The 132,683-nt window shown below is 32.5% G+C and overlaps 5 protein-coding genes and 1 long non-coding RNA gene across 11 annotated transcripts; 2 read left to right on the forward strand and 4 right to left on the reverse strand.

Moving 5' to 3' along the window:
• The first annotated feature begins 28,252 nt into the window (after window positions 1-28,252).
• Window positions 28,253-46,541, forward strand: LOC110650288 (NADPH-dependent thioredoxin reductase 3-like). The gene is made up of 6 exons (XM_058143875.1): window positions 28,253-28,823; window positions 29,286-29,361; window positions 29,452-29,929; window positions 30,656-30,922; window positions 32,758-33,036; window positions 46,165-46,541. Exons 4-6 carry the CDS (start codon window positions 30,723-30,725, stop codon window positions 46,190-46,192), a joined length of 507 nt encoding a protein of 168 aa, XP_057999858.1. The 5' UTR covers window positions 28,253-28,823; window positions 29,286-29,361; window positions 29,452-29,929; window positions 30,656-30,722; the 3' UTR covers window positions 46,193-46,541.
• Window positions 46,201-67,434, forward strand: LOC110642387 (uncharacterized). The gene is made up of 9 exons (XM_058143255.1): window positions 46,201-46,282; window positions 46,424-46,575; window positions 46,649-46,702; window positions 48,319-48,570; window positions 59,684-59,791; window positions 61,247-61,369; window positions 61,507-61,611; window positions 66,913-67,016; window positions 67,182-67,434. The coding sequence occupies exons 1-9, from the start codon at window positions 46,201-46,203 to the stop codon at window positions 67,225-67,227; spliced, it is 1,026 nt and encodes a 341-aa protein (XP_057999238.1). The 3' UTR covers window positions 67,228-67,434.
• Window positions 67,435-67,792: 358 nt separating this feature from the next.
• On the reverse strand, window positions 67,793-74,584 carry LOC110642381 (putative disease resistance protein RGA3). 5 transcript variants are annotated; one of them, XR_009147566.1, is made up of 7 exons: window positions 74,165-74,583; window positions 69,849-72,068; window positions 69,588-69,634; window positions 69,277-69,358; window positions 68,924-69,053; window positions 68,377-68,613; window positions 67,793-68,266 (listed from the first exon to the last, which is right to left on the reverse strand). XR_009147566.1 is itself a non-coding variant. In XM_058143874.1 (3 exons), the coding sequence occupies exons 1-2, from the start codon at window positions 74,471-74,473 to the stop codon at window positions 69,849-69,851; spliced, it is 2,529 nt and encodes an 842-aa protein (XP_057999857.1). In that variant the 5' UTR covers window positions 74,474-74,584; the 3' UTR covers window positions 67,793-68,266. The 5 variants fall into 5 exon arrangements, 1 of the variants encoding a protein (XP_057999857.1); XR_009147565.1 differs by having other exon boundaries at window positions 68,377-68,622; XR_009147567.1 differs by lacking the exon at window positions 69,588-69,634 and having other exon boundaries at window positions 68,377-68,622; window positions 74,165-74,584.
• Window positions 74,585-78,372: 3,788 nt separating this feature from the next.
• LOC131178491 (uncharacterized) lies at window positions 78,373-79,817 on the reverse strand. Its single transcript, XR_009147425.1, has 2 exons — window positions 78,678-79,817; window positions 78,373-78,579 (listed from the first exon to the last, which is right to left on the reverse strand). It is a non-coding gene; the product is annotated as an uncharacterized LOC131178491 (long non-coding RNA).
• A 15,321-nt stretch (window positions 79,818-95,138) lies between these two features.
• Window positions 95,139-101,033, reverse strand: LOC110652922 (ABC transporter G family member 15). Of its 2 annotated transcripts, none has more exons than XM_058143876.1 (9): window positions 100,672-101,033; window positions 97,890-97,969; window positions 97,141-97,602; window positions 96,936-97,058; window positions 96,663-96,797; window positions 96,307-96,588; window positions 95,874-96,146; window positions 95,674-95,781; window positions 95,139-95,551 (listed from the first exon to the last, which is right to left on the reverse strand). In XM_058143876.1, the coding sequence occupies exons 1-9, from the start codon at window positions 100,937-100,939 to the stop codon at window positions 95,189-95,191; spliced, it is 2,094 nt and encodes a 697-aa protein (XP_057999859.1). In that variant the 5' UTR covers window positions 100,940-101,033; the 3' UTR covers window positions 95,139-95,188. The 2 variants fall into 2 exon arrangements, with proteins under 2 accessions (XP_057999859.1, XP_057999860.1); XM_058143877.1 differs by lacking the exon at window positions 100,672-101,033 and adding an exon at window positions 98,503-98,877.
• Window positions 101,034-109,023: 7,990 nt separating this feature from the next.
• On the reverse strand, window positions 109,024-114,689 carry LOC131178628 (short integuments 2, mitochondrial). Its single transcript, XM_058143878.1, has 8 exons — window positions 114,396-114,689; window positions 114,210-114,314; window positions 114,029-114,106; window positions 112,483-112,624; window positions 112,276-112,346; window positions 111,503-111,599; window positions 110,060-110,277; window positions 109,024-109,322 (listed from the first exon to the last, which is right to left on the reverse strand). The coding sequence occupies exons 1-8, from the start codon at window positions 114,558-114,560 to the stop codon at window positions 109,071-109,073; spliced, it is 1,128 nt and encodes a 375-aa protein (XP_057999861.1). The 5' UTR covers window positions 114,561-114,689; the 3' UTR covers window positions 109,024-109,070.
• Window positions 114,690-132,683: the final 17,994 nt, after the last annotated feature.

Consider the following 132,683-nt stretch of genomic DNA (forward strand, 5'->3'; position numbering starts at 1 on the left):
TATTTTATAGAATTGTTAAAAGTTTATGATAAAAAATATATTTTTATATAAATTATTAATTAAAATATATACGACTAAAATTGATTCTAGTATTATTCAGATAATTATAATTAGGCTTGATATGAATTTAATAATTTAAAATTAAGTTTAATTAAATTTGAGATAAATTTAAATATTAAAAATATTAATTGAATTTAAATTTGGGTATGATAATTTTTATAGATATTTTATCTGTTACTATTCCTAATTGAAAAATAATTAGAATTTGAGTGCCATTTGGTTGCTAGAGAGAGAAAAAATGAAAAATGAGAAATATTAAGAGAAAATTAAGAAATTAATCTTTTTATTAATTTATATATATATATATATATATATATATACACACGTGTGTATAAAACATGGTGAATTAGAATGGTTTTCCTTTGTGTAGAAAATTGAGGTCATTGAATAAGACAAAGAAATTAAATTATATATCCTCTAGATGCTCATGGTATTAGAATGGCAGCTTCCATCACAAATTCACAAAACAATTTGGTAATAATCCATTATATATAATTGTTATAATATGACCTGAATTTTGGATATGCTTTCATGAACTTGAATTTTAATCTAGTATAAAAAATTTACATTGTGATCTGAATAAAATATTTTGTAAAACTTGTGATAATAGAGAAAGGTACTCGATAGATATAAATATTATATAATATATCGCTTAATATATCTATTTTAAAAGATATTGTAAGAATTTTAGAAAAATAAATTGAAATTAGAGTTTGACGAGTTTTTAATGGTTTTATCTTGTTCTTTTTATTAGAGTGATTTTTTTTTGTCTTACCTCGTGAATGTATATTCTATCACATAAATTTTATACGTTTTTTTTTTTCCTTTATATTATGATTGTATAATTATATATGTATCTTATATTTGTGTTTATTATAAAAATAATATTTTTTTATCGCTTCATATACATGGTGAAGCTCTACTCTCCATTCTCATGAGGCAAGGCTATTCGTATATCATCAATAGGTAACACTGGAAACAAATTCATGGTAGCCCTTCATATCCCCTCACTATGGACCTTACTATTATTATTATTATTATTATTATTATTATTATTATTATTATTATTATTATTATTATTATTTAATTAACCTTTTATTGTTATATTTCTTAAAAATTACTCTTGTTTACATTTTAGGACTACCTGATAGTTTAACACATTTCCAAATTTAGGTTTTGTGATTTGTTTCTTGATAAACATAAAACTTGTGCTTTGCTCTCTAGACACTTTTCTTTTTTTTTTTTTATTTTATCAAAAATAAATACACTTACATAATTTCAGGAAAAATGACACGCTCGTTAGTAAAGTCATGACAATTTTTTCAAGGCACACCAACTCTTACAAGTCCACACATACACCCATCTATAATTGATGTGAGATTTCAAAGGATCAGCCCACTGACAGATGGGTCTGGTTCTGTTTTTTTGTCACAAACACATATACACCAGCTCACCTCGACATTTTGCCTTTTTTATTGAAAATAAATACGCACACACAGACTCAGGGAAGGCACGCGCTCCTTAATAAAACTATAGTAATTTTATCAAGACGTGCTAAACCTTATAAGTTCACACATGCTCGTTCACAATTGATTTGAGATTTCGAATTACCAACACTTTTTGATTTAAGCTAATGTGATAATATTTTTGAATAACAACAATGTTGGGGATTTTTTTTTTCTAACAGAATAAAATATAGAATATTTGTTTGTCGAAAATAAATTACAAATTTAAGAAGTAAATATATTAGATTCTATTGCATTCTTCTTCTCTCAATATGTATACACGAAAGTGCAGCCAAACAATTCAACAAGAAAAATCAATAGGTTAAGTTAGGAAATGTTATTTTCACTATGGTATTTTTCTTTTTAATGTTAGAGAAAAAAAAGAATTAATTTTAATTTAATAAAATTTCATTATTTGTTTGGTATTGAAGTTTGAAGATATAAAAAAAAAATTATACTATTTTGATTATTTTTAGAAAATAAATTTAAAAATTGTTCTATTATTTTCATATTCTTATGATTAAAAACTTATTAAATTTAATTTTAAATCAATTTAATACTTTCTAACTAATATATTTTAAAAATATTTTTAATATATTTAAAATATATTTTTCTTAAAAACAATTTCAATAATAATAATGCTAAACAAATACTGAGAGTGCATTTATATTTTGAATCCTAAGAGCTCATATCTACAAGATATTCGTGGAAAAAGTAAATATTTTTAGGTAAAGGATTGGTTTGGCTTGTACTATTGTTAATTGTTGCTCAGGGAAGGAATTATCATTTCTTGAAGAAGTAATGGTCATATGTCAAACAAATAATTGAAAAAACTCTGTTCGGTAACTTCATCTACTTGGCATTTTATGAGATAGGCGTTTCGTGTATTGGATTACATGGAATATTATGTAAACTTAACTAGGAATAAGGAATAAATTTAAGTCAGGTTTGTTACTGCGAAATCAAAATTGTAATATAATTATAATTATATTGTATGTTTAATTATTTTATTTAGTAATAAAAAAATTTAATGTAATGAAATAACAATTACATAAAATAGTCAATTACAAATAAAATTATGTAATAATCATTATACAAACAAAAGTAAATGTAATTATAATTACTTATTTTGATTTTTTTTCTTTTATTCTCAACATTATTACCTTTACTAGCCATCATTGCTGTTGCTACCATCATTATCATTGTCACCATTACCATCATTTTATTACTATCTTTGCCACTACCACCACTTAGCTACTACTGCCGTTGCCACTACTACTACCCCCACCCTGTCATCACCACCACTACCATTACTCTTACTTTATCATCATTATTATCGCTACTGCCACCACCCAACAACCACCATCTCCACCACTATTACCACCATCACTTAGCTATCACCATTACTATAACCACCACTACTTAACTACTATTATTACTCAATTACTAATAATTGTAACCATTATTAATCACTTATTATTAGCATCATAAACAAATTAATTATTAAAACAAAGTTTATCATTATATTATATTATTTATATTTTTATTGCAATCAAACATAAGAATTTAATGATAATTACATTATATTATATTATAACTTTAATTTCATTACATAATTAATTATATTGTATTACATTACGCTCTACTAAACATAATCTTAGATGCTAAAAATTAATGATTTATGTGATTATCTATTGAAATATCTAATGAAATATAACGTACATAAAAATAAACTTAGAAGTTCTAAAAATTATATAAGAAATAAGAAAAAAGCAGTATTAGATATGTATGAATCATATGATGTAGCTTGTTTAGCCATAAGCATCCATTCTTCTTCATAATTGGTAGATCAACAATTCATGCAAGGTCGATGAGGACAACAAATGCTTATTATTGTGAATATCTCACCCATGCAAAATTAAAGAATATAAAATTTAATGTGGTTCCGCATGAGCTTACTCCACCAACAAATTCACTATAAAAAAAAATAATTATAACCATTAATTATTTTTCTCACCCTCAAAATCACTCAAATAAAACTCACAAAATTCAATACACCTCTCCACTTTATGAGCTGTCTACAATATATCTCATATAATGGCCAACCAACTATTCATATATATTTGGCCACTAAAACTTAGTCCTTTTGGGACTCTAATTATTAAATTTTACAATTTAAATTCTACTAAACTTTCTATTTTATCTAATTTCCTAATTCTAATAGAACTTGGACTCTAACAATCTCTACCTCCAAGTCAAATGAATTAGTTTTCACAACTTCTGTAAAAGTCAATTTTCTGTTAGGTACTTCTTTGCACTATTGATTGTTAATATTGCCTCTTGCCTCAACTTGCATTCTTCCAATTAATGTGCTTCCTTCCAATTTATAGAGATTTTTTGTACTAATCTTTTCATCCTTCATCATCACAAGAGCACCTCGGCTAACTCTCATGACTCTACCATGAACCAAACACCCATAACTTGAAAAATCCAACTTACCCAAGGAAATTAAATTCTTTTCAAATTTTGAAACATACCTCATTTTATCAAATACTTGTACTCGATTACCATGCAGCTTGATCTTCACTCTTCCAATACCTTCAACCTTTCATCTTATTCTCATTGGCTAACTTCACTTTCTCTCCTTTCTTTTCTTTAATCACATCAAATCACCTTTTCTTTAGGCAAATATGGAATGGGCAAGCAGAATCTATTAACCACTCATCTTGTAATGAATCTTTGGCTTTTTTCCTTATCATTATCCATATTCAAACGTTCACCATCAACACCATCATCCATTACATTTGCAGCAGTTCCTTCTTTTTCCTTTTCACGACTCTTTTTAAATTGTTTAAACTCTGAAAAATCTTCCTTCATCTTCATACAATGGTATTTGATGTGACCTTTTTCATGATGATAGTAGCATTCTCTATCTTCAAGGTTTACCCGTGGTCTTGAGCTTTATCTATTATTCCTCCTCCAATTATTTTCATGTGAATTGCTTCTATCATGACTAGAACCAGCAATAAAAGCTCCACCTTCATTGCTACTACTTGTCTTTTTAAACTTTTCTTTATCCAAGATAACTGTAGCAACATTCTCCACCTTCAAAGTCTCCTTTTCCAACTATTAGGGCTGTCACCAAGCTTTTATAAGATTATGGAAGAGAAGTTAGAAGCAAAAGGGCTTTATCTTCATCATCTACATTCACATCAACACTAGCTAATTGGGTAATTAATTTATTAAAAACATTGAGGTGATCTCTCATGTGACACCTCTTACTCATCTAAAGTGTAGCCGAGCAAGGAATGCTGAATTCTGTGCCAGAGCACCTTAACTCATCTTACTTTATTCATTGTTAATTTAATTTGCTATTTGATTTTAAAAATTCAATTTATTTCAGTGGAAAAACGGACGGAGTTTTCCCTATTTATTTAACAATTGCCCTGTTTAATCATTCACCTGTTTATAACAATTTAATATCAAATCTCAATTTCAACATTTTCAACATTTTCAACATTTTACAACATCAAATCTCAACTAAAATTTCATTGCTCATTCATATTCATTTTCATAAATGTCTCACTTCATACATAAACTTACAAATTTCATTGATTTACATAATGTACAAAAATAATTACATAACTTCATAAATTACATTATAAAATTTCTATTTAGATACAATGTATGTAACACCCTAGGCAAATCCCACATCGACAAAACACGGGAGAGATGCTGGGTTTATAAGTTGGTGGTTCGTAACCCCTAATGACGCGTTTTAAAACCGTGAGGGCTACAATATCACTAGTGGGCCGGGCCATTACATTTGTGGTATCAAAGCCGCTCCGCGTGCAACCTTGAGCGATGGTGGGGCAAACCTCAGCGAGGACGCTGAGTCCCATAAGGGGGGTGGATTGTAACACTCTAGGCAAATCCCATATCGACAAAACACAGGAGAGATGCTGGGTTTATAAATTGGTGGTAAAACCATGAGGGCGAACAATATCACTAGTGGGCTGGGCCATTACAATGTACAAAAGTAGTTAATTTGGCCGGGTGAGCCCTACTAAAATGCACTGCAGAGGATGGTGACACACTGGACTCTATGCAGATTTGAACTCCCAAATTCTCAGTCAGATGTCTACTAGGCTTTATCTCCAGTACCTACGCGATGGAAAACCAACACGCTAAGCATAATGCTTAGTGGTGCAATAATAATATAAAGTTAAACTAAATAAATCCAAATAATTATTTCTAATGTATATGAATTTAAGGGATGCATTTTTACTAGTTAATTGAGTTATACTTATTTTGGTGATCTTTCGAACCCATAGATTTAATTGTATATTTTCAAGTTTTCTTAACTCATTGCCATGCCCAAGTAACCTATAACAGACTGACTGGATTGGATAACAGGTATCACTAGCACTGGACACATCTGTACCATGGGCCTTCATACCATGGGATACATAATGTCAACCAGGTATGCAACAGAATAGCTAAGAAGCCATAATAACAATTGGGCATAAAGCCATGTATATCATAATGCATTAGAATGGCTAAAAGCCATAAATAACAGAATGTCATAAAAGCCATGATAACAGAATGGCATGGAATCCATAATCACAGAACGGCAATAAGCCATAGGCAGTACTGCAAATAGAACCCTTCTTGGCATGCCAATTTATCCAAACCATACACACATATCTAGGCTTACATAGGCACTTAGTATTTTTAAGCATTCATACTTCATATTTTCATCACATTTTGTATTCATGCTTCATAACATTTTTGTTTCAATCATGTTGGGAATATGAGTCCCAAATATATATTCATATCACATTCATGTTTATTTAGTCATTAGTATTGAATACCAATCATATTTCAAGTCATTTAAGTGATACTTCTTAAATTCTAGAATTTCAATTTTGACTTCATTCTTATATTATGCCAAGCTACAATAGCAATTTGACCACACTTTCTTCATGAAATTTGTTCCTTATTATCTTGGCATTCATTTCCTTTTCGAAACATTTAATTTGGAGTCTTGTAGCTCTAGTAATAGTCAATTTACTAAGTACTGGTCTCGTGACCAATACTATTCCAAAATAGGGCAGATTCTAGAACTCAATTTTGTCAAGCTAATTGGACCATTTACAGTCATATTTTGGCTTAGTATTCTTCATATGAGTTGTTCTTCTATGTTTCATGGTTGCATAGGATCAAAAAGCACCAAATTTGAAGTTGTATAGAGTACGTTATGGCCAATTTACCAATCTAGACTCATAAATCCTGAAACTCCAGGATTTCAGGTTTCAAGTTAGTTTTCTAATAGATATTTAAGAGTCTTACTCTCAAAATTTGAGTAAGGTTCCTAAAGTAAAGTTGTAGCCTTACTTCTTATGTTTCCAGATCATTTTGATTTATTTCAATTGGAATTTTTTAGTGGAAGTTATGGTCAATTTACTGTCCTGGGGTCAAATAGCAAAATGATGCCAGTATAGGAATTTCCAGATTAGGAGTTCCTGACTTCTCCTAACCATTTCCTTAAGTTACTTTAGGATTTGGATTCTAGTCAAAACACAAAGATTGTAGATCTATGCATTATGAAACATTTGTAATTTTGTAGCTCAAGTTATGATATTTTTGCCATAACTGGTCGGATACCCTAAAGTTTAGGATTTCCAGATCAGGTTTAGTCCAGGCAGATTTACTAGACTAAATTTGCCTAGAAATTTTATTGGGTTAGAGTCAAAACTAAAATTCCTGATCTTCATGAAAAATGTTCTCCTATATCTCAGCTTTTCATAGGTTCAAAAATCAGGTCATTTGGAGCTTTCTACAATGACTTATGCCTATTTAAATATTTACTATTAATATGATCATTTTGCCCAGGTCCAAAATGTGCATTCCGGATTTAAGCCAAATTTAGGGCAATTTGTGGTGAGTTTCTAGGCAAGGTTTCTTCATGAAATTTATGGCATTTTGTCTTAAGTTTCATCTCTAATTAGCCTCATACCAATTGGAGCTATGTAGCTCTACTTGTAGCCATTCAAACCTGGTGGACTCAAGGGTCCAGAATTCCAGCACACAAGCAACACTCCCAATTCATTATTTCATCTCAACCAATAACATCCATTCATCATCAATACACATAAATTGGTCATTATTTGGCATCAATAACATCAATTGTGCATCACCAAAACCCCCAAATTGTCTTAAACCCTAACCACCACCATCCACAATTTCATACAACAAATGTAATTTAACTTGCCTTTCATGTTTATCACTTCACCAAGGTTAGAATTCAAGTTTAATTTCCATTAAGCACATCAAACCCTCAACTCCCATAAGCTGGCCAAAATTTCCTCCCATGCATACATACACAATTTTGTAATTTCGTCATTCTTTTTCTCATGTTTGGGACTCAAATTCAAGATTTAAAGAAGATGAATTAGTAGAATAAGCACTAACCTCTTGTGACCAATTCTTCCTCTTGCCAAACTTCAATATTCTTGCTTCCTTTTGCTTCTATTCACTCTAACAAGATGAAATATCAAGTTTTAGTATTGGAGACTAGGGTTTTTATGGTAAGAATCTATGGAAGAAGGGAGCTTCGGGTGAAGAAAATGGTGGAAGAAACGATAGCAAATGGTTCGGCCAAGAGAGGTATGAATAAGATGATGACTTTTATTTCCTTTAATTGATTTTGTCTTATTTATATATATGTGTCCAATGTCCATTTGTCTTAAATTTTAATTATAATTATTATAATTTTAACAAATTAATTAATTCCTTATGTGTCCCCTCTTTTAATTTCCATAACACTTCATAATTTTTAATTCAATTTCAATGTCTTAATCTCTCTCATTTTAGTTAATATTTAGGTCAAAAGTCATCTCTCCAAGTAAAATAACCAAATGCCCTTCATTGGGTTATAGTCAATATTTTTCAATAATGACATTTAAGTCCATAACCTGATGGTCATTTTGATTTTTATATTGCCTATTTCAATTTATTTTCATCTCATTTTAGATCCTCAAACTGGCTTTGAATAGTACTATTCATAACTTGAGATAGTACTGTTCAGAACTCAGAAGTTCAGGACGTTACACCTCACATCAGTACCTTCATGTATTCTAAGTTGGTACAACTCCTTCTTCAAGTATAAATGATTTGTGAGTGACTTTGACATGTACAGGCTCTCTAATTTCTTCCATAAAACAACTAGTGAAGTCTCTTCCAAAATATTGTACTTCACATCAGGAGGCTAACGTCAATCTAATTGTACTTACTGTCCTTTGTTGAAGCTCCTCCCAATTATAATCTTTCATCGTCGTCGGTTGCTTTTCGTTCAATGTTTTAATTAATCCTTATTGTACAAGGATATCCTCATGATGCTTTGCCACAGACTAAAACTATATTTTCCATCAAATGGCTCCACTCCTATTCAAATATTAAACCCTCATTTGTAGAAAATCGATATGAACCAGCCGAGTAATCAGTGAATATAAACCTTGCTGGGCTTGAAATGATTTTCTAACTCAAACAGGCTTCTAGCTCAACTAAAAAATGAATAATTTTGGGTGGTGCCAGAACTTAAGCCTAGCACTTCAAAGCATCTTTTTGGGTGTGTCACCAGGGACCATCTCTGACATTTGCATTTGTTTTACAACAAAAATATATACATATTCATTAACTAAAGTATCATATAAAATTATTTCTTTCATTAAATTAAGTATATTATATTTTTTAATGTGTTTTGCATCTTGTCTAGATTCATTCTCTTCACATGCAATTTTAAAATTATTTCTTTTATTATATTAAATTACATTATATTAATATAAATAATTAATAAATATTAACATATAAAAATAAAAAATTCATATTTTCACTCACTTGCAATTTAAAATAATTAATATTTTTTAACATGCTTTACACGTTGTCTAAATTCATTGTATATACTCAAGATTTAATTTTCTTTATATGCAATTTTAAAAGAAAAAAATTTCATACCAATTAATTAATAAATCTTAAAATTAATAGAAAATTTCTTTCAATACAGGCATGAGAATACAATAAAACAAAGAAAATTAAAGTAAGAATTTAACTAAAACTATGAAAACATCTAAACAACAATTTCATTATATTCTAGTTGTATTCATTATTTAATTAAATAGATATATATATATATATAGACACACACACTATAAGACACACACACTATAAGTTTGTAATATTTAGAACAATTAAAGAAATCACTTAGTGGAAATGGGATTCAATGTTTAAGATTTTTTATTAATTTTATTATAGTAAATTAAATAATTTTTATTAAATTAATAGTACCAATAGGATCGAGATTAGAAAATTACTAAATTAGAAATTATAAAAGGATTTTTGGTATAAATAAAATTACTATTAAGCTTAAAATGTTAATTTATATTAATTATAATAACATTTAGAAATTAAAATTATTTATAAATTTAGCAATAGATAAATCGTCGCTAATAGTTTAGCGGTGAATTAACATGGATGAGTGTCTCATTATTAAAAGTATTAGCGATAGGTTTGGTGTCACTAAAAGTTATTAGTGACGACTTTATATGAATTAGCGAAATGTATTAGTGACGGATTAATATGAATAAGCCTCTTATTGCTAAAAGTATTAGCAATGATTTATAAATAAAATAAATAATAAAAGTTAGTATATAGAGTAATAGAATGAATGATTTATTTTATTAGTATGTTAAGATGAATTATGAAGAAGTCTGTTGCATTACTTAACAGAGAGATATACAGCAGTATATATACATATGTACATGATAAAGATAAACCCAACATAGATAATACTAATCTAAATATTAATTACAACAAGATCAACCTTATAACACCCCCTCAATCCGAACCAGGAGTTGGTCAGATTATTAGTGAATCTCGAAGTTATTGATATCTTAATCGTGAAAGAGCTTTAGTTAATAGATTTGCAACTTGATATTTTGAAGAAATATACTTGATCTGAAGTTCCTTTTTGGCTACAATATCACGAAAAAAATGAAAATAAACTTCAATGTGTTTGGTTTGTGGGTGAAAAACTAGGTTAGTTGATAAGTATGTGGCACCCATATTGTCGCACCACAAGTTCAGACAAGTAGAGGATCTGCAGCCAATGTCTCAAAGAAAAGATTGGAGCCAGATGACTACTGTTGTGGCAGTACCCACGGTTCGATATTCAGCTTCGGTAGAACTCTTTGCGATAGTTGGTTGTTTCCTCGTGCACCAAGATTCAAGATTGTCACCTAAGTGCACAGTGTAACTAATGATGGACTTGTGGTCATCGGGATTGGTTGCCCAATCTACATCAGCATAAGCATTGATATGGTTTATTTTAGAGCGAGAAATGAGAAGGCTATAAGTTTGTGCAACCCGAAGGTACAGCAAAAGGCATTTCACAGTCACCCAATTTTGTGTGGTTAGTGCATGCATGAAATGATTTACCTGTGGACTGCATAGGAGAAGTCTGGCTGTGTCATCGAAAGATATTAAAGGCCACCTACTATGCAAAAGTACAAAGTAGGATCTGGAGTTGGTGCATTATCTCAAAGTGTCAGTTTTACTTTTGTGCATGCCGGTGTTGAAATCCCATTCCATTCTGACATATTAGCTTTGCTTAGCATATCTCCTATATACTTACTTTGAGTGAGAAGCATTCCAGTGGGCAGATGTTGGAATTTGATTGTGAGAAAATAGTCAAGTTTGCCCAGATCCTTGACCATGAAATATTGTTGGAGAGAGTGAATCACTTATTGAGCAGCAGAAGGATTGTTTCCTGTAACAATAATGTAGTCTACATAAACAAGACAAATAGCATGTTTAACACCTTGTTTATAATGAAATAATGTAGAGTTAGGATGAGATTGAGCAAACCGAAGCTGAAGAAGGGCATTTTTAAGCTTATTAAACCACTGTCGGGGTGCTTACCATAGACCATATAAGGATCTATTCAATTTGCAAACATTTATAGGCTTGTCGGGATCAATAAACCCTTGTGGCTGTTCCATGTACACTATATCATCTAGATCTTCGTGAATAAAAGCATTAGATATGTCAATCTGCTTGGTAGTCCAATTGTTAGTCATGGCAATTGAAAGAACAATGTGTAGTGCACTCGGTTTCAACACAGGAGAAAAAGTTTCATGGAAGTCCACTCCTAGATGCTGATGGAATCCTTTTGCCACTAAACATTCTTTGCATCAATCGATTGAACCATCTGACTTTTACTTGATTCTATAAACCCAGTGATAACCAAAAATGTTTTGAGCTTCCCTTCGTGGTACTAAAATCCAAGTTTGAGTTTGCAGCAAAGCATTTATCTCATCACTCATAGTTCTGCGCCATTTTAGTACTTTTTGAAAAACAAGTGGGAACCAAAGGGAGTGGGACTATAGTGGAGAACACCTTAGGTTTCAAGTTACCAGTCTTACTATGGGTGGTCATAGGGTGAAGGTTTATTACTAGTGGTTGAATAGTGGTTTGTAAATGAGAGTTAGTTTCAAAAGGGTTTGGATGGGAGGATGAGTCTACCACTAATGCTAATAAAAAATTATCATATTTAGATGGTGGGTATAAGGAGGGACTTCGAGTGAGAATAGTGGTGGTGGTAGGACTCTTATGTGATTAGGATAAATCTTGGTGAACTTTGGATGGGGATGGAGAAGGGTAAGAGTGAGGAGTTATTGGTGGTGTAGTGTTAAATTGTTGGGAATTAGGTGGCAGTAGTTGAGAGTGGGTTGAATTGTGATTTGTCAAAGTGGGATAAGGACCAAGAATGCTAGTGGTAATTGCTATCTGGGTGGACGATAATGGTGCATGAGGTTGCACGGACGTGTTTGGGCACGTAGGTAAGGTAAAAGGAGAATACTCAACTTGTTGTTGAGGCGGTGTGAACCCATGGACACTAGGAGTAATTCCATGTTTAGCTTTGAAAGGAATTTTCTGTACATAAAAAACTACATGGCGTGAGACATAAATTCTTTTGGAAATTGAGTCTAAACAAAATACTCCTTATGCAATTTGCTATATACAAGGAATGCACATGGACTAGATTGAGGATCTAATTTATTTTTAGCTAACGATTTCAACATGGATAGCATAAACACCCGAAGACCCATAATTCATCATAATTGGGTTGGCGATTAAACAATTTTTCAAAAGGAGTGGCTAGAGTGGTATGAAGTAAGGGCAATCTATTGATGGTATAAACAGTTATTTCAAATGCATAGTGTCAGTAAATATTAGGAACAAAGGAATTATTTGAAAGGGCATGACCTGTCTCTACAATATGCCTGTGTTTTCTCTCAGCACATCCGTTTTGTTCAGGTATGTAAAGACATGAGATTCTTTGAGTAATGCCATTATCTTAAAGATAATTGGTAAGAGCTTGAAACTCCCCTCCCCAGTCAGCTTGAAAATTTTTAATTTGACAACCAAAAATACCTCTTAATAAGATGTTGGACTTTAATAAAGACGGTCAATACTTCAAATTTAGCTTTTAAGAAATATATCCAATAGTAACTACTGTAATGGTCATAAAAAATAACATAACACCAATGACCATCAATAGATGAGACAGGAAATGGTCCCCAGATATCAAAGCAGATAAGCTCAAGAGGATTTGTAACATAAGTCTGTGACTCAGAAAAAGGTAATTTATGGCTTTTACTGACATTATAGGAATTGCAAGGGAAAGCAGAATTTGATTTATTAAATGAGAAGTTATTATGAGACAAAACATTATTCAAGATCCTATGATTAGCATGAGCTAATAGGGCATGCCAAGTACATAAAGTTGTCGAATTTGTAGTTAGAGAACTCTAGCCTTGGTAGAGAACTTGCTTGGTGTGGATATCCTTGACAAGGAACATATCAGAAAAGAATTTAATTGAAACATTATTAGCATTAGTAAAAGCAAAGACAGAAAGTAAATTATGAGTTATAGAAGAAGAGTGAAGAATATTATCCAAGGAAAAAATAATGATTATAAAGAATGACTTAAGAAGACCAATGATTAGTGATTGAAAGAGTGTTACCATTTCTAAGAGCAATTTCATCGGTGCTATAATATGGTGATGAAGTTGAGGTATTTCCTTGATCAGTTGTCAAATGGAAATTTACACCGGAGTCCATGGTCTATGATTGCTATGGTGGAAATGTGTTGGAGGCAAAATGAGGCTAGGGCTTGGGTGAATTTGGTGGTATAGTAGAAGAACTGGACTTGGGAGTAGGACATTGGCGTGCATAATGACCATGCCCCTGGCAGTTTTAACAAATGGTGTTTGGTGGTGCATGACTTGATTGTGAAGTGGTGGATTGCCCACAACCCCTTCCACGTCCACCTCGATTCCCTCTCGTATTAGACTGCGTAGTGGCAAAATGAGTAGTAAGTGGAATTGAAGATTTGAGTGTGAGTTTGTCCATCTGTAACTGATTCTCTTCACTCAGTAAAAGTGCATAGAGATCATCATAAGAAAGAGGTGCATTTGCTTGTGTTGAAAGGTCTGTAATCCACTCCAAGACCTTCGAAGATGTCACTAATAAAAGCATCTTCTGGAATTGGACTTTACGGAGATGAAAATTGATAAAAAAAAATGGCCTTTACACGTCACATATATGTATCCACCGAATCCGTTCCTTTGGACAGATGACGCAACCGTTTGCACAATTGTTGAAATTGCGTACGAGAAGTAGACGCAAATATGGCATGCAATTTCTACCATGCCTCTCATGCAGTAGTAATTCCAACAAGTGGTGGTAAAATACTTTTAGAAACAAAGTTGAACAGCCAGCTTAAAACAAGCTTATCATTCTTGAACTAAAGAAGATACTGTGGATTAGGAGCCATCAATAAGTGTTTAAGTCGATGGAGTTACTACTGAGGATATGTGATCTGCAAGACTATGGCTATGAAGCAACGAAAGCAGTTGTATTTGCCAAAGAAGAAAAGTGGCAGAAGTAAGTTTAATGGAAAGAATAGGGATGGCATTAGGTAACAAAGTGGGGGTAGCAATTAGAGTGGCAGTGGATGATGAAGGAACAAGAGATTGTTCATTAGACATAATGCCTGATGCTATTAAGTAAATGTCTATGATTCCATGAAGAAGTCTATTGCATTACTTAACAAAGAGATATACAACAATATATATACATGTGTACATGATAAGGATAAACCATAATACTAATCTGAATATTAGTTACAACAAGACCAACCTTATCAAATTATTAAATTATTTTTTTATTTTATTTTATTTTATACAATGAAAATAATTTTTCATTTGTTGTATTATGTAATTTTCATATATTAATATTTATTTTTTATTAGTATGAATAAATTTATTATTATTAAAATTTTAATTTTAAGTTTTTTTAAATAATTAAACATTATTATTGAAAATTCTAATTAAAATGTTAACTTGTTTTCTAAAAGATATTTATATCATAAGATGTGACGAAAATTTTACGCTGGTTGTGTTAGTAGTATGCCCTAGAGCATATCATTTAGTATGTATCTAGTACATATTTTATTAATAAAAGGCAATTTCACTTTTCCGTTTACATAATATGTGTAATAGAAAAGGTTATTTGATATTTTGTTAGAAATTCTATTCTTAAGTTGTTAAGAATATGAGTGACAGTATTTCTAGCACAAAGTATCATAAATTGGTTCACAATTGAGGATACTTCACACAGGACATGACTTATCTAGAAAGATTGTATTCATGTTTGCTCCCAAGGTATTTATATGAGATATAAATAAGATGGAATGGTGAGTCTCATGCCATATAACAAATATGATAGGCACTTATACATGACAAGTAGGCCGAACCAGTGATGCATATGACAAGCACATGGAGTTTACTGTTGTCAATGCATTGTCATATATTATATCAGTGCATATAATCTTTAGACCTGAGATAACACAGTTATCTTTTATATAGGTGGTTTGAGTTTGATACTGCTTTCATACTTGTACTGTGTATGGGTATATGGGCATGTGTTGGCTCCTACTAATTATATATAGAGATAAGTGTTGATCAAGATGGAATCTGTTACCCTAAGTAAATAGGGATAAAATCCTATATTCATTTAATTATTCTTGATGTTTCAAGTTCCTGGCCAGGGATTTAGTCAGAAAAGAGTTTCTGACAAGAAAATCTAATTAATCAAGAACTGAAATTAAAAGAGAACATAATGTTCATAGCAAATGGGGTTTGACATAAACCATGATTCCTGCTCGAATTGGGATTTTGTAATAGAGAGATTCTAGTGCATGGTAACATATGATTATAGGTTCATTTAAGGTATTCCTTGTTACTGATTAGGTGGCCATGGCACGTTATGCTAGGTGTCAACCATGGTCTATGAGATGCCTAAAATGATTTAGAGAAATCATTTATGGTAAGAAAGAGTTCTGATGATATTAAGAGTTAATGTCATATCTCATTGCCAATTAGTGATTAGCCTAGTAAGTCACACACATACACAAAATAATCACCAAGTAAAATGTGATTTAATTGATTAATTAAAGAGTTTAATTAATTAATTAAATAGGTTTGGTTTGCAATAAGATTGCAAAGTCCCTAGCATGACTCGAAATCAAATCTAGGTTATTAGATGTATAGTATAAGTTAAATTTTTATTTAAAATGTTTAAAAATGAATTTAATTGTGAGAAATTAATTAATGGAGATTAATTAATTAATTTATATTTGACATAAATTGATTAGAAGAGAAGAAATAATGATTTTGGGTTGAGAACTCAAAATTACAATACAAGGGTAATTTGGTCATTTCACAGGGTGACATGTGACACCATGAGATGGTGACATATGGCATTATAGTTTGTCATTTGTCTTCCTATCATGCAAGATGATCAAAGTCAAGATTAAGTCTAGCTTTGACACTTGGCTTAATGTGATTAAGTCAATTAAAATTTAGATGCAATGTGGTGATGACATGTGGCAAGGGTTTTAAGTGGTGACCTAATTATAAAAGGGAAAAGAAAGAAAAATTCAGCCACTCTCTTATTCACTCTTATGTGTGGCGGCACCTCTTCCTCCCCCTCCTCTCTTCATCTTTGCTCATCAATTCAAAGAGAATTGCCCAAATTCCTTTGAATTAAAATTGCTAGAAATTGTTTCTAGTGTCCTATACACATCTACAACCTCTCTAAAGGCAAAAACCTAAATTACAATTGGTTGGCAAGGCTTGAAAAGCTGATTTAGTGGTTGCCCATTGGTGATCATGGTGTGGACAAGCTAGAGGGATAACAATTGGGGTCCTAGCTGCTTCCTAAAGGTGGCAATTACATCACTTGTGCATCAAAAGGTTAGTGCACATTTTCTTCTTTCAAACTAGAGTTCAATTGAATTAATTTGTTAATTTAAAAATCTTAAATAGCAAGTATAGATCCTAATACATATTAAAAGTGTTTTAATATACAATTGAGCATTGAAATTAATTAGGCACATAATGGATGCTGCATGATGCATGAAACCCTAGAAGAAAATTTTGAAATTCAATGCTCTAATAAACTAATCACCATGCTTCTGCTCCTTCAATTGGTATTAGAGCCACTATATTTGCCATTTAGATTGTTTAATATCTGATTTAATTGTGTGATTTGATCAAAAGTTGATTGATTCATTGCTGGTTAGACCAACAAAGATGGCGGTATGATGAAGTGCACCAATGGTGCGCATGGTTTGGTCCCTTCAACCATGCGCATGGTTTTGGGCTTGATGCATGGGCTTGGTTTTGAGGCCCATAATTAGGCCCATACTTAATTAAATTATTTAATTAAGAATTTTAATCACACAATTAAATTTTGATTCAATTGTTTTGAATAATATTCAAATCTGAATTTTTAAATTTGATTGAATGAGATTCAAATCTGAATTTTTAAATTTGATTGAATAAAATTCAAATCTAAATTTTTAAATTTATTTGAATAAGATTCAAATCTGAATTTTTTAGTTGAAGATGAGATATTCAATTTAATTTTAGATGTATATTTTATTTAATTGTTAAATGGTAATGTATATGATGGATGATCATGGACAATAAAAAACCAATGTGATTGGATTTATTTCTTTTATTTTTCTTTGGGTTGTAAATTAATTAATTTATTTTGGTGGCATGTATTATAAGTGTTGTAATAATTTTTTATTGTAATTTCATTTATTTGAGGACTTTAAAGTCCAAGTTCTTGTAAATTCGCCTTGGTATGCCAAGGATTACAATGTAATTGGATTGCAAGAAGATTAAGGAGGTTAAGAGCATTGGTGGGATCAGTTGGAGGAATTCAAGATCAAGTGTTGATTATGTACTCCTTCAGCAACTCTTGTAATATGAATGAATGAAATGCACCTAGGAATGCCCTGATTCAATTCTTGGTGGCTCAGAATTGAATCCCTTAGAAAGTCCATGATCATACCATATTTATTGTTTATCCATATATGCATGAGATTTATGGGAATGTATGCAAGTATATGATATATGCATGCTAATTGGATAATGTGCAAAGTGAGACCATAATAGTAATTAAGCCGACCACTAAATCTTCCAAACAAATGATTAAGTTGGAAATGGTATAATTAATGTAATAATATCATGGGCCCTCCATTGAGGCAATTATTTTAAGAAATTTTAAATACTTGCATATGATGCAATTAATTTAAGAGATTTTCTTAAGAATGATTGTTAAGCATGAGATGTTGTAAATATGTAAATGGTTTGGTGGCCAATAATGGATGTGCCTGAGGACATTAAAATTATTTGCATGTTTACTGGCTCAATGGGATCAACTTAACTAATGCAAGATAAGTTAATAATGGATGTGCCTGAGATTTTGAGCATTAGGGGCTAGGTAAATGATTGAACCTCATATGAGATGTGACGGGCAAATAGTTGCTCACTTATAGTTTATTGTAATTCCAATAATGGATGTGCCTGAGGATGATCAATAAGACCATAAAAATTCAATCACCCACTAGAAATCCATCCAACTAGGATTTTCGTTTCCTACTTTGGAAGTGTAGGATTCGTTAAGTTAGTGGGAGGACCAATTTGATTAAAAGACCATAATCATTTTGGTTAATTACATGATACATTTACTAATTAATCTAGTTATTTTCTGCAGTTATTCTTTTGATAATAATGAGCACACAACAACCACCACCATCCAATATCCTTGCGAGCATACTTGATCTCAATAGTGTAGGAGGGGAGCGTGAGGCAAAATATCATTCATTAGAATTATATAAAATGCACCAGGTAATACCCAGGAAAGATGGTGAAGTCACAATGGTCTCACTTAAGTACCACCTCCTTAGACAACATTTCCTAGACAAGCACTTCATACAATCCTAATAGAATCAAACCATTGGTAAGTACCGTCTTCCCATAACACTACCACGGTACTAAGGATTTATGCCACGAAGGCATAGATAGACAGGAGTCGCCACCCGGTTAATAACCGGGACATATTCAGTGTTTCTTCCAAGGGTCATGGATGGCAGCTTACTCCTTGCAGAGTTTCCATAACCGTCATTACCATAGCCTAATGTCTAGGTTCAGGATAGTGGGTACGTAAGGGGAAGGTGTTAGACACCCCTTACGCCTGCTCTAACCTCGTTAATTCATGTGCTAGTCCTCTACTAATGTTTCTAAAAGTCTTGTTTATTATTCCTTTATTAAATTTTATCCTAAAAAATGCAATTCTAATTCTACACACACAAGTAATTCACAAAAGGGTTGTTGTTTACACACAATTTTCATGCACAAGTAATTCCTATCTATGGGGTTACTAATTATTTAAATGATATTTACCAGATGACTAAAATTAATTTATTATTGAGAATTTAATTTACAAACAAATTCAATTTCAAATAACCCTATGTTTCTATTTAACCTAATTAATTAATTTTCACCAAGTTACCCTAAGGATAATTGAACTAAGTTAATTATGTACATGTGTAATTTATTCTAATATCACATAAGGCCCAAACAATCACAACCTAATAAAGATTTCTAACATGCAAATTTATTTTACAATTACCAAGTATTAAATTAAATTTATTTTACATGCCAATGTTAGTTTTATTTACAAACAAGATTAATTTTAATTTACAAAATATTTATTTAAATTAATTACATGCAAAAGTTAGTTAAATTAAAAACAAAGTTAATTTTCATTTACCAAATAAAAATTCTATTATTACTACAATTTTATGCCAATGGTTATTCGAAGAGTTTAGGGCTACTTACCTGTTGGTAAATGCAATTGCCATTGGGGCAAGCTACCCTTAAAAAGGGTCTTCTCTTCTAGTATGGCAATGATATCCCTGGCTTACTCCCATTTAGCTCCATACCTTAGGGCTACTTACCGATTTTATTTGTAAAAAAAAATAAAGAAACTAAAAAAAATAAAAGAAATAAAGAAAATAAGAAAATATTAATAACAATTTACATTGGATTCTAACTCTAGTCTCCTAAAGGGTTAAGATACCTAATTAGTTACAACTACCTAAGGGTCCACATCTTCTAACATATTCCAAACACTTTATAATACTTCTTGAATTAAAAAAGCACAGAAAAATAGATCGAATATCAATTAGAACCCAGGAAAATATAAGAACATGCATAAACATACAATTTTCAAATTCTGGTAGATTGAGAGTAGCAAGAAATTTGATTTTTGAAAAATAGTTAGACAAGCCTAAAAATCATGAAAAAATTACAGAAGATAGCCAAAACATCATACAACATCATAAAATTAGTTAGACAAGCCTAAAAATCATGAAAAAATTACAGAAGATAGCCAAAACATCATACAACATCATAAAATTTATAAACCAAATAACACCCTAGCCGAATGGTCTACACAAATTGTAATTTTTTCCAGTAATAGAATCGCACTACTTTTTTGTAAAATTCATAACTTACCAACCATAACAGATATGAATGCAAAACTAATTGAAAAAGATTCACAAGATTCCAAACTTAATTTTAGACACCAGATTTACACAAAAATATTAAGAAACAAGGGAGATATGGGCTCCATAAGTCGGGTATCCTGTAAATCAGATTTTACAGGAACCCTAACTTCAAACAGCTATAACTTACAAAATATTAAAGATTTTTTAGTGATTCTTGAGCCTAAAATTAATAGAATTTCGTGTAGAATATGAATATAATTTTTACAAATTTTTTACAGATTCAGAAAATAATGACAAATAATAAAAATACGAGAGATAGAAAACTGAATATGTGTAGAGTTGTGTATCCCCTCAAATTAAACATGATTACATAATCTATATGAACATATAAAATAAATTAAAAACAAAGAACATAGAATTAAGCATTGCATGACATAGATCTTGAAAAGAAAATAAAAGAACTAACATTTAAGAAATGTCACTAAAAAGAAAGAAGAACTAAAAGAATTTTGGTTATTCCTCTATTTAATTTTTTTTCCTTTTTTTTTATTTTTTTTTGTCTTCTCCTCCCCCTCATTTTTTTTTCCTCCTCCTCTTTTTTTTTTATTTTTTATCAGTAGGGTATTTATAGGATTTTGGGAGAGAGATGTGATAGAGTTTAGAGTCCTAAGGTGATAAAGTTCAGATAACTTAAACAACTAGAATTGTAGAATTTGGGTGAGACTAAGATATGGATGAGGTATTTCAACAAATAGGAAGAGAGGGGAAGGGGAAAGCACCAATAGAAAGTGAGGAAAATGTGCGGTTAGGTGTGGAGTCCTAGGGTGATAAGGTTCAAATAACTTAAATAACTGAGATTGAGGAAATTGGGTGAGACTGGGATATGGGTGAAGTGTTTCAACCAATAGGAAAAGAGGAAAAAGGGGTGGCACCAATAGGGAGTGAGGAAGAGAGTGGGGCCAATAGGAGAGAGAGAGTTTGTATGGGAGAGGGATAGAGAAAAAGATATTTTTTTATTTTAATTTTTTAAAAAATAAATTAAATGGGTCATATTTAAAATTCCAAACTAGGCTTTCTTAGGCCCATGGGGCCCAATTAAACTTAATTAGGTCTATTAAAGAACTACCCATATTAAATTTAAACAAAATAATATTTTATTTAAATTAAATTAATTTCCTAAAAAACATATTATTATTATTTTTTTTTTCAAGATCATGCCACAGAATTAATAATTCAGCTCCATGCCTCCAATTACATCTTACAGTCATATAATTTTTCAACATCGAGTTTATCACAGCCTTAATGCACATACTCATCACGAAATAAAGGTCTACAAATAGGTTGACAGGACCTAATCTTTCTGATTGGCTAAGAAATTTAAAACTTGTCCTGAACTTAGAACATATTGGATATGTTATAGACTCAAAGGTTCCTGGTCCCTTACCTCCAGAGGCCACTCAAGAGGAACATGATACTTTGGACAAGTGGAAGGAGCATGATATGAGAGCCAAGTGTTACATGCTTGCTTCTATGAGTAATGAGTTACAGAAGCAACATGAAAATATGTAATATGCAAATGGGATCCTCCTTCACCTGCATGAGTTGTATGGTGAGCACAGCAGGAATGCTAGGTATGAGATATCTAGACAGCTATTCCGTATGAGAATGTCTGAGGGACTGAATATTGGGGATCATGTCCATAAGATGATTCAGTTTATTGAGCAGCTGGAACATCTTGACTTTCATATGGATTTCCAACTGCAGATGGATTTAATCCTTCAGTCTCTGCCTGAGTCATTCGAGAATTTTGTAATAAATTTCCATATGATTAAGCAGGAATACACCTTGGTTGGTTTACTTAACATGTTGGTTATTGCCCAAAAGAATATGTCGGGCAATAAAGGAAAAGAGGTAGCTTTGATTGCATCTTCTTCTACTGGAAAGTCCAATAAGAAGAAGGGCAATAAGAAAAAGAAACCTCAAGTTCCAGGACCTTCCAAGAAGATAGCCAAACAGAAAGGGAAGACCAAAGCTGATGGAGGTAAAGGAAAGTGTTTCCATTGCCAGAAGGATGGGCACTGAAAAAGGAACTGCCCAGAGTATCTTGCTTCTTTGAAGGACAAGAAGGATACACCTTCAGAAGGTATGTCTGTATCTTGTTATTTAGATGCTGATGATGCTCATAGTTCATCTACAGCTTGGGTTTTAGATACTGGTGTCAGTTCTCACATTTCTCATGATATGCAGGAACTAGCAAATAGTAGCAGCTTGCATTCTCGAGATGTTAGACTCCAGATTGATGATGGCTCAACTGTTGAAGCTTTAGCCATAGGATCTAAATCTTTTTACAGGTCTTGATATGTTTTGTGTTTGAATAATATTTTATATATACCTGATGCTTTTAAGAACATCATTTCTATATATAGTTTGACTAGAAATGGCTATAAATTTCGGTTCACAGATGATGTTTACAATATTTATTTTGGAAATAAATATGTTAGCTCGGGTTATATGCATGATGGTCTTTATTATTTAGATAATGATAAACACAAATTGAGTGCAAGCGATCTAAATGAATTCAATGCCATGATGAAAATCAACTCAAGTTCAAAATATATTTGGCACTTAAGGTTAGGTTATGTTGCAGAAGATAGGATTGCAAAATTGAAGAAAATGGAGATTTTATCCTCGTTGGGTTCTGAACCTACTTCAACTTATGAATTCTGCCTTCAGGGCAAAATGACTAGATCACCCTTTATTGGACAAGGACTAAGAGCTAAAAATATTTTGGAGCTAATACATAGTGATGTATGTGGTCCATCTAAAGAAATGGCTACTTTATTACATTTACTGATGATAAATCAAGATTTGGGTATTTGTATTTGATGAAATACAAACATGAATCCTTTGAAAAGTTTAAAGAATTTAAATCTGAAGTAAAAAATCAAACAGGAAAAAGTATTAAAGCTCTTCAATCAGATCGTGGAGGTGAATACTTGAGTACTGAATTTGATGAATAATTGAAAGAGCATGGCATTATTTCCCAACTGACTCCAGGAACGCCACAGCTGAATGGTGTATCTGAAAGGAGAAATCATACCCTATTAGATATGGTACGTAGTAATATGAGCTACACTGATATGCCAATCTCCTTTTGGAGATTTGCATTAGAATTAACTTTGCATATTCTGAATAGGATTCCATCAAAATCAGTTTCTTCCACACCTTATGAGATAAGGCATGGAAGAAAACCGAGTCTTATGCATGTTAAGATTTGGGGTAGTCCAGCTTATATCAAAAAGCTGAACACTGATAAATTGGAAACCAGATCAGAAAAGGGTCGATTTGTTGGATATCCAAAAAAAAGTTTTGGATATTATTTTTATTTGCCTACATCACAAAAGGTTGTGGTAAGCAGAGATGCCATATTTCTTGAACAACAGTTCATTGAAGAAGGTGGCAAAGGAAGGCAAATAGAGTTAGAATTTGAGAATTCTAACCAACGAACAGATCAAATGGATATAGATCCATCTAGTCAACCTACACCTATTGATGAAACATTTACAGTAATTCCTCGCAGATCAACCATGAAGAAGTAGATCATGGAAATGATCCACTTATCTATGAAGAAGCTATATCAGATATAGACTCTTCAAAATGGATTGAAGCTATGAAATCCGAAATTCATTCCATGTATAAGAACCAAGTTTGGGACCTTGTTGACCCACCTGAAGGTATTGTACCTATAGAGAATAAATAAGTTTTCAAGAAGAAAATTGGTTCTGATGGAAAGGTAGAGACCTATAAAGCAAGGCTAGTAGCAAAAGGGCTTCCCCAAAGGCAAGGAATCGACTATGAGGAGACATTCTCGCCTGTTGCCATGCTTAAATCAATTAGGATTCTATTAGCAATAGCTGTATACTTTGATTATGAGATTTGGCAGATGGATGTCAAAACAGCTTTTCTCAATGGATACATTGAAGAAAACATTTTCATGGAACAACCTAGGGGTTTTGAATCCCAAGATGGTTCCAAGGCATCCAAGCTAAAGCGATCTATTTATGGGTTAAAACAAGCTTCGAGGAGTTGGAACATCCATTTTGATGAAGCCATTAAGTCATTTGGTTTTATAAAAAATGTGGATGAACCATATGTATATAAGAAGATTAGTGATAGTGTTATCACTTTCCTTATCTTATATGTGGATGACATTCTATTGATAGGTAATGACATAAGTATGTTGACAACTATCAAGGTATGGTTGTCAAATACATTCTCTATGAAAGACTTAGGGGAGGTAACCTATATTCTTGGAATTCGCATCTATAGAGATAAAGCGAAAAGAATAATTGGTTTATCCTAAAGTCTATACTTGGAAAAAGTATTAAAGAGGTTTAACATGCTTGATTTTAAGAGAGGATTGTTATCAGTAAGACATGGTATCTACTTTTCTAAAGAGATGTCTCTAAAAATACCTGAAGAAAGAGATAAAATGGCAGGATTCCATATGCTTCGGCTATTGGAAGTTTGATATATGCAATGATGTGTACTAGGCTGGATATCGCACATGCTATTAATTTGACTAGCAAGTTTCAATCCAATCCAGGTTTGGAACACTGGATAGCTGTCAAGAATATCCTTAAGTACTTAAGAAGAACTAAAGATTTATTCTTGATTTATGGAGGTGGTGACTTGCAATTGGATGGTTATACTGATTCTGATTTCCAATCAGATATCGATGATTGAAAGTCTACCTCTGGGTTTGTGTTCATTTGTAATTAAGGTGCATTCAGTTGAAAGAGTTCCAAACAGAGTACGACTGCTGATTCCACTATAGAGGCCGAGTACATTGCTGCATCAGATGCTGCAAAAGAGGCTGTTTGGATAAGGAACCCCGGTCTCACTAGAAATCCAAACACATAGAAAGGCGCTACCATATTATCAGAGAGATAGTTGGGCAAGGCGATGTAACCATGCAGAAAATAGCATCAGATGAAAATCCAGCTAATCCATTCATGAAGCCTATGTCACAAGTTCAGTTAGACTGACATCTTGAGAAGATAGGTCTAAGATATTGTAATGAATAACTCTAGTGCTAGTGGGAGATTGTTAGTAGTATGCCCTAGAGCATATCATTTAGTATGTATCTAGTACATATTTTATTAATAAAAGACAATTTTACTTTTCCGTTTACATAATATATTTATGTGTAATAGAAAAGGTTATTTGATATTTTGTTAGAAATTCTATTCTTAAGTTGTTAAGAATATGAGTGACAGTATTTCTAGCACAAAGTATCATAAATTGGTTCACAATTGAGGATACTTCACACAGGACATGACTTATCTAGAAAGATTGTATTCATGTTTGTTCCCAAGGTATTTATATGAGATATAAATAAGATGGAATGGTGAGTCTCATGCCATATAACAAATATGATAGGCACTTATACATGACAAGTAGGCCGAACCAGTGACGCATATGACAAACACATGGAGTTTACTGTTGTCAATGCATTGTCATATATCATATCAGTGCATATAATCTTTAGACCTGAGATAACACAGTTATCTTTTATATAGGTGGTTTGAGTTTGATACTGCTTTCATACTTATATTGTGTATGGGTATATGGGCATGTGTTGGCTCATACTAATTATATATGGAGATAAGTGTTGATCAAGATGGAATCTGTTACCCTAAGTAAATAGGGATAAAATCCTATATTCATTTAATTATTCTTGATGTTTCAAGTTCCTGGCCAGGGATTTAGTCAGAAAAGAGTTTCTGACAAGAAAATCTAATTAATCAAGAACTGGAATTAAAAGAGAACATAATGTTCATAGCAAATGGGGTTTGACATAAACCATGATTCCTGCTCGAATTGGGATTTTGTAATAGAGAGATTCTAGTGCATGGTAACATATGATTATAGGTTCATTTAAGGTATTCCTTGTTACTGATTAGGTGGCCATGGCACGTTATGCTATGTGTCAACCATGGTCTATGAGATGCCTAAAATGATTTAGAGAAATCATTTATGGTAAGAAAGAGTTCTGATGATATTAAGAGTTAATGTCATATCTCATTGCCAATTAGTGATTAGCCTAGTAAGTCACACACATACACAAAATAATCACCAAGTAAAATGTGATTTAATTGATTAATTAAAGAGTTTAATTAATTAATTAAATAGGTTTGGTTTGCAATAAGATTGCAAAGTCCCTAGCATGACTCGAAATCAAATCTAGGTTATTGGATGTATAGTATAAGTTAAATTTTTATTTAAAATGTTTAAAAATAAATTTAATTGTGAGAAATTAATTAATGGAGATTAATTAATTAATTTATATTTGATATAAATTGATTAGAAGAGAAGAAACAATGATTTTGGGTTGAGAACTCAAAATTACAACACAAGGGTAATTTAGTCATTCACAGGGTGACATGTGGCATCATGAGATGGTGACACATGGCATCATAGTTTGTCATTTGTCTTCCTATCATGCAAGATGATCAAAGTCAAGATTAAGTCTAGCTTTGACACTTGGCTTAATGTGATTAAGTCAATTAAAATTTAGATGCAATGTGGTGATGACATGTGGCAAGGGTTTTAAGTGGTAACCTAATTATAAAAGGGAAAAGAAAGAAAAATTCAGCCACTCTCTTATTCACTCTTATGTGTGGCAGCACATCTTCCTCCCTCTCCTCTTTTCATCTTTTCTCATCAATTCAAAGAGAATTGCCCAAATTCCTTTGAATTAAAATTGCTAGAAATTATTTATAGTGTCCTATACACATCTACAATCTCTCTAAAGGCAAAAACCTAAATTACAATTGGTTGGCAAGACTTGAGAAGCTGATTTAGGGGCTGTCCATTGGTGATCTTGGTGTGGACAAGCGAGAGGGATAACAATTGGGGTCCTAGATGCTTCCTAAAGGTGGCAATTATATCACTTGTGCATTAAAAGGTTAGTGCACATTTTCTTCTTTCAAACTAGGGTTTAATTGAATTAATTTGTTAATTCAAAAATTTTAAATGGCAAATATAGATCCTAATACATATTAAAAGTGTTTTAATATGTAATTGAGCATTTAAATTAATTAGGCACATAATGAATATTGCATGATACATGAAACCCTAGAAGAAAATTTTGAAATTTAATGGTGTAATAAGCTAATTACCATGCTTCCGCTTATTCAGGTTGTCACCTACCGCAACTCTCCTCCTTTATTTGAGCTTAGGACCGACTAAGCGTAAAATACTTAGGAAGAGTTTATAAAGATATTTATATATTAAAATTTAATTAAATTTATTTGAAAAATTATTTATAAAATATAAAAAAATTAATTTAAATAAATGTTATATCATTAATTTTATAATATTTATTTAATAACATATCAATTGAACCCCATTCCACCTCATAGAAATTTAACCTTTAACCTGCTGTCTTTCCAGTTCATTGTTGGGGCTTACTTTAGAAACCTTGGTTGTGGCTGAAAACATCTGAGTTTATCCTATCTAGAGATCACGTCCTCTCAGCCTACCAAAATTGAACGTCCCAGGAAATCAACTTAAAGGAGCATTGACAGCCATTGATGATATGCAACGGTGTCTGATTCACTAACACCGGACTCACCGAGGTCCTCTTTAAGTTTTCTTACAAGTCCGCAACAACAGGGGCCTTAGTTTCTTTTGGACTTCGAGGGGGAGGGAAGCGATAGGAACTGAGCTGTGCTTCATCTTACTCCCTCACGTGCTATATTCTATATTTACTCGCTTTTGCAAATCTACACGTTTTATCTTTATACCTTTCAATAAAAAATATTTGTAATTTTGTTTTTATGTTTTCATTTCAATTTTAAAAGAAGTGCATTACAATTTATAATAAAAAAAAGAAAAAAATTAACATTATTAAAAAATAAAAAATGGGACGTGATTGTTACTCGCAGTTGCACGATTATAGAAGAGCGCGTGGCAACAGATCCCAACTTTTAACTGTCACACTGCACTTGTATTCGCTACTGTTTTCATTTTCATTGGATGGCCTGAAACCGATACGGTTGCGACTCCGGAGATAAGAATCGGAATCGGAGCCGTACACACCCACCGCCTAGCCATGACCTCCCCTACTCTCTCTCTTCCTCCTCACTCTCTCTTCTTTCTCGGAAACGGCACCGTCCCTGCTCTTCTCCGTTCTCTCTGTGTCAAACTCGCTCATTTCAACTCATTCAACTCCTCTCCGAGTCAGCCACCGCCTTCACCAGGTCTCTCTTTTTCTTTCTCTTTGTCTATCTATTTGTGTATATCTAGCTGGAGAATAACATAGAGTGGGTAATTATACTTATTTACAAGATAGAATTTAGATTTCCTCATTTTCAACGCATGTTAATTTGGTTTGAAAATAAGCTATTTTTCTTATGCTTTTATTATATATTTAGTCCTTTGCTTTTCATAGGCGCCAAATTGCAATTTTTTTTATTGATTGTATATGTGGTGCTGATTGAACCCTTTTTGACAAATTAACATGTGTTTAATTTGGTTAGAAGTGAACCATTTCTGTGATGTGGTGATTAGGTTATATGTATTTAGCTTTTGATTTATGTTGTTTCAGGTTTGTTCATTGGACATTTGCTGCATTTTCTAGGCATCTAGTGTTGATACATTGTATTTAAACGGTCAAAATTCTGAAGATTAGACTAATCTGTTCTCTAATTCTTTATTTTTAGCGCTATCCTTTGCTTTGGAAGGGATTGAACAATTGATTCTGTATGTATATATGATGACATGGAATGAAAATTTGAGGTGCTCACTTGAAGTAATGCTCTTCCTGTTTGCATTTATGGCCATTGGTTTAAAGCTGTTTGATGCTGATTTTGTGTTTATTTTTTGCAGCCAAAGGTGTTGAGAATGTGGTAATTATAGGTTCAGGTCCTGGTGGATATACAGCTGCCATATATGCTGCTCGTGCCAATTTGAAACCTGTAGTGTTTGAGGGGTATCAAATGGGTGGTGTGCCTGGTGGACAGCTGATGACTACCACTGAAGTAGAGAATTTTCCAGGGTTTCCAGAAGGAATAACTGGTCCATATTTGATGGATAGGGAATAGAAATAATGGATCAGCTTTCCTTTCAGTTTCATGCATTTTTTTTTTTTTTGTAATGTTGAATTCTTGTTCTTGTATGGAACAGATGATATACGCATATAAGAAGCTGTTGTTTCAAGTGAAATTATATGATGGAATCTTGACTTTTTGTATTGACTAGGATGTGACGACAAGCGGAACACTGGGTAGCTGAACTGTTCCAAGAAGATGTGGAATCTGTTTATATTAAAAACAGTCCTTTCACTGTGAAAAGTAGTGAACATAAGGTGACATTTTGTTTTATGGTATTCTGTTCTACAAATATGCTTGATTGGTTACATTATTTTCAATTACTAAAGTACTAAGAATCTTGCCTTTTGTGCTGACGAAGACCTATTTTTGAATCTGCCTGGAAGACCTTTTCTGGTTTCAAAATCAATTCAGCTCATCATTGAATCTGATGGCAGCTTATTACTGGAGCAAGAAGATTTATTTACTTTTTATCTCGTTATGGTTACCGTATGACTTGGCATAGGTTATATATGCAATATGTGTCAGCGGCTTTTCTTTTATATATATGTGAGTGATATGCTGTGGACTCAAGGTCGTGGGTGATGAATATCCCTTTCTTTTATGGATACGAGCCTTCCTTTATTTATGTCCTTTCTAATTTGCAGTAATTGTAATTATTTGATTTACATGGAGGCATATTTAAAATTAAGGGGGGCAATACACATGCATATATATTTATGTACTAAAAAATTATAATGATTTAATTTAAATGAGACATGCTTAAAATTTAGTGGAGACAATTTCATAGAAATATAGATTGTACATCAAAATTTTTATATGGACAGTGGGGGCAATTGCCCCAACTGCCCCCCATGTAAATCCGTGAAGGGTGCTAATAATAGGATGTGGATCATTATTAATTGGTGTTTGAAAAAGATTAAAAGAAAGGAGCATCATTGTGATATGAATTTTTTTTTTTTTAATTTACATTAACTTTTCAGGTTAAGTGCCACAGCCTCATTTTTGCTACAGGAGCTGCTGCAAAAAGGCTCAGGTTACCTTGTGAAGATGAATTTTGGAGTAGGGGAATTAGTGCTTGTGCAATTTGTGATGGAGCCTCACCGCTGTTTTAAGGGGCAGGTTCTAGCCGTTGTTGGAGGTGGTGATACAACTACAGAGGAATCATTATACCTAACCAAGTATGCCTGTCATGTTCATTTGCTTGTGCGCAAGGATCAACTTAGGGCATCTAAAGCAATGCAAGATAGGTGAGTTTTTGATGGAATCTTTCTTATGATTGTTTAAGTTATCAGGGCATATTTTTTTCCATTAGGCTCTATAATGGTCAGAATTTGGTTGCACACATCTCTACCCATTATCTTCAGCCTAACTCCTTGGCCGTGGGTTTTTTTTTTGACAGAGGGCGCGAGCACACACACAGGACACGGACAACACACACTCCCCTTAACAAAACCATGGCCTATCTCCCTTATTATTGAAATGCTGAATGTAAAATTATAGCATACTTCAAACTTTTTAATGGCTAATTACCGAAAAAACTCCTGAACTTACAGCTTTTATTTTTTTATTTTTCTGTTTTTTCAATCAATGTTTCATACGAACTTTTAGATGGTTTTAATTTTAGTCTCTGGTCATTTTTGGGCTAATTGGAGCTAGATTTTGCTGATATGGAATCTGAGGTCAATAAAAAACCAACTTGGCAAAAATAATGCTGATTCAGCAAGAAAAATTGCCAACTAGTTCCTTTAATAAAGCCCCCTTTTTAGATTAGGTATTCCTCTCTTTCTCTACTTGGCCTGTGCTAATTTCTTGCTTTGTTTTCCTCTCTCTATTTATCTCCATCAATTAAACCTTCTGTCTAGAATTAAAATCCCACCTGCTTCCCATCAATTCAACTATCCATAGAAATAAAGACACATTGCTAAATTGCTTTGAATAGCGTACCATGGCCTAGGCTCCAAGACCCACAACTCTCCCAATCTAGATACCATTCAGAGCTTTTGAAGTTAGAGTTCACTGTCCATCCTGGATGCTCCAGCACTGGTGTCTAATGGTAGACTCCAATCTAGCCAAAACCATCTTCTTGCCTTGCCGAAGGTTACCTTCCATCATTTCCTTCCCTTAACCTCTTGGATGTTGATCCTTCTGGGTGGGTGGGACACATGATTGTAAGGTTTAGCTATAGTTTCATTGAAGAGAGAGTTAACCCTGTTTTAGTTGCAAATTTGTTTCCCTTTGATTGTGTGTTCTTGGATCAATATTCATTGGGCTTTAGTCCTCTTTGCGATAATCTATGTTTAGGTAAGTTAGCATGTGAAAAATGTGATGAAATCTTGAAGCAGTATGAAAGAATATAATATCAGGTCAAGCGACCTGTTTCCTCCAATGGGTAGACGAGGCTGGAGGTTGAAGACAGGATTTTTTTGACCTACTCAGAAAGCTCTTTAATTTGATATTTTGCCGAGTCAGCTTTTTATATGTTTATTTATTTACTTTTACGAGCCTCAGATGCCATGTTAATAAGTTCCAGTACCAATTAGCCAAAATATAAATGGAAGGTAAAATTGAAACAACTTAAAAAGTTCATCTGAGACATTAATTAAAAAAAAAATAATGAGCTATATAATTGAGAATCCACTGTAAGTGCTGGATTTTTTTTTGTTAATTAACCCTTTTTAATAGATTTAGTTCCATCATCATTTTGCTTCATATACTCATCCATTATGTTATGTTTTTTAGGAATCTTCATTAATTTTCCCTTAAAAACTGTGAATTTTCCAAAATTTTCAACTAGGTATTCCAATTTAATAGAAATAAAATCTCTATAAAATGGAATTGTTTAGAAAGTGGCTTTAAGGGCGTTGCAGTCCTCCACTTCCTCTATTAGCTTGTTAAATTCTAGGTCATTACATCAAATGCTTAGTTGCTGATGCTCACAGTTTGCTGTGAAAGATTATTTTCATGTTTCTTTATCTAATTGGCTGCCTTGATACGGTGAATATATACTAATGAACAATTTGTATGTTGAGTTTTCAACTCCCTGAATGTTTGTTTAACAGGTTGATCATCGCGAATGTTTCAGATTGTTCAGAAATCCAAATATCACCGTGCACTTCAATACAGAGGCGGTGGATGTTGTTAGCAATACTAAAGGCCAGATGTCTGGTATTTTGACTAGAAAATTTGATACTGGGGAAGAATTTGTACTTGAGGCAAGAGGCTTGTTCTATGGCATTGGTCATTTGCCTAATAGCCAGCTGTTGGAAGGCCAAGTTGAACTTGACAGGACAGGCTATGTATTAGTTGACGAAGGTTCTGCAAAAACTTCTGTTGAAGGTGTGTTTGCAGCTGAGATGTACAGGTAATCTGTCAAAACTTATTAAATTGTTAGGGTGATTGGTCTAATAGTGTTCATTACTGCTTCATTTCAACTGATGACAACATTTATGGTTCAAAAATATATTGTTTAATCTATCATGGCAAAACTTATGATTGGGAATAATTATTGATATAATATACAGAGTAAGTGGTAAAATTTCCTTAAATTTAACTCAACTCAACTTAACTAAGCCTATATCCTAAAAATTTATTGGGGTAGGCTATATGGATTCTCTTTCTCCACTCTAAACGATTTTGAGCTGAATCCTTGGAAATGTGTAATGTTTCTAGGTCATGTTGTACTACTTTCCTCCAAGTTAGTTTAGGTCTACTCCTTCTTTTCTTTCTATCCTCTAACTTAATGTGCTTTACTTGTCTAACTGGAGCCTCTGTATATCTACGCTTCACATAACCAAACCACCTCAATCTCCCTTTTTTAAACTTATCCTCAATTGGCACCACTCCTACCTTTTTTTCTAATACTCTCATTATGGACTTTATCTAGTGTCGTATGACCACTCATCCATTTTAACATTTTCATTCCGCAACTCTTATCTTAGACACATACGACTCATTCATTGCCTAACACTCGCTACCATATAACATGGCCGGTCGTATGGCTGTACGGTAAAATTTTCCTTTCAACTTATTGAGAATTTTGCGATCACATAAAACTTCCTTGGTACGCCTTTACTTTAACCATTCGGTTTTAATCCTATGACAAACATCCTCTTCACATCCTCTATTTACTTGAAGGATTGAGCCAAGATATTTAAAGTGATTACTTTAGAGCAATATCACTTCATCCTAACTAACTTCTTCCCTATCATCAGTTTGACCTTCACTGAACTTGCAATGCATGTATTCTATCTTCGTTCTACTTAACTTAAAACCCTTTGACTCTAGAGTACTTCTCTAAAGCTCTAGCTTTCTATAGTATTGACTCCTTCTTGCATCTTATCTATCAGAACTATATATTCGCAAACATCATGCATCAAGGGATACTTTCTTGTATATGTTTCATCAATTCATCTAGAACTAATGTAAAAAGGTAAGGGTTTACCGCTGAACCTTGGTGTAATTCAACTGAGATAGGAAAATCTCGTGTCCCCTCCCACTGTGCGCACAATAGTATTTGCTCCTTTATACATATCTTTTAACACTTGTATGTACCTAATAGATACCCTATTTTGTTCTAACACTCTCCATAAGATATCTCTTGGAACACTATTATAAGTTTTCTCTAAATTGATAAAAATCATATGTAGATCTTTCTTCACATCTCTATATTTCTCCATAAAGTTTCTAATGAGAAAGATCGCTTCCATAGTTGAACGACTAGGCATGAAGCCAAATTGATTGGTAGAGATAGAAGTGTCATGACATAGTCGATTTTACACAAATCTCTCCCACAATTTCATAGTATGGCTTATGAGTTTAATTCTCCTATAGTTTGAGCAACTTTGTATGTCTCTCTTTTTTTTAAAAATAGGTACTAAAATAATCTTCCTCTATTCATCAGGCATTTTCTTTGAGTTTAGAATCTTTTTAAACAATTGAGTTAATCATGCCACTCCCATGTCTCCCAAATAATTTCAATTGGTATTCTATCGGGTCCACATGCTTTACCCACTTTCATTCTCTTAAGTGCTTCCTTTACTTCTGAAGATCTAATCCTTCTAGTATAATTCACGTTCTTTTCTATTGCTTTGTAGTCCATATTCACGTTATTATCACTTTGACTATTTTTAAAGAGATTATCAAAATAATTTTTTCATATTTCTTTAATGTCCTCATCTTTCACCAACACTTTTCATTCTTTATCCTTAATGCACCTAACTTGATTGAGTTCTTGACATTTATTTTCTCTCCTCCTTGCTAATCTATAAATATCTTTCTCCTCTTCTTTAGTTCCAAGTTTCTCATATAACTTTTCAAAGGGATAAATTTTAACAACCGTCTCTGAACTTATCTAGTTATAACATTACAGTTTCTTAACTTAAAAATGCAACATAAAACCCTATCAACTTTCATATTTTGCACAGTAAATCCCTCTAATCTCTAATTATCAATTTTTCAGTTAGACGTTGACCTGAACAGTTTCAGCATGGAGCTTAATCAATATTTATCTTTTCTCTCTCAAACCATGTGTAAATTGAATCATTTTTCTCTCTATAGATAGAATAATTTTTCACGTGTAGTGAGAATAATTTTACACTTTGCATAAGAGAGAAGAGAGAAATGTTGACCAAGCACCACGTGAAAGCTGTTCACGTCAGTTTCTAACTAGAAAATCAATACTTAAAAGGCATAGGAATTTACTGTGCAAAATTTAAAAATTTAGCTGCTTTTATGTTACATTTTAAAGTTGAAGGATTATAGTGTTACAACCGTATAAATTCAGGGACAATTGTTAAAATTTATCCCTTTTCAAAGGCCTGCTTTCTTGCTTTACTAATTGCCTTTTTTGTCTCTTTTATTTGCTATCTTGTACTGTTCATATGCCTCATTATTATCACACTTAGGTAATTTCTTATACCATTCCCTTTCTTCTTACTATCTTTTATACTTCCTCATTCCATTACCATCTCTGTTTTGAGGGTGGTGCATGTCCTCTAGACTTTCCAAGTACTTTTCTAGCGACTTTTCTAATCTTTGATGCTATTCGTATCCACATACCATTGGCCTTCACATCCAGCTTCCATGTTTCGGACTTGAGAAGCTTATTTTTGAACTTCACTTGTTTTACTCCTTTGAACTCCAATCACTTTGTTCGAGTTATAATATTTCTTCTAGCCTTATTTGAATTATTCCCAAACTTGATATCCAAGATCACTAGCCGATGTTAACTTGTTAAACCCTATCCCGGAATGACCTTGCAATTCTTGCATAGAGCTCTATTTGTCTTTTTGGTTAAGAGGAAGTCAATTGGCTTCTATGTTGCCCACTCTTGAAAGTCGCTAAATGTGACTCCCTTTTTATAAAGTAGGTATTTGCTAGTTGAGAATATTTTCTGTGTATTTTCTTGAATGGGATACGAGGTATTTATATACAAAGAGTCCTATAATTAAGTATTATAATTGGGAAGAGATCCCAATAATTATGCTAACCAATTAATAAAGGATATTATGTACATAATTATAGGATTGACTTTGTATAACACTCCCTCTCAAGTTGGAGTATAGATATTAATTATGCTCTACAGTCTGTTTCTTACTTCTCTAAGGTACTAAGTTTCCTCCAACAAAGATACAATATCCTGTAATGGATCTTCTATCAATCTTTGAACCTGTCCAATCTGCATTTGAAAGCCACTCAACATTTAAGTACCCATGATTGTTATATAAGAGACCACGACCTGGAGCACCCTTCAAGTAATATAAAATTTGTCCCAAAGCTTTCTAATGGGTAACAGTAGGAGAGGACATAAATTGACTTACAATACTAACTGAATATGTAATATCTGGACGGGTTACTATGAGATAATTAAGTTTGCCAACCAATCTTCTATACATCTCAGGGTCCTCAAATAGTTCACCATCTCCTGCTGTGAGCTGAGGATTGGGAGTCATTGATGCACTACATGGTTTGGCACCTAATTTACTTGTTTCTGCCAATAAATCAAGGACATACTTCTTCTGAGATAAGAAGATGCCTTTCTTACACCTTGAAACTTCAATGCCTAAAACATTTTTCAATAAACCCAAATCTTTTGTTTGAAACTGAGTTTGAAGGAATAACGTGAGTGAAAAAATGCCTGCAGAGTCATTTCCAGTAATGACAATATCATTAACATATACTATAAGTAGGATTAGTCCAGCTTTAGAATTTCTAAAAAACACCGAATGATCAGACTTGCTCTTCTGCATACCAAACTGCTGAACTACCTCACTGAACCTGCCAAACCAAGCTCGAGAACTCTGTTTCAAGCCATAAAGGGATTTTCAAAATCTACAAACTTTGCCTAACTCCCCCTGAGCAACAGATCCTGATGGTTGCTCCATATAAACTTCCTCTCGGAGATCACCATGAAGGAAAACATTAGGCTCATCACTAATTGGCAATGAGATATGATATCAACTCTTAATATCATCAGAACTCTTTCTTACCATAAATGATTTCTCTAAATCATTTTATGCACCTCATAGACCATAGTTAACACTTAGCATAGCATGCCATGGCCACCCAATTAGTAATAAGGTTTGGCACTTGGCACAATGTGATTGAGTCAATTAAACCTAGAACCAATCAGAGGGTGACATGTGGCAAGGGTTTAATGTGTTGACCTAGCTATTTAAGTGTTATGAAAAGAAAATAACACAACCAGCTGCTACTCTCATTTGTGCCGCCACCTTGAGGCTCTCCATCTCTTCTTCTTCATTTCTCATCAATTCAATGAGATTAGCCATCAATCTCTTGAATTAAAAATAGTAGAAATTGTTTCTAGTGTCCTGTTTACATCTTTAATCTCTTAAAAGGCAAAACTTGATTTTCTAATTAATAGAAAAAGCTTTAGAAGCTGTTCAAGGGTTGTCATAGGTGTTCTTGGTGTGGACAAGCTAGAGGGACAACATCTGGTGTCCTGAAGACGCATCTCAAAGGCGCAAATACACTGCAGTGTATCAAGAGGTTAGTGTGTTTGGTCTTGATTTAATCTAGGGTCCTAAAATTAATCTGATTAATTTTAAAATCTTAAATGGCAAATACAGATCCAAAAACATATTAAAAGAGTTTTAATATGTTGTTTATCATTGAAATCAAATAGATAAAAATAAATCTTGCATGATACATGTGACCCTAGGTGAAAAATTTTGAATTCAATGGTATAAACTTGTGTTTTTCACGCTTCTGCTCCTTCAAACAAATAAGCGAACAGAAGCTAGTTTAGCAACAGGTGAAAAAGTGTCAGAGTAGTCAGTTCCATAAGTCTGAGCATATCTTTTAGCTACAAGGCGAGCCTTGAGACGAGTCACAGTACCATCGGGGTTCATTTTCACTGTAAAAACCCATTTGCATCCAATAGCTTTCTTATCTGGAGGCAGATGCATCAATTCTCAAGTATCAAATATTTAAAGCTATCATTTCCTCTTCCATTGCGGCACGCCAGCCAGAATGGGACAATGCCTCGGCAACAGTTTTAGGAATGGAAATAGTGTCTAGAAAACTAACAAAACAACGAGATGAAGGAGACAATTGATCATAACATACAAAGGAAGAGATAGGATAAGTACATTGATGCTTACCTTTGTGAAGAGCAATGGGAAGATCTAAGTCAGACTGAGGAGCAGTGGATGAAACTGGATCTTCTGACAAAGAAGCTGGTGGAGGATTTGAGTCGAGTCTCCAATCTCCTGGAATAAACATGAACAACAGGTGGGTGATGAGGTCGAGCAGGTGCTGGTGCAGGAGGATTCTGAGGACTTGGCTGAGGACTTGACACTGGATGGACAGAATAGACTAAGCGATCATCTTCCTCCCCCTGACTCTCATAACTAGGAGAGGGAGGAAAGAATGCAGTAGATTCAAAAAAGGTAACATCAGCAGACACAGTATAACGATTAAGGGTTGGAGAAAAATATTTGTACCCTTTTTGAAGTCAAGAATAGCCAAGGAAGAGACACTTAAGAGACTTGGGATCCAGTTTAGTAACCTGTGGATGAACATCTCTCACAAAACAAGTACTACCAAAGATACGAGATTCAATGGGAAACAAAGATTTAGAAGGAAACAAAATGGTATAAGGAATGTCACCATTAAGCATAGATGATGGCATACGATTAATCAGGAAACAAGCTGTAGAAACTGCATCATCCCAAAATTGTTTAGGGACTTTCATTTGAAGAAGGAGTGTCTGTGCTACCTCAAGAAGTCTATTTTTTCTTTCAGCAATCCCATTCTGGGATGGAGTATCAACACTAGATGTTTGATGAAGAATGCCCTTTTATGACATAAGCTTGAAAATTGCCAGAAATATATTCCTTAGCATTATCGCTTCTCAATATACGCACAGAAGTATTAAATTGAGTTTGAATCTCAGCACAAAAGGCACAAAAAATAGAAAACAATTCTGAACGATTCTTCATTAGAAACAACCAAGTAACACGGGAATAATCATCAACAAATGTAACAAAATACTTGAAACCAGTTTTAGAAGTAATAGAACAAGGACCTCAAATATCAGAATGAACTAACTCAAAAGGGGATGAAGCCCGTTTATTGACTCTAGGTGTAGAAAGTAAACAATGGTGCTAAGGAAACTGACATGACTCACACTCTTTAAGACGGACAAAGACTGAAATTGAGCACATAATTTCTTCAAGGTAGCCAAGAAGGAATGGCCTAAACGACAATGAATTTCGAGCGGAGTTAAGGTGCTGGAGCAAGTAAGAGATCGCGGTACATATTTATTCAGGATGTAGAGACCACCGGACTCATATCCTCTACCAATAATCTGCTTCGTCATAAGATCTTGAAACAAAGAATAATCAGGAAAAAAGAAAACCGAACAATGTAAGGCATGAGTAAGTTTACTAACTGAAAGCAAATTAAATAAAAATTTAGGTAGACATAAAACAGATGATAAAGAAATAGATGACGTTGGGTTTGCAGTACTAGAACTCATGACACAAGAAGTAAAACCATCAGCTAAAGTAATTGTGGAGGAGGTAGGATGAGACTGAAAAGATGATAGAAGACTAGAATTACCTGTCATTTGATCTGTAGCACCAGAATCAATGACCCATTTGGATGAGAAAGATTCAAGGCATGTAGTGGATTTACCTGACTCAGCGATAGCAGTGACAGGGGAATTAGAGGCTTTTAGAGATGCCTGATATTGAGAAAATTGTGCATATTCCTCTGCAGATATTAAGACAGTTTTCTCAGATGAGGGTGCAACTGTAGACTCATCTATTGCCATGTTTGCTATCTGAGACCGCTGATTCTTCCTCTGAAGTTTTAGACAATTGTATTTTGTATGACCAGGCTCATGACAATAATAACAAATAACTCCTTTTGAGTCCATATTAGAATTGGTTTCCCCATTATGCTGATTACTTCTATTGCTTGAATTTCCTCCTTTATTTCTTTGTTATCTGTTCATATTTTGACTAACAAGGGGTACTTTCTGTACGAAGGACACGTGTGAATGTATCATGTAGAGAGGAAATTTCAGAGCTAGGTAGGATTTGAGATTTAGCAGTATCATATTTTGAAGGAAGACCCGCAAGAAAACTCATAACAGTCATCTGCTTTCGTTGAGCCTGTTGGACTTTCACATCAGAGTTAAAAGGCAACAAGACATTAAGTTCTTCATATACTTTCTTAAATTCCATAAAATAAGCCGTGAGAGACTTATCCTGCTTCTCAGCACGATAGAATGCTTTGCACACATCATAAATACGAGAAATATTTCATTTACCAGAATACAAGAATTTTAAGTAATCCATCAATTCCTTAATAAATTCACAGTGATTAATTAAACTAATTACCTCACTATGAATCGAATTCCGAAGTTGCAAAAACAACCGAGCATCTTCCCTAAGTTAAGCTTGCTTTGTATCATCAGTGGGTGGATCTTTAGTCAGATGATCATCATTGTCAATACTTCGTAAATAGACCCTGACGGTCTTACTCCACTCCAGGTAATTTGAACCATTAAGTTTGTGTTCTGTGATTTTAGTCATCATTAGAATCACATCAGAAATAATAGCCTTATTATTCGCCATTAGATGAAATTAACAAAATTCTAACACAGATTAATAACCAACTCTGTCTCAAGCTTCAAACAAATTCAATAAAACTTAGAAACAAAAGAATTCCGTGAAAACAAAACTTGAAATTGCTCAACAATTAACTGCCCGAAGGAGAGAAATATTTGAGATCCAAAAGAAATGCCCCAAATTGAACAATGAACCACTGAACTGGAATCGCAAAGTTGAGGCGACCCTGGGACAAGAGGCGCGACTGTTGGACGTCACTGGAATAGGGCACACGCGCGTTCACTCGCCGGCGCATGGAATAGGGATCAGAACTTAAGAATGGCGCGTGAAGGCTAAGCGCTTCAAGTCCTGTCACTGGACTTCCAAGGGTGGCCGATCGGCACCTGGGCCTTCTTCTGTGATGGGTGGTGAGACACTGTGATAACTCTATTGAGTTCTCCTAGAAGACAGCAGTTGTCGGAGGAGAAGAACTAGGGAAAAAAAATATATATTTCAAAAAAAATTTCAGGCTAGGGAACCTAGGCTCTGATACCATGAAGAGAATATTTTCTGTATATTTTCTTGAATGAGATGTAAGGTATTTATATACAAAGTCCTATAATTAAGTATTCTAATTGGGAAGAGATCCCAATAATTGTGCTAACTAATTAATAAAGAATATTATGTACATAATTATAGGATTGACTTTCTATAACACTAGTATTAGGTTGTACGCCATAGCAAAATCCATGATGCTTTTTCTCTCCTCATTTTGGCTACCAAAGCCAAAACATTCATGAACATTCTCATAACTTTGCTCATCACTTCCTATATGTCCATTCAAATCTCCACTGATGAAAACATTCTCTTTATTCGGTATACTTTGCATTAGATCATCTGTATTTTCCCAAAATCTTTGTTTACTCTTACTATCTAGTCTGATTTGTGGGGCATAAGCATTAGTTACATTTATTGCTTCTCCTTCTAGTACTAGTTTTACTAGTATAATTCTATCTCCTACTCTTTTCACAGCTATTGCGGCATTTTTTAATTTCCTATCTATGATTATGTCTACTCCGTTATTGTTCCTCTCCTTTATGATAAATCACAATTTGTATCCTGAATTACCCACTTCCTTGCTTTTCTCTTCTACCCATTTAGTCTCCTGAGTGCAAGCAATATTCAACTTTCTCCTTTCCAAGGTATCTATAAGCTCCATTAATTTTCCTGTAAGTGATCCAATATTCCAAGTACCAACCTTGATTTCCCTCCTATTATGTTCCTTTCTAATTGATCTCCTTCTATGGTATCTTCTATTGTTCTCTATGCTTATCTTATGTTCTGTTCTACTATCTGTCCTATGGACTAACTTCTTTACTCACACTCGTCCATGATGTGGGAACCATTGCTCATTTAACACCACACCATGGCACTGGCATGGCGCGTCGCTTTCGGTAAACGCTCTACACCCTTGCCTATTTCTCACTATTCCTGAGGTCCGATATAGCGCGTTGTAAGTAGAGGATGCCTCAATGTTTATATCATAAGAATCCATATCATGAGGTGTAAAAAAATTTTTACGTTGATTGTCGTCTAACGCAACCCTTCTCCATTATCGGGCTTGGGACCGGTTTAGCAAAAACTACTTAGGCGGAGTTAAGTGGTAAACTTTCCTTGATGAAGTTAAACTTCAAACTTTGAGCTGATGAGTAAAATATTTGTTGTCAAGATGTCTGTTAGGGTTTGGGAAACCCTAGCAGAAAAAAAATAGTATAGAAGAAGAATAGAAGAGAGAGATAATAGAATAGAGAAATAGGGGGAGAAAAGAGAGAGAAATTGTATTTCTTGATAGTTCTTGGATGAGAATTACAAGGTAACTGTTGAGATTTTATAGCTGTAGGCCTGTAGCTGCTGTAACTGCCTAACTTCTTAGCTGTCACTATAACAATCTTTAGCTTTATTAGTTACAATAGAATTAGTGACTGCTACTACTTTTCCCGCTCATAACCTCTTCTAGAATATCTAGAAACAGCTATACTCATCTACATTACTTCCTATCTTTATTCTTATACCTCCTTCTATAGTATGTAAAAAACCCCCTTCTTGAGCAATTTCTCGTCCCCAAGAAAGTGAACAATCTGGAAATTGAGTAGTGATAAAACTTTTTATCTTCCCAAGTAGTATCCTCCAGTGGAAGATTAACCCATTTAATGAGGCTTTGCTCAACTCATTGATCACCTCTCAAAACAACTCTTGTTTGCAACACGTCCTCGGGGGCAACAACCAATTAGTGTTATCAAAGCGAAAGGCCACACTAAGGCAACAGGGAACCCTATGGCTTTAGGCGAGGGGAGAGAGGCGAGGCGAGGCCTTTTTGAAGCAAGGCGTCATAATCTAAATTGTCTAAAATATATAAATACACACACACACACACACACACATACATATCTGTGTGTGTGTGTGTGTGCGTCATAATCTAAATTGTCTAAATTATATATATTTGTGTGCGCGCGCGCGTGCGCCTCTAAAAGAAGTAAAATGCAACATATATAAGAAAATTACAAATTAATTAATTAAAGCAACAACCCAAAACTCCCAATTTAAGCAAATAAGAAATTAAAATATTAAATAACATATATTTTTTTTCAATAATTTGCTCAATTACTATTTACACATTATAGCAAAGACATCAAATGAGCATATCACAACAATATCAATTTAATAACAAAAGCATATCACAATAACAAATTCACAATACCCATTTAATAAAAGCATATCACAATCATAGCAAGAGCATCAACACCCATTTAATGAAAACATATCATAATCATAATGCCCTATATCACAACAATACCCATTGAATAACAAAAGCATATCACAATTACATATTCACAATACCCATTTAATAAAAAAAGTATATAACAACAATACCCATTTAATAATAAAAGCATATCACACCAAATATTTAACAAATTTAACAAAAAAATTAAGAAAAAAAAAGAAAGTTCTAGACTGGTAGTAATAGGTTGCGCGGCGTGATGATGCCGTGAAGAGATTCAACAGCATAAGAGGAGACAAAAGAAGAAAAAAACTAAAAAGAAAAAAAAAAGTCACCAGATCTGGATCGCAGGTGCGCAGCGTGAGAGTGAGAGGAGAAGAAGGTAGAAGAAGAGTAGAAGAGAGAGGGGAAAGAATGTGAAGATGAGAGAGAGAGAGAGAGAGAGAGAGAGAGAGAGAGAGAGGAAGAAATACCTGGTTTCTTTGCATTCTGCTGTCTGTGGGGTTTGAGAATACGCTCTTTTGTTTTCAATTGAAGAAGGGGCTATTACTTTCTCGTATCTGCTCCTTCTATCATTGGGATGGTGATATCTATCGATAAGAAAGGCTCGATGAAGTGAGAAGATGTCAGATTAAAGGAGAAGGCAGCAGCCTAGAGACGAGGTTTTGTAAGACGTAGTATTGTTTCGTAATTGGGGAAGTGCCCAATGGGATAGGAGCTAAAGGCTGACACGGTGTTGATCCAATAGGGCTTCTTTTTGTTTTATGCTTTTAAGAAAAAATTAATAAAAAAAAATTTGCCGTCAGTTTGAGGAGGCAGCGCCTTTAACACTCCAGTGCCTCTCGCCTTGTTGGTATGAGCCGGCCGACTCATCTTAGATGCCTCGCCTTGGCCGAGCGAGTCGCCATGGGCTCGCCTCCCCTTGCCTCCCCCCATGCCTCGCCCGACACCTTTCTTCGACTTTAATAACACTGCAACAAACTGATCTTCATGGTACTAAGGTAGCTCTTTAACAGGAGTAACACCATCTCCTAATTTTTTTTTTTAGTATAGAAACATGGAAGACATGATGGATAGATGAAGATGCAGGTAAGGCTAACTTATAAGCTAGTCCCACCTTTGCTAATACTTCAAAAGGGCCATAATACTAGTAGATAGCTTAAGAGATTGTCTCACAACCACTGAAGCTTACCTATAAGGCTAAAGCTTCAAATAAACCAAATCCCTTACTGCAAATTCTCTCTCTGTTCTATTCTTTTCAACTTGCTGTCTCATTCTATTCTGAGGTTTTTGCAAATTCTCCTTATGAAGATGGCTGAGGTGCTGTCTATCTTGAAGAAATTGGTCCACGGCTGCCATAAATGATTCTTCAACAATTCCAGAGGGAAAAAGTGTTGGAACATGTTAGAATCCCTTAATTAGTGCTTTAGCTGTAAATTAGAATGTAAATTAGTGATATTAGGGATATTTGTATTTATTAGCTTTTATTTTCTTTCCTATTAAGGCTCTAACCTTTGTGTATAAATTTGAATCATTGTAATACATTGAAATCATCAAGAAATTCTTCAATTCTCTCTAATTTCAACATGGTAGAGCCTTAGCTATTTTATCTGGCCATTTTTTTTTTCTGCAGAGAGAGAACAGTAAGAAATAATTAGGGTTTGTGTGGGTAAGCATTGAAAGCGGGTCTGTCATGGGAGGTAGTTGTCACCGCCCCTCTAAGAAGGAAGAGAACCTTGTCACCTGTCCTCGCCTCGAGTGTCGCCGCCATCCGGTGAGGCGCGTGATCCCACGCTCCGACAGAAGGTTTTCGCCTCGTGTACACGCGCTGGCTTGTGAGCCTGTTCCTGGTCAGTTTTTCTGGTCGCACTTTTTTCCAACGACATCCCTACTGTACCACGCATTTGCCCAACCCATTCTTATCTCTTGATTTGCAATTTTATTTTTTGGGTATTTGTTTTTTTGCTTACTGTTTCTTTTAATCAGTTCTCTTAATTATGTTTGATGCAAAAAATTCAGTAGTTGAAGGCAAAATAACTACTATAACTAAAAATCTTTTATTAATTACTAGCCCCGTAAAGCTTGATGGGATAAATTACCTTGCATGTTCTAGATCGTGTTTCCTTTTTATGCAAGTTAGAGGGTTGCATGGTTATCTTACCGTAGATAAGCAAAAACCAGAAAAGTCTACTCCTACCTACAGTTAGTGGAAGTCAGAAAATTTTCTTATCTTGTCATGGCTTATCAATTTCATGCAACCACATATAGCTCGTGGGTATTTACTATTGAATAGTGCAGTTGCCATTTGGAGTGCAGTTTCTCAGATCTATTCTCAAGTTGAGAACAATGCACAAGTGTATGAGCTTCGAAATAAGGTTCATGGCATAAAATAGGGTGAGCTAACTATTGCTCAATATTATGCAGAATTGAGTGGTTTATGGTAGGAATTAGATTTTTACCAGGACTTTCAGGCCTCATGTCCTGATGATGAGTTAAATTTCAGAAGTTAGTTGAGAAAGAGTGAATCTATGATTTTGTTGCTGGGTTGAATGTGGAATATGATCAAATTAGGGTCCAAGTGCTTGGGAAGAATCCTTTACCTACCTTAAGATAGACATGCTCTTATGTTCAGCAGGAAGAGAGCAGGAGGAGTGCAATGATTCATTCTATGTCTGTTGATAAGGCAGGGCTAGTTGCTAATTCCTCACGTGAACAGTCACATGGTTCATCAGATAAGGATCAACTACATCGTGACTATTGTGGAAAAAATCAGCATACTAAGGAACACTATTAGAAACTGCATGGACGCCCCACTAAAGGGCATGGAGGAAAAAGGATAGGCCCTACTAGACCACAAGCTAATGTATATGAGGTTGTGAATCTGTCTGAAGATACTACCACCACTGGGATGTTTTCCAATGAAGAGATACAGACTCTAAGGCGTTTGCTATCACAACTTGAATCGCAATCCACCACAGTTGCCTCTTCCAATTTCATCAACTCAGGTAATGCTTTTCTAGCCAATCTTAATAATTCTTTTTGGGTTATAGACTCTAGAGCAAACAAGCATATGACAGACTCTTTAAATAAATTCATATCCTATTCTCCATGTTCAGGAAAAGAAAAAGTTCGCACTGCGGAGGGATCCTTATCCGAAGTTTCTGGAACAGGTTCTATTAAATACACTCCTAATATAAATCTTAGTTCTGTTTTACATGTGCTTACCTTTCTTATTAACCTCTTATCTGTCAGTTCAATCACAAAAGCTCTAAACTACAAAATGGAATTTTTCTCAACTCATTCTGTATTTCAGGAATTGACGACAGGGAGAACGATTGGTAGTGGTAGACTGCAAGATGGGCTATATCTCTTGAATGATTATGTTGGTCAGGCCATGTTGGGGCAAACTATGGGTGCTTAGGAACAAATTATCATGTGGCATAGGAGACTAGGACATCCTTTATTTACTGTATTAGAAAAACTTTATCCTTTTCTGTTTAAACAATGCAAAACTGAATTGTTAGTATGTGATGCTTGTGAGTTTGCTAAACATACTAGACAATCTTATTCTACAATAAATAATAAGGCTTCAGTTCCTTTTATGATTATCTATTCTGATGTATGGGGCCTGCTCAAACTGTGTTTTTATCGTGTTACAGATGGTTTGTAACCTTTATTGATTGTTGCAGTAGGTTAACTTGGGTATATTTGATGAAAGGGAAAAATGAAGTTTTCTCTTGTTTCCAGTAGTTTCATAAAATGATTAGTACACAGTTTGATACTCATGTTAAAATATTGAGAACTGATAATGGTATAGAATATATGAATGGAGTCTTTCAGGAGTATTTGAAGACATAGGATTTTACATCAGAATTGTGTTAATACTAGTTCACAAAATGGGATAGCTGAGAGAAAAAAATAGACATTTACTTGAGGTTGCTAGGTCTCTTATGTTTATCATGAATGTTCCTAAACCTTACTGGGGGATGCTATTCTTTCTGCTGCATATCTTATTAACAAGATGTCTCTTCGGACATTAGAGTTTAAGAGTCCTTTAGAGGTTTTGCAGGGTAAATTTCAATAACTTTCCCTGAACTTATATGGTTGTAACACTACAGTCCTTAAACTTTAAAACGTAACATAAAACCCCCTAAACTTTCAAATTTTGCACAGTAAAATCCCTCTAACTTTCAATTACTGATTTTTCAGTTGAAAACTGATGTGAACAGCTCCCGCATGGCTCTTAGTTAACATCTCTCCTCTCTTATTCAAATTGTAAAATTATTCTCTTTGCACCTAAAAAATCATTCTATTTACAGTGAGAACAATGATTCAATTTACACATAACTTGAGAGAGAAAAGAGAAATATTGACTAAGGTCCGTGCTAGAACTATTCAGGTCAGTGTCTAACTGAAAAATCGACAATTATAGGTTAGAGGGATTTTGCTGTGCAAAATTTGAAAGTTGAAGGGATTTTATGTTACATTTTTAAGTTGAGGGACTATAATGTTATACTAGATAAGTTCAGGGATGGTTGTCAAAATTTATCCAGGTTTTGCAGGGTTAAAATTCATATATCGTTCCTCCAAAAGTATTTGGCTGTGTTTGCTTTGTTCATAAGCTTAATAGTGGGAAATTAGAACCTCGAGCCCTGAAATGTGTTTTTGTTGATTATTCTAGTACTCAGAAGGATATAGGTGTTATCATCCTCCTTCGCGGAAATATTTTGTGAGTATAGATGTTACCTTCAGGGAATCTGAATCTTATTTCCATCTACCTCTTCAGGGAGAGCATAGGAAGGAAGAGGTGTATTTTCCCTCATCCTCATCCTCTCACAACCTTCAATTTCAGGGGGAGAATCTAGATTTAGAGCCTATATCTAACAATGATACTCAGGGGGAGTCACCTAAATCTCGAGAAAGACTAAAAAGGCCAGATTTGAGAATATATACTCGGCGAAACAAGACAGATATAGCCATCGAGCAGAAGACTGCTGATCAACTGGAATCCTTGGATTCAATTCCTGGATATCTTGAGGTATGTGATGAGTCTACTTTGGCTTCTGATGAGTTTAGTTTTGATTCTCAGTCTATTCTTCCTTCTTTTGATAATGATCTTGATATTCCTATTGCTCTCTGAAAAGGTGTTAGGACATGTACTAAACATTCTTTTTCTAATTTCATCTCCTATAATTCTCTGTCTCCTTCCTATAGAGCTTTTCTACTGTCTGTTTCCTCTGTCTCTATCTCACAGGATTGGAAGAAAGCTTGCCTCGATCCAAAATGGAGGGCAGCTATGGTGGAGGAGATGAAAGCTTTGACAAAGAATGAGACATGGAAACTGGTTACTCTCCCACTGGAAAAGAAGCCAGTTGGATGCAAGTGGGTATTCACTGTGAAGCATAGAGCAGATGGTACAATTGAGAGGTATAAGGCCAAACTGGTAGCAAAAGGCTTCACACAGACGTACGGAGTAGATTACCAAGAGACCTTTGCTGCTGTTGCTAAAATGAATACCATTATAATTTTGTTGTCATGTGCAGTGAATCTTGAGTGGGACTTGCAGCAGTTTGATGTTAAAAATGCCTTTCTACATGGTGATTTGGAAGAAGAAGTGTATATGGAAATTCATCTAGAATTTGAGGATGAGAAGACTAGAGGAAAAGTTTGCAGATTGAAAAAGGCTTTGTATGGTCTAAAACAGTCACCTAGAGCGTGGTTTGATAGATTCAGTAAAGCGATGATCTCCTTTGGATACTGCAAAAGCGATGCTGATCATACCTTGTTTATGAGGCATCGTAGGGGCCAAAATTACACTATTATCTATGTGAATGATATTGTGGTAACTGGTGACAATAAGGAAGAAATAACTCTTTTAAAGGAGTGCCCAGCACAGGAGTTTGAAATCAAAGATTTGGGAAGGCTCAAGTACTTTCTTGGAATAGAGGTTGCCAGATCAGATAAAGGAATCTTTATTTCTCAAAGAAAGTATATCTTAGATCTGTTGGAAGAAACAGAAATGCTGGGATGTAAATCGGCAGAGTCTCCTATTGAAGCCAATCATAGATTGCAAGCTAGAGTTAGAAAATCAGCGAATTTAGAGAGATATCAGAGGTTGGTTGGCAGACTAATTTATCTTTTGCACATTAGACCGGACTAACATATGCAGTTGGTCTAGTGAGCCAGTATATGCATGATTCTCGTGAATCTCATTTGAAGGTTGTTTTTTGCATCTTGCGATACCTAAAAGCTACACCTGGGAAAGAACTTTTTTTCTCAAAGCATGGTCACCTTCAGATTAAAGCCTTTACAGATGCAGATTGGGCTGAGTCTCTTGATGATAGGAGATCGACATCATGATACTGTACTTTTGTTAGTGGTAATCTAGCCACCTTGAGAAATATGAAGCAAAATGTGATAGCTTGATCCAGTGCAGAAGCCGAATTCAGGGCAATGACTCAAGGTATCTGTGATTTATTGTGGTTATGGAAGTTGATGCAAGAATTAAAATTGTTTGAAGCTAATGGTTTGTAATCAGTATAGTTCATAATCCAGTTCAACATGATTGGACTAAGCATATAGAGATTGACAGACACTTCATAGAAGGAAAAATTATGGATGGTTCTTTAAGTTTCTCTTACGTAGGTGCGAAAGATCAGTTAGCTAATGTGTTCACTAAGGGGTGAAGTTGTAAGGTGTTTCATACACTAGTTTGCAAGTTGGGCATGTGCAAGATACATGAACCAACTTGAGGGGGAGTGTTAGAATCCCTTAATTAGTGCATTAGCTATAAATTAGAATTTAAATTAGTGATATTAGGGATATTTGTATTTATTAGCTTTTATTGTTTTTCCTATTAAGGCTCTAGCCTTTGTGTATAAATTTGAATCATTGTAATACATTGAAATCATCAAGAAATTCTTCAATTTTCTCTAATTTCAACAGAACATAACAATAAAGTGTCTCGTAGGGGGACATCTTAATTGCATTATGGAAGGAGGATATCACCATTATGCTAATGATAGCCAACTAGCCCAAGTAGATGGCTGTAAATGGATCATGCACCTCAAATATCCTTCTAAGCATTAATTCACCCTCTTAGTTTGGCTGTCTGACTGAGGGTGATAAGCTGTACTGAAGGCAAGCTTCACACCTATTTTTTTGAATAATGCTTGCCAAAAATCACTAGTAAAAATTCTGTCCCTATCCGAAACAATAATTTGAGGAGCTCCATGTAACTTGAAAACATTATCTAAGAAAAGTTTAGCTACTGTTGTAGCAGAATAAGGATGACCCAAAGGCAAGAAGTGTGCAAATTTGGTAAATCGACACACCACAACTAAAATGCAATCCTTGCCTTTGGACTTGGGAAGTCCCTCAATAAAATCCATAGAAATCTACTGCCATGCTTGAGAAGGGATGGCTAATGGCTGAAACAACCTCGGATAAGCACGGTGTTTTGCTTTACATTTTGCACAAGTCTCGCATTCCCTTACCCATTTCATCACATCTTGTAGCATTTCAGGCCAAAAAAAATACCTTTTGAGTTTCATATTGGTGGCATGAACGCCTAAATGAGCACCCATAGGAGTGTTATGATGTTACTGCAGTAAAACAACTTTTAAAGTAGTAGAAGCCACATAAATTCTGTCTTTGTAATACAGAATTCCATTTTTCAATTGATAACCAGGAATAGAATTACTATCCAAAGAAAGTTGCTGAATCAATCCATTAACCTTCTCATCGCCATCATAACTCTTCACCACATTTTGCATCCAAATAGGTACCGCTACTGAATACGAAGTAGTACAATAATGGCTTGAATACTCATCCTTAGGCTGCCTTGATAATGCATCTGCCACTTTATTTTCAATGCCCTTTCGATACAAAATTTTATAGTCCAAACCAAGCAACTTAGAAATACCCCTTTACTGCAAATTAGTATGCAACCTTTGCTTTAAAAGGTACTTAATACTCTCGTTGTTAGTTTAATGAAAAATTGACCCTGCTCAAGGTAATGTCTCTACTTCCCAACAGCAAAAGTAATGGCCAAAAGTTCCTTCTCATAAACTGATAAGGCTTGACTACTAGTGCCAAATGCCTGGGAAATATAAGCTATTGGATGCCCTTGCTGTTTGTAGAATAGCCCCCATGTCTCAATTATTAGCATCTGTCTCAATGATAAATGGTTTAGTAAAGTCTGGTAAGGTAAGGACTGGTGCCTCAGACATCAGCTTCCTCAGTATATCAAAAGGCTGTTGGGCTGCCTCACCCCATTGAAAATTATCTTTCTTCAAAAGGTCAGTTAAAGGCTTGTATATTATACCATAGTGTTTGACAAATTTCCTATAGTATCCTGTAAAACTAAGGAAACTCCTAAGATTTCTTTTAGTGGAATTGGAACTGGCCAATTAATTGTGGCGGCAACCTTTTTGGGATCAGTAGCTACACCCTGCCCTAAAATAATATGCCCAAGATACTGTACTTTAGTCTCCCTAAAGAAACATTTAGATCTCTTGGCATAAAGTTGCCGCTGCTGTAAAACTTTAAAAACTTCTTCTAAATGTTGTAAATGAGACTGCATATCCTTGCTAGACACCAAGATGTTATCAAAGAAAACCTAAAAAACTTCCTTAAGAAGGGTTGAAAGATATGATTCATCAGTGCCTGAAATGTGGTAGGAGCATTGGTGAGCCCAACTAGCATTACCTTAAACTCAAAGTGGCCATGATGAGTTCTAATTGCAGTCTTTGGAATGTCCCCTAGCAGCATCTTGATTTGATGGTAACCAGCCCTCAAATCTATCTTGGAAAAGATTTTGGCACCATTTAATTCATCCAACAGGTTCTCAATAATGGGGATAAGGAATTTGTTTCTCACAGTTTCCTCATTAAGCCTCTTGTAATCTATACAAAACCTCCATGTCTCATCCTTCTTTTTGACCAAAAGAATTAGAGAAAGAGTATGGACTAGTGCTAGGTTGAATTATTGAAAATTGAAACATATCATCTACTAACTTTTTAATCTCGGCCTTTTGGTAATATGGATACCTGTAAGGCTTTATATTGACCGATTGGGCAGTAGGTTGAAGGGGAATGGCATGATTGTGAGTTTTGAATGGAGGCAATCCTTGAGATTCCTCAAAAATACTGTGATACTATTGTAACAGTTGCTGCAACCAGTGTTATCAAGGCGAAATGTGACACTAAGGCAACAACGGACCTTATAGCCTTAGGTGAGAGGCGAAAGGCAAGGCGAGGACTTTTCGAAGCAAGGCGTCATAGTCTAAATTGTCTAAATTATAATACAAATGTGTACTTGTAATACAAAAATTCATACTTTTAACTAATTTGATATGTAAAAAAATGCATATTGAAAAGGAAAAAAAAACATTATTTACATTATGTCTATATGTAAGATAAGAGAAATTGAAAATTGTGCGTACATGTATTTCTAGCTTAAGTAAAAGATAAAAGTGAGGCTGTAAATTTAAAACTCATAGCATAAGCAATAATACAGATAATAATAAGAAATGTTAATATAAAAGAAAATGAAATTGTGCATATCTTCATTTCTAACTTAAGTACAAGATAAAAGTTGAGACTATAAAATTGAAATTCATAGTATAAGTAACAATGCTAATAATAATGAAAGTTGTTAAATCATTAAATAGAACATGCAAATTCTAGAAGTTCAAGCTTTAATGAATAGAAATAAGTCATAACAATCCAAATGCAACAAGTACATAAAAAAAAATTGTAACTAAAACTACTCTTCATCAAGATTTTCAAAATCTTCATTTTCAACAGCCTCTATCACAAATTCTTCCTCCTCTTCATCATCATCAACTTGCGAAGAGGATGCACCTCTCATTGAACGAGACCCTCGAAATGATGGAGTTTCAACTGGTGTTGATCTTGCAACCGATCTCGATTCATAACAAGATTCAGTAACTCCAACTGCCCTACCAACATCAACCCAGGTCAACACATCATCCATGAAAACAAGAGTATCATTATCATCATCTCCATCTCCCTTTTTTAATTCACCAAGCAACCACTCATTACTTTCATCAATATTTGCCAAATTAATTGGCGTGGTGATATCCCCAATGGTTTATTGGCGTAGCAATGCTCTATTGTACTTCACATAAACCAATTTGTTTTAGCGTTCTTGAAATAGCCAATTTCTTTTATTATTATGAAGATGCCGTTAATTTTATGGTAACAAATAAGTTAAACTTTAAATTGAAAAAGTTCAAAATAAAATAACAAAGAATATTATATTTATTTATTTATTTTTTTTTTTATACTTTCATGCTCAAATACACTCTAATTTTTCTCATAGCTACTTGCACTACATGTGAGACTCAGAACCTTTATAGCAAAGTTTTGTAGGTTTGGAGTTGAAGAACCATATGTTTTCTAACAAGTAGCAATTAAAATATAGAATCAATGATTATCAAACTCAAATTCATAATATAATTTAATAAATGAGCAAGATGAAAAATTAATAAGAATATAAATTAATAACCTGGAGATTTAGTTGCTCTTCCTCTAATAGCAGAAGGATAACTAAAGGTTTCTGTAGCTGCCTTGTACTTCTCAATTCATCAATAATCATGTCAACTTTTGCTGAATCTTGTTCCATTTTATGAATGCACGAAAGCAAGTCTGAATTCACTTCTTCATCACGTTCAATTCTCATCTTGTTTGGATAAAAAAATTCATGATTCAAGAAGTATCTGGCAACATGCAAAGGACGATACAATTGAACTGATCATCTTACATCAATAATTTCAAAAATATTTTTGCATTTCTCTTCATTGCCATTGAATGAGTTGGCAATGGTTTCTTTAGCCCTATCAAAAGCTTCATAAATATATCTCATGGCTGGTTTTTTTTCGTTATCAGCCAGTCGAAGCACATGAACAAGAGGACTAGAAAGCAAATGAATCCTTAGCCCTATCATAGCTTCTGCAAATGAATCCTTCCCAATGTAATGAAAGCAGTAGCAAATTTAGTTTGCCTTGGCCTTAGCAATTCAACTCCTTTAGTAAAACTCCACAATATATTCAGAACTCCTGAAGAGCCGTATATAAAACCAGTAAGCTCAATAACTTTGCGGAATGTTTCTTTGAAAACTCCATTATCTTGAAAATATCTTCCAACATTAAATCTATATAATGGGCTGCACATGGAGTCCAGTATGGAGGAGAAAAATTTACTTCTAATATTCTTCCTGTCATAAATAAATAGATAATTCATTTCATTAACAATAAAAATAAATAAACAAATAGATTTTTCTTTTAATAGTTAATATTAAATAAAAACTTTACCTACTGCAACATTATTTGATGCATTATCTGTAACAACTTGAATCACTTTTTGAGGGCCAATTTCCTCTAATTATTTTTCAATCAAACTAGTCAACAATGCTGCTGTCTTTGATTCATTACTAGCATCAACTGATTTAATAAACACACTTCCTTTTGAGCTATTAATTAAGAAATTAATCAAGCATCTCTCTTTTTTATCTGTCCATCCAATACATAACAATGAACATCTATAATTTGCCTATTCTTCTTTATGAGATTGAAGAAGTTCATTTGTGGTTTGCACTTCCTTGTTAAGTAACCAAACTCTAACCTCATGATAACTTTGATGTTTCATTTCCCTTCCATAATTTCCTCTAGCTCGAATCATTTTTTTCAAAACTATCATAGTTCACAGCATTAAAAGCTATTGTTACATCATACATCCATCGTGCTATGGCAACACAAGCACGCTCTTTTAACTCTTTCTTAGCTGGACTATTTTCATCAATAATAGTTTGCCTCACATTTTTTCCCATAACAGCCGGTTTGGGAGAAAAATAAGCATCAATAGGCCCTCTGTTGATTTGTAATTGTAGAACTTTTGCTCTTTTTGAAGCACTAGTACCATTACCATGAATTGTTTTCCTTTATTTTCTACTACCAATTTCTTGCACCACATCATCCTCTTTCTCATTTTCATCAATTCCTAGTGTTTCAACATCTTCAAATTCAATCGGTCTTTCCACAGTCATGATGGATTTTTGCTCTCTTTTTTTACTAATAAAGTTTTGCATTTGACTCCTCACATCTTTTGGACATTTTGAACACCGAACCACATTTTTATAACCTCTAGCAAGGTGTTGCTTGATTCTATTAACTCCCCTTTTATAAACATTCATACAGTAAATGCATTGAAGATTATTTGTATTATTTTCATTAACTTGAATCACATGTGCCCATCTTGAATCCGGTCTTTTACTGCCAGTAGAAGATCCATTTATATTACACTTATCACCCATCTATGATCTAATAAAAAATAATAATAATAAAAAGTAACATAATTAAAAAGCAACAAAACAACACTATAAAGGTTGTGCTATCTCAATTCAATACTAGCAACAAAGCAACAAATATAAGAAAATAAGAAATTAAAGTAACAACTATCAATTCAAGCAAATAAAAAATTAAAATATTAAACATTTGAATTTTTTTAATAATTTGCATAATTATACATCATGCCATATTGGTATATTTTAAAAGCATTTATAATACTAAAAATAATGTAACATAGAGAAGAAAATTACAAATTAATTAATTAAAGCAATAATTCTCAATACTTTTTCAAACTATTAATTCAAGCAAATAAGATATTAAAATATTAAACATTTGATTTTTTAAATAATTTGCATAATAAGAAATTGCAATGTACACATCAAGAGCATTATTACCTATATAATAAAAATGTCACATAATCACAATCACAATAACCATTTAATTAGCATATCACATAATACCCATGTAATAATAAAATCACATTACACTAAATTTTTAATAAATTTAACAAAAAAAAATGTTGCAACCTGGAATTGGTCGAGCAGCATGCCGGCATGGCGGCATGAGATGAAAGTAGAGGAAAAAAAAAATAAAAAGGAAAAAAAATGATGACACAGCAGCATACGAGGTAAGTGAAGTCGATTTTAGGGTTACTTATGTTTTTTGGCTTTTAAGGGTAAAAAAAAATATTTTCGTTACTTTCATGAGGCGGCGCCTCATGGTCTGGTCGACTGTCGCCTCTTAGGTCTGGGGCATCCGCCTCTTTGCAGTTGCCTCGCCTCAGCCTCGCCTTGCCGCTCGACTGGCCTGGCGCCTCTGCTCGACTTTTACAACACTGGCTGCAACCCTTTATCATTCATAGGACCAGAAGACACAACATTTAGACAAGTTTCAGACAAGTTGGGACTCACAATGCAAAATAGAGGAGTTTGAAAATCCACCCCGTTTCTGTAAAAAATATTCTTAGATTGCCATAATCTAGACTGTAGGGATCCCTCACTAATTCTTTTCAGTGACACTGTACTCCCATTCCTTGTAATAACAATTTCAGAGTCGCAAAATCAAACAAAACAGGTTTATGATTTCCTAACCAATCCACCCCTGGAATCATATCAAATCCCCTTGGCTCCAAAATTCTAAAATCAAATGCAAACTCCAATTCCTGCATTTTCCATTTAAAATTATGGCTCGTGTTCGCAACTCAATTTTTATACCATCCGCCACTGTAACAGTTATAGAGGGAATCTGCACTAAATTTAATTTCAAGTCCAAAGCCACTCTTTTATCAAGGAAACTGGTAGTGCTACAACTATCAATTAATACCACCAGCTGCCTATTCTTATGAATCCCCAACATCCTTATTGTATCCATACCATGACTCCCTTCCAAAGCATGCATAGATAAGGTTGTGTCTTCCATTGTCCCCATTTCTTCCAAATCAACCTTCACATCATGCTACTCTTCATGCCACTCTTCATTGCCTAACTCCTCTTCCTTACCTTCCATGTATATCTCATTTGAGGATTAAGGTTTACATTGGTGTCCAGGGAAATACTTCTCCCCACGCCTGAAACAAGGTTTAGGTAAATTTTTAGGAGCTGCAGTACCATTATTTCCAGCTTTGGGTGCTGAAGATGGGGCTGTTGTTTGATTAGAAGAATGCCATTGCCTGCAGGTTGTGTTTTAACAGTAGTGCGTGGGTTAAGTTTGGAATTCTGATCATGATTGGGTGGTCTCGGAGGGTACTGATAAGGTTGATATGGTTTAGAGTTCTGGAATGGAGAATTTTATGGGTTAGGAGTGGTAGAATTACTGCTGATGTTCTTGAAGGGTTTGGAAAAATTTGTACTGCCTTCAGGTTGCTTACTACTTTCCAGTAGTTGCTTCTGTAACCTAGCAATATCCACAGCCTGAGATAAAGAAACAGGTTTCATCATCCTTACCATGAACCTAATCTCATCTTTTAAACCACCCACAAAACCAGAGAGAAAATATGATTCACCTAAATCAGGCATCAATCTTTCCATTCTAATTCTAAGATCTTCCAACTTATCTTGATATTCACCCACAGTTCCTTCTTGCCTTATTTTCATGAATTCCTCCACTATATCCTCCAATCCCTCATCCCCAAACCTACTACAAATAGCTTTCTCAAATTCCTCCCAAGAATGTTTTTCCCCTTTACACCAATTGTGGTACCAAGCATCTGCTCTATCCATAAGAAAAGACCTGCCATTTGCACCTTTTGATCACAAGGTGCCCTATACACTTCAAAATACTTAACACATTTTCTCAACCAAGCCCTAGGGTCCTTTCCCTCAAAAGTAGGTAACTCTATTTTAGGAAGAAATTGAGTCATACCTGGAATATTATGTATTAGCAACAACCCTCTGTTATCCACAAGACTAGGTTGATTCATAGACACAAATTGTGCCGGAATTGGCTTCATTTGCACAGGAATTGATTGGACAGGTGTGGACCGAGAACCTTTGTTCTTGCCTCTGTTTCCCCCTTCCTAAGAATTGCTACTTCCCTTATTCTTTTCCCCAGGATGACCAATCAAGAGAGCTCGCAACTCTTCTAGAATCACATGATTGCTTATGGCAGTTTTTTTTCACCTCCGCTAACTCTTTTTCATTCATCTGATTTGATTGTTGCAAAGTGTTCACTTTCTCGACAGTCCTCTGTGACACTCCTTGCAAATTCCTCATTTGCTCCTCCAATTCCACAATTCTGACCATTTCCTGACTGACCACTGCTGATCTAGTCATGTTGCGATCCTCAAGAAACAGTTAGCCCACTGGCTTCCTGGATGCAATGCTCTGATACCAAATGTTAGGGTTTGCGAAACCCTAGCAGAGAAGAAATAGTGTAGAAGAAGAATAGAAGAGAGAGATAATAGAATAGAGAAATAGGGAGAGAAAGGAGAAAGAAATTGTATTTCTTGATAGCATGGATGTGAATTACAAGGTAACTGCTGAGATTTTATAGCTGTAGCTGCTGTAACTGCCTAACTTCTTAGCTGTCACTATAACAATCTCTAGCAATATCAGTTACAAAAGAATTAGTAACTGCTACTACTTTTCCCGCTCATAACCTCTTCTAGAATATCTAGAAACAGCTACACTCATCTACATTACTTCCTATCTTTATTCCTATACCTCCTATAGCATGTAACAATGTCAGTCAATTGCATATAAACATTAATGCAAGTGATTCTTGTTATAAAAATAAAACCAGTTATTTTTCTTTGAAAATTATCTGGCTTTGTGTAATTTTGAAGATTCATGATCTATTGGTGCAAGTTTGAATGACGTGCAACAGAATTGGATTACTATGGTTATTAAAAGGTTTGCTGTGTGTTGATTTTCTTATTTATTTGGAGAGCTTGGTCATAATGATTGAATTGTGTTAACCATTTTATGTACGCTTGTCCCCAACTAGGAAATATGTTTTTCATTGTATATGTCCCTCTTTAGGTATTCTCGTCTAATGGTGGCTGCAGAGTTTGATGATAAAGTTCGAGGCAAGTTTTGAATCACTCTTGTCTATGTGGTTGAAACTTTTAACCATATTCATGAAGGCAAAAAGCTTTGTCTTCATGATCAACTTAACTAGTTCAAATAAAGGTCAAGGCAAGCCAATGTCTATGCATGCTCACTAAAATTGTATTATGTTGCTGAATAAATTCGTATAATCTTCTAATTAGAAATTTCTTTTGTTTGGAAAACCCTGTAATTGCTGTATGGTGTGTAATTCAGCTACCTAATTTATTGAATAGGACCATGAATGGAGGCAAGCTATAACTGCTACTGGATCTGCATGTATTGCTGCTTTATCAGTCGAGAGATATCTTGTTAGCAATGATCTACATGTGGAGTTCCGTCAGGTAATTATACATATTCATTCTCCACTCTCCCCTTCTGTGGGAAAAGAGAAAGGAGAAAGAAAGAAAGCATCTCATTATATTGAAGCCCAACTTTATGCTCTCTACTTATTTCTTAGATAGACCACATATTCATTCTCCACTCTCCCCTTCTGTGGCAAGAGAGAAAGGAGAAAGAAAGAAAGCATCTCATTATATTGAAGCCCAACTTTATGCTCTCTACTTATTTCTTAGATAGACCACATTCCCATCTGTTCTATGATCTTCTTGTTCTCAAGTAGTTGCTTCACACTATGTTATGTTCTTTAAACTGCGGGGAAAGACATAACCAGAATATTTAATAACGCTTCATGTAGTATTTCTTAGTAATTATACGTGACAACAAAGCTTTTGATGCTAGAAGCTGGTCAATCCATTGTCTAAATTTAACATTTTCTGGTGAATAGTTGGTAGGGGTGGGCATCGGTCGGTTTAAACCAAACCTATTAGAAGTCTAAATCGATTCTTTTCGGTCCAGTTTGGTTCATCAGTTGTGGGCTGAGTTTTGGCATTCTTTTTGGGCTTGTTTCAGACTAATCAAAGGTTCAAGGTTACTCTTCTCTTGTGCAGTTCACATTCTTCAGAAACACATCCACAGAAGTTTTTTCCCCCTTTTTCACTATCTTGCTTTTATGATAGAAATTTTGAGCAAAATAATTAAGCAAAATCCCAATTCTTCTTAACCAAGCAGTTGCAAACTGAAGGTCCAAAACTTCCCAACAATAGCATTTAAAAGATCAAAGCTCCTATTTTTTAAAAGTTTATTTTCACAACACTTGCCACTCCATAGTGGTGCTCAAACATACGCCTCTCCCACTTCTCGATATCAATTTATACCATCTGGCAGCAGTTTTTGATTAGTAGGCTAGCAGCAAAGGAAATTCATATCCTGTTTTATAACCGGAAGCAAAATTGACTATTTGACAATCGGAAACAAAATCAGCACTCAATTTCATCCATCAATAATCAACACTTAATTTCATAAGATAATCATAGCTTGAAATTGATGCATTAAAATAATAAACTATTTTATAAAGCAATGTTTTGAAGTTCAAATTTTGGGTGAATGTCATTTCTCTAATATTTGAATGAATACATGTAGGTTGAAAAACTCAATAGACTGATGTGAAATGTGAAATGTGCAAGTTGTCTTGAGATATAGGTATACTCATTCACATTTGGGTATTTAAAACAAATAAGTTGGAATATATTCACAAAAGAAGGATTTGAACTTTTGTATTTGGTTAAAATTTGTTTCTCTGATATTGGAATCAATACATGAAAACTAAAAATCTGGCATGTGACGTGAAAGGTTGCAAGTTGTCTTGACATAAGTTCTTCTCATTAATAATTTGGTATTCTGAAATTGTGTAAAATCTGGAGTTATTTTTGATAGTCTGTATATTCCCATGGTCCCAGCTAACTTCACTTGTTTTTCATGATTCTGTATTACGGCCTCCAACACAAGAGGTTAAGAAGGAACCAACTGACAGAGACGTTCAAGAGGGCTTTGACATTACACTTACAAAGCATAAGGGCCAAGTGCGTGTTTCTACCTTAAAATAAGATGCGATCTTCTTCTTATTTCATTATTAATGTAAATATTTATGAGATTCTTAATTTATTCTTAGTTTGAAGCTTATTTGTTTGCTTTTTCCTTCCTTGTTTTTCTTCTGCAGTACGCTCTGCGAAAGTTGTACCATGAAAGTCCACGGCTCATATGTGTACTATATACAGCACCAACTTGTGGTCCGTGTAGAACTTTAAAGCCAATTCTTAGCAAGGTATGTTATTTCCAAATCCTTAGGCAGCATCTAGATCTCACTGCGAGCATATTTTGGCCTTGCTACTACGACATGCTGAACGTGACTTTGGTTATTGTGCCATTGCATCTGTAAAATTTATTATGTGGAGTTATTTTGGTGGTAAAATAGCTAGAAGTTGAACATGTTATCTTGTTCAATAAAAATTTTACATCCTAAGACGTTAAGCTGTACAGATGACAAACCTTCAAAACCTAAAAGTGGTAGGTTTCAATATAAACGCTGAAACCATTTTGCATATGTAACAAATCATATTGTTGTGATGCTAATCAAATAATATGGAATCTTATTGTATTACTTGCCTCGACTTTTAGAATGCCAGAGTCAAGCAAACGTGCCATGAGGTTTTTGCTTCCAAACTCATGCATTAAAGTCTAGCTCGACAGGGCATACTTTGATGGATGTCAAATCATACCCTACATTTTGAGGCTTGCATTTCTAGGATTCATAACTTTGATTAATGAGAGGCATGCCATTATTGAAAAAATACCATCAACTAGGATATAGAGAAAAAGTCAAAAAAAAGAAAAAAATAAAAATAAAGGTCGAATACATAAATTCGCACCTGAACTTTACTAAAAGCGACTAGTGGCATCCCGAACTTTTAAAACATGCCATCTCACACCTTAGATTTTCTATAGTGGAATTAAGAGAACCCTGTGAACCTAGTCATCATTGTGTGTGAATCAATGCGCAAAAGAGAGAGAGGTAAAAAAAAATTGTTGACATGGAAAAATTAGGTTAGAAACATCATTTAAAAACTTAGACTTCGCCCTTATGAACTGTTTGAGGATGTCTTTCTCTTCATCAATTCATTTCTTCTCTTCCCGATCCTTGGGTTTGACTTTTCTTCTCTTCCAATATCCATTTGAAAAGCTCACGTTGATGGAGCAGGGGACAGAGTCTCGGGAGCTGAGAGAGTTGTTGAATCCATGAAATCTTCCTCTGGGGTTATGCTCTCTGCCACATCTTTTTTTTGCAATTTCCTTTCTCCCATGTTCAAATTTTATTTATTGCCTTTGCAAACATATAAGCTGCAAGTAAGTCAAATAGAGTCAGAATATTCTCATTTCAGTTTTTTATGTTTAGCATATTATCTGTCAAGTAATTGGATCAAGACACTTTAAGTGTCAAGTTGGATCATTGATTCAGCTGAGCAATAACTATATAACTGATTGAAATTTCGACACAAAAGAATGGCCTCTAACATTTAAATGTCCCAAAATTTAATTGTAGATTTGGACCATCGTATTTGACTCCAGCAACGACAAAGATGGCAAAAAAGGACTAAATATTGCCCTTTAATGATGACCCAAGTACCCAACTAATAAAGAATCTCTAGTTCTGACTTAATAAGTTGCAGTTCACATATGTTAGAGTAGAAAGAAGCAAATAAACTTGGTTTTGGCACAGATGGTGCATATTGTGAGCCACTAGTGAACTTCAATGATGCTAACTCTACCATAATCAACACCTCAACCTCCCAATATGATTGAATTCTATCTACTCATTAGCTTACCCCTTTAGTCTTCGATCGGCATACTACAATCAGAAGAGGGAAAAAATGCCATAAATAATGGGAAGATTAAAAAGTTAACCATCAGGTGCAAAATAAGTGGAAGCTCAGATTAGCTATGCACTTCTGTATGAGAACTGTGAGAACGATTGCACACTTTCCTTGGTGAAGGTGATTAAAGGCTCAATATCAAATTATCAATAGCCTAAAAACAAGTGGTGTTGAACTCAATGTTGGTAATGTAGAATAGGAAGATGATATTCCTAGTGCAATTTAGGAGTTATATTCCATTTAAAATTAGGAAATTTAGGAGTTCTATTGTTTAGGAATTTTATTCTTATTAGGTCTATTATTTAGGAATTTTATTATTTCCTAGCTTATTTTGTTTCAGTTTAGCATTCCTAAGTAGGATTGAATCAGGGTTCTAAAATCCTAATGTGAGTGGGATTCCTAATTCTATAAATACGACCTAGTGTTTCTATTGTTATTGGACAAGTTTTGTTATGAAAATTTATGTGAGATCAATAATGTCTTGAGAATTAGTTCTCTCCTCAAGGATTAGTCCTTGATTTCTCCTTGTTTTACATCAATTTTGGTATCAGAGCCTAAATTCAATGCAAATTTTCATAAGCTTTCACAAAATTTCAGACCTTCCATTGTGCCCTCAAAATTTCCCTCTAATTTGTCCAAAATTTTTTGCCTTGTTTACTGATTAAAAAAAAAAAAAAAAAGCTTTGAGAAACAACGCAACCCAGCACCCCTCACCATACACCATCATCCGGCCTTCCAACCCAAGCATTGCCACAGCCAATCCACTGGTGACATCCAGGCGACCCTTCCAATGCTTTTCCGATCACTTGCAACTTCTTGGAAAAGAAGATATGATCGGATTAGATCTTGACTTGAATATAGACCTGTAAGTTTTCTAGATTTCTGTGGCATCTGACCCCCTCTAGCCCTTCTCCAGTCGTCGATCTTCCCAGCTACAAAAATCCATTGGGTCTAGTCAAGGAATCTGCTAGATTCCTTTTTTTTTTTTTTATGAAAATGACTCTTAAATTGCTAAAATTTCAGTTTTCTTCAATGAGTTATACTTAATTTGAAATCATAATGCGGATTGAAAGATTAGAAGATGATATTGATGATTCTAAAGTACAAGATGAGTTATGGGATGTAATTCAAAGAATATAAGATGAAATTGATGATTATTATAAACAACTTGATAAAGTGTGTTCAATGTTATTAAAGGCGCCGAGGCGAGGCGACTCTTTAGCGCCTCGCCTAGCATCGCTTTGCCTGGCTTCGAAGAGGCGTCCGCCCTAACGACAAAGGCGAGGGGCATTGATGAGTATCAAGATATTCAACTAATATTACAATATAGGGAGAAAGCAATTGAAGAATGTAAGAATGGGTATCATGATCAACAAGCCCATCAACAAGATAAGCATAACGAACTTGAAGAATTTGAAGCATGGAAAGAAGCACATTTGTTCCAATTGAGAGAATAGTTGGATACAATGTTCTGAAAATATTAAGTCGAGAAGTCTTGAAAAAGCAAGCCAACAACAAGAGAAGCTTGAATTTGAAAAGCAACTTGAGTTTGAAGATGAAATTGAAAACGAGCAACCTGAAGAACCTAAGATCGAAGAATCTAAAGATTTGAGTATTGAATATACACCTGTTGAAGAGCCTATTCTAGAGTAAGAAATTGATGAAAATGCAAAAGCAAAAACTTGACAAGGATAAATTGCAGAACAAAGAAGATCACTTTATGGAAACTTCAATGGAGATTGAAGAAAATCAAGTTATTTCTATTGATTTGAAGAGCCTTTCAACTGTAATCCATTTGATTTTGTTTGTCCAGATCCTTTTAGAGATGCAAAGGAAAACATGAAGTGCTTGATTTTTAGCTTCTTGCTACCATACAAGAATAAAAAGTTGATTGCTCTCCTAATGTAGTTTCTGATTGTTGCACTTCAAGACTCGAGGATGTGTTTTTTCCAACCAGGGGAGAATAATGCAAAATAAGAATATGATATTCCTGATACAATTTAGGAATTATATTCCATGTAAAATGAAGAAATTTAGAAGTTTTATTATTTAGGAATTTTATTTTTATTAGGTCTATTATTTAGGAATTTTATTATTTCCTAGTTTATTTTGGTTTAATTTAGTATTCCTAATTAGGATTGAATTAGGGTTCTAAAATCCTAATGTAATTGGGATTCCTAATTCTATAAATAAAACCTAGGGTTTCTATTGTTATTGTACAAGTTGTGTTATGACAATTTTTTTTATATCAATAATATCATGAGAATTAGTTCTCTTTTCAAGGATTGATCCTTGATTTCTCCTTCTTCTTGGTGCTTTCTCTTTGTTCTACATCAGTTGGCAGTAGACAACAGTCTTGATTACAGAAAGCTAATAGCAGAACAGATTTTGAGCAATCCTTAGATCATGGTTTGATAGACAAAATTACAGTAGGACTCCCATGATTAACTTCATCAAACTCAGATCTTAAAGTCACATTTTTAAGCTTCATCGTAAATCATAATCAAGGCTTTTGACGACTAAGGCCAAAACCCAGTTTCCAACTGTCCCCATTATTATTGCCCTTTTAGAAAAGATTCATTTATCTCCAAGGGCAAGATTAGAGATCAATAGAATACGCCAAATAGGCTTGTAACGCTTTCCTAGCGATTCCTTTGGAGACAAATCTAGGTATCAAGATTCAGATCAATGGTCTAACGATGATTTAATGAATATGCTTCTTTTGCTGGCTTGCTTGGTTGCTTACAGTTGCAGGTTGTATCTACTGATATTAGATTGATCATTTCATCTTTTAGATTGAAAAAAAAAAAAAAACACAAACTTATAAAGGACTGAAAAGACAGCTACATGAGAAGAAATCATCTCTATGGTAAGAGAGGTTGTAGCCAGAATGGCAATCAACTTCAATGCCACGTTCATCTTCATCGTCGTCAAACTGGCATAGCATGTTGGTGTTGAAGAGTCGACAAACTGATGCCATTGCTTGGAGGATAGGAAACAGAGCACTGATCTTCTAGTAATTTTGTTGAGTAGAAAAGGCGAGAGAAAGGTGCTGGATGAGAGAGGCTAGCTTTTTTTACATCTATTTTGTTTTACTTTATTTTTAAGTTTTCACTTGTCCATGTCAACTCCATTTATCCATATCATCGTGATTGTATAACACGCTACCTGGTCAGAGAATTGTAGGGTTCTCTTAATTCCATTGTTTAGGAGTTGAGGTGTGTGATAGGACATTGTGAAAATTTGAGTTGCCACTAGGCATTTTCGGTAAAGTTCATGGGTGAATTTATATATTGGGCCATAAATAAATAAATAAAAAGGCTGAATGCATAAATTAAACCCTGACATTTATCAACCTCAAATTTTTTGTCAATCTTCAAGATTGTCTTAAAAATTTGAATAGCGCTTCTTTTCCCTTTAATGAAACTGGTGAGTGAAATGCCCCTAAAATTGCAATGCGAAACAGTGTTTTAATCTGGTTATTCTGATGTAATGTACATAACATGACAAATAAAAGTCAACTCTACATTAGCCCCAAGAAATTGAACTACTGGAATAAAGATAATAAAAGTGTGTGAAGGAACCTGGCAGAGGTTCTCGTGCACATGGCAAATTATTCATTCTTATTTTATGTTGATTGACATTCGAGTGATAGTACATTTTGTCATGTTCATGACCTTTTTACTAAATGGCAGGTGATTGATGAATTTGATCAAAATGTGCATTTTGTTGAAATTGTTATGGAGGAAGATCCAGAAATAGCTGAAGCAGCCGGAATTATGGACAAGGACCTGCTCAGGTTGGCTAGATTGTGTTATTTGCATACCTCTTTCATTATCTGTATGCCATTTCGATTGTTTATAAACAATCCATTCTTCCTTCCATTCGTTTATATACATTTAGCTATCATTTACATGGTTTATTGTTTGTGGCTGCTTTAAAATGTTCTATGTTGGTGATGCAGAACTGTATCTGGAGTCAAAATGAAGAAAGTACAGAGAATTCATTGAAGCAAATACATGAGAGGGTATTCTAAGCAATGAATTTGCAGTTGCCAGCAGTTTGTCATTCAATTTTGTTCCTAGCAAAGGGTTATAGCCAAATAATGCATTATAATTCTTACGTCGATACTTTGTATTGTTAAACACTGCAGTGTAGATTATACATGCAGACCTTCCAAAGCAATTTTAAATATAAAATTCCATTTTTGTATTTCATTCAATCTTGTACATTTTTCAGTGCTTCAGTTTCACTCTCGTCTCTCTGGAATTATTTATGGAGAGAAAGAGAGTGCGTGTGTGTATATATATTCACGGTTTGCTTTAATTCCCAAAATATTGTAAAGTAATTTAAAATTGGAATTTTTTTTTTCACATGCTAAACTGAAACGTTTTACGGTAAATCAAATCAAATTATGAAAATGAATGTCATATTGGCAAAGGGAAGGGACAGATGTAAATTATGGAGCTTGATGTCTTTCATGTTCTCTAAATTACAATTAACAAGTAAATTAAAAGGATACTTCAAATGGTAATTGGTATTATTAATCCAATGTTAGTGGTGGCAACCATCAAATGAATTGGACTTTTCTTTTGATAAGCAAGAAATTTCATTAAAGAAAAAGAGAGACACAAAAGATGAGGAGAGCTGCAACCTAACCCATGCCAACAGGCATTCCCCACAAGACCGGACCTAAAGCAGCAAACGCCTCACCCCAATAAGAACCCAAAAAGAAAATGTACAATTCAACTAAACTCAAATCATAGGAAATCAGAAAAGACTATTCTAAAAGAAAGCTATGAAGACATGCGAGGGTGACCCTGCTTAGCTAAACAATCTGCAGCCAAATTTGCATCACTTGGAAGAGACAATTGTATAAACCTCTGTGATCACGGAGAAAACCCCCAATGGAACAGGGACCAGGTTTCCCTCACGAAGAGCCATTGATGTTTAGTTTCACACTATCAGGTGGAGCAGACCAAAAGGAAAGTGGATGAGGACGTCCAAACTGAGAGTCTATGAAAGACCCATAGACTAAAGTCTTCCACTCTACAAAGGGACATAAAACAGAGCTTAGCAAACAAAAACTAATGTACCACTATTTTAGAATCCAAATCCAAACTTTCCAAGAACAGGGCAGTGTAGGTATTATTCCTTACCTTTTTTTTCCTCCATGGAAAAAGGTAAGCCTTAAAGGGATGAAGCCATATAGAAACCCAGCACATTCTCCTCTCCCAAAGAGAGCCCAGCACCTATGCATACCATAATGCAGAACAACATTCTCATCCAATAGTACCCAAGTCTCTGGACATGTTTATGGATGAACAATGAGTCAATGTGCTTAACTGCTTCCACCAGCTGGGATAACTTGTGTTTGATTCATTGATATGTTCTTCCTGCAAGATCTGTATTTTATCAATTGGAAATCAGTTTAAAAGAGAGTTCCTGTGGTTTCTTCTTTTTCCTAAAAGCTTATCCCCAATGCATAAGACTCCCTGCATTGCAAGAGTTTGTTTCTAGGATTTGGAACCCATTACCTTTTAGTCACAAAAGACCAACCTTACTATTGTGCCAAGGTGGAGAACCTTTACTTTTTCTTCTTTTTTCTAATTAATGTTGTTAAATTTTAATGTCAAGATTGATTGAAGAAACCAATGAAAAATAAATTATTGACTATAATCAAATTACTGAGTAGAAACTACATACAGTGCACGTGATTTCTTGTAATCTTTTCCTTGTTTTTGTTGAATGTAGAAGCCTGGTATTTCTCGACAAGCACTGATTTGATCTCTGATGTAGTCATGTTGACTCAAGAATCTGATGATTCTGGAAGCCCCTGAAGACAAAATGTTCCAAACAAATTAACTTTAGTATTAGTGGAAACACATAGCACAAACTGTTAAATTAAACGTACAAATTGTCTTTGAGTTTTCTTTAAATTGAATGGACTGGAATATTATTTTTTGACATTATATTTCATTCAATTACATCCTAACAAAATGATACGATACCTTTTTCTTTTACTGATCAAATATAATTCAAATTTGAACTTAACTCACCTTTGTAGCCATCTTTGCTTCTCCAGAGTAAACAGCGGCCGATCACAGACATCGAAATTGGGTTGGTGAACAGAGAAAACAACTATCGTTCCATCATGAGCAAAATTTCTTAGGACTTGATCACAAACAAAGATGAAGCAGTATCGCAAATGTAAATACTTATTATATTTACAATATAATTTAAAAGTAAAAGAAACAAGAGTTTAGAGATACAAATAGTAGATTAACAAGTTTCTTAAGCATTATTTACAATATAAAACACATGTATTGGCAATTTACAACACAAAACAAGCACAACTTCAAATACAAACATTGTCACATTCAGCAGTTGGCATTTTCAGCAGAGTTGCCATGATATCTGCCACAAAAGTTGAAAACCAAATGAGCTGAAGAAGGTTATCATGCAGCGCAACCATTTAAATAATTTATTATATCATAAAGGAAAAGTAATTTCAATCTAAAATGCTAAATTTCTAAACTTGCAAATCCCTAAAATAAAAAAGAAAAAGGAAAATTACAATTTAAATCCAAAACTAACATTAAAAACAATTTTAGATGAAATTTATACGTACCTAATCTTCACTTGTTGAATCGATGTGAGAATCATCTGTTGAATTGATCTCAGAACCGTCAAGAACAATTTTAGGGATATGAGCAATCTTGGACCAATCTTCACCTTTTCCACGTTCACATCTTTCGCTCAATTCATCACAATCCTCAATCACAATTTGTTGAAGAGATACTATATTCTGGAGGCACGCAGGCAATTCTTTGAGGTTTCTACACCAATCTAGTTTTAAGAGTTGCAGAGTGTTGGTGGATCCTCGAAGAAGCCATTCTGGAAACTCTACCAATTTTGGTAACTTTTTGAGTATCAGCCTTTGAAGGTTGAATCGAGCCAAGTCTTGATCGGCTTTCCCTTCTTCCATCGTCAAATTGAGGTTTTCACAATACTCGATACGAAGAGTCTCCAATGCAGTGAGGTATTTCATACTTTGAGGCAAAGAGATTAAGCTTTCACATCCGGTAATAATCAGTGTTCGAAGATGTTTGAGGCCTTGCATATCTTCACACAAGTATTCTAAATTTTCACAGCCAACAATCCACAAAAACCTAAGAGAAGTCAAGCAGCCTAGTCCATTCTTTGCCAAACACTTCTGCTTTGTGGAAAAACTTAGAAATCTAAGGCTGATCAAGTACCTTATATCATTGGGCAACTCCTCAGTTTGAAGTAACAAAGATTGTAAATTCTGTAACTTGCAAATAGAATTGGGGACCTTTTTAATTTCAGGTAAAAATAAAAGCCTCAAATGCTTTAAAGACCCAATCCTTTCCAGCGGTACCTCTAATTGGGATTCTGACAAGTCCAACATCCGCAAATATTTTAATCTTGACAAACATAAATCCAAGGCTGATTGACTGATTTCCTCACTCATAAATAGAGCAGTTCGCACATGCTCTAAATCTTGTAAGAGAGTGGAAAGACCATGGGGAAGTGAAGTGAAGTCGGGAAATAACAGATGGCGGACACTCTTTGAGATGTGTGTGGTGGTTGAGGTTATTGCTGAAAATTCATTTTGTGTCAATGATAATGCAAGATCATGCACTAGATCATGCATTTTACACACAATAAACCAATCACGGTCCTCAAAATCTTGAAAAAAAGACCTAGACCCCAACTCCTGAAAATAGCGCCACCCAATATCTTCTAAATCTTCATTGTCATTTGTTGATTCAAGAAGTCCATGTGCCATCCAAAATTGAATTAATACAAAACTTGGGTACTCATAGTCCTTTGGATAAAAGGAACAATAAGCAAAGCACTTTTTTAAATAAGCAGGCAATTGTTCATAACTTAATTTCAAAGCAGGTAAAATTTTGTTATTTTCCTTTTGCTCTATTTTCCACAACTCACTATCTCTTATAAATTTCCAATAACTTTCCTCTTTATTTGTTAAAAGAAGTGATGCTAATGTCTTCACTGTTAATGGAACCCCTTTGCATTTTTTCACAATTTCATCCCCAATTTTTAACAAGTTTGGATAGTGCTTCTCTTCACCTTCTTTAAATGCACATCTAGTAAACAAAGCCACACACTTATCATGCGGAAGACCTGATAACTCATATGGTTCTGAAATGGTGCTCATAATGGAGGCTACTTTCTTACTACGCGTAGTTACTAAAATTTTGCTTCCATTAGCACCTGTAAACAAAAGCTCTTGTAATGGATCCCACCTCATAGAATCTTCATTCCACACATCATCTAAAATGAGAAAGTATTTTTTATCACCAATTTTTTCTCGCAAGATTTTTTGCAATTGTTCCACTTCCAAATTGCTTCTGTTCTCTCCATCACTGGTGGCACATTTAATAATTTTCTCAATCAAATTTTTTATGTCAAAATCTTCTGATACACATACCCACATCTTAAGTTGAAAATGATTTTGTACTCGTTCATCATTATAAACTAATTTAGAGAGTGCAGTCTTCCCCAAACCACCAATTCCAACAATAGGAATAACATCGATTTTTCCACCATCATTAGGCTTTTGTAAAAGTCTGATGATATTTTCTTTATCCTTATCTCTTCCTATAATATCAGACACATTTACAAAGGAGTGGGTCATCGCTCTTTCCTTAGGCATAGAACGCCTACCTTCATCTCGTTCATTAAGATGAAACTTAGCCTTATGAGATGCAATTTCATCTAATTGCTCTCTTATTTGTTTTATTTTATGACCCATTTTAAAAGAGAAAGCAAGTGGATTAGAGGATGAAAAAAGGCGACCCACCTGAAATTAAATATGATACATATAAATTAAGAAAAAAAATAAACAAATAAATATGCATATAAAATAAAATTTATTGAACTACAATATATATAAAAGTATAAGTAAAAGGACAACCTCATGGATAAAAACTTATATTATTTTAAAAAAATATATATGATTTTGTATATAATAATTAATAAAGAAAATTATAAATAATAAAATAAAAGAAAACCTTAAAGATATATTTTTATTATTGTATGCAATTATTACAAACTCTGAATCTATAAATTAAATTGAGCTTAATTCCTAATAAAAAAATGCCAAAATTTAAGCTATAAATGATCTCTTAAATAGCAAAAAAATATCAATTATAACGAGTACATTATTTGATTAATTTTTGTATTATTTTATTGGTTATATTAACTATTCCTTTATTAATATGAATTCATAACACCTAATATATTAATAAATCAACAAAAATTCATATTTCGTAATTAGGTTAATAGAAATTCATATATATATATATATTATGTCTCTAATTTTATTTACGTTGCCCTATAACTGATAAGTATTATAAGGTCGTGAGGTTTCACTAATGTATTATTAATATAATATAAAAATCTAAATCCAATAATAATTCTTGGCCGTATGTTTACTAAAATATTTAATCTCCTTCACTAATTGCTGCACTTGATAATTTACTTTTATGTATAATTACTTTACTTTTCTATAATTTATTCAACAATCGTGAGAATTTTTTTGTAAATTGTTATATTGTTTTTATATAATTATAAATAAAATTTTCATGAACATATATATATATATATATATATATATATATATACATACATTTTTAGCTTTTTACTAGTTGAATTTTCCTCAAAATCAAAATATTAAGTATATTATTTATTCATAAATTATATTACATCACTTGTATTGAACATAAAAATTTTTATATATTTATAAAAACATAATATTCCTAATTTCAATCTACATAATTATATTGCTGATATCTATTATATTTTTGTATAATTTAAAGTAAAAGTTAAAAAGTTAAATTTTTATATTTTCAAAAAATTTTAAAAAAATTAATTTAAACTGTTATAATAAATTAAATTAAATTAAAATAACAATAATATCTATAAAATTACGAATATTAAATAAACTAAACCTTTTAGCTTATTTCAAGACGATGAACTATAAAATAAATAAATAAAATAAAATAAATAATATAAATCAACAAAAATCGAATATTCATTATAAAAATTGGCTATAAAAATATAATTTAAAAGAAATTTTATTTGATTTTGATAAAAATTAATATTAATTAAAAAATGTTCATAACAACTAAATATAAATCCAATTAATTTATTTTCCTATATCTATATTATAATTAATTTATAATTATAATTTCTTAAAAATAGCTATTGTAGAAATAGTACTATATCAGCAATCAAATATTATTTCTTACATTACTAAAGGATAAATATATTACTTATATTGGGTACAACTCCTCTCCTCTCTTTCCTCTCTTTTTCTTCTTTTCTCTTTCAAATTTCATTTTTTTTTTCTAGCAGTCACCGATAAATTTCTCATTGGTGGATACCCCTAGATCATTCTTCTTTTTTTTTATTGTTTTGTTATTTTTTTAATAAACTCTTAGATCTGTGTCAGTTTGGAACTGATTTGAGTCTTTCCTTAGATTTGTATCCTTTAGAAATAGATCTAAGATTATGAGTTCCTGTTTCTCTCGATTATTGAAATTTTATTGGAAACTCATATATGAGTAATGATCTTCTATCAATGGAGATTAATAGTATCGTCTGTTCTTTTATTGACGTTTAATACTTTAATATCTTATGCGGACAAGATAGGTAATAAGATAGAATTGCAAAATATTTTTTTGTTTATCTAAAATAAAAAATGACCAATTAGTATCTCAGAAAATTATTTTACCCTATCTAGATCATCTCTGAACAGAACTATCTATGTTTATATTTATTTTTCTAATGAAATAATTATATATATTACTTATGTTTAATTTTTTTAATTTAATACATGTACTACAAAGTCTAATAATTTATAAATATGTAAATGAAATTAATTTTTTTGGGTACCTTTTTGGTGGTGCTTCCATATAATTTAAGCAATTGCTTTCTCTGAGTCTCACATTCAAATTCATCGAGTACATCTTCAGCATCATAAAGAACATCTTTAAGCTTAATCAGCCACACTCGCACATCATTATTGCTCACTTGTTTCTCCTCGGCATCCAACAGCACAGCTTTAACAGTCATCAAGACATCCTCAAGCTTTTTCAGTTCCCCTTGAACACCCCATGCAATTGAAATTTCTTGGTAGGCTTTGGAAGCTAGCTTTTCAAGGACTTTCTGGGCAACATTGAAAGCAAATGATTCTAAAGCCATCGTATGGAGGAGCAAAAGATCTGTTTAAAGGTTTGAGTTTGGTTTTGGGTAATGAAGTAATGAACTCCAAATCAGCATCTCATATTATATAGAAAGCCATTTCACCCGCATCAAGTTTTGAATGTGAACACTCCAAAAAATCAAGAGGGGGACAGAAAGTCAAAAGTGGTTGGCTAAAGCACCCAAAGAGGGGACAGAAAGTCAAAAGTGGTTGGCTAAGGCATGTGATGGAGAGTTGATTGGCCAATAAATTAAAAAAAAAAAAAAATAGCCGATCTGTTTGGTTCTTTCATTTTTCATTTTTTTAAAGATAAAAAACAAAGAAAACCTGTAAATAATAAAAAATTATTTTTTTATTTAAAAAATAAAAAATATTCATATCTATATTTTAAATTTGTTTAATTTTAAAATTTTTAATATTTACTATTTATTTATTTTATAGTAATATAATTAATTTTTTTATAATTGTAAATAAAAAATTTTTAATAATTAAATTTCAATATAAAAAATTATAATTTAATTTTTATTAAAAAGTCATGATTTTTACAAAAATTGTTGAAAAATGGAATATTTATTAAAATGAAAAATAATAAAAAATAATTTAAAATTATTTTTTAAATCTTCGTTAAATTTTATATAAAAACATTATAGCAATGCTTTTAAATCTGACTAATTATTAAATAAGTGAAGACAAAGCATAAAAGATTAAGATTTAATTGAATTTCAATCATAATTTAATCAATACAATATAAAATATCATTAAATATATTAGAAAATTATTTTTTAAAAATAATAATAATAATAATTTAATATAATTAATAGGGTGATATATATATTAAATAACAAAAATTTTAAAATAATTGTAAATTTTAATTAAAAATTTTAACTAATAATATTTTATACCTAAAATATTTAGAATAAAATTTTCAAGTTGATTAACTAAAGATGATGTGGATAGTGAATTTTATTGATCACTGAAAAGTTATTAATATGAAAAAGGAATGAGAAAATGAGAAAAAAAAAAGTATAAATTAGTGCCGCTGAAGACAATAATAATAATAATATTTAAAATAATGAAGTCTTGCTCTACCCCACAAGGAGAGCCTTTATCTCTATGATGTGTTGGTCTTTGTTTTTATTATTTCTTGTACTGGGAAGCAGTCGAGAAATTTCTTAGACAAATCTCAATCAAACTGACAAAATTATAGCAATGCAGGCATATGAGACAAAGAAGCCATTATTATTTGAAGTGCAGCTATGATATTTTCTCAACTTTCACCTTAATAATTTCCGTATTCTTTCAAAATATGTAATTTATATTGAAATCATAATATGAACTTATACATGTTTAAGGGTTTTGAGTTTGATTTTGGGTATGAAGGAATGAAATCTGAATGAGCATCTCATGTTATAAAACAAGTCCACGAGATAATGACATTTAAACCATGGTGGATTAGCCTTTATTGGAGATAGGTTAAAAAATGAACTAATCTAACCAACGTTTTTTTGTAAAAAAAGAATTACTAGATTCAACTAAATAGTAGGAAAAGAATTACTATATAAATAAATAATTTATATTTTAATAAAATTAATTATTTAATTTTTATATTTCAAAAAATCCACAATTTTATTTATAAGCAAAGGATTTTATTAAAGAAAAAATGGGAGAGAGGCAAAAAGAGCCTCACAACAATCAGAAAAGTCAATCACTGGAGTCATAGAAACCACAAATTAGGCATCACAACCTTAACCAAACTCTGCTGCTAAAACACAGATGAAAGATAAATAAGCAAAGCAGAAAGCACAAAAATTCAGACTAAGACCAACGAAGAAAACTAGGACGCAATTGGTGGGACTCTGAAATCTACTAACAGATTATTTGGATGGGGAGGTTTCGGGGTGAAGTAAAGTAAGGTTTTAGGATATTTTTAAGTTGTTTGGAATAAGAATACATGAGAGGGATGATTTTTTTTTTTGTGATTATTTAGGGGATTTCTCATTTTTTAATTCACTGGTGAGTTTTTTACATTCATATATTATCTTTTTTTAATTTTTAAAAATATAAAATTATTTTTTTATTTTTATATTTTAATTATTTTATTAAAAAAATATATCAATAATGTTCATATTTAATATTATTTTTTAATACTTGCCCTCCAAACAAAACAACTTTATTAAACGATTAGACTGACAAAATTATTGCAGTGCAAGCGTCTGAGGATTATATGAGACAAAGAAACGATAATTATTTGAAGTGCTGATGGTGATATTTTCTGTATTCTTTCAAAATATATAATTATATTAAAATTATAATATATCTACAAGTTGTAGTGCTTATGGAGGTGCAGCAGTGCAGAAAATCTGTTTAAGAGCTTATTGGCTTTGGGTATGAAGTAACGAAATCTGAATGAGCTTCTCACGTTATAAAGCAAGTCGTTTCTTGCCTGCATCAAGTTTTGAACTAAAAATTTGTGTTGGAGAGTTGATTGCTCAATAAAAGAAAAATAAAACTCCTGGGTATTTGTTTTTAAATCATTTAAAATAAAAATAATTATGACCGCTAATTATTTTCTCCTGAATGATAACTCATTTAAACAAAACTCACAAAAGCTTTGATCTATATCTTTTCCCTTCAATGGTTCTGTTCCATACGCGGAAAGCCTTTTTCTTTAGGAAGTCTTGAAACTAGTTCTTTTGAAACTTTAATTATTAAATTTCATAATTTAAATTTTACTAAATTTCTTAAATTAATTATACTTTCTAATTCTAGTTAGACTTGGATTCTAATAATTTTTACCTCTAATTCCTGAAAATCTTAAAAAAAAAAAGAAAAAAAAAAAAAGAGAAATCTAGACTCACAGCCCAGTATCTTTTAACTCTTCATTTTTGTTCGTTGTTTCAAGAATTCCAAGTGAAAACCGAAATTTAACTAATTTAAGACTTCATACCCTTTGAATAAGATGAGCACTAAATTAAGCAAAACACTTTTTCAAATAAACAAGCCATTAATTGTTCATAACTTAAGCAAGAATATTTTCAATTTCATACAAAAAAATTGAAAAATGATGTGATTTGGAGAAAAAATTTTGTCAGCTACACATTTGGATATGAAGTCTTGGTCTTTGTTTTTATTATTTCTTTTACTAGGAAGCAGTCGTGAAATTTCTTAAACAAACCTCAATCAAACTGACAAAATTATTGCAATGCAAACGTTTGAGGATTATATGAGACAAAGAAGCGATAATTATTTGAAGTGCTGATGTGATATTTTCTGTATTCTTTCAAAATATATAATTATATTAAAATTATAATATATCTACAAATTGTAATGTGCTTATGGAGGTGCAGCAGTGCAGAAAATCTGTTTAAGAGCTTATTGGCTTTGGGTATGAAGTAATGAAATCTGAATGAGCTTCTCACGTTATAAAGCAAGTCGTTTCTTGCCTGCATCAAGTTTTGAACAAAAAATTTGTGTTGGAGAGTTGATTGCTCAATAAAAGAAAAATAAAACTCCTGGGTATTTGTTTTTTTTATTTAAAAAAATAGAATTAATAATTCTTTTCTCCTGAATGATAACTCCGCTCTGTCACAGGGATTGCTTTTATCTATAAGAAGTCTTGGTCTTTGGCTCCTTTTTTTTTTTTTAATTTTTAGTAAAAGAAAAAAAGCTGAGTTAATATATAATTTTTTTCCCTTCAATGATTCTGTTCTTTACGCGGAAAGCCTTTTTCTTTAGGAAGTCTTGGTCTTTGTTTTTATTATTATTATTATATTTTTTTTACTAGGAAACAGTCGTGCAATTTCTTAAGCAAATTTCAATCCAACGGTCATAATTATTGCAGTGCTTTTTTCTTCTCCTAAGGATCATTTAAGACAGAATTAATAATGATTTGCAATACTTTTTTTTTTTCTGAATCAAAATATGATATTTTACTAGATAAAAATGATTACAAGGCCAAAAGCTTACTCAAAGAAAAAAGCTACAACAACTTAAAATCCAAGCCCAGTAATATAACAACCTATTAACATGGACCCCTAAAATTATACGGGTTTGACCGGTTCCAACTTCTGCAGAGCCATCACTTGATCCTTTATACTGCCACTATCTACCGAGAGTTAATTGCGTAAAATTAGTAACAACAAACATGCAGGGCAAAAAAAAAAAACTATCATCAGCCACAAAGGAAAGTCAAAAATGCCCTACCCAGATGCAAAGGTTGCTACACAAATCCTTCGAATTAGGGCTAAGACCAATGCCGAACGAATTGGGAAGAGGCTCGATAAACTACAAACCTCTCATTCTCGTGTAGCTTTGATGGAAATGGTGACCAAATGGTACTAACACCTCTGAATATGCTAGCAACGGGGAGACCCCATGAGTCAGAAGATGAACCATCTAAGCACATATTTGCTTCGAATCCCTCACCATGAAACACAAAAACTACAGCTCAACTAAACAAAATCCAACAAAGCTATACATAACTCAACAGAAAAGGGAGAGGGATAAGCCACCCTTCGGATGGAGAAGGAGTCTTCCCCAGCCTAAAGGGCAGGGGATGTTCACTAAATAAAAGACTGGAGACCGAAAACGGTAAAAGCGAGAAGAAGATAGACTCTCTCACTCAAAGGAAACTAAACTATCTATCCTTTTTACCCAAAGGGTAGGGGATGGCCACTGAACAAAGGATTGAGATTCAAGACTAGAGAGGAGACAGGAGAAGAGAGACATTTAGGGTCCTAAGTTGCTATTCTTTAAGAAAATTCATTTCTTTGGCAAGTCCTGCAAAAGCTACACCAACGCTGCTAAGAGATTTTCTCAAGTTTTGCATCAACAATTAATTCAACAGTCTTTCAAATTAAAATTTAAGCTCACTAGAAACCAATTTTCAAATAAAAAGAATTATTAATTACACTAAAAATATTACACCACGTTAACAAATTCGGGATGATTATTTATTAATTATTTTATTTTCTTATTAAAAATAATGATGTTGCCGTAGATTTCCTAGATGTTGGATCTGACTGAATCAAGGGTCACCTGAAAATCAAAGAATAAGTGAGGGACAGTGGTGGTTAACAACCACTCTGACGCTCAAGTCAGTAATCAAATTATGAACTGAATATTCAATGTAATCGAAGTGAGTGCTTTTCGTTTGCATAGCTGTTTTTGAAGCTTGACCTTATTCATGTAGTGATTGGGATGGTAACTATATAAAATCTTAGCTAAATCTTCTCTAATTTTCCATTTAAGTTGTAACAGTACTCATCCTAAAATTATGATGGGAATTAGGTGTGATCAGTGGCGTAATCTTTGTTTGGTCCAAACTCGATGAGAGTATCGATCTCTCTACTCTGTCCAATCTAGCAAAATAGATCTGAATGCTTTTAGAGATTGCCTCCAAACTCGAATCCTTTAGGTGTTCAGATATAAACTTGGATGGGTAAACTCTATCCAAATATTCTTATTGGTCTTTTATATCAATTTCCTCTAGCTAGTGACTTTGCAATCGTAGTTGAGACTCCAATGAAGTTTCTTCTTCTTGTGAAAGGTAGTGTTCTTTGTTTCTAGTCTTCTCTTTTTCTCTGTTGCTCTTCTTTTCTTCATTTGAGGATGAGTGATAACGATAGCCAAAGATGGCGAATACTCTATCCATTCAATTTTCAAAAAATTCTGATGAGGATGTGGGAACTAGTGGGAGGGTTACTATAGGTGAACTGCAGACAAAGCAAAACCCTTGTAATTCCGCTAGTCTTATCAAAAAGAAATCTCAGATGCAGAGAAAAGAGTCACTTCCAATAGATGAGGTTCCGTAGTTCTGCTATCCTCTGATCTTCTCCAAATAAGTGAAGAATTCAATCTCTCAGGTGATCTGTTTGAGCTTATCCAGTGTCATGGGGACTTTGATGCCTATCACTGCTTCAAAGGAGATCATATCATAGTTTATCAAGAGCAGTTAAAGGCTGGTTTGCGATTTCCCTTTGAGTAATTTTATAAGGATGTGCTAAATTATCATCACATCTATGTGGCTTAACTTCATCTGAACTCCTAGTGAACTCAAGTAGCTTTTTAAGGTCTATGCCAAGCTAAAAATCTAATTCCTACTGTAAAGACTTTTGCTGCTCTACATCGCTTTGGGAAGTGAAAAAAATGAAGAGTACGAGTTTTTTCAGGCAAAGCCAAACTGTAGGCTTTTCACCGAACTCCCATCCTCTTTAAAAAATTGGAAAGACAAATTCTTTATACTTAAGAGCAAAAATCCACATGGCTTCAAAGGTATTCCAAGGAGCTAGAACCGTTTGGCCGAGAGACCTTAGGGAGAGATCATTATTAATCTGGATAAGGATGTAGTGTTATTAGAATTGAAAAGTCAAGCTAACACCTACCAGTATTTAAATGTTGATGTTGTGAGTGCCAAACTAAAGTGGTGGTTGGCCAATGTGGTGGCTGGGGAGTGCATCTCCTTGCAATTTGCCGATCTTGGACCTGGAAAGGATAAAACCTTAGTTCTTGCTCTCTCAACTCAATATGAACTCACTAATTTCATTTTATATGTAGATATGGCTGGGATCAAAGCATAGAGAGCTACAAAGAAAAGGAAGAAAGAGCTCTCCAAATGAGTTCTTCAGATGAAAGAGGCAGCCACTCAGGCTGCTGCTACAAAGGCTGATGAACAACTGCCATAGAAGAGGCTCCAAACTGAAGAGATGAGCTCACTAGCTCATACTCAGAATGAACCTACCAATCTTGGATCTCCTCCGATTCAAAATTAGCCTTCTAGCCAACCACCAGTTTTTACCACTTTAGGGGGTGGTTCGTCTATGCAACCGATCTCTAGGAGTGCTCAAGTGCTTTCTCGGTCTCTAAAGAGGAACTAGTCTATAAAGGGCAACATTGATTTGGCTAGGGTTACTGCTGTGACCTTATGCCTCCCTGACAATTGAGCTCGGATGGGACCATAAAGTATTAATGATCTCCTTAACCAATCTATGAGCTTGAGCCTGGAGGCTGTTGCCAATCAATATATGGTGAAGGAGAAAGTGAACTTTCTTAGACAGGAGATGTCTAAGGAGGTCAATGAGGCTATAGCCTTAAAGAATAATTTAACCATTTCTGGCACTTAGGTGTGTGAGTTGGAAGAAAAAATGTGAACTTTTGAGGAGCATGTAGCTTAGCTGTAGAAGGAGATGGAAGATGCCAAGGTGAGTTAGGGCAATAATCTTGCTAAATTTGCAGAAAAGCTCAAGGAAAAAAAAAAAAAAAGAGATTATTGAAAAGGAGGCCAATGCCTATGTGCAAGCTTACAGTGATCTTCTTGCTGAGCTACTATAACGCCATCCGAATGAGGACTAGGCCAAGCTTGAGAAGCTCTCCCCTGGTGCTAGAGTAGAAAGTGAGAGTGAGGATGAGAAGGTCAAGGGCTCTGTAAGTGTAAATGATAATGTACAAGCGGGTGGGGATCCATCGGCCTAATGACTTGTACTACCTTTTTCATTTAATGAAATGACTCTTTTGTTCACTTCTTCTTTTTTAATTGACTTTTGGTTTATGCAAACTTATTGATGTTTAATTGGTGATCACTTCTGTTGTTGTTGTAATCCTTCTTAATGCTTTTTTTGGTTTTTTGTGGTGCCAAGAGCTTAGTATATTGAATTAGATTCTGGTGAGAATGTTTGGTTTCTCAGATCAGGTTTGTGCCTCAAACAAGATTTGTGCCTTGGATGAGGTCTTGGTGCCTTGGATGAGGTCTTGGTGCCTCGGACGAGGTCTTTCTGTCTCGAATGAGGTCTTTACACCATGGATGAGGTTTTTATGCATCGGATGAGGTCTTTGTGCCTCAAATGAGGTTTTTGCACCGCTAATGAGGTCTTGGTGCCTCAAATGAGGTTTTTGTGCCTCAGATGAGGCCTTTGTGCCTCGAAAGAGGTTTGTGCCTTGGATGAGGTCTTTGCACTTCAGATCTTTAGAGATCGATGATGATGTGTGAAGATGTCTCTTTGGAGATTGGATAATGCTTCTTGAAGATTGAATTTGAACTCATCTCATTTATTGATAAATGACATTTATGAACCCTTAAATAAATTAATAAAATTTAGGGTTAGAAAGATGGCAGCACAAATAAAAAGTAAATAATGTGTGTAGGACTGGCCACTTCAACACATATAAAAAAAGAGTGAAGGTGAGGACGTATTTTTACTATTCTTAAGAACAGTAAAAATGCATCTTCATTTAGTATAATACAAGCACTAATAACCGCGGCATGCCACGGGTTAATACAACACACACACACACACACATATATATATATATTATGTAGAGCTAAATAATTAAAACACATTGTATTAATATGAAAACACTTATAACTATATTGTAATTTATGATGATAATAAAAATAAAGCAAAAATAAATCCTCTTAAATTAATATGTAAAAGTTAGAAAAAGGAAAAAAAAAAATAAATGATAGTGACTAATTTTGTTGAATTTTGGGTTAACTATTTTTTAGTTTACATTGGTAAACATTTAGTCAATCTCTGCTTTTTTTTAGTTTATTAGAATTTTGTTGAAATTCAATTATTATTTTTAAAATGTAAAATGTAACACCCTAGGCAAATCCCACATCGACAAAACACGGGAGAGATGCTGAGTTCATAAGTTGATAGTTCGTAACCCCTATTGACGCGTTGTAAAACCGTGAGGGCTTCGGCCCAGAGCGGACAATATCACTAGTGGGCCGGGCCATTACATTTGTGGTATCAGAGCCGCTCCGCGTGCAACCTTGAACGATGGTGGGGCAAACCTCAGCGAGGACGCTGAGTCCCATAAAGGGGGTGGATTGTAACACCTTAGGCAAATCCCACATCGACAAAACACGGGAGAGATGCTGGGTATATAAGTTGATGGTTCGTAACTCCTAGTGACGCGTTTTAAAACCGTGAGGGCTTCTGCCCAGAGCGGACAATATCACTAGTGGCCCGGCCCACTAGTGATATTGTCCGCCTGTTCAAGCCCTCACGGTTTTACAACGCGTCAATAGGGGTTAGGAACCTCCATCTTATGAACCCAGCATCTCTCCCGTGTTTTGTCGATGTGGGATTTGCCTAGGGTGTTACATAAAATCCTTTAAATGTCTTTTAATTTTTTTTTTTATCAACTCATTCATGATTTATTTTGTATTATAATTTTTTTGGTACAATTAGGTCAAATTGGGACTCGAACTCGAGACTTAATAACCCTAGAGACTACTCCAGTACCACTAAGATAAATGTATTAGTTATATTGTAATTTTTTATTATATATAATCATATTGTATAACATTAATAATATCGTTATTTTTGTATAAATAAATTTATTTTTAAATAAAGAGTTGTAATTTCATAGCTCTAATTTTTGAATATAAAGTGAATGTAGTGGCCTTTTTTTTGTGATTCATTACTTTGAAAATGTCCAAAATAGATGTTTGAGAGTTTAAATCAACAAAACAAAAATATTTAATACAATGATTATAATATAAGTTGATAAATATGTTTCCAACTTTAAAATACATTAACTTAAATATAAATCAATAAATAGAGCATGTGTTATTAATTTTCTTTGAAAGTATGTGAACATAGTAAAGGCATAGCGTATCATATTGACTAGTGAATTAATATTTTAAGACGCTATGTTTATGCCAATATTTTTTTACTTTCAAATCATAAGATAAGTACTGGATGTGCTCTGTTAAATTATATATCATATAAAAATATTAATGTTTATCCATAATTTAATATTTTCCATATATAATTTTCACACTATATATTTTATAATTTTATTATTATTTTATAATATAGAATTTTAATTTTCACTTATTATGACTTATTTATTAATTTATTCAATTAAAAATAAAATTAATAATATAATACTATTTTTATATTTTAAAATATATTATTCAGATTAAAATATAAGATTTTTTTTTAACTGCAGATTAAAATATAAGATCAAGATGATGTCCACCATTCCTAGGCATTCGTGCATTGGAATTCTTGTGTGAGAATAAGAATATCTCTGCCCTTATATTTGCCCGCGCATGTATATATATAAATATAGTAGCTCACCTCCCACCGCAGCCATGCTAAATAATAAAAAATGGTAAAATTATAATTTTATTATTCTCTAAAACAATAAAAGTGTTATATATTTTAGTAATATATAATAATATGATATATTTTAAATAATAATATTTTACAATAAAATTTTTATAAAAAAATTTAAAATAGAATAATTATTAACATACTAATAAAATAAACAATTAGTACCATTAATTACTCAAATAATAAATTACTAAAATAGAGAAACTCCCTTTTTTTTTAAATAAAATTGACAAGACTTGAGTCATTCTTTTTTATGTTATTAATTATTTTATTTTAGTCTTTAATATAATATTATTTAAATTAATTAAAAATAATTTTCATTTATTTTACATCATGCAAATCGTTATTTTTATTCCCTATCCCCTTTAATATATATACATTTTTTTTTCTGTGTGCGTGTGTAATATTCTGAATTCAGTAAAATTATTTAAAAATTAAGAAAGAAAATAAATTTAATAATGAAATGCGTAACTAATTTGTTTTTAAATGGAATAACTAAAAATTTTAGAAATTAATTATGTTGTGATAATTAATTATATGTAATAATTAAAAATTTTAGAAATTAGAAATTAATTAGATTTAGGTAGTGTTTAGTATAAATAAATTCTATAACTCAACTCAACTCAAGTCAACTAAGCCTTTATCCCAAAAATTTGGGGTCGGCTATATGGATTCGCTTTCTCCACTCTGAACGATTTTGGGTTAAATCCTCAGAAATATGTAATGCTTCTAGGTCATGTTGTACTACTCTCCTCCAAGTCAATTTAGGTCTACCCCTTTTTTTCTTTCTATTCTCTAACCTAATGTGCTCTACTTGTCTAACTGGAGCCTCCGTATGTCTACGCTTCACATGACCAAACCACCTCAATCTCCCTTCTCTCAACTTATCTTCAATTGGCACCACTCCTACCTTTTCTCTAATACTCTCATTACGGACTTTATCTAGTCTAGTATGGCCACTCATCCACCTAAACATTCTCATCTCTGCAACTCTTATCTTAGATGCATACGACTCTTTCAGTGCCCAACACTCACTACCATATAACATAGCCGGTCGTATGGCTGTACGGTAAAATTTTCCTTTCAATTTATTGGGAATCTTACGATCACATAAAACTCCCGTGGCACGTCTCCACTTCAACCATCCGGCTTTAATCCTATGACTAACATCCTCCTCACATCCCCCATCTACTTGAAGGACTGAGCCTAGATATTTAAAGTGATTACTTTGGGGCAATATCACTCCATTCAAACTAACTCATTCCCTATCACCAGTTTGACCTTCACTGAACTTGCAATGCATGTATTATGTCTTCGTTCTACTTAACTTAAAACCCTTTGACTCTAGAGTACTTCTCCAAAGTTCTAGCTTTCTATTGACTCATTCTCGTGTCTCATCTATCAGAACAATATCATCCGCAAACATCATGCACCAAGGAATACTCTCTTGTATATGTTTCGTTAGTTCATCTAAAACTAATGTAAAAAGGTAAGGGCTTATGGCTGATCCTTGGTGTAATCCAATTGAGATCGGAAAATCTCTTGTGTCTCCTCCCACTGTGCGCACAATAGTAGTTGCTCCTTCATACATATCTTTCAATACTTGTATGTACCTAACAGATACCCTCTTTTGTTCCAACACATTCCATAAGATCTCTCTTGGAACACTATCATAAGCCTTCTCCAAATCAATAAAAACCATGTGTAGATCTTTCTTCACATCTCTATATTTCTCCATCAAGCTTCTAATGAGAAAGATCACTTCCATAGTTGAACTACCGGGCATGAAACCAAATTGATTGAGAGAGATAGAAGTATCATGACGTAGTCGATGCTCCACAACTCTCTCCCACAACTTCATAGTATGGCTCATGAGTTTAATTCCCCTATAGTTTGAGCAACTCTGTATGTCTCCCTTATTTTTAAAAATAGGTACTAAAATACTCTTCCTCCATTCATCAGGCATTTTCTTTGAGTTTAGAATCTTATTAAATAATTTAGTTAACCATGCCACTCCCATATCTCCCAAATACTTCCACACTTCAATTGGTATTTCATCGGGTCCACAGGCATTACCCACTTTCATTCTCTTAAGTGCTTCCTTTACTTCTAAAGATCAATCCTTCTAGTATAATTCACATTCCTTTCTATTGTTCTATAATCTATATTCACGCTATTACCATTTTGACTATTATTAAAGAGATCATTAAAATAATTTCTCCATCTTTCTTTAATGTCCTCATCTTTCACCAACACTTTTCCTTCTGTATCCTTAATGCACCTAACTTGATTGAGATCTTGACATTTCATTTCTCTCCTCTTTGCTAATCTATAAATACCTTTCTCCCCTTCTTTAGTTCCAAGTTTCTCATATAACTTTTCAAAGGCCTGTGCTCTTGCTTTACTAACTGCCTTTTTTGCCTCTTTCTTTGCTATCTTCTACTATTCATATGCCTCATTATTATCACATTTAGGTAATTTCTTATACCATTCCCTTTTTCTCTTCACTGCCTTTTGTACTTCCTCATTCCACCACCATCTCTCTTTTGAGGGTGGTCCATGTCCTTTAGACTCTCCAAGTATTTTTCTAGCTACTTCTCTAATCTTTGATGCTATCTGTATCCACATATCATTGGCCTCTATATCCAACTTCCATACTTCGGACTCGAGAAGCTCATTTTTGAACTTCATTTGCTTTACTCCTTTGAATTCCCACCACTTTGTTCGAGCTACACTATTTCTTCTGATCTTACTTGAATTATTCCTAAACTTGACATCCAAGACCACCAACCAATGTTGACTTGTTAAAGCCTCTCCTGGGATGACCTTGCAATCCTTGCATAGAGCTCTATTTGTCTTCCTAGTTAAGAGGAAGTCGATTTGGCTTCTATGTTGCCCACTTTTGAAAGTCACTAAATGTGACTCTCTTTTTATAAAGTATGTATTTGCTAGTATTAGGTCGTCTGCCATAGCAAAATCTATGATGTTTTTTCCCTTCTTATTTCGACTGCCAAAACCAAAACCTCCATAAACATTCTCATAACCTTGTCTATCACTTCCTACATGCCCATTCAAATCTCCACCAATGAAAACATTCTCTTCATTCGGTATGCTTTGTATTAAATCATCCATATCTTCCCAAAATCTTTGTTTACTCTCACTGTCTAGTCCTATTTGTGGGGCATAAGCACTAACTATATTTATTGTTTCTCCTTCTAGTACTAGCTTTACTAGTATAATTCTATAAAATTTTGTAAAATTTATTTTTAAATCTAAATATTTAGTGTTTGATTTAAATGAAAATTAATTTGAAATTCTTAATAATCAATTTCACAGAATTTATTATGACTATACTAAATTTCATCAAAATTGATAGAATTTGTAAATAAATTTCAAACTTAAAATCATATATATTTTAAGTAATAAAATTATCCTCTTTTTATTTCAAACACAAAATTCATTTTATTTGAAATAAATTTTATATTTAATATAAAATATATTAAATAAAGAAATTCATTTATAAATGAATTATATTATAAAATTTATTTACAAATGAAATAAATTTTAGCATAAAATTGAACCAAACAAGATCTTAAAGAGAATAAAAACATTAAAGTCAATTTCACAAAAAAGCAGTATCAATGATTCTTCTGTCTTAGTCTTTGTTTTTATTATTTCTCTTACTAAGAAGCCGCCATGAATGTATAATTCGCTTATAGAGTTTTAAGGGTTTGAGTTTTGTTTTGGGTATAAAGTAATGAAATCTGAATGAGCATCTGTAATGAAATCTGAATGAGCATCTCATGCTATAAAACAAGTCATTTCTTGCCTGCATCAAGTTTTGAACGTAAAATTTGTGTTGGAGAGCTTATTGGTCAATAAGAAAAATAAAAAAAATCCTGGGTTTTTTTTTTATTTAGAAAAAATAGTTAATAATTCTTTTCTCTGTAATGATGACTCTACCATGTTACAAGGACAGCTTTCCAAGGTGTTTAGCATGGCCACCTGCTTCTAATTTTTTACTTAAATTATATTTTTTAATTTATAAATTAATTTAAAAATAATTAATTAATTATTTAGTAAAATTATTTAAAATTAACTTATAAATAATTTAAATATTTAGTTAAAAGGTGCTTAAAAGAAATTTAATTTGTCAAAATGACCATAAAGGATATAATATTGAGTGTTATGACTTGGATTGTCAAAATAAAGATAGTGTTGAGATTTTTAAAAATTATTTGGTGAAAGAATAGTTTAAAAATAAGTATATAAGTTATAAGTAAGGATACTTTATTTATGACTTTTGATTTGTTTTAAGTAGTTTTTTTTTCTTTTAATTTATAAGTCAAACTAAACACTCTTTTGATCTATAAGAAGTCTTAGTTTTTTTTTTTTTTTTTTAATAAGAGTTTTTTTAGCTGAGAAAAAAAAAAGCAGAGTTAACAATTTTTTTCTCCTTGATGACTTTGCCCCGTATGAGGAAAGCCTTTCTCTTTAAGAAGTCTTGGTCTTTGTTTTGATTTTTTATTTTTACTAGGAAGTGGTCATGAAATTTCTTAAACAAATGTCAATCAAACTAACACAATTATTACAATATTTTTATTCTAATCAGGTCTCAACATGAAACTTTTGAGTTAGTAACGATTCGAGTCCATGAAGACATATTTAAAAATTCAAGCCACATAAAATAACAGCTTCCCTTAATACATGAACAAACACAACTTGAGGAAGATCTCTAAGGTTACAAGAGATGGAATTAAGTAGAGAAGATAGTCTCCAGGGAGCTTGATCTAGATGCTTGGCCCATGTGATGGCATTCATTGAATCTGATTCAACATAAATTGAAGGTCCATGTCAAAAAGAGGATGAAGCAGAATTAGACAACTCCAAAGCAAGTCTTGCCTATAACCATGAGTTTAGCAACATTAGAGTTTTCTATACCAATAGGGAAAGAAAAGACACACATAAATAAACCTCTATAATCACAGAGAACACTCCTAACGGAACAGGGACCAGGTTTTCTTGACAACGAGCAATACATGTTCCATTTCACAACTTTGTCTACCACAGAGACTGAATATATGGTTTTAAACGAGGCAGTAAATGAAGCTTTATGATTACAGGGTTTGGTGGGTGACCTTTGATTGATACAGAACAAGCTAATAGTATTTTGTGATAACTAGAGTGCAATACATCTCATAAAGAATCAGATATATCATGAGCGAACTAAGCACATTAGTGTCACATATTACTTTATTTGAGACATTGTATCTCAAAAGGACTGTAGTTGTGCAGAAAGTCTATATACATTAAAATCCAGCTAATATGATGACCAAACGAGTCATAGTCAGCAAGTTTAGGCGTTGCCTAGACTTGATTAGTGTTTGTAGTGCTCAGTAGTACCCTTATGAGGGCATATGGCAAGACAAAGTGTTTGTGGTTCTTTTTTTGATGATGGAGGGAATTCAACCTAAGGGGGAAAATTGTTATTTTTATGTGACTTAAATTTTGGATATGTCTTCATGGACTCAAATTGTGATCCAATAACTTGAATTGTGATACGATCTAAAAGTTTTACGCTGTGACCCGATTAGGATAAAAAGTGAGATCTGTGGTGGTAATAGAGGGCATGGGCCACTAGGTCCAGGCCCTAAGCCCACCACTGATCTCTTTGAGAGTGCAGGGGCAATACCTTTGTGGTATGTATCAGTATAAATATTATAATATTTTTCCATTTGCGGTAGAGTTGTGATATATTTAAGAAACACACTGGTATTAGGGTTTAAAAGTTCTGAGTAATTGTATATTACTTTTTCCATCATAGTGAAAATTTTTTCTCTTCTCTTGTCCATGGATATAGACCTTACGATCGAACCATATAAATCATGTATTATTCTTCTTCTCTTTTCTTATATTGTATGATTGTGTGATTGTGTGTATTCCTTAGATTTACATACCTACTATAACAGGCATATTAGAAGATCAATCTACGTACCTACTATAACAGGCATATTAGAAGATCAATCTATCAAAATAACCATGAGCAGCTACATTATTATAAATTTCTATCTCTTGATTGAATTTGTAACATTCATTAGTAGATTCATTTTTTATGGTTTCTCTGATCAAATTAGAAGTTACTAAGAAACCATGCATAGCACTGAATAAGGAGCCGCTGGATACTTATGGATTTCATAACGAGCAACAATAAGCTATAACAAGAAAGTAGCGATCAATTTACTAGGCAAATTCATAATTCGAGAACTATGTCTATAAGAGTTTTAGTTGCGGTGATTAAATATTTAAAAGAATGATATCAAATTTAGCAATGATAAAAAGTGGAAAGAGAAAGATGACTTACTAAAAATTAAAATCTTGGGCCTTTTTCTTTCTTATTTAAAAAACCATAGTTAATAATTCTTTTCTTTTTAATGACGATTCTACTCTGTTACAGAGATAGGTTTTATCTATAAGAAGTCTACGTCTTTATTTTTTGGGTTAATTGCCAAAAAAACTCTGAAATTTGGTAATTTTTGTAAGTACCCCCTAAAGTTTAAATAATTGCCTATTAAACCCTTACTTTTATTGATATTTCAAATTGACCTTACTATTAATAAATTGTTAGTATACTTAATGGGAGTTTCACGTCAGCTGTCACATCATCACTAGAGAAGCCACGTCATAAACTCCAAATTAACCCCAAATTAATCCCAACTTCTCCATTATAAAAGGCCATCACAGATTCTAATTTTGTAAATAAAATCACTGGGATTGCAAATTCAGAAATTGGAATCTCCCCATGTAAACACGGAGCAATAATAGAACACATTTCCATATCAAACATTATGACATTAAGACTATCAACTCCAAAAATTCGAATTCCAAACAAATTCTAGTTACACAGAAAAAGAACCAAAAATTGAAATTTCGGTATAAATCCTAAATAAGCAAAATTCCTCAATTATAAGCTTCTTTTACATTTGCACAAACTGAAAAACCAAAGAGGAATTAAACACATAAAAGTTAAAAATCAGTAGCAATTAACCTAAAAGAGGAGTCTTGAAATATTTATTTAGAGCAATATCTTTCTCTTCTTGACTATTTAATTCATCACCACACTGATACACCAATCCAACAAGCCTTATTAATATATTAATATTATTTAATTTTAATATTTCATAATTATTAATATAAGTATTTTCTGCTATAACCTTATTCTAAATTGATAGGTAATTTTAAATTAAATAAAATGATATATATATATATATATATATATATATATATATATATATATATAATCAATTTAATTTAATTTCCTCAAAAACAATTTTGCTAGCTAACAGCTTAGAAATTACCGGCGTGCTAGATACTAAGGGTATCAATTGCATGTTTTTCTAACTTCTTTCAAACAGTTGTGGGAACCTAAATAGACTGAACGCAACTTTATTAAAATCTCACTTAAACTAAACAATTAAGGCAACTAAAAATTGTATTGATTGTTGAAAATTTAAGTACAAGACTTAAAAATAAATGTAAGGCTAAGAAAATAAAAAGACAGATAAAATTAAAGATAAAAAACTGCTGAAGCCTATTATTGTTTGAATGATTGAGTGGTTGGAACTTTTCACGTTGCAGAGTATTTGACTTTTATAGCTTTGCTTACAGGTATCTGGAAAACTCCTAGAAGACTATAAGACAGACTTTACCATATTCTGTGGTTAATTGCAATTACACACCCAATTTTTGACACTACTTGGAACCACTGCAAACTACCATAGAAGACTCTTAGAAGACTCTAGGACACATTCTACCACATTCTTCGATTACCTGCAATTATCTGTCCACTCTTTGGAACTGCTTGGAACTACTACAAACTGCCATCACCTTTCTTATCTCAGATAATGATCCAGTAATAACTAGTAATTCACTTATTAATTATCTCAGACAATAAATTAATTAAATTAATAAAATAAAATTAATTAAATTAATTTCACAAAACATTAACTTAATTAATTCTTAGGCCTAAAAATAACTAATAAATAAAATGATTATTTTTGGTGCAAACAAATTTATTTTCTCATTTAAATTTGTGAGTTTTCAATTATAATTTTTATCTTTTAAATTTTATTTTAAAATGTCAATTAACTTAATACTCATATTACCACCGGTAATAATATATTAAAATTATTTCAATATGAACTAAAATGTACATATTATAAAGATACTAGATTATAAATATTTTTTTACACCTTTATTGCTTTTTCTTTCTTTGAACACTACTTTTAAAAAATAGTAAAGGATTTTATTAGTATTGTTAATTTATTTTAATAATATTTCTTAAACTTTTTTGTAATTTTTTCATTATAAACAACAATTTATAACAATAAACAAATTTAATTGACATAATAATAATAATAATAATAATAATAATAATATTATTATTATTATTATTATTATTATTATTATTATTATTATTATTATTATTATTATTATTATTATTAAAATATGTATTTTTCATAATTACAAAATATGTGTTGTTAACATTATTTTAAATATTATAAAATAATGTCTATAAGCTTTTTTATAATATTTATTTAGAGTTAACAGTGTATTATAATAAAAAATTTCAAACATTATAATAAAATATAGTTAAATTTTATTTTATTAAAAAACAAATTTTTAATTATTTATTTTCTTAAATTAAAAAAAAATTAGAACACAACATAGTAAAAACTTGTTATTAAAAATTAATATATTATAATAATATTAAATTATATATAAAATTTTAAAAAAATTATATATAAAAAAATTAAATTGGAAATACGTACAAAGAAACTAAATAACGGGTAAGGCACTTTGAAAAAAAAAAAGATATAGTATTCCAAAAAAAGTCATTACAGGCAACCTTATCCTAATAAACAAAATAGCTGAGAGTTGATTGGGGAATAAAAAATAAAATAAAATTATGTGTTTTTTTTTTAAATATTAAAAAAAAAGCATATTAATTTTATTTTCATAAAGCTAGGGATCAATTTAATTTAAACATATAGAATTATATTCAATTTTCTTTTAACTATAGCGTTCTATGAAACAATCAATCGGGCCATATCATTGAAAGGTATCTCGTCTATCCTGTCAATAATTGCATTATTACACATTGAATTGGGTCCTAATGCTTCCTCAGTCGGTCGTTTCTTATCTTCAATGCCTCTTGAAGATAGGCTATTCCTGTATATTTTTTGAGCTTTCCCCAATTAAATCATCAAGTTCTCAACTTAAGCTCACGCTTGTTACAAATTCTACCACTTTCTTTCTTGTTATGGAGATGTCAAATGCTAGCAAAAATTGCCTCCACAACAATGGAACACGACTTAAAATAGGCAGCAGCAAAAGGCACATTTGATTCGTTCAAGAGCATCTTCATTGCACAGTGACACCAAATAATAATAATAATAATAATAATAATAATAATAAACATTACCTTTTAATTATCAAAAAATATATGTACAAGGTTATATATATACATAAACAAAGTTTGAAATGTTTTCACCATTCATATTTATAAACACTTATTATATTACTTTTTTTTATTGTATTAGATTTATGTTCATAACTAAATTATATATTATATGTTAATAATAGAGTATATATAACTTTACATACAAATATAATCTAATAAAGGACATAATAATTTCTAAATCAATTTTTTTTTATTTACACAATGAACTAACTTACATTAATATTAGTATTTTACCTTAAATAATTAAATGTATACTTACAAATCATAAATAAAATAATTATTAATTATTTGATACACATATAACATTCATGTTTCAAAGATTAATATTAATCTATCCCTCTCTCTCTCTCTCTATATATATATAAGTGAAATTGAGAGGGTAAACTTATTAACAAATAAAAATATTCTTAATTTTTATATTATTTATAATTATATTATTTTTTATTATTTAAATTAACTTTTGAGTTATAAAGATTTTTAAAAATTATTGCCGTGATTTTTTTTACATGAAGAAATTTTACTCTTTTCGTTAAACTCATAAATTTTTTATAATTAACTATTTAAAAATAATATCAGTTTATAAAATCTCATAAAATGAATGGTAAAATTTTATGAAATCATCTTATTTTATCTAACAAAATAATTTCACTTTATAATAAAATCAAGTAATTATAGAATACATCTTCTTTTTGTAAATCATCATTTAAAATGTTGTGTGGCGATTTTTTAAAAAGTCAAATGAATTGTTTTTGTTAGGCTTATATATATATATATATATATATATATATATATATATATATATATATATATATATATATATATATATATTAGACTTCTTACAATACACTAAATCAATGGTTATTTTTTGCCATATATGAAATCTTTTAGTGCATTCATTATGTTGATTAAAGTAAATTTTGATGTAGAAGCTTTTAACAATATTAAATTACTTTTAATTACTATAAATCTAAATAGTGATTTTTCAAAAGAAAACTTGAAAATGATTTATACCCGTAATTAATTTATAAACATGATTACCATAGTATTTGAAAAAATACACACAAGTGCTAAGGCAATGGTGATGCAAGGCCTTCTTGAGAAGACAATGGATGGAGGGGTTGGTGTCTCTTAGAGGAGGTATATTTTTCCCTTCTAAAAGAATCTGAAATCGTTTTGCGTAGGGGTTCTAAACTCTGTTTGGCAAAGAGCCTGTGCAATAGCAATACTGCTCTGTCCTTGTATTTTAGTACCATAAAGAAAACAACCCTGTGACACAAAAATATGAAGAAGAGAGCAGCCAAATCCCACCACTTGGAGTGGTTCGAGTTGACTCCTAAGTCAGTCTCAAGGATCCTCTCGCCCTTAAGCTTTGGCTGTCCAGGCACCCATGGTTCGAACTCGAGACCAATCACATCATTTTTGTATTGACCCTGTTTACGATTGATATAGTAAAGCAATCAGCAACATTCTTTGTAGAAGACCAATAGAACTAAGTACTTTAGCTGATCAATAAAATCAGGATCCAAACAGGCAATAAGTAGTTTAGCTTTACCTGTACAGCCCAGGCCGTAAAACTGATATAGCTCATTGGGTACTGCCAGAAAAACTTGGGAAGATAAGCCAGTTGCCTATAGAGTCCAGCTGCAATCGTCAAAAGCATCTGCATTGGAAGAAGATTACAACACTCAATGCCATGAATTCCTCTAAAAAGCATAAAATTAATAAAAGAAGTAGGTTTAATCTTTTACTTACAATCACAGCAGCTGTAATGCCTATTCCCATCAGGAAGTTGGGTACAAGTAATGCAACAATCATTGTGATACTCTCCATAATAGCAACGCAGCAGAAGAGATTGATACAGAAATAGCAACAGATGGAGAATCCCAGGTGAAATTTCACCATGTAATAGATTATAATTCCAGAGGATAGACTGATGATCACCAAGAAAGGGAGCGATGAAAGGAAATTGGCAAGCACAAACACACCCTCTCCATAGTGCCCATTGTATCTTTCATAGTACACTACCTACACAATTGAACCCATGTAAGCATACTTGCTAAACCATCATTCTCCCTGCTATTGCAGAGAGAATTTTACTATGACACGAACCCTGACAAAGGTTGCTTCTTCTCTCATGAGTATAAATTAACAAATTTAATGTCATTGTAGATGTGTTTTATTTTACCTTCCATTCTTCACTGAGAGAGGGTAAGCCTCCAACACACAAGCAAAGCAAGAAGTCGAAAAAATATGTGTAACATTTAACTCTTGCTAAGATTGCTGAGCTTGATAAGCCAATATCAAAGAACATAATTCCAGCACCAAGTGCGATTAGAACACAGAATAGGATCCGTATCCAGTAATATGCTAGATCCCTTGTCATGTTTATGAATGAACGGTTAGTTAATATGCAGAGTTGCTTCCACGAACTGGCTTTGTTCATATATGGACCAGTCACAAGCTCTTCCTACATGGGGTATCGAATATTAAGATTATAATATGATTAATTAGAAGTAATTTCTTCAAGCTTGAGTTACTCACATGATCAAGGGTAAGTTCTCGAATCCGTTTTCTTGTGTCTAGGGAATATGCAGAATTCATGTATTTTTGTATAAGCACCGATTTGATATCTTCTGTGCTCAGATTGATTTGAGAATTTGAAGATTCAGGAGATCCCTGTAACACATGTATATATCAGAAATCTTTCTTAATGGTGAGAGGATGCTCAGAATTGCAGAAAAAAATTTAATTAACATGCAGTAATTACAGAAAACAATCTAATTCAGAAGAGACTAAAGTTATGTGACTACATACAAAATCTTTTTGTGATCGTAATCGATTCGCAGCTATCTTGTCAAAATCTGAATTGATACACCTAAGAAAGTGATCTGAAGGGTTTCTCCTTGTTGGACAAGGAAATCCAGCCTGGGAAAAGAACTGCATAACAGGATAACAAAATCAGCACATTTTTATAACAGCTTCTGTCAAATTTTATTATCCAAGTATTCTATTTAATTACCTTGATGGCCGCCTTTGCCTCTCCAAAATAGATGGTTTCTCCACTTGAGAGGAGGCATAAGTCATCAAACAAATCAAAGACAAAACTACTTGGCTGGTGAATAGAACAAATCACTATTCTTTCATCAAGAGCAATATTTCTTAAAGCTTCAATGACGAAGAAAGCTGAAGCACTATCGAGCCCGGAAGTGGGTTCATCAAGAAACATGACATGAGGCTGTGTTAATATCTCCAGACTAATGCTAAGTCGCCTCTTTTCGCCACCACTTATTCCTCTCAAATGCCAGTTTCCAATCTTTTTGTCAGCACAATCCTGCAATCCCATCTTCATCATTGTGTTTTGTACTACTGCGTTGATTTCATTTTTTGTAAATGTTGTAGGAAGCCTCAACTTAGCTGAGTAAGTGAGGGTTTCTCTGACACTGAGAGTCCCCAAGAGAAAATCCTCTTGTGTGACATAAGACTGCAAAATAAATCAGAAACACATAAACAGGGTGAAAATTGAAGAGAAACAAAATATTCAAAGAAAGAATTTGCTTATAAAATAATATGATCAATCAATCAAAGAGCTAAACTACTACTCCAAGAATATCAGTGCTACGATTTGAACTCTTAACGTTTTGTATGATGAGATAGACACTCAATTATTTTCCTAGCCCAACAGCATCAACATTTTTATTTTGAATATTCTTTCTTCGTATTATTTCTTTCTTTATCAATAAGATTGATCAATGATACTTAGTTACTTACAATTTTTCTGCAGCCTATGCTCCTCTGCTTCCCATTCAGCAAAACATTTCCAGTCATTGTTACATTGGGTGAAAGCCTCCCTGTCAGTGAAATGCTCAAAGTATTACTTGACAAATTAAAGAAAGGAACTGCTAATTCTAAAATGCAATTTTAAAGAATTTACATTAATGGGATGAAATTAAGCCCAAGTTTTCCATGCATTCAAGAAGCAAACTTCACAATGAAAGAAACAATTCAGTAGCTTGTTCTATGGCATCAGGAAATTCATAGGCATAATTTTTTATCTTCATGGTTGATTTAGGAAAACAGCAAAAATGATCAAATACTTACACTGGGCACAAGAGTTTCTACTTGTAACAGGTGTCGTGCACAGAACAAACTCAATTAACAGAATACTAATCCAATAATGTCAACAAAAATTTAGTTGAACCATAAATGATTCACAAGCACTCTTTGAGCCCTACTTAGCTTAGCTTAAGAATTTCTCTAAATATATGTAGTGCCATAGTTTATTGGAAAAAAAAAAAAAGAAAAAAAAAACAATAAGACTACTCTTAATTAATGCTCTGATGATGTAGTTCAATTAACACCATCGAGTCCAACAGTTACTCACAACAGAGGTCTGTTCTGGCAGGAAAGCTCATCTCCGACAACCGGGTAAGCGCCTGGATTATGCACCAGGCTATGGAAAAGTCCTGCAGGACTCACCAGGCCTTAAAAAAAACTTCGAAAATCAAATTTGGGTGGGAAAAAACAGAGTACATGTTCTAAAACGAGATTCTTTCAATTTTAAATTTCATAAAAAGCACTTTGAAAATTAATTTGCATTTTCTTATATTCAAGAAATTAATTTTGAAATTGAAGGTCCCAGGACTAGGATGGTAAAAGTTATGTACTTTTACATAATAATAGTTAGGAAAAATAAATTCTATAAAACTGTATAGAGAGAGAGAAAGAGAGCCAACAATAACACCTTAAAATTCATTGTATGGATGATCTATTTTTTTGTTTAAAATCCCAAATACATATATATGCGTGCTTTTAATAGCATAATTTTGTGGTAATTTTTAGTTGAGCAATCGGATAAAAAAGCATTTAACCTCTTCATCAATTTAAAATTTTGTCGTCGCATTTTTATTTTGATTTTGATATTTTAATATTTGACATTAGAAGCAATTATATTCAATTTTCAAAATAAAATTTATAGTTAATATAAAAGTCAAATATTTATAGTAATTTATAATTATAGTCAAATCTTATAATTTTGGATAAAATTAATTCTAATAATTTAGTGTAATTATAGCTAAAACCTAAAATTAATTTAAAAAAAATTTAAATTTTATCTACTAAACATATATTTATGGTAACCAATTGCCTTAAACTCATAATTATGATAACAACCACCCTGAAAGGATTTTGTACTTTGGTAACAAAGTTGATTAATTGTTATGAAAATTATAAAATTAGCTCATTAAAATAATATATATATATATATATGGATTTCTATAGATTTGGCAATAAAATTTAAAGTTTTAAGGCATTGGATTATTATAATTTTAAGTTTTATGGAAAAAATTTAAATTTTTCTAAATCCTTTTTTGTTTGGCTATAATTTTCAAAGTTTGAATTTATAATCCAAAATAAAAATATTTGGATATAATTGCCAATTAACACAAATATTTTACTTTTATATTTAATTGCAAATTTGATTTTAAAAATTAGATTAAGATATTAAAATTAAAATTGAAATGTTATGATAAAATTGTAAATTAACGAAAAGGTGTGATTTTTTGTATTCAATTGACTTTTTTTTTTAATTCAAATTGATAATATAAATTTGCTAATTTAAAATATATATTTATACTCAATTGAACTCAACTCAATTAAGCTTTTATCCCAAAAATTTTGAATCGGCTATATAGATTCGTTTTTTCCATTTTAAACGATTTTGAATTAAATCCTCAGAAATGTATAATGCTTCTATATCACGTTGTACTACTATCCTCCAAGTCAATTTAGGTCTACCCTTTATTTTTCTTTTTATCCTCTAACCTAATGTGCTCTTCTCTTCTCCAAGCCTTCGTGTAAATTTTATGTTTAGTTTAAAACAATTAGAACACAAATAACATATGAATTAGAATTGAGTTTATATGACGATTCAATAATTTAATTTGAAGCTGCTTTATTTGAATTTGATCCATCTAACACTGATTGTTAACCTAGAAATTAAAATAATAAAATTAAATTAACATTTTAATTGAAAAATCTCACGACTCAAATAAATTTAAATATGCTTTAATTTTTTTTATAAACCATTCAATAAATAACTCTGGTCAACTTATTAATTGAGATAATCTACTCCCACTCACTAATTTTCACACAATTATATTTTATGGACGTGATTTTTATTTATTTTAAAATAAAAATTTTAAATTAGAAAGAATTTAACTGCTTTCAAAAAAAAATAGAAAGAATTTAATTCTTTCGCATATTAAATTTCTAAGTAAGAAAATTAATTAAAAAATAAATTAAAATGAGTTCTCATGAAATTCTAGTGTTCAAACAAATATAAAAAAAGCAAGACTTGAAATAATCATTAGCTACTTCCATTTGCATATAAATATGGAATTGCCAATTTAAAAAACGATGTAAAATTATTCTTGGAATTCACTCATAAAATGTCTAGAACTTGAAACCTTGTGACTTTATTTATTAGTTAAATATTTTAATATAAGATAACGTAAACTTGAGAGAGAGAGAGAGAGAGAGAGAGAGAGAGAACCAGCCAATGCATCAAGCAAGGTAGATTTGCCAGAACCAGAAGGACCCATAATAGCCATAATTCGACGAGGCAAAGCAAACCCAGTTACCCCATTTACCAATTTCCTGCCGTAGTTTGCAGCTTTGCTCATTAGCATGCTGGAGCAGTAATTGTCTGCCATCACCGATACTGTGACATCCTCCCAAACCAGATTCTTTACTTTATCTTTTCCCATCCCAGATTCCGACCCATCTTCCATTTCTTCTTCTTTAAATTTGTTCATCTCCATTGCCCTTTACCCTTCGCAACCAGTCTTTGTATTCAGAATAGTAGATACGTATGATGAACAAGTTATTTATTACTGGGCACGTATGCATGCCAATGTATTCTAATGCATCAGCCTGTTGTCATAGATAACAAGGTAGCACTTTCCACATGGCCTTTAGAGGAAGGCTTGAGCCACCTATTTTTTCGGCTAAAAATAAATGCTTTAAATATTCATAATTATTAGAATTTTAATTTCTATTTTTTATTTATTTACATTTAGCAGAGGTCAACAACAATGTATTTGATATGACTGAATGCAATAATTGTCTTGATTAAAACGTGTGATGAGCTCCGGATTTGGATTTCAGTAAAATAGGCAGGCCAACGTCAATTATCATAGACAGCAAGCACAGGCCATCATGTTCAATAAGATAGTACTGTTTCTCTTTTCAGTTACACCACTCCACGATGATGTACCAAAAAAATCTTTGAAATAAAATCACGTTTTCTATGGTTACGATTTCAGTTGGGGTTTTCAGTTGAGGTTTTCAGTTGAGCCCTAGTCCAATCCGATTTCAATTCAAGTTTCAGTTGAGCCCTAGTCCAATTTGATTTAAGAGCTTTCAGCTTAGTATGAATTTTAAACCAACATTTTTAAAAATTTTAAATTCAATAAAATTATAAATAAAATATCAACAATTATTTTTAATTAAATAATTTTATATTCAGACATCCAATAATTAGTTTTAATATTTTGCCATTTCAATCCCCAACTTTAAGTATGCAAGAATATATTTTTGAATTCATTAAATTTTAATAAAAATTTAAAATTTAAAATATGCTAATCAATTTCAAAAATTCATAGAAATTATTATATATCTTATTTAAAAATTCTCTAAAAGATACTCATAATCATCTACATAATCTAAAAAATATTAAAAAAATAAAATTTTAAAAATTTTGAATTGAACCTAAAAATTTAAATATGCTATTTAATTTAAAAAATTTATAAAAATTATTGTGTGTCTTATTTGAGAATCACCCAAGAATTAAGACACTGACAATCATGTACACAATCTAAGAAAAATGTTAAAAAATAGAATTTTAAAAATTTTAAATTGAACCTAAAAATCTAAAAAAGCTAATTAAATTCAAAACTTCATAGAAATTAATGTGTAGGTTATTTGAGAATGGCCCAAAATTGAAGATGCTCAAAATAATTTATATAATCTAGGAAAAATATAAAAAAAAATTGAAAAATTTCAAATTGAATCAAAACCAGACCAAACCGCCAGTTCTGATTCTAGTTCACAAGAAGAGGAACCATAACCAGCTCCCCATGCGTGAACCCAATTCAATTCAAGGATGGGAACCATGGACCCATTCTGTTCTTGGATTTGATCCAGGTCAATACCAATTTGGTTCACAGTCTAAACAGATCGTGGTCAGACCTACTTTCACTATAAAGATAAATAATCTTAGAAGATATAAATGAAAAAACTCAAAATCAAGATTTCTCCATTTACTATGTCTTTAAAGTTACGGAAGACTAATCAGGCTATCTAATTGACTATTAAAATAATAATAATAATAATTTAGTGATTAAGTAATTACCTTCTATTATAGGATGTCGGTGTTCATATCTTAACAATCTTATTTTTATTTATTTTTGAAGTACTCAAAAAAGAAAAATTAAATTCAAAACAAAATAATATAAGTACATGGAAATTGCGAAGAAAGATAAAGCAAGAAGAGAGTATGATTTAATATTCTTCAACAATAAACAACCATAAGAGTAGGTGTGACGTTCAATGTGGCTATTAATGGAAGGATAACTAATAAAAATTCAGCTCTTTTTTTACTAGCGTGTCATAGGACAACTAGTTCAATCTGAATCACAATAGACAACAAGGTTAAACCCAATCTATGTTCATCAAGCAATGAGAGGTTTTGTTATGGTATAGGTTCGAGGGGGAGGCCCTTCGTTTGGAGGTACATTAAGGGTGCCAAAGTTTATTAACCCGGTGGTCCAAGTAAAGCTTCCACATTATAAACATTGATAGACAGTAATAAATATGTAACAAGAAATAATAGTTGAAGTTGTTAGTATGGATTTCATTGAAATCCAATATATAAGATATATTACGAGACTCACCAAATAAATATATGAGTTTTACATTATCATATCTTTAATTTATAATCAATCTAGTCTTGATAAGAATTTTTCTATTAGTACATGTCCCTCATAAGATAATATATAATTTTTTTTTCCAAATTATTAACATTAATTAACTAAAATTCATACTTACATTCTCATGGTTTAAAAATTAATTTTTTTAATTTACTAATTCGATCAAATAATTTTAATGATAGCATGTTAATCTATTACTATTAAAAAAGGATTTTATAAATCTTAACTTCATTGCTAAAGTGTTTGTTTCATATAATTTTATTTTAAAATTATAATAAAATAAAAAAGAAAAATCAATTACAAAATCTATTGCTAACCCAAGATTTTTTTTTAGCGCTCAAGCCTACTTTGAGAGTAGGGATAGATTAAGGCAGGCAAGTTAGGACAATTTCTTATTCAAATCTATTTATTATATGATTTGAACTACTCAGAATGCCCTGTAGACAGGTATATTTATATCTAACAAGGTATTTATTATATGATTTGAACTACTCAGAATACCCTGTAGACAGGTATATTTATATCTAAATAAAGTATTTATTAGTATGAACCTAATTCAACTCAATCATTTTTCTTTAATCAATATGAAGCAAAATCTATAATTTTATTTTTATAAAAAGATAATAGCAATATTGTTAGAACTTAGAACCCAATCTTTTTGAGATTGAGACGTTCTATAATGATAAAAAAAATGAATAAATAAAGATTGAAGCTTCGAAAATTAGTAGGTTTTAAGATCAATCCAACCTTATTAGGTTATTATTTGAGAAATTGTATTGCTCAATTTATTTCTGATTGTTTATTTGCGTTAATTTATTTTAATTATATTAAATTATATTAATTATGATTTCTATTTTATAATTATAATATTCCTTTTTTTCTTTTTAAATAATGCCATCATTTTCCTGCCACAAAAGGTTTGAAAATTGCCAGGCTTCGTTGATGAATCCATTAACCAGAAGAGAGAGAAAGGGTGGTGTAGTGGCCAGAAAAGATTGACAGTGGACAGGAAAGACGGTTCCTCATCATCTACCGCCAGGGTACTCGCATAAGTGTTCACTCAAGCTGAAGCCTCATTAAATAGAAAGCTTCAAGCAGTAAATACAAGCTTCAGGAGCCGAGCGATGTTGCAGTTTTTTTTTTTTTTTCTTATATTTATCATATTAATATAATTAGTAAATGAAAAATATTCTGATTCCAATATTTTTTTTGGTGTAAGTTAATTTAATATAATAAAATTTATTTATTAAACATATAAATTTTATATATTTATTTTTTAATATATAATGAGTTTAAATTTAAATAAAAATTTTAAAAAAAATACTAAAATGCAAATAACACTATACTTACGCCAAATAAATAAATATTCGAAGGGTAAATATTAAACATAGTCATTTAATTTTATAAGTGATTTTATAAAAATTATTAAATTTTAATATTTTTTTTATAAAATTTATTAAATTTTAATTTAATTTTATAAAAATAATTATGATAAAAAATTAAAAATTTTTAAATTAAACTATTCATCTCTCAATTATTTTATAAATAAAATTATTTTATTTTATTAATTTAAAAAAAAAAAAAAACATGATGTATAAAATGATGCATTCAGTTACCCTTTTTGCCATCAAATCTTTTCTTTTTTTTTTATTTCTTCTTCACTAATAGTCATTAGTTAAGTAATTTTATTTATAAAATAATTAATAAGTCAGTAAATTAGCTTAAAAATTTTTAATTTCTAGTTACAGTAAATTTTATAAAATTGAATTGAAATTTATTGAGTTTTTTGAAAGGAATTAAAGTTATGAAATACTCATAAAATTGAGTGATCACGTGTGATAATTACCGTATATTCAGATTATACTAGACATATCATCTTCATTAATATGTTTCCAATTAATATCTAGCCGAATTCATTATGCTATATGTACAAAATTAAAATTAAGGAAACCAATTTGTAGTATATATCTTAAATTGTTATAAAAGACAATTTCATTGCATAATAAATTATAATTTATCACTAATAATTTTATATAAAACTAAGTTAAATTCTCCGAAAAATTAATACACTAAGCGACTTTCAATGAAAATGCCTCTTATGAAATGCTATTAACGCTTCCCTCTTTCTCTTCTTTTATATCTTTAATAAGGCTTAAAATACTTTAATGCTATTTTTATTTTTTATTTGTCTCATTTTAATATGCTTATAATAGAAGTATTGAATTATTAATAATTCAAAGTTCGAATTTGAGTTAGAGTTAATTATATAAAATATATATATATATATATATTTATATATTAACTTAAAATTAAAATATAAAGTTTATAATAATATTTAGTAGGAAAAAATAATATAATTTTTATTATTTATCAATTATGATAATTATCTACAATATTATTTTTTAAAATATTTGGAATTAATATTTTTATTTTCTAATTATTATGATACAATATTATAGAAGAAAAGAATATTTTATATTCATCAATATTTAAATAAATAAATAAAATTTTTTCTTTATTAATTATATAATTACATAAAGTTTATATTTTACATAAGCATTTTCATTTCCTTTCATTAAATAGTTTACAATTATTATTAATATTAATAAGTTTAGTTAAAATTGACAAAGTAAAAAATAAAATAAAATTTTAAAAAATATAAAGTTAAAATTGTTTTTTGTCATTAGGCCCAATATAAATATATACAACTTCGACTTCATGACCCAAATTACCCCAAAATGGCAAAATTTGTTCAACATATAAACTTTTTGTCATTAGGCTCAATATATATATTCGTCCAAATTATTTTTTGTTAATTTGTTTCTGTATGAGCTAGTTTATTTGTGAAAATTTCAAGCTCTATTATTATTATTATTATTATTATTATTATTATTATTATTCTCAAATGCCTCTAGCTTCTTGCAGATAGCATATCCTACTTTAGTGATAAATAAGAAATTTTTTATTAAAAGATACTTGTAGTAACAATAATGTAACTGACGAAATTTGATAATTAAGTAAATAATTTTTTTATTATAATATGAAGTAATTAAAATAAAAAATTAATGTAATTATGCTAAATATTAAAAAAATTAACATGATTAAAAGAGAGACTCTACCTTCTCCCTATAAATTTTTATCCTTTCTCATTTTTCTTGTCTTCCTTTCTTTTCTCCTTTAGATCACTTTGGATGGCCACGGATCAAATTTTTCACTAGTGACTACTCCCATTTTTTTTTTATTTTAGTTTTTTTAAAATAAATTCTATTTGTGTCTATTTGGAATATATTTGGATTTATATCCACGTATTTGCATCCGTTAAGAATGAATATAAAATTATCTCTCTAATATCGGAGTCTTGTTCTCACATTGTTAAATGTCTTATCTCCCCTCCTCTTAATGGGATTTTGTTTTGTTTTTATTTTATTGCAGCATTTGATAGACTTTTTGACAATTCAAAATATAGTTTGTATCATTGACTCTTTTTGCTTAGAGACTTTTAGGTTTTTAAGTACGGTGATGATCTTCTATCAATAAAGCTTAATAGTGCAATTTATTTTTCCATTGAAATTTGAAGGTTTAAACTGTTCTACAGATCACACAGAAATAATAAATTTCCAAAAGTACAATATAACAAAAAGTTTTTTTTTTATCATCCAAAATGTGAAAAAAGGAATAATTACTAGCCAAAAGGTTATTTTTCTCCACCCAAATCATCTCTGAACAAAAGTTTTCAATTGTCCATATTTATAGTTTTTCTTATGAGAAGATTACGGTGTACTTATATTTTAATATTTATTAATAAATTGCTAATTTTTCTAAAAGTAACAACACAATTAAAAAAATCAATTAATGTAATTAAAAAAGAAATTTTAGAAAATTAATAAAATTAGGCTGTATATATAGAACATTTACATAATTAAACATAGAAAATTGTTGAGCCCATAATCTCCAACGAGCTTGATTTTGATGATAGTAAAATTTAGTTAAAATTATTTAACCTTTTATACACCGTGTTTAAGTTACTCTTGTAGGGTATGCTTTGCAAATACTTAGGAGAAAGGATATTCAATTGATGTTGATGAACCAAAAATAACACAAGATGAATAAAAACCAAGGAAGAAATATAATAAGTTTTACATTTGTAGGCTTAATGTACAAGGCGAGAAATTATAGACAAATGTGTCCTATTAAGAGATTAATATTAAAAATCAAAGCTTTGGAAATTATTTTTATATCATCTGTAAGGTTTTTTATTGCTCAAAATAATTTTCACAAGTGTTCCTCAAAAACTCAAAGTTTTAAAGTGAACAGAAGGCAAAAACTTATTTTAGTTGGCTAGTTTTTAGAATTAATTTTGAAGCATTCGAAACTAGTTAAATATTTTTCATGTTGTTTTCAATTTTAATAAATTACTTTCACTTGATAATATTTTTGTCATATACATCAGGATTATATCTTTAGTTTGCTACCATCAACAACTCCTTTTTAAAACCAACTTTCACAATTTTTGAGAAACTAATGGCTAATTTTTAAAATTTTTCTAGCCGTTGGTCATCTTTTTTAATCACAATAACCACTTTAAAAATGTGTCTATGTAAGATTTTATTTACTACCTTTTCAACTAACGAAAGGGCTTTAACTTTTCGAGATTAATTGAGATCATTTATAAGTTTTCATTCAATATTCTCTCGTTCTCTCATTGGCATATCTTCTCCCTTATCTTAATCGCTTTTTATGTTTGTATTCTTAAGAGAATGAGAGTGATTCTACCAAACTAATTACCATTTAAGGTTTTTCAAACACTCTTGAAGCTTGGAAGTTTGCTCGAGTATGATGATTACACTCGTAAGAGGTCATCAAGCATCTTGTGAAGTTTTTGGGTATTTTGAGAAGAGAAAAGATCTTGTAAATGTTGCAAGCATTCTTGAAACTAGTGAAATTGTAAAAGACTCATCTCTTACCCATTGAAAAGAGAATATGGTAAAGAGCAACTGCCAAAGAGGTTTTTAGAAGAGTCGATGTAGGCTAATGAGGATTGAATCACCGTAAATCATACTATTTAATCTTCCACTCCCCATCCTCTTAAAATTTCGAACACTTCATTAACTTGTGCTATCTCGTATTTGTTGGAATATTGCTATGATGTGTTAAAGTTGAGCTTGATTGTGTTGCTAACTCTCTCGAGTAGTTATTGAAAGAAGGTGCCTAGATTATTCAAGTTAATTTGCTTCCTAGAGTACCAAGTCATTTATTGTGCACATTCATTAAAGCACTTAGCTTCTACATCGTTAAGCTTACATTGCATATACATTAGTAGTGCTTAGCTTTAATTTTTCATAATGTCCAATTTACCTCTCTTGAGACAACAAAAATAAGCATAATTAGGCTAATTGTAGGATTAACTAAATTATAAAAAGAAAACAAACCAAATTAACATTTAAGTAAAAGAAATTAGTTTATTAAAAAAATAAAATCAGAAGAAACCAAAATAATTAAAATAAGTATATAAAATTAAAATAATTGAAAAAAAAAGAAATCAATGCAATTAGACTAATTACAAGAAATTAATATAATTAGAAAAAGGAAATGAACAATTTAGATAAGTAAAGGAAATTAATATAATTAAAAAAGAAAAAGTAATTAAATTCCAATTTTTTTATATAAATCATTTTTACTTAAAAAATACACTATGCACATAATTTTTTTTTTATCAATAATTAGTTTCACATTCTATTTAATTTTTATAACACAAATAATTATTTGTTTTTCTTAAAAAATATATATATATATTTTGGCCGGTTCAATTACCCAACCTGCTATGTAACACCAGAATCTAAACCATACCTTACAGGGAATACAATGTTGCAAGCATGGGTGATGTTGCAGAGTACGTACAGCACCCTATAAAGCGCTTGAGAAAAATTAATTGATTAATTAATTAAAGGAATTCCAGAAGATCTTATGGTACAGAGTTGACCTCAGGGACGTCATCAAGGATGAAGGGGCCTAGCTTGCCTGTCCTGAACAGAGTAAGAAACTTCTTTGATACCATCAAACGAGCTTCAGATGTCTTATGAGGTATCTTCCATGCCTTCTTTAGCACTTCAAACTGCTGTTCTATAAGATTCTCCAAATCATTTTCATCCTCCAAACTGCCATTGAATTCTGCCAGTGTTTTATACAATGCGCATTGGACTTCAGTCACAAGATCCTGCAGATGAACAAGAACAAAGAAAAAATATTAAGAAGTGAAATCAATAAATAAAGGTAATAAAGAGTTGGCCTTTGTATCCCATTTGTAGTTTTGGTAGAAACAATTTATAGAGGAGTACGAGTAATGCAGACAATAATGGATTTGAAGCACAGAGATCTATGAGAAATTTTAAAACCCATCACCCAATTATTATTCAGACAAGATAATTGAGCGAAGCCCTTTAATATAAATTGCATGATTTCAAGAAGGGAATATGAAGATTATCTAATTTTTATTTATTTTTGAGAAGAAATTCAAGGATTTTAAAAATAAGAATATTATACATATTTACTATCTCACTTCATATTAGCAAGATCATTATTGACCAACATTCTTTATTCCGTAAGTTTTTAATGCAGAAGAATAAAAGAACAGGGAAAGAGGGATTATGTCTTATTACTGTGCATAACTTATGATGCCAGAAACTTCAAAACAACTGAAACAATAAATCAAATGCAAAAAAATGAACCACAAATACCTAACATGATACAGCATCTCATACAAGTATAATTATTTTGACAGTGACAAACCGTTACAGATCATACAGCAGCAGAAATAATATTAATTCATAAGGACTGCAGAATATGATTTGGAACATAAGCAAACAATGAGTTACACTTTAATTACAGCATTAGTCATTCTGTATTACACAAGACAGATGAGAGAGAGAGAGAAAGGGAGAGAGATCTTATCACCTCAATATACAACACATCTGACATATTTGGTGGTTTCTTCCTCTTTGGCAGAAGATCCTTAAGATTATACTCATGTTTGTCCTGAGCTTCATATCGAATTCCTTCCATTTTTCTGTTATTCCAGTGTCTCCAATGAAGTGGACTGCCCCGAGTATTTAAAACAGCCAACAGGTATTGAGCAATGCGCTCTTCACCTACAACAGAATCTTTCACGGATCCTGCATATTCATTCAAATATTTTTTTTTTATTTAGACAAAAATACAGTAGACCATGAGAATAATCATTGGATGGTAGCATATGAGTAGATGGAAGTTCCCTGAGGTTAGGGCTTGCTTGTTTATTATAGAAAACAGTTTTTGAATTCCATTGCAGTTTTAGGGTGATAAGAAGGCCAATGATAATGGAAATGATTGTGGTAATGCCAAGATTGGTCATGTGGTTGCAGTAGTTATAATGATGATTAGTGGTAACGGTGGTAGTGTTAGTGCTAATGATAGTAGATTAGGTGTGCTCAGTATGGTGATAGTAGCGGCAATACTTGGTGATGGTAGTGCCAATTATGACAATATGTTCTGATAGGGTCAATGATAACCCAAAAGTTATGTACGTGTTAATGATGGTGCTGCCAATGGTGGTAGAGCCAAGTGCATGGTCGTGATATGTGTGCAACGGTGAAAACCCCCATAACAGGAAAGCTGCATTTCAAAAGAGAACCTATTTGAAGTAGAGTTTCAGTTCGTCAGTTTACAATTAGTATCAAAGTAAAAACTGAATCTGAGCAATCATCAACTAAATCAATAAAATATGTCCAAAGAGACAGACAGCAGACCAATGGAATCAAATCCATTTGATCAGTTCTGAATGGGTTAACCCAACTTTTGAAGAACCATACTTTTTGGGGAAAACATCACATAGGCATTACAAGTGCCTAAAATATTGCAAATATGGATATTTTATCAGCCAATTCCACTATGAGAAACAAATAAAAACACCTGTATTCTACATTCTTTTTATGCAAGTATGCATTATGAGGTAAATGAGAGGAATATAACGAACTCTAACTTTACTGCAGCTGCGTAGGCCTCCCCAAAACCAACCCCAGAAAAAGTACTTGAAAATAATATTTGAGTTGCAACACTGCATGGTATCAACTACATTTCCACAGAGTAAGTAAGCTTACCAGAATTATTTTCCATGTAATTCATTTTATCCCCAAAATAACAAAGCAAGCCTAACCATATCAAAACTTTCAGAAGATATTGAATGCATCATGTGATTCACATTGTAATTCATTTTTCCATAAAATAACAAACAAGGCCCAACAAGATCAAAAAATTTTTAAGTTGTAGAGATCTACATTGTTATTCTCATCCTCATCAATAAATAAACAAATAAATAAAGGTAGGTTATTTAATAGAATGCCCAAAAAAAAAAGCTTAAACCTGCAAGAGCTAGCTTTAATCCTGTTTCAATATCTGGAATACTGGGTACTAATACACCTGGAGTGTCCAGAACATATATACTAGGCTGATGAGCAATCTGCACATCAACAATAAAAACATAAGAATCCAACATTTAGTAAAGGAATATGAACAAGACGAAAAATCAGGACCATTATGACTGAAGCAAAACTAGAAATATTTTCATCAGCAAAATAAAAAAAAAAATAAAGAAAGAAAGAAATGAAAACAATGAAGAAAGAAGTAAATTAAAGACATGATTTAAATTTAGAGAGAGAATATAATTTAACATACAGCTAAAACAAGTCAAGTAACATATATTTTAAAAAGCCCTGAGGAATAAAACAGGCCCTCCAGAAGCTTGAGACCTAATTTGGCTGCAAGAAATTTGTATACAAGTTAACATATCCAAGAAATGTCTTGACAGACTTACATTAAATGCTCAAGGAGTCAGCCACATAGGTACAAAAATAATAATAATAAGAAAAGAAGGGCCACTGACATGACAATATGAAGGTTGTGCCAATGATTTGCTAACCATTGCAGAGAGAATAGCTAATGGCAATACAATCATACTTTAAAAACTCCATAAGAGAGTGTTTATGCATGCTTTTGCGGACATGTGTTTAGACATATGTGCTTGGAAATAGGTAGATCGATAGAAAGATGTATACGCACAAACTCACAAAGACATGCATGCATATACCGAGAGCAGTAAATTCTATGATGAAAAAGCATAAAATGAATAACTTCACCTTGTATCCTGCAATATCTTGAGTAACACCAGGCAATGGGCCAACTGTAGCTCGCTTCAATTTCTCCTGCACTATGTAGAAAACTCAAACTGTCACTATCAAAAAGACTTCAATATCATAATTACTAGTAACTGAGTTGTCACACCAAATTATGGTTCATTTTCTGAAGGGATGCTACCTTTACTATCACCAATAGTAACAACTTACCGGGAAAATGAGAAGATGCTATTTGATGGATAGAATTTATCAAAGCTGATTTCCCAACATTAGGAACACCAACCACCATAACAAGGAGAGTAGGTTCCCTAGAAATTACCTCCTTCAGCTTGAACTCCACAAGTTCAAGAAGCTTTTGACATGGGAACCACCAAATGGGAAAAAGTTGAACAAGAATGGAATTATATAAGCAAATTAGCAAAGGAACTCAAAATAAATTTGAAGAAATCAACAGGCAGAGAAAATAAAATATACTGGAACAATTGCAAGAGCAATTAATTACAAAGGACATGACACGCTCATTGTTAATGTGAGTAGAGGACTATATCTAACAGGTATAACATGTGCTGATGAGCACATAAACTGAAAAGGTATCATCATCTCAAACTTCTAGAAATGTGATGCGGAGCTAGTAAAAAAGTGGAAATACTTCTACCACAATGAAGCAATTTCATAAAAAGGAAAAAAAAAAAAATTTTTAACAAAGTCTTCAAGGCAAAAGTGCCCACTTGCACAGCAGGATACAAGCTGCAGTTTAGATCACTGCTATGAACTTGTTTAACCAGGGGCAGGGTTTGTTCATAGATGCAACAGTTGTATAATTGATATGCACTCTATACACATTTATATTCAAATCTCTTGCACATCCCAAAAGACCTCCACTCCACGTCTCCACCAACTTGCAAAACTTCTTTGTTTCCTCTACTATTTGAAAATAAGTAGCCAATTTCAGTTTCCTCTCATTTGGCATATTATGTGAGCCAGTTTAGTTGGGAAAAAAGAGGAAATAAAGCCTTAAAAGTTTTGTTCTGCTACATCAATTAATGTTCATAACTCATTATTCAAGCCAGCATATGCTACCATAGACTTATCTTTATATGTTTGTAAATGATCTGCATCAATTTAGGAGCAATAGAACTATAGATATTACTGCCATTTTTATCAGGGCAACCTACCAATAAAAAAGTGAAATTCAAAAAATGTTCGACCTCCAAGTTCATTCTAGTTTCTTAAAGGGGTTGAATAGGTTGAAGCTTTCTATCTGAAATTTATGATTTTCTAACCTTAACGTTTTGAACTTCCTGCTGGTAAGGTATGTGAGCAGAGCCAAGCATGACATCTAAGAATGGTTTTGACTTTTGAATAAACAAGTTTGTTTGATTTGAGGGTGAAAATGAGTCTGACAAGTGCTGCTGTTTTAAACCACCTTTTAGTTTGGCTGCACAATTTGTGTCCAAAACATTAAAACTTATAATCATTGACACCAGATAGAACATGCTCTCTTTTAGTTTGGTTGCACAACTCGTATATAAAACATTAAAACTTATAATCATTGGCACTAGATAGAACGTGCTCCACTCAAAACTATCACACTAGTACGAAAAATCAAGACTTTCCAATCTCAGAAGCAACTTTCCTATCCTTCATTCCTCAGAAACTAAGATCATAATACAACACCAACAGTTGTAAAAATAAATAAATAAAAGAACAGAAGATTATGGTTTAGTTGCAAAACATGGATAAAATGTCAACTAACCTTCTTAACAGAACTCTTGCTGTGGGCATTTATTGGAATGCAATCCTGGTTGCAAGAATCGAAATAATTAACCCATTTCTGTAAAAATGAAGAAGATATAAGCATCATCATCATCTTGCGAGTTCCCAAAATAAAAATAACAGAAAAGAAACCATTACAAAGAAAAGGGAAGAGTATTCACATGCATTATGTTAGGATTGGCCAAATCTTTCTTGTTGAGAGCAATCACGCGGCGTTTGGAGGATAGCTGAGGCTGTAAATCTCCATGTGCAGAGGATAAAGGAATCTGTTCAATACAGAAAATAACTCAAACTTAGGGGAGAGAGAGAGAGAAAGAGAGAATTTTTCTATGGAAGTATGTACGGACGCGAGAGTCGCGAACTTCAATGACCAGGTCGGCGAGCTTTAGACGAGTTCGGATAGCGCGGGTGGCAGCAGCCATGTGTCCCGGAAACCAGTTAACGACTCCACCCTCTGCGTTGAAACCCATCTCTCCCAAGCCCTTCTTCACTAGACCCTTTAACCCTCCCATTTACACTCTCTCTCACTCTCTCTACCAATCAATCAGACTCTGTGTACTGTATAGGTCTTCTGCTCCAAAACGCTAAAACCCTATGCTGTTTGTTTCCACGGAAAATGGTTTACACTTTCAGAGCACGGCACTGGCCCGCAGCTCCCCCGTCTTCTTTCTTTGAGGGCCATTTTTCTAGGCTCAAAGCTTTGATCCTTTGAAGCCCATATCCTAATTTTGGAGGGTCCTTACTCCTAGGGCTGAGCACAATACGGTTCAAACCGAAAAATCGAACCGAACCGATTCAATTCGGTTCAATCGGTTCGGTTTTAAAAGTTAATCGGTTCGGTTCGGTTTTAATTTATAAAAATTTCGGTTATTTCGGTTCGGTTCGGTTTTGAAGAGAAAAAAACGAACCGAACCGAATAGTGATTTATATAGTCAAATAGAATTAAATCGAACCGAATCGATTTTTGAATTAATTTATTTTTATGGAAAATTTATGAATTATATTTAATTTTATATATATTAATTATTTAATTTCATTGATTAATGGTTATTAGGTTCAAACCAAAGTTAAAATTAGACCAAATAACTTGAAAATCAAGTCTAAATTAAAAAATCAATCAAAAATCAAACTGATCGGTTTAAACCGAACCGAACCGAATTAAAGCGGTTCGGTTTGATTCGATTTTTCACTAATTTCGATTCGATTCGGTTTCTAAAATTAGCGGTTCGATTTTGATAATTTAATTCGATTTGGTTCGATTCGGTTTGAACCGATTGCTCACCCCTACTTACTCCTCTTCCTACTCTCCTCAGTTTTGGGTTCAATATTCCTCAACTGTGAACCCAAGTCTCTTTGTTCTAATAGGCCGAACCCAAAATGGCAGAGTTTTTTATTTTTTTAACGGATATTTCATTGATGAAATATGAAACACATGGCCCAAGCCCACTAAAAGAAAACAATGTTACGTTAAATCAACCTAAACTCATGCAAAAAGGACTAGAGCAAACGAGGCCCTGAACGACGTCCATCTCCGAGATTGCCTGCTGACGAAGAAGCTCCAATAACATCACACCGCACAACAGGAGAGCCTTCTGACACAGGCAGGGCATCCCACAAACTCAACTAAAGAAACACTAAATCCTAAAACTCAACTAAAGAAGCACCAAACCCCATCCAAAGGAGGGGTACTTTGACTCTAAAAGGAGATTAAAGGAAACTGGGAAAAAGAAAAGAAAAGCCAGCAGAGAAGCTAAAGACACACTAGTTAAGGAGTGAGGTAGGGGGAGGGTCGACGGCAGACTGTCGGACATCCCCTAAGAACAATACTAAGGTCATCCTTTTAGAGAGAAGATGGAGAAGCTAAGAGAATAGACATATGCGTTAACTGGATAGCCAATCTTAAATTTTTTTTTTCTTTTTTTTAAGCAAGTAAACTATTGTCTTCAATTTAAAAATAGAATTAATGACTTTTTTTTTATTATTTTTGATAAAATTAATGACAATTTAACTAGAATTTTATTGACAGAAATTATTTTATATAATTATTAAAATATTAAAAACTAAATTATTTAATTTTAAAAATATAAAAATTAAATTATAAATTTAATTAAAATTCAAGGACTATATTTAAGTTTATTCTTAATTAAAATATATAACTAAACTAAGAGTAATTTAAAATAAATTTTGGGTGAATTCACATATTAAAAATATAAATTAAATTAAAATTTGTGTAAAATAATTTATTGGGTTACCCTACCATTACCATCCCTCTTAAACCACCTTATAGGCCTGACGCTAAGACTTTAAAAGCATTGCCTAGCATCACATTTATTCCCATGTGAACTTCTGCTTTTCCTTTGAACAATTGGAATTGTTATATTCTTGATTAAAAAAAATGGAATTATTATATTTATATATCATCACAAATACATTTCATTAATATATGTTATATGTTGTTCACCGGTTGAATCAGCGATGTCAAACTAATTTTTAGGTAAATTTTACTTACAAAATTAAGAATTTAAATTTTGAAATCGTTATTATTAAAAGAATTTTATCTAAATAGACTTAATATAAAAAATCGTATACTTAAAATAAAAATATTTGCTATGTTTCTATGATCATAAATATATATTTTTTTTCTATTTTATCTTTTTTTTAAATAAATATAAAAGAATCTATCTTGAAAATACCTTTTGAGTGGCAGAATATTCTGTTGAAATATATGAAAAAAAAAAAAAATGTTGGCCAACAGTAGTGGATTTCCCCACATGATCTTCTGTTGCTATTGACTTCTTTGCTATATTTTTTAGGTTATGATTAATTAGAATATTGTCATTCTTGCTGCTGGAGATATATATATATATATATATATATATATATATATATATATATATAATTTTACCTTTTCTATTTGAATAGAAAAAATAACTCCGCCTAAGTAGTTTGCGCTTAGCCGGTCCCAAGCCCGGGTAAAGGAGAAGGGTTGCGGTAGGTGACAACCAGCGTAAAAATTTCGTCACACCCTATGATATGGATTCAAATGATATAAACATTGGGGCGTCCTCTACTAACGACGCACTACATCGGAGCCCGGTTGTAGTGAGAAATATGCAAAGGTGTAGGGAGTTCACCGAAAGCGACGCGCCATGCCGGCACGCGGGTGTAGTGTTAAGTGAGCAAGGGTTCCCACATCATGAACGGGTGTGGGTAAAGAAGTTAGTCCATAGGACAGATAGTAGAACAAATAGTGGAACAGAACACAAGATAGATATAGAAAACAATAGAAGATATCATAGAAGGAGACCAATTAGGAAGGAGCAGGATAGGAGGAGGATCAGGGTTGGTACTTGGAATGTTGGATCACTTACAGGAAAATTAATGGAGCTTGTGGATACCTTGGAAAGGAGAAGGGTGAATATTGCTTGCATTCAGGAGACTAAATGGGTAGGAGAGAAAAGTAAGGAAGTGGGTAATTCAGTACAAACCGTGGTTTCACTGGAAAGAAGAGAAATAAGAACGAGTGGGTATAATCATAGATGAACATTGAAAGACGCAAGTAGTATGTGGAAAAGAGTAGTAGATAGAATTATACTAGTAAAGCTAGTACTAGAAGGAGAAACAATAAATATAGTTAGTGCTTATGCCCCCCAAATAGGACTAGACAGTGAGAGTAAACAAAGGTTTTGGGAAGATATGGATGATTTAATGCAAAGCATACCGAATGAAGAGAATGTTTTCATTGGTGGAGATTTGAATGGACATGTAGGAAGTGATAGGCAAGGTTATGAGAATGTTCATGGAGGTTTTGGTTTTGGCAGTCGAAATGAGGAGGGAAAAAGCATTCTGGATTTTGCTATGGCATATGACCTAATACTAGCAAATACCTACTTTATAAAAAGAGAGTCACATTTAGTGACTTTCAAAAGTGGGCAACATAGAAGCCAAATCGACTTCCTCTTAACCAGAAAGACAAATAGAGCTCTATACAAGGATTGCAAGGTCATTCCAGGAGAGGCTTTAACAAGTCAACATAGGTTGGTGGTCTTGGATGTCAAGTTTAGGAACAATTCAAGTAAGGTTAGAAGAAATAGTGTAGCTCGAACAAAGTGGTGGGAGTTCAAAGGAGTAAAGCAAGTGAAGTTCAAAAATGAGCTTCTCGAGTCCGAAGTATGGAAGCTAGATATGGAGGCCAATGATATGTGGATACAGATGGCATCAAAGATTAGAGAAGTAGCTAGAAAAGTACTTGGAGAGTCTAAAGGACATGGACCACCATCAAAAGAGAGATGGTGGTGGAATGAGGAAGTACAAAAGGCAGTGAAGAGAAAAAGGGAATGGTATAAGAAATTACCTAAATGTGATAATAATGAGGCATATGAACAGTACAAGATAGCAAAAAGGCAGTTAATCAAGCAAGAGCACAGGTCTTTGAAAAGTTATATGAGAAACTTGGAACTAAAGAAGGGGAGAAAGATATTTATAGATTAGCAAGGAGTAGAGAAAGGAAATGTCAAGATCTCAATCAAGTTAGGTGCATTAAGGATAAAGAAGGAAAAGTGTTGGTGAAAGATGAGGACATTAAAGAAAGATGGAGAAATTATTTTAATGATCTCTTTAATAATAGTCAAAATGGTAATAGCGTGAATATAGATTATAGAACAATAGAAAAGAATGTAAATTATACTAGAAGGATTCGATCTTTAGAAGTAAAGAAAGCACTTAAGAGAATGAGAGTGGGTAAAGCCTGTGGACCCGATGAAATACCAATTGAAGTGTGGAAGTATTTGGGAGATATGGGAGTGGCATGGTTAACTAAATTATTTAATAAGATTCTAAACTCAAAGAAAATGCCTGATGAATGGAGGAAGAGTATTTTAGTACCTATTTTTAAAAATAAGGGAGACATACAGAGTTGCTCAAACTATAGGGGAATTAAACTCATGAGCCATACTATGAAGTTGTGGGAGAGAGTTGTGGAGTATCGACTACGTCATGATACTTCTATCTCTCTCAATCAATTTGGTTTCATGCCCATGCTCAACTATGGAAGCGATCTTTCTCATTAGAAGCTTGATGGAGAAATATAGAGATGTGAAGAAAGATCTACACATGGTTTTTATTGATTTGGAGAAGGCTTATGATAGTGTTCCAAGAGAGATCTTATGGAATGTGTTAGAACAAAAGAGGGTATCTATTAGGTACATACAAGTATTGAAAGATATGTATGAAGGAGCAACTACTATTGTGCGCACAGTGAGAGGGGACACAAGTGATTTTCCGATCTCAATTGGATTACACCAAGGATCAGCCATAAGCCCTTACCTTTTTACATTAGTTTTAGATGAATCGAAACATATACAAGAGAGTATTCCTTGGTGCATGATGTTTGCGGATGATATTGTTCTGATAGATGAGACACGAGAAGGAGTCAATAGGAAGCTAGAACTTTGGAGAAGTACTCTAGAGTCAAAGGGTTTTAAGTTAAGTAGAACGAAGACAGAATACATGCATTGCAAGTTCAGTGAAGGCCAAACTGGTGATAGGGAAGGAGTTAGTTTGAATGGGATGGCACTGTCCCAAAGTAATCACTTTAAATATCTAGGCTCAGTCCTTCAAGTAGATGGGGGATGTGAGGAGGATGTTAGTCATAGGATTAAAGCCGGATGGTTGAAGTGGAGACGTGCCACGGGAGTTTTATGTGATCGTAAGATTCCTAATAAATTAAAAGGAAAATTTTACCGTACAGCCATACGACCGGCTATGTTATATGGTAGTGAGTGTTGGGCACTGAAAGAGTCGTATGCATCTAAGATAAGAGTTGCAGAGATGAGAATGTTAAGGTGGATGAGTGGCCATACTAGACTAGATAAAGTCCGTAATGAGAGTATCAGAGAAAAGGTAGGAGTGGTGCCAATTGAAGATAAGTTTAGAGAAGGGAGATTGAGGTGGTTTGGTCATGTGAAGTGTAGACATACGGAGGCTCCAGTTAGACAAGTAGAGCACATTAGGTTAGAGGATAGAAAGAAAAAAAGGGGTAGACCTAAATTAACTTGGAGGAGAGTAGTTCAACATGACTTAGAAGCATTACACATTTCTGAGGATTTAACCCAAAATCGTTCAGAGTGGAAAAAGCGAATCCATATAGCCGACCCCAAATTTTTTGGGATAAAGGCTTAGTTGAGTTGAGTTTATTTGAATAGAAAAAATAATAAATTTAAAAAAAAGTACTTTATTTGTGGTTTAACTTAAAAATTTTAACTCTAATTAATGAAATAAAATGACATATCAATGCCACAATTTTTATACCATTACATTCCAAAGTCCAATATTTGAAAAAAATTTTAGAGTCACGATCCAAAATTTTGTGTCGTGATCGGTGCATAATTTAAGTATTCTTAAATCATGCAAGTATTATCAGAGTATCTTGAATAAATATATTATCACTTACTAATCCAGAAAATAAATAAATAAACAAAATACTGAATAATCATCATAAATATCACATAAGTAAATTACGAAGTCTCTATAAATTTCAAATGAAAATTTAAACTGTTCAATAAACTAAATTAATTATTAGTCCGATGAAACATAAATTCGGGCATACCATGAGAACAAATCAAAAATTGTTCTTCTCCAGAAAATAGGCTGAATATTTGAATCAACTGCAGAATTCTACTGATCTGAAACAAATAACAAACAGAGAAAACGTGGTTTGAGCTAATGCTCAGTGAATGATAATTATAGCAGACAACGGAATAGGAACAGGCAGACGCTTGATTAATTTCACAATAAATTTTCTATTCAATAAAATCATGATCATGCTATCAAAATCATTAATAAAATAATTTCATAAAACATATATATAAAAGAAATTCATTCAATAAAATTTTATGGTACAGTACACCAGGGTGATGATACCCCACATCACCAAAGACCAGATAGTAAGTGCGCTACTAGATATTCAATACCTTCCTTCTCCTTTACAGATATTGATGCATATGATACTAGTGCAAACCATAAATTGCAATGATATATGACTCAACAATGCAACCTAATTCCGTGATAGTCTACACGTTGGGGCCAGATAATAGATACAAATACTAACCACAAGTACCGATTCAAAACAGAAAATCAATTTGTACAAATCAATCAAAATTAATAAAAAATTTCAGATAGCAAATAATAACTCATAATGCAATTCCAACAGTTTATTTCAAAAATTTCAAATAGTCAATAAGATCAAATAAATCTCAAATCAATTTAGTTTAACACATTAGTAAATTTCATAGTCAGATATCAATCAATAAAAGACATTAAAGGCCTGTTCCCGGAATCCTAATGGTTCTAATGCAGAGATAATTGACAAAATCAATTATTTAATCAAATTTGGAATAAAATTCAATAATAAAATAAAACTCTAGAAAATCACATGTAAAATAATTATTAAAATATTGATTTAAAATTTCATTTAATAATAAATTTAATGCTAAGAAATTTTAAAAGGGACTAAAACGATATCATGTACTATAATTAGCACTCACCTGAAACCTCCAAGACAATAGTAATATTCAATGAAATAGAGATAATTTCAGCTGACAGATTGAATATTCGAATCTCCTTAAAAATAGAATCAAAGATGATGAATAGAGAAGTAAAAATTTATGGATTCTCTGCGTACATCAGATTATAAATATTATATATATATATATATATATATATATACACACACACACACACACACACACATAACAATAATGAAAGATGACGAAAACACCTGTTTAGAGTATTTGGTAGAAAAAGGAGGTGAAAAACAGACTTTGAGAGCAAAGTTTAACAGAAATAGATGATTAGAGTATATATATTTCAAGAGTTCTATTAGGTATAGAATGGGATAAGAGTTATTATTAAACTGAGTTGTTTAGATTACAGATATATATTTAATTTCAAAAATAATATATATATAAATAAGCAGGTCATCCAATAAAATATTTTTCTTTTTTTTTAGATAAATATATTAAATTATTGTTAGCTAATTAAAATAAATAAATAATAAATAGATAAAATATTAAGTTTCCACATACTTTCCCCCTTAAAAGAAATTCGGTTCCCGAATTTAAACATACAAAATTCTAACCTGAAGAATCAAATAAGTGAAGATATTTGACTCGCATTTCAAATTCTACCTCCCATGTGGCATCACTACTTGAGTGACTATGCCACAAGACTTTGACCAAAGCCACTTTCTTAGACAGAAGTTTTCTAATTTATCAATCTAAAATCTCTACTGGTTGCTTCTCATATGACATATCATAATTGTATGGTCTGAGGTTGCAAAATATGAGATGAATCTGGTACATACTTCCTAAGCATAGAAATATGGAAAACTGGATGTACATGTGCAAAACCAGGTGGAAGGGCTAAACAGTAAGCAACTGCTCAAATTTTCTCCAAAATTTCAAATGGACTAACAAAACGAGGACTAAGCTTCCCTTTTTTCTCAAATCTCATGATTCATTTCATAGGTGAAACTCTTAGAAGTACATGATCACCAACCATAAACTCTACATCTTTATGCTTAGAGTCAGCATAACTTTTCTATCGACTTTGAGCAGTCAAAAGTCTATCATGAATTAGTCGAACCTTCTCTGAAGTTAATTGTATCAACTCTGGTCTAGTAAGCCTTCTTTCTCCAACTTCATCCCATCAAATCGGTGACCTACACTTTCGACCATATAATGCCTCATATGGAGCCATCTCAATACTTGCCTGATAACTGTTATTATAAGCAAACTCTACTAAAGGCAAATGATGATCCCAACAGCCACCAAAATCCATAACACATGCACGAAGCATGTCTTCTAATGTCTGTATGATCCTTTCTGACTGTCCATCTGTTTGAGGGTGAAAAGCAGTACTAAAGTTTACTCGTATTCCCAAAGCTTCTTAGAATTTCTTCCAAAATCGAAAAGTAAACTGAGTACCACGATTAGAGACAATAGAAACTGGAACACCATGAAGACTAATAATCTTGTCTATATACAACTGTGCAAGTTTAGCAAAGTCATATGTAGTCTTCACAGGAAGAAAATGAGCAGATTTTGTCAATCTGTCCACTATCACTCAAATTGTATTATAACCACCTCATGTACTAGGTAAACCCACAACAAAGTTCATGGCAATGTGCTCTCACTTCCACTCGGGAATAGGTAACGGGTGAAGTAACCTATATGGTCTCTGATATTCTACCTTAACCTGTTGACAAGTCAAACATTTAGCAACAAAGTATGCAACATCCCTCTTCATGCCACCCCACCAATAATGCTCCCTTAAATCACGGTACATCTTAGTTGAACTTGGGTGTACTGTGTAAGTAGAATAGTGTGCCTCCTCCATGATTTCTCTTCTCAACTCATTAACACTAGGGACACAAAGTCTAGTGCCATAATGAAGAACTCCATCATCATCCAACATGAAACCTTGAGCTTGGCCTTGATGGATACTTTCTATAATCTTACACAACTGAGAATCCCTCTTCTGAGCAGCCTTAATTCGATCAATCAAGATAGACCTAACCCGAAAATGAGCTAAGAATAATCCAGATACGATTTCAAATTCTACTCCCTGATCTAGCAACTCATATAATTTACTAATTAGAGGCCTCATCTTAGTAGATATATGGGCTAAACTACCAGAAGACTTCCTGCTTAGAGCATCAGCCACCACATTAGCTTTTCCAGGGTGATACCGTATGGTACAATTATAATCCTTCAGCAATTCTACCCATCTCCTTTGCCTAAGATTAAGATCACGTTGGTCAAAGATGTATTTGAGACTTTTGTGGCTAGTGAAGATCTCACAAGTTTCACTATACAAATAGTGCCTCCAGATTTTCAAAGCAAAAAATTACTGCAGCCATTTCTAAATCATGAGTTGGATAATTCTGCTCATATCTTTTCAACTGACGAGAAGCATATGGAATAACCCGTCCATACTGCATCAAAACATATCCTAAACCAATCCTAGAAGCATCACAACACACTGCATAACCCCCTGATCCAGACGGAAGAGCTAACACTGGTGCTGTAGTCAAACGAGTCTAAAGCTCTTGAAAACTTTTTTCACAAGCCTTAGACCATTGAAATTTCACATTCTTCTGTGTCAACTTAGTTAAAGGTGCTGTAATACGAGAGAAGTCTTGAACAAACTGTCTATAATACCCTGCTAAACTCAAGAAACTATGAATCTCTGACATAGTTGTTGGTCTAGGCCAATGAAGCACTGCCTCAACTTTCTTCTTATCAACACACACCCCATCCTTAGACACTGTATGGCCTAGGAAAGCCACACTATCTAACCAGAACTCACATTTTGAGAACTTGGCATATAACTTGTGTTCCGTAAGGTCTGAAGGATAATTCTCAAATGCTGCTCATGCTCCTCTTTACTCATTGAGTACACTAGAATGTCATCGATGAACACTATAATAAATTGATCTAAGAAAGGCTTGAAAACTCTATTCATGAGATCCATAAAAGCGGCTAGAGCATTGGTAAGACCAAAGGCATTACAAGAAATTCATAGTGTCCATACCTAGTCCTAAAGGAAATCTTAAGTATATCTTCTTTCTGGACCCTCAATTGATGATACCCAGATCAAAGATCAATCTTAGAAAAACACTTTTCACCTTAAAGTTGGTCAAACAGGTCATCTATGCTTAGAAGAGGATACTTGTTACGCACAGTCACCTTATTCAATTACCTGTAATCAATGCACATTCTCAAAGACCCATCTTTCTTCCACACAAATAACATAGGAGCACCCCATGGAGAAACACTAGGGTGAATAAACCCATTATCTAGTTGGTCTTGTAATTGCTCCTTCAACTTCTTAAGTTCTGTAAGTGCCATATGATAAGTTGGCATAGATATGGGTCAGTTCCAGGAACTTAGTCTATACTAAACTCTACCTCTTGCTCCGGGGGTAAACCTAATAAATCTTCTAGAAACACATAAGGAAACTCCTTAACCACTGCAATATTCTCCAAACCTGTACCTTCTACCTGAACATCTCTAACATAAGCTAGATACCCCTTATACCTCTTTTACAACAATCGTCTAGCACTCACTGCTGAGATAAGAACACTAGAGGTTATACTGCGATCTCCCTGAAATTGAAATTCTACCTCCCCAGGAATTTTAAAGAATACAACTTTATTATGGCAATCCAATGAAAGGTGATAAGTGGCTAACCAGTTCATGCCTAAAAATTACATTAAACTCAAACATATTCAAAGAAATAAGATCTGCAGCTAATTCCCTATCTCCAATGTGAACTATACATCTCCTATACACCATATCAGTGTTTATTGCATTCTCCATTGGTGTTGATACAGATAAAGGATACTCTAACAAAGTAGGTGGTGTACTAAATCTCATGAAAAAGTATGGAGAAACAAAGGAATAGTTGTACCTCAGTCTTAGCCATGGGCGTCTGTTCAGATATCTGATTAATAATTTGAGGTGGTACCTCCCCTGTTGGATTAAGGTTTGCACCATTAAGACCCTTTGCCCTAGCACTCCTCTTATGTTTAACAAACCCAAGCACCTATTCTTTTTAATAAAGAAGTATTAAATCTGAAAATGTGAGCCAAATTAAGATAGGTGAAAAAGTACCAAGGATGCAGATATCTAAAACAATGATAAACTGGAAAGACGTTAAGGATCCTATGCTCTGCAAGTTTACTAGACCAAAACCAGGCTTTGATACCAACTTTGTCACGACCCAAAATTTTGTGTCATGACCGGCGCATAATTTAAGTATTCTTAAATCATGCAAGCTTTATCAGAGTATCTTGAATAAATATATTATCACTTACTAATCCAAAAAAAAAAAAATCCAAATAAACAAAATGCTGAATAAACATAATAAATATCCCATAAGTAAACTACGGAATCTCTACAGATTTCAAATGAAAACTTAAACTGTTCAATAAACTAAACTAATTATTAGCCCGAGGAAATATGAATTCAGGCATACTATGAGAACAAATCAAATATTGTCTTTATCCAAAAAATAGACTGAATATTTGAATCAACTGTAGAATTCTACTGATCTGAAACAGATAATAGACAGAGAAAATGTGGTCTGAGCTAATGCTCAGTGAATGATAATTATAGCACACAACGGAATAGGAACAAGCAGACACTTGATTAATTTTCATAATAAATTTTCTATTCAATAAAATCATGCTCATGCTATCAAAATCATTAATAAAATAATTTCATAAAACATATATATATATATATAAGAAATTCATTCAATAAAATTTTATGGTATAGTACACCAGGATGATGATACCCCACATCACCAAAGACCAGATGGTAAGCGCACTACCAGATATTAGATACCTTCCTCCTCCTTCACAGATGTCAATGCATATGATACTAATGCAAACCATAAATTGCAATGATACATGACTCAACAATGGAACCTAATACCGTGATAGTCTACACGGTGGGGCCAGATAACAGATACAGATACTGGGCACAAGTACCAACTCAAAACAGAAAATCAATTTGTACAAATCAATCAAAATCAATAAAAAATTTTAGATAGCAAATAATAACTGATAGTGAAATTGCAACAGTTTATTTCAAAAATTTCAAAGAGTCAATAAGATCAAATTAATCTCAAATCAATTCAGTGTAACACATTAATAAATTTCATAGTCAGATATCAATCAATAAAAGACATTAAAGACCTGTTCTCGGAATCCTAATGGCTCTAATGCAGAGATAATTGACAAAATCAATTATTTAATCAAAATTGGAATAAAATTCAATAATAAAATAAAACTCTAGAAAATCACATGTAAAATAAAAATATTGATTTAAAATTTCATTTAATAATAAATTTAATGCTAAGAAATTTTAAAAAGGGCTAAAACGGTGCCATGTACTATAATTACCACTCACCTGAAACGTCAAAGACAATAGTTATATTCAATGAAAGAGACATAATTTCAGTTGACAGATTGAATATTCGAATCTCGTTGAAAATAGAATCCAATGTGATGAATAGAGAAATAAGAATTTATGGATTCTCTGCGCACATCAGGTTATAAATAATAAATTTATATATATATATATATATATATATATATATATATATATATATATATATATACACACACACATATAACAATAATGAAAGGTGATGAAAACACGTGTTGAGAGTATTTGGTAGAAAAAAAAGGTGATAAATAAGTTTTGAAAGTAAAGTTTAATAGAAAGAGATGATTAGGTATATATATTTTAATAATTCTATTAGGTATAGAATGGGATAAAAGTTATTATTAAACTGGGTTGTTCAAATTACAGATATATATTTAATTTCAAAAACAATATATATATATATAAATAAATAAATAAGCATATCATTCAATAAAATATTTTTCTTTTTTTTAGATAAATATATTAAATTATTATTAGCTAATTAAATTAAATAAACAATAAATAGATAAAATATTGAGTTTTTACATGTCAATATCCTCAAGACACAGGTGTAAAATGTAATTACAATATATGACAAAGGATTTTTACAAATATAAATAAATTATTTTTAAACCTTCAAATCAAGTGATTACAATTATCTCCCTAACTGTGATCTTACCTTTAAGTTTATCAAATAATTTTTTTTTTTTATTTAAGTGATATTATGTGTTCAGATTGTGAATGATGTTAAGATAAATCCCTCTCAATAAAGATGAATTATCTTTAATTTTACTGGTAAAATTTACTGATCCAACACTTGTTATTTTGAAATAATTTTTTAATAAGAAAGATAGAGAGGAAGGGCTCTGTGTAAGCCATTGGCAGTGGTGTTATGTATTATGGTCCACCACCAAGCCAAATCAAACTTTATATGATAATATCCCTAAACAGACATGATAACCCTTTTGAAGGAAGAACGCAAGTCAACATAATAATAATTATTTTTTTATTTATTCATGAGATCTCATCACAATTAGAATATTTCATTGTCATTTCAGATTTTTTTTTTTTTTGAGACTTTGATCCAACCATCTGATTAAGGGCTTAAATAATTTGTTAATTAAATGTTTAATAAAAAAACAATTAGACTTTGATAAATGTATATAATAAATTCATAACTTTTTTTTGTTGTTGTTTATTTTTATGGACATACAAATTTAATACTATGAATTAGCTTAAGTTAAATTTAGAAAAAATAAAATATATTTTTATTTTCTATTCGCGATAAAAAATATTTGAGTTAATTTTCACACATTGAGATTAATTATAAATATAAAAAATATGTGTATGTGTGTGCGCGTTCACGTTTTTTAAATTTGTAATGAATTGAGTCATCTAAATAATTTTTTTTTCTTAAAAATAATTAGTATTTATTAAGAAAATTTAGGCATAATATCCAATCAACACACAAAAATTTCATTATATAGTGAACCTTCATGAGAATTTAAGGGTCTACATATCTTCAATGGTTGATCATGTTGGGGGTTTAGAGTTGAATACAGCTGGTGGGTGGCCTCCCATTAATTAAATCAAGAGGAGCAAAAATTAAAGACATGAAGTAGTGACATTTTTCCATATTAATTGGAAAAATTTTAGGACCAACAGAGACAGAAGTGAACCCATGAAAGATGCATTGTTAAGACAAAGAGTAGTGGTAACTTTGAGCATTTTAGGGTCACAATGTCCACTGGTGGGGGAGTGGGTGGGCACACTGTGCTTGACTCAAGGCCAGCCCTTTTAATTCTTTTAATTTCTCTAATGCTTGTCAAACTCAGTTTCCAATCTAAATGAAGCATGCGCAGAGAGAGTTAATATTCTTGCTTGGCCTTAATTCATTACTTGTGCCTCCTTTTGGCTTAATGTGTCATCATCATATTCATGTCATGGGAGTATTCACTCACTTTATTGATATACTCTTTAATGTGTTGTCCAATTCATTAATTCCAATTAAATTGGGAGACAGTATTAAATATATTGTATTTATATGGACTTGTATAAATAATTAAATGATTTATACATCAAAATGACTAGTCAATTTAATGTTACAATTCAATTATATTTAGTTGAACATAATTGTTACATGATTCTATATTTAGTTTTCCCTCTTTATAATTTGCTCAAAATCATATTGTAGGCTTACCATCAAGAATTCAAGTTACTACTCTCATGAATTTATACATGATAATAAACTCTCTCCATGCAAAATGATTTTTGAATAAATACCCTCCTTTATTGTTCTCTTCAAATCATTCAAATCACCACAAAGTTCTTTTTATTTTTCCACCAAGATCCAAAGACCCATAAAAACAATGACATTTGAATATTTGTTACCTTTCAAGAATCTGTGCAAGTTATTGTTACATTTTCTTTCTTTATTATTATTTTTTTTAGGCTATTGCAGTTTAATTATATATATAAATCTCCATTTGAACTATTGTGCATTTAGATTAAACGGGGCACCATGAATCGGTACAACTGATGACTACAAAGAGAGGCAATCTTCTCCCTTTCTCACCTAAAGGTGAATAATCCTATAATAGATTTATTATTTCAAATCGCTCGCCTATTCATATTAGGTCTTTTCGTCCTGCTCTTTGTACCCACTTCCTTGTTGCTTTTGCTTACTTATCTAGCTCTAACTCAAGATTCTTTTGATGTTAAATCCCTATCTTTAACAATGGAGGATTGGGTCTTGTTGGTTTTCCACTTAATGCTAATTTTTTCTAATAAACATTCTCATGGCATCTCATACATCACAAAAAACAAACCCAACTCCAATGACTTCTCCTTCACTCTTCTAGTTCACAACCATGTCGTTATGTTTTGTTTCCTTCGCTTTCATTGAAAATAAACAGTTTTTAATGTTATCTCTCTGAAACCTATTAAAAAAAATCTTGTAGTTTTACACTTTGACTGATGAAAAATTATAGTTTAATTTTTATTAATTTAATATCATGATTTTTCCTTTATTAGTAAATGTGATATAAACTGATAGTCACTATTGAATAGTATTGACATAGTGAGCGCATAGTCTGACATGATACAACGTATTCACCACATAAGTGTCACGCGAGTGCCACTTAAATGTTATATTCATCATGTTAGTGATATTTATTCATTACGTTAGTGTTATTTAATAGTAACTAATAATTTGAACCATATTTATTAATTGAGGTAAATATATGATATTAAATTAACAAAAATTAAGAGTTAGCTATGATCTAATGTGTTTAGTGAATATAATATTTAAATTTAATATGTTGTGGTGTTAATGTAACACCCCAAATTTTATTATTTATGAGTATTTTTGGCATTTTAATTTTATTTGAATTTTAGGAATTTTTTTGAGATTTTTCGGATTTTAAAAATCGGGTTCGATTTTCCGAAAATATAAACTTTGATGATTTTTAAAAATTAATTTAAAGACCACGTGGCAAAACTAAAAATATATTTAGAGTCTACGTATTTTTCTGAATTTTCTGGAATTTTTTCGGAATTTTTGGACCTCGTTTTCGGTCCCGAGGCAGAGTAAAAATTCAAAATTTTGTATTTCGAATCGAACCGGCCGAATCGAACCGGACCGGATCGGACCGGTCGAATCGGACCGGTCTCTTCTCTTTTTCTTCCTCTTCCTCCCGCGCGCGACGCACTCCCCTTCTCTCTCTTTTCTCTCTCCTCCTCCCTGCCGGCCAGCCGCCTCCCCTGCGCCCTCTCCTCGCCGGCGCCACTCCAGTCGGCCGGTAGCGGCCGCGAGCGGAAACGCGCGATTCTCCCCTGCGCGCCGCTTCAGCTTCCTCGGCCAAATCCGGCCGATCCGGTCACCGATTGGACCGGGTCTTGTGTCCAAAACCATCTACTCGGCGAGAGCTTTCCATAGACACCAAGAACGCCGAAATCCATCGAGCGGATTGTCCGATTTTAGCTCGGGAAGATTTTAGCCCATTTCGACTTTTGGGCTAAATTTCTCGAAAACCGTGAATCACGAGGAAACCGAGGCCACCAAAGACGCTCCATTCGTCGAGAGCTTCGCAACGACATAAATTTCGAATTTTTCCGACACCGTTTTTCGGTGGGTCCCACGGAACTTCGCAGTGTATTTTCGAGCATTAAATGAGCTTAGAAAATTCTGAAAATTTTATGTACTAACCCCCGTGTTATGGGCTTCGTGTAGGTATCCTCGATTCGCGGAAATTCGACAGTTGATCGGGTCTGCAAAATTCCGGCCAGACAGACCCGTTACCGGAAAAGTCTCCGAATTGGGCCGAGGTTTTGGCTAGCCCCCCATTGTCAGACGTCCCGAGCGCGTTCCCGAAGTCGGAATCGGCAAAGGTAAACCCGAACCTTGTTTTTACGTAATTTTCTAGTGCTTAAATAGGATTAAAAATCCATAAAATATTCGTGGTAGCTTAGAAAATTACGATTCTTTTTGCAATAGCTTAGTAATATTGCTAAGGACCGCGGGGCAAAGTTTTACAATTTTTAGAGCTTGTTTGGGCAGTTTTTGCAAAAATGATCAATAATAAGGACTAAATTGAAATTTTGCGTATTGTGATGGGTGATTGATTTGATGGGCCCAGGAGGGGCTGTGTGATATGATTGAACTGTTGATGTATGGATTGTGAGTATAGAAGTGCGTTTTTAGCCCATTTGCAGGTTGGGTAGGTCCTAGGTATAGGGAGACTACGGATTTTCTGCACGACTTAGGGCGTGCTTGATATTTTTCTTTGTTTGTATTGAGTCAAATTTATTAAATAGATGTAATGTAATTGTCAGGTGAGCCGGGACAGCCTTCTTCCTCCGCCTAGCCGACACAGTAATTTGTCGTCAAGTCTGTGAGTAAAATATTAATTTTAATCGTAATTTCGATATTATTATATGTTCACATGTCCATGCATCACTTATATGCATATATTTATGTAGTTAAACTCTAGGCACGAATTATGTTGCATTGATAGCGTTAATGTGCCATGAGTGTTGTTGTGGTAATTTGGAGCGATGTCGTGCGTTGGCGTGCGTGTGATGTGGTGTGGACTATGGATAGGACGGGTAGACACGGCTTGAGTTCTTGTTTGGGACCCGGTCCTTGGGTAGACACGGCTTGAGTTCTTATTTGGGACCCCGATTTGGTATTTAAGTGGAAGTCCGAGTGAGTTCTTGGCACCAGATTGGATTTAAGAGAGCTGTATAGGGGATCAGCTCCCATATACTATGAATGATGTTACAGGGTGTGTGAGTGCTCCAAATTACCTTTTTGATGCTATGATGTGAATATGATGTTGATGTTGCATTTCACTCTACAGGTTGCATTAGTTTCAGATAGTTATAGAGATTATAGTTAAGATTGATATTTTACTCTGAGTCGAACGCTCACTCTGTTCAAAAATTTTTACAGCCATGGGAGGATATTTTATTCTGGATTAACCTGCTTTTATACTTCGCAGGTTGTTTATCAATATTGTGTAATTTTAATTACTCCTAGAATTTCCGCATGTGTTAGCAGTATTTATTTGAATTCGGTCTGTAATATTTTTATCATGTTGAACCTGTAAACTTAAATATATTATGCATGTTGATGGATTG

This window comes from Hevea brasiliensis, chromosome 3 (assembly GCF_030052815.1).
Source record: "Hevea brasiliensis isolate MT/VB/25A 57/8 chromosome 3, ASM3005281v1, whole genome shotgun sequence".
Classification (NCBI taxonomy): Eukaryota; Viridiplantae; Streptophyta; class Magnoliopsida; order Malpighiales; family Euphorbiaceae; genus Hevea; species Hevea brasiliensis.

Bases quoted from the DNA above. Each gene is read 5' to 3' on its own strand.
- LOC110650288 (XM_058143875.1), top strand. From the start codon at position 30,723: ATGAATTTTGGAGTAGGGGAATTAGTGCTTGTGCAATTTGTGATGGAG. The intron at 30,923-32,757 runs GTGAGTTTTTGA...CGAATGTTTCAG, and splicing joins TCTAAAGCAATGCAAGATAG to ATTGTTCAGAAATCCAAATA. The intron at 33,037-46,164 runs GTAATCTGTCAA...TCTTATGTTCAG, and splicing joins TTTGCAGCTGAGATGTACAG to CAGGAAGAGAGCAGGAGGAG.
- LOC110642387 (XM_058143255.1), top strand. From the start codon at position 46,201: ATGTCTGTTGATAAGGCAGGGCTAGTTGCTAATTCCTCACGTGAACAG. The intron at 48,571-59,683 runs GTATGTGATGAG...TTTATTGAATAG, and splicing joins CAATTCCTGGATATCTTGAG to GACCATGAATGGAGGCAAGC. The intron at 59,792-61,246 runs GTAATTATACAT...CCATGGTCCCAG, and splicing joins TACATGTGGAGTTCCGTCAG to CTAACTTCACTTGTTTTTCA.
- LOC110642381 (XM_058143874.1), bottom strand. From the start codon at position 74,473: ATGGCTTTAGAATCATTTGCTTTCAATGTTGCCCAGAAAGTCCTTGAA. The intron at 72,069-74,164 runs GTACCCAAAAAA...ATTTAATTTCAG, and splicing joins ATGGAAGCACCACCAAAAAG to GTGGGTCGCCTTTTTTCATC.
- LOC110652922 (XM_058143876.1), bottom strand. From the start codon at position 100,939: ATGGAGATGAACAAATTTAAAGAAGAAGAAATGGAAGATGGGTCGGAA. The intron at 97,603-97,889 runs GTAAGTAACTAA...TTTATTTTGCAG, and splicing joins GCATAGGCTGCAGAAAAATT to TCTTATGTCACACAAGAGGA. The intron at 97,059-97,140 runs GTAATTAAATAG...CCTGTTATGCAG, and splicing joins AGGCAAAGGCGGCCATCAAG to TTCTTTTCCCAGGCTGGATT.
- LOC131178628 (XM_058143878.1), bottom strand. From the start codon at position 114,560: ATGGGAGGGTTAAAGGGTCTAGTGAAGAAGGGCTTGGGAGAGATGGGT. The intron at 110,278-111,502 runs GTTTAAGCTTTT...ATGAATATGCAG, and splicing joins ATTAAAGCTAGCTCTTGCAG to GATCCGTGAAAGATTCTGTT. The intron at 109,323-110,059 runs GTGATAAGATCT...GTTCATCTGCAG, and splicing joins CAGATGTGTTGTATATTGAG to GATCTTGTGACTGAAGTCCA.